At 38.5% G+C, this 121,748-nt stretch overlaps 10 protein-coding genes and 2 non-coding genes across 18 annotated transcripts; 10 read left to right on the top strand and 2 right to left on the bottom strand.

Moving 5' to 3' along the window:
• Positions 1-11,221: 11,221 nt before the first annotated feature.
• On the top strand, positions 11,222-30,760 carry zyx (zyxin). 3 transcript variants are annotated; one of them, XM_028469771.1, is made up of 10 exons: positions 11,222-11,395; positions 21,820-22,055; positions 23,170-23,417; positions 23,575-23,670; positions 24,876-25,442; positions 25,659-25,800; positions 26,495-26,664; positions 26,982-27,160; positions 28,609-28,729; positions 28,821-30,760. In XM_028469771.1, the coding sequence occupies exons 2-10, from the start codon at positions 21,833-21,835 to the stop codon at positions 28,932-28,934; spliced, it is 1,860 nt and encodes a 619-aa protein (XP_028325572.1). In that variant the 5' UTR covers positions 11,222-11,395; positions 21,820-21,832; the 3' UTR covers positions 28,935-30,760. The 3 variants fall into 3 exon arrangements, with proteins under 3 accessions (XP_028325572.1, XP_028325571.1, XP_028325573.1); XM_028469770.1 differs by lacking the exon at positions 11,222-11,395 and adding an exon at positions 12,954-13,234; XM_028469772.1 differs by lacking the exon at positions 11,222-11,395 and adding an exon at positions 13,241-13,408.
• A 374-nt stretch (positions 30,761-31,134) lies between these two features.
• kel (Kell metallo-endopeptidase (Kell blood group)) lies at positions 31,135-39,437 on the top strand. Its single transcript, XM_028469762.1, has 18 exons — positions 31,135-31,427; positions 32,242-32,524; positions 32,617-32,886; positions 32,975-33,096; positions 33,278-33,436; positions 33,548-33,619; positions 33,699-33,887; positions 35,254-35,414; positions 35,490-35,595; positions 35,672-35,767; positions 35,848-35,946; positions 36,020-36,097; positions 36,678-36,781; positions 36,866-36,955; positions 37,042-37,109; positions 37,203-37,363; positions 38,778-38,867; positions 38,947-39,437. Exons 1-18 carry the CDS (start codon positions 31,401-31,403, stop codon positions 39,091-39,093), a joined length of 2,322 nt encoding a protein of 773 aa, XP_028325563.1. The 5' UTR covers positions 31,135-31,400; the 3' UTR covers positions 39,094-39,437.
• Positions 39,438-39,942: 505 nt separating this feature from the next.
• Positions 39,943-42,328, bottom strand: emg1 (EMG1 N1-specific pseudouridine methyltransferase). Its single transcript, XM_028469819.1, has 5 exons — positions 42,121-42,328; positions 41,935-42,036; positions 40,659-40,800; positions 40,370-40,575; positions 39,943-40,296 (listed from the first exon to the last, which is right to left on the bottom strand). The coding sequence occupies exons 1-5, from the start codon at positions 42,268-42,270 to the stop codon at positions 40,183-40,185; spliced, it is 714 nt and encodes a 237-aa protein (XP_028325620.1). The 5' UTR covers positions 42,271-42,328; the 3' UTR covers positions 39,943-40,182.
• Positions 42,329-42,473: 145 nt separating this feature from the next.
• On the top strand, positions 42,474-52,474 carry nop2 (NOP2 nucleolar protein homolog (yeast)). 2 transcript variants are annotated; one of them, XM_028469763.1, is made up of 16 exons: positions 42,474-42,587; positions 43,890-44,017; positions 44,103-44,145; positions 44,221-44,282; positions 45,543-45,883; positions 46,066-46,282; positions 46,359-46,558; positions 46,658-46,747; positions 47,987-48,074; positions 48,172-48,312; positions 48,421-48,560; positions 50,374-50,463; positions 50,562-50,684; positions 51,433-51,530; positions 51,615-51,751; positions 51,835-52,474. In XM_028469763.1, exons 2-16 carry the CDS (start codon positions 43,912-43,914, stop codon positions 52,203-52,205), a joined length of 2,247 nt encoding a protein of 748 aa, XP_028325564.1. In that variant the 5' UTR covers positions 42,474-42,587; positions 43,890-43,911; the 3' UTR covers positions 52,206-52,474. The 2 variants fall into 2 exon arrangements, with proteins under 2 accessions (XP_028325564.1, XP_028325565.1); XM_028469764.1 differs by having other exon boundaries at positions 42,502-42,587; positions 43,886-44,017; positions 51,835-52,205.
• A 581-nt stretch (positions 52,475-53,055) lies between these two features.
• ing4 (inhibitor of growth family, member 4) lies at positions 53,056-57,226 on the top strand. Of its 2 annotated transcripts, none has more exons than XM_028469816.1 (8): positions 53,056-53,181; positions 53,636-53,707; positions 55,114-55,280; positions 55,386-55,485; positions 55,578-55,689; positions 55,813-55,957; positions 56,732-56,793; positions 56,893-57,226. In XM_028469816.1, exons 1-8 carry the CDS (start codon positions 53,145-53,147, stop codon positions 56,930-56,932), a joined length of 735 nt encoding a protein of 244 aa, XP_028325617.1. In that variant the 5' UTR covers positions 53,056-53,144; the 3' UTR covers positions 56,933-57,226. The 2 variants fall into 2 exon arrangements, with proteins under 2 accessions (XP_028325617.1, XP_028325616.1); XM_028469815.1 differs by having other exon boundaries at positions 55,386-55,500.
• A 1,088-nt stretch (positions 57,227-58,314) lies between these two features.
• ncapd2 (non-SMC condensin I complex, subunit D2) lies at positions 58,315-83,038 on the top strand. The gene is made up of 32 exons (XM_028469744.1): positions 58,315-58,436; positions 60,000-60,131; positions 60,208-60,283; positions 60,374-60,432; positions 60,521-60,696; positions 60,928-61,070; positions 62,096-62,223; positions 62,308-62,431; positions 62,525-62,672; positions 63,999-64,196; positions 64,282-64,416; positions 64,513-64,600; positions 65,491-65,695; positions 65,810-65,928; positions 66,542-66,739; positions 66,829-67,003; positions 67,224-67,308; positions 67,659-67,795; positions 70,044-70,176; positions 70,784-70,859; positions 71,574-71,789; positions 72,013-72,173; positions 72,992-73,103; positions 73,181-73,304; positions 73,553-73,708; positions 79,764-79,941; positions 80,024-80,118; positions 80,230-80,310; positions 80,784-80,967; positions 82,090-82,258; positions 82,330-82,446; positions 82,829-83,038. The coding sequence occupies exons 2-32, from the start codon at positions 60,014-60,016 to the stop codon at positions 82,909-82,911; spliced, it is 4,197 nt and encodes a 1,398-aa protein (XP_028325545.1). The 5' UTR covers positions 58,315-58,436; positions 60,000-60,013; the 3' UTR covers positions 82,912-83,038.
• LOC114478677 (small nucleolar RNA U85) lies at positions 63,592-63,895 on the top strand. The gene has a single exon (XR_003675898.1). It is a non-coding gene; the product is annotated as a small nucleolar RNA U85 (small nucleolar RNA).
• Positions 65,092-65,364, top strand: LOC114478678 (small nucleolar RNA U85). The gene has a single exon (XR_003675899.1). It is a non-coding gene; the product is annotated as a small nucleolar RNA U85 (small nucleolar RNA).
• Positions 83,039-83,165: 127 nt separating the features above from the next.
• Positions 83,166-85,699, top strand: nppcl (natriuretic peptide C-like). Its single transcript, XM_028469834.1, has 3 exons — positions 83,166-84,277; positions 85,120-85,246; positions 85,346-85,699. The coding sequence occupies exons 2-3, from the start codon at positions 85,148-85,150 to the stop codon at positions 85,637-85,639; spliced, it is 393 nt and encodes a 130-aa protein (XP_028325635.1). The 5' UTR covers positions 83,166-84,277; positions 85,120-85,147; the 3' UTR covers positions 85,640-85,699.
• Positions 85,700-90,249: 4,550 nt separating this feature from the next.
• Positions 90,250-94,960, top strand: gapdh (glyceraldehyde-3-phosphate dehydrogenase). Its single transcript, XM_028469809.1, has 12 exons — positions 90,250-90,364; positions 90,943-90,987; positions 92,084-92,183; positions 92,903-93,009; positions 93,085-93,175; positions 93,251-93,366; positions 93,464-93,545; positions 93,631-93,782; positions 93,883-93,961; positions 94,297-94,380; positions 94,455-94,552; positions 94,638-94,960. Exons 2-12 carry the CDS (start codon positions 90,965-90,967, stop codon positions 94,705-94,707), a joined length of 1,002 nt encoding a protein of 333 aa, XP_028325610.1. The 5' UTR covers positions 90,250-90,364; positions 90,943-90,964; the 3' UTR covers positions 94,708-94,960.
• A 1,486-nt stretch (positions 94,961-96,446) lies between these two features.
• Positions 96,447-114,472, top strand: iffo1b (intermediate filament family orphan 1b). Of its 2 annotated transcripts, none has more exons than XM_028469769.1 (9): positions 96,447-97,753; positions 105,200-105,260; positions 107,510-107,605; positions 107,742-107,882; positions 107,960-108,144; positions 108,296-108,422; positions 109,624-109,713; positions 109,987-110,117; positions 110,812-114,472. In XM_028469769.1, exons 1-9 carry the CDS (start codon positions 96,759-96,761, stop codon positions 110,903-110,905), a joined length of 1,920 nt encoding a protein of 639 aa, XP_028325570.1. In that variant the 5' UTR covers positions 96,447-96,758; the 3' UTR covers positions 110,906-114,472. The 2 variants fall into 2 exon arrangements, with proteins under 2 accessions (XP_028325570.1, XP_028325569.1); XM_028469768.1 differs by having other exon boundaries at positions 109,621-109,713.
• A 276-nt stretch (positions 114,473-114,748) lies between these two features.
• Positions 114,749-118,486, bottom strand: LOC114477490 (CD27 antigen). Of its 2 annotated transcripts, none has more exons than XM_028469821.1 (7): positions 118,435-118,486; positions 118,127-118,268; positions 117,940-118,065; positions 116,662-116,799; positions 115,976-116,014; positions 115,271-115,375; positions 114,749-115,189 (listed from the first exon to the last, which is right to left on the bottom strand). In XM_028469821.1, exons 1-7 carry the CDS (start codon positions 118,435-118,437, stop codon positions 115,041-115,043), a joined length of 702 nt encoding a protein of 233 aa, XP_028325622.1. In that variant the 5' UTR covers positions 118,438-118,486; the 3' UTR covers positions 114,749-115,040. The 2 variants fall into 2 exon arrangements, with proteins under 2 accessions (XP_028325622.1, XP_028325623.1); XM_028469822.1 differs by having other exon boundaries at positions 115,058-115,189; positions 115,903-116,014.
• Between the last annotated feature and the right edge of the window lie 3,262 nt (positions 118,487-121,748).

Here is a 121,748-nt window from a genome sequence, read left to right as displayed (position 1 = left end):
CTAACCCTTACAGTATGACTATATTTAATACAAGTCATCCAAACCGCACCATGCAGGACCATATGGTTAAATGCAGTGAATCCCAAACTGGGGTACGCGTACCCCTAGGGGTACAGGAGGAACTCCTTTTTTTTCCTCCGCCATCAAACTCCTCAATAGCTGATACAACTGAATATGAGTAACAACACACAATGCACAATACACTTTATATTTGATTTTTTTAAAAAAAAATCTTTTCTACCTTGTACATCCATCTATCCATTTTCAGACTCGCTTTGTCGCGGGGGTCTGCCGGTGCCTATCACTGGGTGTTAGGCGGGGGTACACCCTGGAGAGAGCGCCAGTCCATCGCAGGGCAACACACAGACACACAACCACTCACACTCACATTCACTCCTTCGGTCAGTTTAGAGACTTCAATCAACCAAAACAGTCATGTTTTTAGATTGTGGGAGGAAGCCGGAGTACCTGGAGGAAACCCACGTAGCACGGGGAGAACATGCAAACTTCACACAAAAACCCAGGGCTTGAACCTTGACCTTCTTGTTGTGAGACGGACATGCTAACCCTACCTTTTACACACATATCTTTATTACTTTTTAAATTATTATAATTATTGTTATTATACTTTTCTCTCTTTTTTTTTTTTGTTTTGTTTTGTTTTTTGCTTCAAATGTGTTTGTTCTTCTTTGTGGCATCCAGTGTGGGCAGCAAAGTAAGAATTTTATTGTACAGGGGAACGTGTTTCCTTACTGTGCACATGACAATAAACACTTTGAATCTTGAAACAGGAGCACATTGCAGGCAGTACTTGGAAAGATCTAACAATTAATTTAAAAAATAAGTGAGTTTTGAATTTGTAGACCAAGCCTTGGGAACCAATGTTCGAGACACAATCAGTGGTTTCAGAGAGCTCCCTGTTCCACAAATGAAAAAGAAATTGAAATTATTGAGAGAGTACTGAGAGCAGGGGTACATATGATTTGACTAGAATGAGAAGGGGGTACACAAGACAAAAAATATTGGGAACCACTGGTTTAATGTACACTGCAAGTTTGTTTTTTTTATGGAAAACAGGGCTACTACACATCACTACTTGGACTGTGTATGACTTGGTGGTTGTGGTGGTGGTGGTCCCCCTCCCGCTCAGATCAATAACTCAGAGCTAATTGTGGCCGCCTGCCATTGTTTTAGCTGTCTCTGCACTGAAGTGCTGTGAAGCTAAAATGGGGGATACTCTCTCTGTCTCCCTCTCCTGTGTGCACACTGACTAACAATGCGCTGCAGTGGTTTTTCCTCGTGCCGCCCCACCTCCCCACTCTTCATCAACCTCCCCCCAACCCTAGCCTCTCTCTCTCCATCGCCAACGCTAGGAGCTCAAAGAAACGCCACTTGTGTACACTGATTTCTACAACACAAAAAAGGATATCACTCAAACTAAATCTAAGGAGAGGTGTTAGGGTTATTTCCCTGCTGCTATACTCCACCTTTCTCTGTCAACTCATATTCATCTGCAACTGGTCATTTTTGCACCTATAACTTGGATTTTCTTCTCCAACCAATTCCATGCCATTAATATTATGCTTTCCCCCTGTTCCCTTAACTGCAACTCACCTTCTCCCTTTGATGCTATTGGACCATCACACCTACTGTACCTGGAAGTTGGTTTTCTCTATAGTTATTTTCACTTTGTTATGTCTGCTCTATGAATTCTAATGATTGTGGGAGGAGTTGGCAATTACTTTGCTTGTGTTTGTCACCATGTCTTGATTTGGTACTTTTTTTCTTCCTTTGTCTGTGTCTGGTGTTTTGTTAGTATACCCTTTGAGGTTATTTGCCGACTTTGTCAGTGGGTTAAAGAGTCCTGTTTGTTTCAACGCCCCCTGTTTTGTCAGTATTGCTGTGTTCGAAATGGCACACTCCATTCTATGCACTACAAACTCAATGAGTATATGCTATATACTATAGGTATGGTTGGTATGGTGACCGTTCCCACTAAAGTATACTTCCAAGTTTCCCAAGATGCATTTTGAACCTACAATGACAAAAAACCTGAAGGACACTGAGGCTACATGTCTCAGTTCATTTGCCACCTACGAAAGTTCTGAAAACATTGTAGGCAAGAAAGTGACCAAGTGTAAAGGAGGTGTCAGGAAGGAGACCCAAACTTGTGACCTCAGATAAGACTGTTATTAGGACTAATTCAAATTCTTCAATCTCTCCAGGTTGTCCGGCCAGAACAATGAGAAAGACAGGATTCACACTCATGCAACTCTTTATTGCAGCTTGCAATAGATGGCGCTGTACATGATGTTCACGTTGTTCATGTCTGATGAGAGAGAGTTCAGCTTGTTTGAAAGACTCAGCTGTGGGTTTAGAGTCAGTGGCCGCCCCGTGACATGCTCGGAGAAAGGCTGGTCCGGATCTCCAGGAGCTGTGACTCTGGATCTGGAGCGGAATGTAAAATCGCAGGACAATTTTACATTCCGCTCGTAATGAATCATGCGGCGGTTGAATATGACTAGTATGCCCACCGTGCATGCTTAAAAAATGTACCGATATAGTATACATCTGGGTATTTCTTGTGTACTTAATCTTTCCATACTATCTGTTGTGAATGCACTACATTCTAATTTTGAGCTCAGACTTAGTATGAGTGAGTACGTTAGTATGCGATTCCGAACATAGCCTATGTGTGTATAGGCTTCCCCTCCTCCCTCCTGCTTCCACACAGGTGAAGCCTATCTTCTTGATTACATTCACTTTTATGGCATGCTTGAGCACAGAGTGCTTGTTGTGTCGTTATTTTTGTCACCTCCACCGGCTCCTGTGCGTGTGCTCCTTTTCAACGGTCAGTCAGTCTTTGATTATTTATTTCTTTTAAATCAGTGTTTTGTTTTAGTCAGTGCGTGGGCTACTTTTGTTTTTGGAAAGCACTTTAGTTTGTACTTTGTAGGTTATTGTTCATTTCATGATTTTTTTGTTTTGTGCTTGCGTCCACCAACAACCCTCAACCATCACTTCAAAGCGTAACCAAAATCCCAACCTGTCCTTTGAATCTGCCTGCTTTTCTAATTCACTATCAAAAGGGTTTTGTTGTTTTTTAGGGCATGTATTTAATGCCCTGTCGTCTAGTGGTCAGTACTCTCTAGTTCCTTCACTGTGGTGGCACTTAAATATTTATAAACACTGTCTCTGTATGTTTGCCCATATAGTCTGGCCGGTGAATCTCTGTACATGAGTGAGCGTGCTTGTCTGTGTTATTTGGCCCACACATTATTTAGCTTCAACCAAATACTTTTTCTGTATCGACTTGATATTTAGATTAAGATTTACATTTTGAAACAGTGTAAACAGTTTTTGTAACTGTGCAAGGAAGAAAAAGCAGACAGATGGAAGCAGGAACAGAGACTGGCAGATGGAAGGAGGGATGAGACGGACAGTGAGAAACAGAAGAGTCATGTGAAAAAGAAGTGTGGAGACAATACTGTGTGAAAAAAAGCAGTAACACTCCAGAGGGGAAATAGGACATGATGATTAGGAACAAATACATTTCAATAAAATTTCTATCTTTCTGTCAATACCATGGTAAGACCCTCCCACCATATTTACAAAACCTCTATACAATGTAGCAGGGAATTTGCTTTACCTCTTCCTAAAGAAAAGTAGCAAGAAAATATTCTGCTTATCCACCAATCACAGTCATTTGATTGACGTTTTTGCCTTCAATACTGTTTTTTAAATATATTTAATGTGCAACATAACAAGTCATGAACAATCAGATCTTTGCCTGCTGTGTGAGTTTATATATAGACATGAGTAAGCTCCCCCATTAGTGTTTCACCGGGGCATGGGACACACGGCTGCAGGGTCATCTTTACTCACATACTCTGGATTAAGCTTTGAAAAATTGCCCCTGATATAGGTAATCGTAGCTGACATCCTGCCCTTATTGTTTTCCAACAGCAAAACGCCTACGTCAGCTCTCTGTCCCTCTATCTTCCCATCAGTCTGTGCTCTTAGATGTTTCATTGTCTATCTTTCATATTGCCTTGTAAGGTGGGCTTTTAATTTGGCAGGATTTAGTTGTTGCATTTGTCTATCTAATCAATACAAACACAATTGGTTTTCCTCTTTCTTTCCAGGCAAAGGAAGGACACCTGTCCCACAAATAGCATTTTGATGATTGGATGTTTAGCTTTTATTCATATTGAATTACTAAAATAGGTGATATACTGTAGATGCTTTCTTTACACTTAAAACACTATTTGTAGAATTTTTTTTTTTATTTTAACCCTCCTATTATCCTCAAATATTACCAACACATTTTACCTTTGGGGTCAATTTGACCCCAGGTATATTTGCCTCCAGAAAATGTTTGTCATAAAATTGTTGACCAGGTTTTTGTGTCAGGCACTTTGTTTATTTGTTGAATACATAAATAGCCCATTGATAATGAAACCCTGACCCGTTCTCTAGCGTCACCATCAGGCCAAACTATTTAATTAAAATCAATTTAACTTGAAAATCTTAGATCCAAATCTGATCTAAATTGGGCTGCACATTCATGACTCTCACAGAATGAACTATATTGAATGATGTTGGTTACCCCACCCCTCCCCCTTCTTCTCATAAACATATTTATTTACTTGTTTTTTATCTCATTTTTGTAACATATTTTGGGTTATTCATTATAAAGTCCTCTGTCTCAGACACGTTCTCCTCTATGTCACTTTTACTGTGAAAGAGCTGACAGAAAGACAAGTTTTACACAGCTGAAAACAGCTTGGGGTCAAATTAGGAAAAGTCTTGAAATATGAAGCAACAAAATAAAATCAACTATAATTTTTTTTTGAATGATAAACACTAAATGGTTTCAAATTGACCTCAAGGATAATAGGAGGGTTAGACTACTTATGGAAAATTAAGCTTTAAATACTCGCTCAAGCTCTATTTGAAACTGCTTTCAGAGCTTTAAATTTTACATTAGTGGTGTCACAGGATTGGGACTAATTGAAGCTGCGTTTCTCTCCTGAAACAGAAACAAAGATTGTGGTTCCTGTCTTGCTCGCACTAACGCGCATCTACACTGTCGACGTACGACAACATGGTGATCTATGATATGGACTTTCAATGCGAGACAAGGTCAGCCACAGAGGGAGAAGAAAATCCTGACTCCTCCTGATTGTGATACATGGGCTACTCACGTTGATGACTGCCTCTCACTGTCTTTCGTCATCTCCAATATAACTCAAACACAAATTCACACATGTGCTAACAAAACAAATGTCATTGCATAAACCAATTTGCAACATCTGACACTGACAACATCCACCGTGTTCCTGTCACCGCACCACAGTTGTTTCCTTATCTAGGGAGATGCTGCCGCACTGAATTTAAATGCAGATGGTCCTGTTCAATATTATCTGGGGTGTCCCACCACACACACACACACACGCACACACGCACACACACACACACACACACACACACACACACACACAGATAATCAGTGACTTTCATGTACTTGTCACTATCAGTCTATCAACTACTATGTAGGTTGTACCTCAAGGAAAACAAGTAGCAGCTTTAAACTTGTTCAGGCAGGCAAAAAAAAAACCTAAACTTTATTAAAGTATTACAAAATGATTGAAAGAAAATAAGCTTGTTCCAAGTTGATAAACTGCTTCAGACATTTTATTGTCTTCTTCATGTTGTCACTCTCCATTGCTTTCCCCGCAATGCTGTTGCTGAAAGTCTTTTGCTGAAAAGCTGAAAGATTGTGTGTGTATGTGTTCTATTTGGATCCACATGTTAAACATCAGCCCTCAAGGAGCAAAAAGGCTCTCATTGGGGTCTAACGTAGACACATTCCCAACAATTAATTCTATTACAGGTGTCAGCACCCACCTTTTTCCTCTGTTCACAGTCATCCTCATTTTTCCTAATTCTTGAATCACTCTATTCCAGTAGACTTGCACAGTATTACACCCCACAGCACGAAATGCACAATAGTAACATCACTTTATACTTTCAGCACAACCAAGATAGCTTAGCGCTAATCAATTTGAATATCCCACCCTAAATCCCTCTCCCTTGTTCCCCCTCATAAGGGTGTAGTACTGCCCACTCTAATAAAGTTTAACATACCCTTCCTCAGGGAATGTCATGGGGGTTGTACTGATTATCAAACATAATAAATTCATCACTGAGAAGAGGAAGTAGGGATCTGTCTGTCATGCTGAAAGATCAAGACTGAAGCCTTTACTGCAGGTGGGCGATGATAAAAACTTTCAGCAGCTATCAATAACTTAAGCAACTTCAACTACTTCAGCGGTAAACAACAAAATAATGGCTCACACTTTCTGTATTACTGAATAACAAGTGGCAAGTGCAGGTGAAATGACTCAGCCAATCAGATCCTGTCACACCCAGCCACGCCTCCACAAGACAAGTCATCGCAGACCAACACATCACTCAAAGTGAAAAAACAAAAGACACATACATGCTCCACAGGGGTGAAACAGGAGATGGATGATACATAAAACTGTCACGATTTCTTCATTATTGTTGTTTTATTATTCTTTTCCTCTTCAACAGATTGCTTTTCTTTTATGGTATTCTAATTTGTAAATTATCTTGTGATGAGATGATGCTGGTGATGAGGTGCAAAAACTTCCTTCATTATCACAGAATACTAATAAGAATAAGATGAGAGGACTGGGGAAATAAAAGGTAGTGTGATGATGCTGAGTGAGAAAAAGACAGATTTTCACTTTTACTAGGTTATCTTTATCAAGCCAATAGAAAACAGTGATGGCAAATATTCAACAAAGCAAAAGAAGAAGAAAAAACAGTCCTAAAGGCAGTTTGTGACGTGAATGCACAGCAGTAAGCACACACACGGAGTCTCTCTGCTCTATTATTTACTATACTCTGAGTATTCTTTCCCTCTCTTGCCAATTAGCCTACATTCTCATTTTTTCTCTTGCTTTGACCACCTCACCATTGCTGCACTTTGTTTACCTTAGCTGATGCTTTTATGTCTAGCCTGGTCCTCATGGGCCTATTTACCACAACTAGCCCTTACTACTTATGTTCCTCCCCAACCCTTCTATCTCATGTGTTTTATGATGTGTTCAGCTGATATGAGTAACTTCCTGAATCTTGACTGATTATGGGAGGATCTTTTGCTCTTAAACACGCAGGGGTTGTCCTGCTGACTGTACAGTACTAAGTGCATCAGTCTGACACCTTCTGGGATGACTCTGACACTGCAGTTGACAGTTTGGGAGAAGAATAATAGGTGGCACACCCACCTAATAAGCTACACATAAAATCAATTCTTGAAATGTGTTTATATTGTTAAAAATGTTGTTTTAAAGAAAAATACAAAGTCACTTTTCACTGGATGTTAATCCACAGTTTTGAATCAGATTGTATGTGATTTAAAATCTGATCACTGAGTTGAAGTTTATGGAGTTGAAAATATATGTATTTGGTTGTCAGTTGGCAAAGAACATGAGCAATGTTGAACGATCTGTGTCTAAATTGATTTTAGCCTTCAGACTTTGAAGCATTAATGATTGGTCCTTGGTGTAGTGCTTTGAAAAAGTTTTTTCTCGAGTATCGTGTCTACAAAATTGAAACCTTGATAAAATAGTTTCCCCCACTCGTTCAAAAGAGTTTTCATTTAAAATCATGAAACAAACTACAGCGAGAAGACATGGGTTTGATTCCTGAGGAAAAAACATTGGCCCTTTCTTTTTGGTATGTTTGCATGTTCTCCAAATACCTACATGAGTTTTCTAGTTTGCTAGTTTAATTGGAGTGTCTAGATGACCTGAATGATTACCCAACCTTACACCCATCGTGAGCTGGACACCAGAAGCTTCAGTGGTTGTTATAGGATGGATGCAGGCTAACCCTGAACAACTGTGAAGTAGAGAAAGAAACTCATTCTAAGAAGTGACCATGTTTGGAAATGTTTCGATACTGCAAGCACAGCGAAAAAAAGTTGTGTGAATACATCCTCATATTTGCAAAAGAGGCAGAAACTAAAGAATGATATTAAAAGAGGAAATTAAGTAATAGTGGAAGTGCATACCCATGACTGAGAGACAAAGAAACAGAAGTGGATGGAAAAACATGTAGATTATGGGAGGGGGAGAGAAATATGGCCGTTTTGTGCAGGAGGAGGGAGGAACTGTTCATTCCTAGGTCTGGCTGCATTCCAGCCTGTCTGGCTCTGATTCTGATGGCCTCCTGTGTGTGTTTTTCTAGTCTTACCTTTACGTTGGCTGGACCCCAGAGTTGGCTTTCCCTTGCCTGACCCAATCTTCACTCACTAAGACACCACCCAGAGTCAGCAGCTGGAAAACAGACGCATTTATCTGAGAAAGCCTACGGCCACCAGTGATGTATAAAAAGGTAATGAGGTTTGAAACACGGGTGAACAAAACCCATTCTGAAAGTGCCAGTCCAGTGCAGGAATTCAGAATGAGGTTCAAATTATTTTCACAGATGGTATGGACATCCTTTAGAGTGAAGAATTGACACATTTTGTCCCAACTGCAAATAAGTCAAATGGGGAAACATTCCTGAGTGGACAATAGGCTAACAAAGACCCCATGACCACTCCTTGTAGGTCACACGCATAAATCAGACACAAATCGAAACACAACATCTGCTGCTGGGGTTTGCATATGACCATGCTCAGCTGGGACTGTTGGAATGACCTTATTTGGGTTTTTACAACCCAAATAAAGACAAAGTATGCTGTGTCTATAACAGAAAACCACTTGATAACCTGTAAGACAACAGCGAGATTAATGTAGTTCAGGTTGTCGGATGCAACTGTATACAACAACAAACATTAATTTTAGTGGCTTTCCTCTGGTGGTCCCTCACTTTGGAATGAACTTCATCTTCACATCAAGAGAGGCCTCTTCACTGTCCATTTTTACCATAAAAATGATCTTCAATCCCATTTTTATTAATTCGCTTTTGACACTGAATGAGTACTTCTGTTGTTTTGTTTTTATTACGAGTGCTTTTCTTATTGTTTTCAATGTTTTATGGTTTTAGTTGTTTAATTTTTCAGGTTATACAGCATTTCGTTTTAGCTGTGGTTGTTTTTTAAAGTGCTCTACAATTAAATTTTGGTTTGAAAAAAAAAAAATTTCACAGTGTCCATTTGTGCCTAGGCTTTTTTGAAGTTCACTCTAAACACCTCATCTTCTTCACAAATCAAATTCTGGGAGACATAACATAAGTTATGAGTTTAAATTTGGCCATTGGTGTTAAAATGTGTTTGAGATTTTCTCACTTGCTCCATATGTGTGTTAGCCCTTTGAAGTCATTTCTTTTAGTTGTTATTTCTGGCTGTATATTCTGCTCATACTGTCAACTCACAATACCAAAACATGTATACTTGGTTAAATATTGGGAGTCTGACTCACCAGTTTATTATAGTGAATGTCTTAGATTGTCTGCCTTATGTCTATATAGACTTATGAGGGGCAGGTCAACTTTGTTGAGTGTAGACTGGGATTTCTCAGTGCTTGGGTTTCCAAAAACATGTATGATATTGTTGAGGACAAATAAGATTGACAAAAAAAATGGAAACAGAACAAAGTATACAGAACTGTTCAAGAACAATAGTTGTTGATGAAACAAACAGTCTTGTATACTTCATGTTGCAAATTTCAAGGGCCATTTAGTCTCTGTACGTCAGACTTGTTCCCTATGAGGGTTGGCCTCCACCAGGGCTGCCCTTTGTCACAGGTTCTCTTTCATAACTTTGATGGATAGAATATCTAGGCAGAGCTGGGTAGTGAAGGGGGTGGAGTTTGGGGCTGAGAGGATTTCATCTTTGCTGTTTGCAGATGACGTTGTCCTATAGGCCCCATCGATCAAAGACCTCTGGCTCTTGCTGGAATGGTTTGAAGCCAAGTGTGAAGCAGCTGGGATGAGCTCAAGTATCTTGGGATCTTGTTCATGAGTGAAGGTTGAATGGAGCAGTGTCTGCAGTTATGCGGATGCTTAACACGTCCAGTGCGCTGTGGAGAGAGTTACCCCAGGTGGTCAAGCTCTCTGTTTATCAGTCGATCTAGGTCCCAACACTCACCTAAGGTCATGAGCTTTGGGTAACAACAGAAAGAACGAGATCACATGTGCAAGCGGCTGGAATAAGTTTTCTCCACAGTGTGGCTCAGAATCCAGCCAGGTGGCCAGCTGAGGTGGTTTAATCATCTAATAACAATGCCTCCTGGATTCCTCCCTGGAGAGGAGTTCTGGGCATGTCCAGCTGGGTGGAGACCCCAATGATGCCCTTGAACATGCTGAACGGGTTATATTTCTTGGCTGGCCTAGAAACGTCTAAAGAGCCGTAGCCTGGATAGGCAGCAGACAATGGAATGGAAAAGTTCTTGATTTATTCATTGTTTTTTTTCAACTATAGCTGGCTGTTTTTATTCATAAAAATTATTTCCAATTAGTTAATTTCCCTACTGGAAAATGTAAAACCAAAAGAAGGAATACTGTTTAAAAAATATTACAACAGTTTTTTGAAAAAGAGCTTCTTTTGATAGTGCAAGCACATTTTTGTTGCAGCAATGATAAAAGTCAAGTGGAGTATAAAATCTTCTTGGACGAGATATAAAAGCAGGGTTGGAGGTCTCATTTTAAGACCAGGTTGATATACCACAATAGCCTTCACACAGGACAAAACAGAGTAAGTCTTGAAGGCCAAATTAAACATACTTATCCAGTGACTCACTCTTGTCTTGTTAAGGCAAATAAAAGGCTAGTTTTCAACCAAATTTACGGACTTTTTTAAGAAAACAAAGCACCAACATTTACTCTCCAAAATACTTTCCTCCATAGCTGCACAAACATTTTTTTTTTCAAACTCCTCCTGACTGGTTATGGTGTCTGCATCTAATCAAGTCTCTCCCTCCCCTCTGCTCCCGCATTCCCTCCGTCTGACCTTACAAGGAGAAGCAACAGGGTTGATGTCATTGAATGAAGAATGCTGTAAGAATTTGGGAAGAAAAGAGAGCAAGGGAAAGAGGTTGCAGTGTGAAGGAGGAGGGGTCTAACAGTATGCTTTATGTGGGGTCAGAGAGGGGGAGAAAGGGGAAAAAGTGGGGGTGGGGGGAGAGAGAGAGAAAGAGAGAGAGAGAGAGAGCAAAGAAATACAGTGAGCTTAAAACGAGAAAGAACTTGTTTGGATGGATGGTGTCATTGCCTTTCCAGGCTGAAAAGCACAGTGGGAGGGTTTAGTGTTGGAGGACGAAACAGAGAAAAAGTTACCATTGCAGACAAACTTGGACCAAGAATAAAAACAACAAAGGAAAGCAGTGGAAGTTATACATCTGATCCACACAGCAAGGTAAGTAACTTCATCTGTAATAAGTTAAATCAGAACAAAAGGTGATGGTGGGTGTATGTCTTACCTATTTGGAGGTTGATTGCTCCAGGTTGCCTAATAAGGTAAAGTCTTGTTGGTACATGTATGTTTAGGTCATCGATTAGTCTATTTTAGAGCAATGAACTACAGTCTGGATGTAAAGAATAAATTATTTATCCATTACAAAAGCAAATTTGAGGTGCATTTTAATGAAGATTTTCTATCCTGCTACCTTCTAAAAGTGATTGCAGAATTAGATTTGTCAATTTTTTTGTGTTATACGCTGGACTGATAAACTGTTTACATTCAATCCTAATTAACCAAACATATACTGGTATAAAGCTGAACAGGATAAATAGGTAAATAAAAGAGGTAAATATATATGTGTGCGTTGGTTAGATCATTTGCTATCAATTGTTTTGTAAAATTTTAAAAACAAATGTGGTAGATATATTATAATTTAAAAAAAAGCCATTGGTAAAATGAATGAAGCCTACTTTTTCTCGTAATTGTATAAACACACATTCATTAATAATGTTACTATCATCATCAGCTGTCATTGTGTCAGTCTGATGACTACACTGATGTTCAACGTATGCATGGGGTTGTGTAACTGTGCTGTGTAATTTTAACTTTACCTCTTTATATAACATTTTTTGTGTCATTTTTTATTTTCTTGCTGTAAGGTTTAGAGCCCAGGTTCCCAAAGTAGGGTACGGGTACCCCCAGGGATACACAAATTGTCATAGGGGGTACATGAATAAAAAATGAAAATTGAAAACTAGAATATAATTGATCAGTAGTAAGAAGCCTCCATGCATTGCCACAAATTACACATTAGCTGATTACCTATGGTTACAGATTTTTCTTCTTTTAAAAAAAATTATTCTATATTGTTCCTTAACAGGATAGGTAAAATTCAGATACAAATTTCACCGTCGGGCTACATTGTATGTCGTGACCCTATCTTAATATCACAAATATTTGGCGTCTCCAGGGACTTTTTCTTTCTTTCTAGAATTAGCTTTTGATAACGTTTGTTGTTGATTAGTGCACAACGTGAGAAGATTCGCCAGCTCAGATATTTTCATACGGCATTTTATTTGAACTTGATTTATACTTAACAAAGTGAAAGTATAGAATACAGTTGTTTAAGATTGTTTTGTGTGTGGTTATGATTTGAAAAATAATATTAACTAAAATATTTTCAAAATGTATTTTTAACAAGTATTTTTTATCATTATAAATGTATAGCCATTTCAGGGGACCCCATTTGAATTCCAGGCGCCCGCACATGGGGTCACGACCCCAAGGTTGAAAAATTACTGCATTACATTATTATGTTTTTTAAGTGTGCAGCGGTAGGTTGTACATGGCTTCAGGTTAAATGTCTGAAGGGGTACAGGACTTTAAGAAGTGTGGGAACCACTGGTTTAGAGCAAGTGTATCTTTCAGTCTAAACTTCCTCTTCCAATGGGCAGGGCACACAGTCACCATCTGGATCTGACATTTGAATAAAATAAACAGTAGCACAACCATGCAAATGTCACAAAGATGGTGATGGTGGAAGAGTACGTAGCGGAGTAGTAGTAGTAGTAGTATAAGAATAAGAGTAAACGCTGGTACGGTATCCAGTCTGAGCCCCACACTGCAGCTGATGGACACGGCCGATAAGGCACGGCTATGCGGAAGCTCCTCCAGGAAGCGCAGCGGCAAAGTTCACTGAGCTAAGTTGGGGGGCAGTTTGCGCTTCATTTAGCAATACAATATCATTGTGGATGACAGCACAGTCGAGACAGATTTTCTTCATCTCCATATGAGGTAGGAACAAATAAAAAAGCGGGGCGGTGTTCCTACTAGTCCGTGTTTAACCACCGAAACCCCGCGTACCGAGGCTTTAGCCTACAATGTGTTGAGAGGCTGTACACAGTCCGTGGCTAATGTTACCGTGAGTGTGGTGGGACTGTATAACCGCAGGGTGGTCACCGGTTGTTGGTGAGTATTTGTTGTCATTTTAACGATTATGGATGTACAGTTTTGGCCTTAAAGTCCGCTGACACATTAACCGGACTAGCTAGCTTGGCCACAGTCTTTATCGTGTACGCTAATGGGTCAAATCAGCCGTTGCTAAGTAACCTAGATTTTTATCGAAGCTGCAGCTAACTGGATTTTATATATTATTGTGCGCTATTTATGTGTCGTAACAAAAGTTACGAAAAGCCATCATCGTAGCTAAAAGCTTGTATATCTAATACCTCCGAGGGAGGAGCAGAAAGACACCATGGTGGGGTTAACATGTGGTGGTGAGATTTAAATTTTTTTTTTTTTTTTACACGTGAGGCCTGCGCTGTCACGTCTCCACCATTGGTACATTCCTTTCTGTGTGTGTTTACAAGAGTCTCTCTTAATACTTAATACTTTACTTGATTATGCTTCTAGTTCTAGCATTTTTCGTTAAAGCATTTTGTTCTGTTTGTAGTAACATAGTTAATATTTACCAGGTAAATCTAAGCAGTCAGTGTAAATGGGTACACCAGGACAAAATATAAAGGATCATAAATTAATAAACATATATGAAAAGCTAATTCTAGGTTAGTGACACAAATGCAGTTTAGCCACCTGCCCTACAAGTTTTATAAGTGTCTTTACTAGAACACACCTGAATCTAATTGAAGTTTTGCAAAATGCCTGATAAACACCTGAAATCATTGTGTTGAAGAGAGGAAACATTTAAATAAGGCCGTGGCTATTGATACGGAAACGTATTAATACACTGAAAGTCTATTCATACGCAGCGCCCGTCATTGGCCAGTTTAGGTCACGTGATAGGTGCACCATGTGACTTAAAGTTCCGTCAGTTTTATTTTAGGTTATATTTATTTTTAGCTACCCCGCTAACCCTTTTATTTTATTCCTAACCAGGAAATACCCCAAAAAATTCTTTTTTTCGTATATGTATTTTTAAAGGTGGATTTTGCCTTATTAAATATGTTAAAATGAAAAAAAAATATATTGCAAAAGCGGGATTCAAACCTACGACAGCAAAAGGAAGAATTGTTCAGTCAGGCACCTTAGCCCACTCGGCCGTCCTGACACAATGAAAACACAGGCACATTACGCTTATGTAGAAAAGGTCCGGAAAACTTACCCATAGTCCCGGGGGCTATAGATATTTTTCCGTATCAATAGACACTTCCTTTAAATAATCTCAACAGAATCCTTTGTGTTATTAGTCTGCGTCTGATAGGCAAAAAAAAAAAAAAGCATGATCTGTTAAGGTAATTTTATATTTTGGAATTCCTTGCGACATACTTATAAACAGCACACCAAGTTAAATGTAATAGTTTAATCAGGTTTTTAATGTTATGACATTAAAAGTGACTAATATGCATGTTTAGAAAATGAAAGGACACCGAAAGGCTCTGTAAACAAAACATGCAGCGTCCTCATAGAAATAAACTAACAATTGAAAACCAGAACTTTTTAACTTTGTTTATTTGGATCGTCATTTGCCACTTTTTTAAAGGCAGTGGTTATCAATACGTAACATGTATCAATATACCGGCATTCTATCTGTACGCAACGCCCCTCATTGGCCAGTTTAGGTAATGTGATAGGTGCACCACGTGACCTAAACTGGCCAATGAGACGTTACGCACTTGTACTTCCATTTGTATTAATACGTCAAATACATTATGGACTAATTAACCCTAACTCTAAATCTACGTTACAGACTAACTAACCCTAACCCTAAACTATTTTATGGAATAATTAACCCTAACCGTAGCCCTAACCCTAGCCTGCGTTACGGACTAATTAACCCTAACCTACGTTATGGACTAACTAACCCTAATCCTAAATTATGTTATGGACTAACTAACCCTAAACTATGTTGCGGACTAACTAACCCTAATCAAAAACCTAACCGTAACCCTAACCCTAATCCACATTACGGACTAACTAACCCTAATAAAAAACCTAATCGTAACCCTAATCCTAAACTACGTTACGGACTAACTAACCCTAACCGGACGGAATAGTCACGTAACGTCATCTTTTGTAAGGAGAGAATGCTGGTATATGGATACGTATTTCATACTAGGACTTGGAGACACTTCCTTTTTTTAAACGTCTCTTCCCGGGGCCCACAGTTAAATTCTTTTTTTTTTTTTTTTTTTTTTTGAACATTTTTGTCAATCATTCTTAAATATTTGGTACGATAAGTCATCACAGAAACCTCTTAGATATTCTTGTTGCGGTGATGTAATAAATGAAAATCATGAAATGCGGCAGGAATGATACTAAAAAGGTCTCGGAGATGAATATATGCTTAATGATTATAATCAGATTGAGTCGAGACCAACTTCCACCAGGAATGAAACACATCCAGGTTACTAACACACTCGCTTTAATATTGAGATTACACACAGCCCAAAGTGAGTGATTTGGTTAAAATATTACAGAGAGATGGATCATACAGACGCACATGATTGGGTGAATGAGTATGCCAAGTTTTGGCAGATGGATGACACTGGTTAAGGGTCTGTAGTTAAATTATGTTATGGATAAACACATTTTTTTCTGTTTGTTTGAAAGCACTGTTTTTGACTCAAAATAGTGCAATCTAAGTGTTTTAATCTTAAAACAATAAGCTGCTTCTTCTGTGTAGTTTTGCAGCTGTTGCCTTCCTTTAACCTTTATCACAGTTTAAGTGGAGGATGTTTTTGGATGTTTGCTGTGTCATTCTTGTAACTGAAATCTCAGACGGAGGATGACACTATATGACCACTGACCTGTGAGATCTGACAGTAAAGGGTTAATTGTCCTGAAATTAGTTTTTCCCTGGCCTACACACGCTCTCCCAGAAACTGGGTGTGTTTTCACTGTGAGAACAATGGAGAGTTTAATTAACAGACACTAGAGATACAATGCCTGGTGATACAAAGCAGGATTTTGTGTCAGTATTTCAGGTTTTTTGTTTATTAATAAGCTGTAACATAAATGGCAAAAACACTTTTATGGTTTTGATAAACTATATCATCATGTTGGGTTGAGCATTTGGGTTCAAAACAAGCCATAATAAAAGTATCTAGAAACTAAAGGTCAAACCAGTGAAACTATTTGTTTATGTTTGGAAGGTTTTGCTTCTCAGATTTTTTTAAATAAATTTTGGAATTTTGGATTGTACCCTAATTAGAGATTTTCCGATATACAACTTTTTTATTTCCGATGTGATACCGATATTGCAGCCTTGCCTCTCGGCCGATACCGATATTGATCCGATATCAGCATGAATCATACACACTTTAATAACTTTTTTCTTCACTTTTTTTTCTTTAATTAAAAAAATATTAATTACTATATTTTGTAGTGTGGAATGTTAGAAAAGGCTTGCTCAAGTGATGTTACTCAAACAGAGAATTGGTTACATGAATTTTAACCTTCAACATAATATCTACAGTATTCTACAATTGAATAAAATAAATAAAAAATGAATTGAGGGGGGGAAAAAATTGGAAATTTGAGTCCGATATTCGTTTTCAGGCTGATATCGGACCGATATTGATATCAGATCGGGACACTGTTAGAAGATTATTACTATACAAACTGAGTTCTTTAGTAATTCCAGTAAGTTCATTTAGTTACTTTTTAAAAATAATATGTTAAGGTTTCAATTATTCAGATAACTTTTTTCACCAAATTTGATCTCCTGACATGTTTCGACTGTCAGTCTTCCTCAGAAGTGCCTGATTCTCATATATTTATTTACTTCATTCAGCACTGAAATTCTCAGCACATTATCAGAACTGCAATTCTATAAATGTATAATCTCTAATAGAAGATACTAGTAAATAACTAAAACCTCAGGATTGTTGTTTTGTCTCAGACATCATTAAAAGTGTGGTTAAATTCAATCTTTAGAAAAAATATGTATTTTCCCCTTTTGGTTTATTTACACTTTGAACATGTAACAGTGCCACATTAAATTGAGTTCCACAATGATAACGAAACTGCTTGGTATTTAATATAGAGCGAATTTAAGCAATAACCCAAGTAATTGTGTAAATAATGAAATGTGAAATACTACCGTAATCGCACCAGGTACATCTTTTGTGCACTCATTTAGATAATATTTCCTATATATATGTATATTTGAATACTGTAGATGGACAATCGTCCACATACCGTTATCAGACTAAAATAGATTTTACTGACAGTTACTTGTCAAATCAATGTTTGAGGGATGAAAAAGGCCTTTTTCTACATCATGTTTGCACAGAGTTGCTATCAGATAAATCGCAAGCTCTGTCACTCATTGGCTGATGCTGGCCTGCAGGCTTCCTTTTAAATATTTTATTCCTGGTAAAAATGTGATTCATAGCATTGGGTTTTTTTTCTTTGCATTAGAATGTTTATTGGGAAAAGCTTTAAATTCAGAACATATATCCAATATGTTTTATTCACAAACGTGAATTAATAAAAAAGCTGTAGCTCATTCATGTGATCCACACTAATTACGTAGTCATATTTCTGACAGGTAGGTATTGGTGACTTTAATATTGGTTTATTATCCCACATATTTAGAAAAAACTAAAAAGTGAAGCCATTAACCTCAATGTGGATGTGTTGCATGTCTACAAATAGGCTGATTTTAAGCATTTGGGTGAGTTTGACAAAGACTGGGACAGAGTATCTCCAAAATTACAGTTCTGTTAGTTTTTTTAATTGTCTTAAAAAAAAGAAAAAGCATTGACGCTGGTACTAATAAGCTTATGTATGTTAAAATCTTGAAAATGGAAGCTTAAAAAAATCATTACAAAGTGAAGTAACGGTTATAGTCGTATCTTCAACTGAACACAGATTCAAAATAATAAACCTTTAAAGCAGCTTCTCCTTTTAAAGTCGACCTGTTAAAGGTACAAGGAGAAACCAAAATGAGAAGTGTGCCACAGAACATTTGCTATACTCTGTCTGCTTTGGTCTTGGAAGAGTTTAATGTAACATTTGCAGTGACTCTTCACATAAGCAAGTATAACAGATCACTGCTAGCTCTACCATCTATCAAGGTGGCTGATTGCTTTCACCTTCTGCCTGTGACTGTGAAAATGAATCTCTGATAATAAGAAATGAAACTCATCTGTGCTGTCCAGGTTTTCCGTCTGCTAAAACTTTATTCAATTGAACTTTATACAAGTTAAAAAGCTAAACGTTACAGTTAGTGGGATTTATGATCAAGCCTCATCATGTGTTTATAAGGGAATGGAATTCAGTTTCAATGATGTCATTTAACTTGTGAGTCAGGTAAAAGATGAATGTTCGACTAAGGGAAAATGGAGCATTAGTTAGATTATTCACTTTAATTGTTAGTCGGAACTTAGGGGGTTGGTGAACAACTTGGTTAACAGCATTAAAAGAACAGAGGAAATATGTGAAAGGAGACTGTGATCAGAGGGAAGTGGTGAAGGCCTGGAAGGTGATGTCATGGAGATGTTGTGCCAAAAATGTTCCCCTAGACTGAGGGTCTCTCACATATCAAGGATCAGGTTTCTGAGGAGGTTAACTGCTGGATGTCCTGGCCTGAGTGTGTATCAAGCCCCTCAGGACAGCAAAGCATATGACCTAACCACATGTTATCAGTATCAAGCTATTATTCACTATCCAGTGTTATTTGTTAGATAAGAAGTGGTAACAACACCTCAGTCAGAATACATAATTAATGTCTGTATGAGCACCGGTATTTCCAGGCGTCTGTTTAGAGTAGCGTACCCTGCTAACACGTGGATGCAAAAACCAATTTAAAGCTGAGCGTTTTATCTTCTATTCATTACTAAGTGAGTCTTGGTTAGTATTTAATAAGGTCTGAGCTATTTTCCACAAGACTGAACACCCTCACTTTCATATTTCCTCATTGCTGCAGGTATCAACCAGGTGAGACTTCCTTCTGGGCCTGAAAAAAGAATGATCACAGCTCATTGATTGTTCTGTGCCCCAAACAATCACACAGTAATCACACAAGTGAAGTAGAGTAAATAAAATTTATATATTAAGAAAGGGGTGTTGAAACATTGGTGAGAGTTTCTTATGAGGGCATTTTTGCAACAGCAGTACAGTTGTGTAGTCATCAGTGTCAGAGGTTTATCACATTACACAGTGCAACAGCTGACACCTCTGTATAGCTAAAGGGCGTGATGGTGTGTGTGTGGACATATATGGTAAAAGTAGTTTATCATCTCTAAATCCTCTAACCTAAAAAAAAAGCAGAAGCCCAGCTTTTCCCTGCAAGAGAAGAGGATTATGTCACACATTGAGGAGCTGTGACTTTGAATGTGAATAAGTATATCCTGAAGCACTGTGTACTTAGAATGACACCCATACTGTCCTTAGCTGTGTCAGATTTTATGATCAGCTCTACTGTGCTTATCTTATCTTGCTTTGTCCTAGAAAACATTTCCTGTTTATTACCACAGACTGTTCTTATAAGCCTCTAAAAGGGTTAGCTTCTCAGCCCCACCACCAGTGTAACAGGTACATCCTTTTCTTCATGTCATTAATTTTATTTTTCAATGTACAGGGAAGGTTGTGATGAAGGTTTTGGGAGCCTAATAAGAGGCAAAAGGATTTTAAGGGCGCGATGGTGGGAATCGGCAATCTTGGCAACACAAGCTGGTGACGGGACAAAATTCCATCCGTCACAATCCCAGTGGAAAAAATACCAGTGGCTAGAATCCCAACCTCTTTCAGCACAATGGATACAATCTCAGTGTTCAGTATATGTATGTACAGTTAGTAAGACTATAAAATAATGATACATATTTTTTACAACAAAACATTTATTACAGTTCTGTTAGGAGACTTTGTGTACCAATAAAACATTGGCACAGGAATACTTTTTCCAATAACATATTAAGGTTAATTTATTCAGACAACTGTTCTTCAGAAAATCTACCTTGATCCACATGTTTCGACTGTCAACTGCCAGTCTTCGTCAGAGGTGTCTGCTGATCGCTTTGATGTTTCCTTAACTTCCGCATAATATTTCTAGCAAGATTACTCTAGTAAGATACTTTTTGAATAATATGTTATGGTTTCATTTATTTAGACAACTGTTCCTCAGCAAAACCACCTTGATCAGTGGAACAGACATGTTTCAACCGTCAACTGCCAGTCTTTGTCAGAGGCGTCTGTGATCGCTTTGATGTTTCCTTAACTTCCGCGTAATGTTTCCGCCTCCTTTTTATGACAGCTAGGGTTTTAGATAGTGTAGGTTTGGTGTTGGCGTTTGATAATCTGATCAGTACTTTGATGTAGTAGACGCTTCTTGAGAATTGACAAGTCGTATCAATAAGATACTGAAACAGTCCTCAAGTCTTGACGTATGGCCAATGGAAAAAATGAAACCTGGGGTTTTGTCCACTTTTCTAAGGAAAGTTTGATAACCCTATTGAAGAGTTTTAGTTTTCTAGAATTTAATTCTAGTGTCTGTCCACGTGTGTGACCGAGCATGGTTTCTGGGTTAAAGCCATGTTTGGGGCCTGTGGTCTTCTGGGAAGCGAGTACAGACTTTGAAGAATCTCAGTCAGGAGACAAGAGCAACATCAACATTTGTTCAACCGCTGGCATGGTGTGAAGTAAATATTTGGCGTCTCTCTCCGTTTGACGCAGCTCACAGGAAAAAATGTTATGATAGTTGCTCTCGTCCCTGCTGCTGGTTTATGTGACAGTAAACACCCATGTGTTACATATTACTGTGTAAAAGGTGCTTTAGATCACCTGGCTGCAGGGAATTTGACAAACATTTCTCACACCACACTTAAAAGCATTAAATAGATCTGCTCTGTGAGTAACTATGTAAACATTGTTTTTCTGCTTTTTAAATGAAATTTGCTAGTTAAAGTTAGGCGTACGATTCTAGGACAAACTGAATTTCAGAATTGTCTTTGTAATTAAATGAAACGTGATAGATACTGTATTTGACTAAAAATTCTTCTAAATCCAATAGCAAAATTGATTTATAAAACTTTTAACGTGTATGTTCTGTTTTTTTGTAAATATGCACTTTGTTCACACTCGTAACAATAAGGCTCCTTTTGGGCCATTGCCCACACTTTGGACATCAGTGCAGTAAACAGTTATTAAAGTTACAGTCCTGTAATTTCAAAACATGACTGGACAAATAAGTTGTTCATGAGTGAATGAGAAAAAGCAAGAGGTTCATGCCGTACCATGGAATTAAATTCCTTCTCTTTAATAGTCAGCTGTTAAATCTAATCATTGATGTGAGAGAACATTTTTGCATTTTTTTTCTTTTCCATAATCCTTTTTTGTTGTTAAAATGTAAATCAATTACAGCAGAGTTAGTACATGTGTTGACGAGCTATTGACCTTCTCTTGATATTTCTGTGCAGATAAACACACAAAATGGAGGACTCAAGTAGCAGCAAGCCATTCATGGTGACATCCTCTCTGAACTTCAAGGTCACCACACCATCCTTTTACAACCAGCCAAAGAAGTTTGCCTCCGTGGCTCCTCCGCGGCCCAAAAGTCAGACCCCTCCCTCAGCTCCATCGCCAACACCAATAGGCACAGCTGTTATTGGTCGAGTGGGAGACCTGCCACCTCCTCCACCATCGCTCTGTGACGGTAATTTCATTATTTACACTTTTTTTGTAAATATTTTTTTCTGTTTGTCTGAAAAGCATTCAGTCCCGCTCCGTACTGCTCTTTATGCAAAGTGATGCACAGCTGAGTGACTAATAGGACAGGTCAGCTGTGTTATTTAGTCTCCCACACAAACCATTCCTCTCAGTTGTTTTCCAATGAATCTGGAGTTTGCATTAACACGCATAGTAAACATACACATTCCATCCCAGTTCATGCATGTTACATGACCAGTGGAGGTTGACAAAGAAGTCTCTCATACAAAGATGTTTTATGATGATTGCAATATGTTTATATATGTGTGTAATATGTATGAATAAATATTGCTTTCAATGAAAGATGTTATTTATTTGATAGAAATACTGAAAGTAAACATTATGTAAATTTGTTTAGAAATAACTTCCCTCAGTAATTTATACTAAAGACAATTGGGGGTGGGGGGTGGAAAGAACTACAATAATCAATTAATCGTGATTTTATTATTTACGCCTATGAATCGATTCTTGAATTTCCAAAATCGAATATTTACATTTTTCAAATTGTAAAACAAACCAGGCGAGTCCTCTTAATTTGGGTATTTCAATTATACTAGACATTCTTGAAGGTGCTGTGAGGTGTTATTCAAAAGAGAAGTCAAATAATTCAGCACCTGACTGAATGGAATCATTAGAATAGAATAGAATACACCTTTATTGATCCCCAGAGTGGAAATTCATATTTGTAGCATATAAGAAGAAAAAAATAAATACTAACATAGGATAATCGTGCAAAATGTAGAACATACATAAATTACAGAAATAAACAACAACAATGGAAGATCAATAATCAAAAATCGAATCGTTAATCGTTGATAATCGAAAATCGGTTTGTAATCAAATCGAGACCTCAATAATCTGAATTAAATTAAGCTGATTAGCTCTAAAAAACAGAATGAATGACTAACAGAGCTAGGCTATCGGCTGTGTTTTCAGTTAATGTGTTAAAAATTAACACATTAACTAGGCTGAATGACTAACAGCCTAGCTCTGTAAATATAATATATAATATAAAGAGACTGTTTTTGACAGCATTTCAAAAATTGCCTATCTTTTTTCAGATTTCCCTCCTCCTCCTCCTCCTCCTCCTCTGGATGATGACTTGCCAGCCCCGCCTCCTGAATGCCAAACCACCCCCCCTGCCTCTGACGCCCCCCCTCCTGCCTTTCCTGCTCCACCTCCAGTGGCAGAGGAGCCCCTTCTCCCAGCTCCCCCCCAGGATAGCACCTGTCTACCCACCTGTCCCTCTCCACCCCCTCCTCCTCCCCCTCTACCCAGCACAGCTACCAGTATTACTGGGACCCCTCAGGTGGGTTAAAACTAAGTATTGTCATTAAAATTCCATTCCAATTAAATACATTTGAAATGAATAAATTCTGATTCTAAAATGTCTTTTTCATGCATTCATAATGATTCATGTTTAAATGCTCATTCTGTGGACATTTGTCCTTGTTGTCTCCTATCAGAGATTTATGGAGAAACAGACGAGCTTTGACAAACAGCTCGACTCACTGACTGACTTACTGTCTGAGATGGAAACCAGAGGGCCGTTCAATCCAAAGGTATGAATGGTGATCAACTGTAAACATTTAGATTCATGCTGAAAACAGAGCCAAAGAACTATTGAGAGGAGAAGTGACATCAGGCGGCTGAGTCACAGGATGCCTGCTGTGGAAAAAGAAAAAAAAAATGAGTCAGAGGAGATAAAGTGAAACACGGAAGGTCAGTGGAAATAGGTGGGAGATATGCCAGGTTATTTCCCTCATGTGTTTAGGTTGAAGAAATATTTAAACAGTGTTGTAGTCGGAGTGCTGCAGACTAACCTTAAGAAAACAAAAAGGGAGATGGCTTTTCCTCAAAGCTGAGAGAGGACATATTCAGTGTAAAGAGTGAAACCAGTGTGAGGCCCAAAAATAGAGCGTGTTTTTATCTCAGGGATCCTGAATTGGGGCAGAAAATGTGGGTTAATTTTCACTAATCATTTATCAGAAAGACAAAGCACTTCCAGAGTTTTCTTTAATCAAATCACCTCACTCCATTTATTGAATTTGGCTGCTTGTTACATTTTATTATGCAGTGTTTCAAATATGAAGTTCTCTATGTTGTATTACTCAACAGTCAGAGTTGTTGTCGGTTACATTTTTCAATTACAATTACGTTTTCAATTTTCCATTTTCAATTACAACTCAATTACGATCACGTTGACTGGCATTTATTCAATTACAATTATTAAAGTCAATTACAATTAAAATTACAATTATTATTTTTCACTTGAAAGTCAATTGCAAGTACTTTCTCATTTTCTAAAGTTTAATCACAGTTACTGATCCTTTAATAAATAACCCAATAAAACGTAACCTTCCTCTTGTGTTAGCTTTCTGTTAGCATCTCTTATGATAATGGGTCAGTTTTAATTTTGACCAGCTGTAAAATACACTAAAAACTCTATCTATAATCCAATTTGTTTCTCATCTCTTGGTATTAATATTTTTGTTGTGGGCTTTTTACCCAGGAACTTGTAAATTACAGTTCTTATAGGATTTCCATTCCAGTTACAAAGTAAATTATCTGAACTTAATTACAATTCAATCATGATTACAACAGTGACAGATTGTTCCAATTATAATTCTGTCATAATTGTAATTAATTATAAATTATGCAATTACAATTATTATTGAACCCAACCCTGCCAGCAGTATTTTTTTTGTGTGTTCATGGCTCTCAGGCGATTGGGAGATTTTACAATATGTATTTTGTTTAATTGCAGTTACCAAACCAGTATTCCTCAGCACCAGTTCTAAAGCCATCAGCTCCACCCCCGACTGCTCCCAAACCGGCTCTGTCCTTCCTTCCTCCCCCTGAGATGGGAGACCGCCCACCTCCTGCTCCCTGGGCAGAAGAACTCAAAGCCAGAACCAACCGACAAGCCAATCACAATCCAGCACCTATTGTCTCTGCTCAGTCATTCGCTAAGGGACCCGCCGTTGCTCCAAAGACCGCCTTTGGTGGGCGAATGGCAACATCATCGTCCTCCCTGGCACAAAAAATCAACCAGAACCTAAATCAAGTGCCGACCCCAGTCAGCAATGTTTCTAAGCCTTTGCCTCCAACAGCCACCAGCTCTTTCCCTCCACCTCCCGCTGCAGCACCTGCACCACTAACAAATAGCATGGGTGCTGCCCCAACATCCAATCACATGACGAGTTCTCTATTTGCCAGCACAGTGAATGGAAACCAAAATTCCCCCTTTGCTCCACCACCTTCTCAGACCAAAACCATGACTTCTCCACCTTCATCTTTCATACAACCAATGAATACGACCCCTGCCTCGACGGTACGTTTCTGTATCCTCCCAACCAGACAGACACAGGAAGTACAAATAATTTAGTTTATCAAAGGGAATGGTGGACAAACAAAATGTTCTCAGGAGTAACCTGCTCAACCATAAGTAACATAACACTTCAAAAAGCCTATAGAATGAAACGCTAAATAATGCAAACATCTATTTGTGCTCTAATGGCTTCCTCTGTGTGTGTTTGTGTGTGTTCAGCCCTCACCCCCTGGCCCCGTCCCTATTCCAGGTGGTGGTGTTCCTCTGAACATGAGAGAGGTGGAGGAGCTGGAGAGGATGACCAAGGACTTTATTAAAGACATGGACACACACACACCAGTCATTACTTCTCCTCCCACAGGTAGATTTATACAAAGTCACAGATATGGGCTCATTTATGTCACAAAAACAGGATTTTTTTAAATGTGCCAGTTTTCTGAAATTAAATTGATTTACATTGATGAGATACAACAACAGTTACAGTTGATAGTATGTTAACATTAGCCTCATTTCGGAGAGCAAATATTCTTGTTAAAATGTAGAAACATAAAAAATAAAAAGTTTCATCAAACAAAAAAAATAAAAAGCTTTCTAAGATAAAATATGAACTTGTAGTTTTGGGGGTTTGTTTTTTTTACATTGAAGCACAGATGTCTTTTGAAATTAAATTGGTGAAATGGTCAGCATTTTTGGTAATTTATTGTGTGTTATCCACTAACTTAAGATGAACTAAACAAAAGTCCAATTCAACAAGAGAAGAGGATTAAAAATGGTATGAAAATAATTTCTATTATTACCTTGTTTTTTAAATTATTAATATTTACTGGAAATCATTCCTGTGTGAAATGATAAAAACTTAAAAATTTGAATTTTTTTTGTTTATAATTCTTGATTTTAATTTAATATAAATGATTTTTACATACCCTTTGCTCGACCCCCTGAAAACAGGTTTCAAATCCAGGAGTTGTAAACCTCTAATCTATAACAGCTAGATTGATGAACGGATTTGTGAACTAAATTTAATCTTATAAAAGATCTCATTTGTCTTTCCCCAGAGGTTTGTGGGAAATGTGGTGAAGGTCTGTCCCGCACCCAACCTGCAGTGCGGGCCATGGACAAACTCTTCCACTCCAGCTGTTTCAGCTGCATGAGTTGCCATCGCCCTCTGGAGGGCATGCAGTTCTACGACAGAGATGGTTCTCCACAGTGTGAAGACTGCTACATGGTAAGATAATACAAATACAAATACTGCATGTTACTATGTCAGCATATATATCATTAGTTTCTGTGACTGTACTGGAAATTAAATTTGGAATTTTATGTTAAATATGTTTTTGGAAAAACTCCATTGGCCTTCCATGTGATATGTTTCTATACTTCAACAGTTAATGCTTTATATACAGTAATTCATTGAGTTTACATTGCTCATCTGTTATTCAGTATGGTTTTGTTTTTTACTGGAGATATTGCACCATTACTTGCTGGTACATTTCTATATAATTAATTACCTATTTGTTAATGTTGTTTCTTTTTCTCTCTCAGAACTCCCTGGCAATGTGCTCTCGATGTGGGGAGAGAATCACTGACCGTGTGCTTAAGGCAGTGGGTCAGTGTTTCCATGCGCAATGCTTCCGCTGTAGCACCTGCTCATGCATACTGGAAGGAGCGCCCTTCATCACTGATGATAACAACAACCCGTACTGTGTCCAGGATTACCACAGGTGGCTGCTGCATCCTTCATATTCTTAATATTCTGTACACCAGACTAACCGTATAAGAACACTGTCAAGTTCCACTTTTACCTTCAAACTCATTTTTATTTGCAACAAAACATCACAATTGCAAAATAGATGATGAATAAATAATACATATTAGTGCTATTTGATTGCACTATATTTAAGATATTGAGGGGTATTTTGAATAAGGAACAAATATTGCCAAAGGTGTTGCTTATTTTCCCTCCATTAAAAGGCCACACGACTGATGCTCTTCTTACTGGGAAACTAATATTTGTGGGATTGATGGATGATGAGAGAACTGTAATTTCTTGACTGTAATGTGGCCATTGTCAAATTAAGTTAAGGGGTATTAGAGTGTGGGGATGTGTTTTAAAGGATAAATATAAATAAAAAATATGCGCACCTAAAATGTGCTGATAGTGGACTCTTTTTAACGCAGTCAGTATAGTTTAGTATGTAATTAAAGATGCAGTCTGAAGTGTTGCAAAGCTATCATGATTTCAGCTAGCAAGACCTCCTTTAAGCCCCACCCCTTCCTCCCCGTGCCATAAGCTATCGTCAAGGCTCTGTTCCAAAGCCACGCCGCCACATGCTTGATCACGCAGCTAATATAAAAATATATCCCCCAAAGCAAAAACAATTAATGAGGTGTGAAACAGAAAGACAGCAGGACTGTACGAGACATGAAGGCATCTGATTGGTTCTTTCCATACTGACCGAATGGCAGGGATTGGTCAGAGTTTTTAAAGGACTGCAGCTACAGAGCTCTAATTCTTTTTGCTCCTTTTTCTGAATTCATTATGTATTGACTACTCACAGGATGGAAGGAAAATTTCACACAGAATATTAAAAAAAATATTCTGAACAGGATTGCGGACTCCATCTTTAATAATGAGGTATTATATTATGTACATTAAGAATCAAGAATCCATTTGTGCATACACTAATAGTCCACACATAGGAACTCTTGTGCAATCACTCAGTCATAAAACATTTAAAAGGACACAATTGATAAAACAAAACACATGAATATGTAAAAATATAACATTACAAAATGTACAACTTACAAGAAAAGTGCATTAATAGAGAGCATAGCCTATTGCACAACTCTGAGCCAGTGTGTTACAGTACAGTGTTTAAATTGCAAATGCCTCATTAGTATTAATCATTGTATTGCCATTTAAACTAAATAATTATTTGAACTCTTTTCTAACTTACCGATAGAGGAAACCGGCAGCGAACTTCCTTTTTTCCCATTTGTTCTGCTGATTAGTATTTGGCTACCAAACTGTGACAGAAACAATTAAAGCGACAGAATTACTGCAACTAAAATAGGAAGTGTTTCTTCAGTTTTTTGTGCCAAACAGTAAATGTATGAAATCAATAGAGAAGTAAATAATTACTTCCACCTCCCACGATTGTTTTTGCAGGCGTTTCTCCCCGCTGTGTGTGAGCTGCAATGAGCCCATTATTCCAGCCCCAGGCAGTGAGGAGACTGTGAGAGTGGTGGCACTCGACAAGAACTTCCACCTCAAATGTTACCGCTGTGAGGCGAGTCATTTTATCCTACCTCCACTCATCTCATCCCATTGCACAACTGGATAAAAGACATACAAACTGGATGATTATTATGTTTTTGCAGGACTGTGCCCGGCCTCTGTCCATAGAAGCAGATGAAGATGGCTGCTATCCACTGGATGGGAAGATCCTGTGTATGAAGTGCCACACCCAGCGGGCCAAAGCGGCTGCTAACTAGTCTCGCTAATTTAGCATCGTTGAGTTTAGCTTTGAAACCAACGTAAAAGCACAGCATTCATTAGACTGCCATTTTGCCTTTTTATCGAGGGCTTCAATCAGCATATATGTGCAGGAGTGTGTGTATGAACGTGAGTCTTGAAAAAGTGTTTGCATGCAGACGTAGTGTAGTGTCCCTTTTCTCTGTTGACCTTGCTCAGCGCAGAGGTAATGTACTGCTCTGAATGAACCTCCCCGTCTATTATTCTTGGTCTTTAACTCTCCTGTGTAGCTTCTAATTGTATAGTATATATTTTGTGCCAACTACATGTTTACGCTTAAATTCCTACAACTTGCACAAAAACAGTTGAATTTGATAAACATAAAAAGTTGCCTTTCTGTACGTCTTGCCTAAATATTTGCTGTAGCAGCACAAACTGAGCTATTCCCACTTGACGCCTTGGACAGTTTTGTTCAGCAGGCTGGGGGTCTTTAGGAAACCCCCTTTACTCTGGTTTTACTCTTCTGACTGGCTGAGTAATATTTGAGTGTATCTTATTATGTGAGTAAACACGGTCAGTAAGGCATTCCTGCTTGTTTACGTGCTTTTCTATAATACACTCTGCTCTGATTGCCTTTTAAATTCAAGCAGGGCTTCAACACAAATGTTCATAGATTGTTGGTGATGTAATTTAATCACAACTTAGCATGTGTTGAGTTGGGTTTTCTGTGCAAAATGAACAAACTAGAACTAAAATGAGTAGATTTGGGTCTATTCCATGATGACAAGTCATTCTAAGCATGTCATTTGAATGCAGCACATAAAACAGATAGACAAGCACACATTCTATCACAGGCAGAATAGTTTGGATATGACATTCAGCAGCAGCATGGAAACAGGACCTATTGTGATTGTTGCACGGTTCCATAGTGAAGTAAAAAATAAAAAAAAACTTTCACTTTGACTCTGACGTCCCTGCATATGATGAACTTTGTTTAAATCCAACTAGAAAAATAGTTAAATGATGGATTAGGCATTCTCTGAAGTAATGTTATTTATGGACTGATTTTAATCTTTAAGTATTAAGAGTATATGTGTACCTCTGCAAAAAAAAAAAAACTGTCACAATAAGATAACTGTGGAGGCATTCAGACAGCGACCAAATCATTTGTTAGGAAAACCAAGATTTGTTAGAAATTTACTTCGTGTTTTTATGCAGATTTTTCTTCCATGTACTTTTTTAACCATGTTTCCATGGATACCACTATTCTTTCCATTTTTTGTACCTGTCTGAGTCATCTGTACTTCTTTTTATCACTATCATACTGTACTGTACTTATCACTAAATGCTAACATTTCAGTGGTTTTGTTTTTAAGGTGGCATTGTGCCTTCTTTATTGTGTTCTATTCATTCCATAATTAGCCTGATTTACAACCACAGTAATGATTCCAGCAATTAGAGCCGTTTCTAGTGCTTGCAATGAGCATGTCGCTGCTTAACAAATGATCACTAACAAATTATTGCAATAATGGTTTTGGCTTTGCACTCGGTTGGTGTAAGTCATTAATAGTGTAATTTCCTCTAGTGTTGAGTTTCCATTCTGCAACAGTGTTTCTACCTTTGTGCCCCTGGCCTTGTCATTACCATGAAATGATTAGTGTACAACAATGCGTTGACATTACATTGTGCATCATCATCATATTGTATTACATGAGGATGCCTTGTCTTTTCATATACATTTTTATATGTTTGATATGTGTGAATTTGTACATGTCCAAAAACTGTTACCCCCAACCTTTTCTTTTTTTTTGGCTGTATCAAAGAATAAAGAACAATGCTGAGTAAAGGAATTGTTGATTGTTTTGTTTTTTTAAAGGGAGGAAGGGACTTTTCACTACAGTTTGAGTATTTTTCCCGACATGTGTATTTATTTGCTACTAAATCTTCCAGTGTGTCTGCCCAGGCTTTGTGGGACGTCCTTCAAACATGTTTTCTCACGGACATTCAACGATGTCTTACACTGTTACGCTGTGACCCTCTGGACGTGGCCACGTGGCTCTATCAGTTGTTAACAGCCATGCGTTGCACTGATAATGACGACAGCAGATGTCTGCGTGTGTGTGTTCCGGTGTCACTGACCTCCAATGCAATATGAAGATCTGCACAAATGCTACATATTGGTCTTACCGTATCATTATGAGCTTGGTTCAGATCCTTTAACTTGGCCTTTGGTCCATAAAGTGTGTACGCTCAAGGCTCACGTGCCATCCATCACCTCTGAGCAGGCCCATAGTCTTGTTTGATTATCTGGACTCTAGACAGGAGAGTACAACTAAGGCTGCAACGTTTTTTATCAGTGTCAGATGAGGAGAGAAGTGAGTGATGAACAGAGATAGAGAGGTGAAATGACAGCTGTATGACGGAGGACGTGCACGTGAAATGTCAAAAACAAGAGGATATAACACGTAGGAAGACATAAGGCAAGAATGAGTGATACTTCAATTGAGCTCCAGGTAGGAGAACACAGCGGATGAGGGCAAACCGTGTTGGGACGTGTGGGGTCGTGTTGGTTTCTGAGTTACTCGTCATTTTAGAAAGTTTAGTGGCAGAAAATGTGTCTTAGGTAACCAACAGCCTTCAGATTGAGATTTAGTTTACATTTAGCTCTATTAGTTTATGTTCCCAAACATATTTGTATAGTGCTGTGTGACAAAAGTATTTGGACATAGACCGAATGGTGCAATAGCTTATTTTTTAATACTTTATTGTAATAATTAACCAAAAACATCATTGTGACAGGCAATTGTCATTAAGAGTACACTGCATTTTTTTTTTTACAAAGAATATATGTAAATTAAATAAGTCAAGAAACAAAAAACCAAAGCAGGAAAAAATAAATAAATGGTGCAATAGCTAAAAATTACTTTAATGCATTTTAACAGAAAGACTAAGTCAAGTAAGTTGGGATGGCAATAGTGTAACAATGTGTCCAGTTTTTATGATGATGTATTTGGCTTTCCAGGAGTGTATAATGTAGAGAAGATAAAAGCTAAAATGACCAATCAAAGCCCATTCTTAAACCTGATTTAATGAGGAATAACTTATCTTTGAGCTCCCTTGAGAATGTTGGATTTTAACAGACAGTGAGTGAGCAAAGCTTTAAGATTCCTGCTGTAAATTTGAAATATATCTCACATGTGATAATCCCATAAGTAGTAATGTTTTTGTGATGACGATTACCCAAGGTTATTGTGTTTGTTTGTGTCCTGAACTGGTAAAATCATCCATTTCTGTATGCATTGTGTTGCTTGTCTTGCTGGCTTCCAGCCGCAGCTATCGGTCCAGACACTGTCACAGCCAGAACCTCTAAATCAGCTGCCACACCCCACCCAGGAAAACCAACAGGTCCTGCACCAAAACCGGTCTGGACCACAACAACAGACACTGTCAGAGTCGGACATCGACCATCGGCATCGAGAAAAACCAATGTGCATCAAACATCAAAGGCTGCTTCTTCTTCTTCTTTTAGGCATTTGTGGTGCTATACTGGGACTTATTTACATCATTTATCATAATGTCTATACTGACAGTTATAGCCGTGGAGGCTCAGGTAGACATCACATCATAGGAAAAGATTCAAAGTATTTTCTTTTGTTTTGACACTCATCTCATCTGTGTTTTGTTTTGGTTTTTTTTCTCTAGTGACTCCATGTGTCTCTGCAGCCTGTCAGTCAGCATCTGCCCGTATTTCCTCATCTACCGATCCCTTCACGCAGACCTGTGATTTCTTCTTGTTCACATGTGAATCAGATAGTGAAAGTAGTGGTCATGGTGGTCCCGGATATCCACAAAACAATATGGAGAGCTCCTCAAAGGCCAAGAGGAATGGAGAAAATGAAGAAAAACAACAACGAGAGAAACAAACACTGAACAGAAAAGATGTGCTGCTACAGTACCTCCGGGAGATTTTAGGTTTTTCTACATTATCGCCTTTCTATAGTGTAATGATCCATTTGCACTGCTTTGTTTCCTAAAATGTGGCTTTTTCGGTATCTTGCAGAGACAGATGAAGACATGGGGAGTTCAGCAGTGCAGAAGACTCGAGCTTTTTACCAGTCTTGTTTGGACACGAGATCTCTGGAAACAACAGGAACAGAGCCCTTCCTGACACTCGTTCAGAAAGTAAGACATCTGTGTTTTAAGCATTGGTTCTAACAGCATTTCAGATGTTCCTTTACGTCCTGTTACTTTATATGTCGAGGTCAAGCCATCAATAATGAATCTCAGGATTCAAGTAAAGCAAGAATATTCTGTGTAAAGTAAAGGAAACTACAAAGTTTTGTGTTTACTCCTCTGTCTGTAGCTGGGAGGCTGGGCAGTTTCAGGCCAATGGAACCAGACCGACTTCAACTCCACTCTGAGTATGCTGATGAGAGACTATGCCACTTTTCCATTCTTTAACATCTACGTGGGAAAGGACCCGAAAGAAACAGCTGTTGGTTTCACCCAAAGATACATACAGGCCAGTTTACATTCAAACCTTGTGTTAGCTCTTCAGTTAAGAAATAATCTGAATTTTGACCATAAGTATCATTTTCCTGCCCAAATTTGACTTAATCATCCTCGTCCACAGATAGATCAGCCAAACCTGATGATACCAATTGAATGGAACAGCAAAACAAGGAAGTCTAAAGCTAAAACTGAGGTGAATACCTTCTTTTAAACATGTTTAAATCAGACATTAATTCATGCGTTTCATTATAATCCCCTGGTTTTCCATGTAGGCTTTGCGTCCATTTTTGGCTTCATGTCAGCGGTATCTGGCCCTATTGGGAGCACCGCCGAGCGGCATCATGACCCATGTTGGCCTCTTTATCTCTCTGTCTTCTGAGCTAGCTGTGTCAGCCTCACCTCTGCAGTACCGACTAAAGAACCATCAGCTACATCAGCGCATGACTATCAAAGAATTACAGGTAAAGGCATGTTTTTACAGACAGCCCACAACTTATGAACATGTGAATTTTGACTCTTATAACTGCTTTTATTCCAATATGTGTTAGTGGAAGTTTATCCTAGCGTACATAGAGGACACGACACCAGTCGATCACAGGGATAATGCAATGATATCCACACACATGCTATGATCTGGGTCACTTTACAAATCATGTTCTTAATAACCTGCACTGACGACATGCTCATTGTATATATTATTATATTATATTTATTTAATATATATATTGTATTATTGTCAAGAACGTATTATTGCATGCCTAATTCTTATTTAATTTCATTTAATTTTTATTTTTATTTCATCTATTCTATTCTATTGTTTGCTATTGCATCTTTTTTAAACACCTGTAAGCCAAAGCAAATTCCTAGTTGTGAATTCTGTTCATCAACAATGGCAATAAAACATTCTGGTTCTGATTCACTCTTTAGGCCAATTCAGTGATTCCAATGAATCTATATACGTTTTTGAAATGTGGAGGGTAACTGCAACTGGAGGAACCACAAGCATGAGGAGAACATGGAAACGTCACAAGTATAGGTGTCTTTAATAATAACAATGGCTTAGATTTGTATGGCGCTTTTTTCAAGGAGACTCAAAGCGCGTACAGAAACCATTATTCATTCACTATAGTCACTCACATCAGTCATACCAGTGTGACTGGTGGTAAGCTACAATGTAGCCACAGCTGCCCTGGGTCAGAAGCGTGGCTGCCTTTTCACGCCGACGGCCCTTCTGACCAACATTTATGCACAATGTATACCCATTCATAGAAGACAATGTGGGTAAAGTGCCTTGCCCAAGGACACAACAAAGACTTGGATAAAGCGGGATTCGAACCCCAAACCCTTTGGTTATTGGACGACCCACTCTACCACTGAGCGACGGTATTTGCCTTTCTAGTAAACATCAGGTTAAAACTAGCTGAGTCTATGTCGCTAATAACCTTGACTTGGGGCAAACCAAGACAAAATTTACCTTATTTTATAAAACTCCAAAAAAGTTAACCGTATTGCTGGATAAATCCACAGAAAAGACGCTCCAGGCTATAAGTCGTGTGTCAGATGTTAAGCTGTTTCCCATTGGCTCGCTGAAATGCTAATTGGCATCTTTTTTCACGAATAACATGCCCTTTCTGATTTTGAGGTATGCTATTGGCTAAAGACTCAGCCAGTCCATGTGGAACTGAACATTATTGCAAGTGGGAGGGATTGTATTTATGTCTGCAGGGATGTCCTGTAAGCAGTAAAAACCCATAGCATGGTCATCTTAAACTAACATCATGTGACATTTTAAAGGATGTGTATTTCTTCATGTGTTGTGTCCCTCAGAAACAGGCCCCGGCTATTGACTGGCTGCGCTGCCTTCAGGCTGTTTTCCAGCCGCTTTCCCTCAGCGAAGACGACCACGTCCTCCTGCATAACTTACCCTACATTGTGCAAATGTCCAACATCATCAACAAATGGTTGAACAAGCATGAACTGCGCTCCAGGTATTGCAGATTATAGGCATGATAGATAGAACAGCACCACGCGGGGATATCTGACCCTGCTTTTGGACCTTTCAGTGGTCCCCTTCACACATACATGGTCCTCAACCTGCTGCACACGTTAATGCCTGCAATGGACTCCAGATTCTCACAAACAGCAAAGAATCTTTCTCTCACTTTGAGGGTTAGTGAGATTCACATGTTGAAATTTCTTTCACAATAGCCAATTTTTGTAGTTATATTTTCATCATGTTTACCAGGGAGTCCCACGTTGGAGGCACTGCGTGGTTGAGACAGAGAAAGGATTTGGTACAGTGCTCACACACCTCCTCAAAGAGATGATCGTACAAAAAGAGGTGAGTGAAACGTAGATATTTATTTTAGAATTGAGTGGACTTCAGGGTTTAACTTCACCCACATCATGTTTTATCTGTAGGCAGAGGAGATAATACAGAGTGTGTTTTCCTCCTTCAAATCCAAACTTCATCAGTTAAAGTGGACAAATCAGAAGACTTTCCAGCTTTTTAATGAAAAGGTAACAAGTCATTACACTGTGTTGGACTTTCTACTAGTTTGACATGTGACGTTTGTTCTTTTACTCTCTCTAGATTCACTCTTTAACTCCTAGACTGTGGACTTCAAGCAACATTTCCAACAAAGTTCAGCTTGACAATACATTTTCAAAGGTATTTAAAAGAACCTTAACTGGCGTCTGATGCATTCAACAAATCAGTGTTAATTTTGACAGGAAATATTGATTTAGTTTGAGGTATAGTGTTTTGACTAAAATGCAACTTAGTCCCGAAAACTAAAATTTGACTAAAACTATGTGAGTTATAGAGTAGTTTTAGGCAACTCAATGACTTTAAGACTTTAGTCGACTAAATATGTTTACAAATGTATGTATTTTCTAAATATTTATTTACCATTGATCAACCTGATATGGAATGATATTATTGTTTGTATATAAATACTCACAGATATGATTTGATCAGTGTGTAAGACCACATGATCACATGAGTTCTGATTGGATTTCTTCCCATTTGACCAACTAATTGTTTCGTTTTATTAGTCGACAAAAATGTGAATATATTTTATCTATTTTTTTGTCAACAAGTATATATTTTTTTAATTAGTCATAGTCTTGTTATTGTCACTTAAGCATTGTATTTGACAAAAACTATAACAACACTACACCAAAAGGTTTAGGAATTACAGAGGAAATAGAAGTGAGAATGTCATGTAATGGATCCTGCTTGATTTCAGGTTTCAGTTACACGCAGCTTCTTCTCCAACTACATCCAGCTGCTCTCGCTATGGCAGGAAAGACGCAGTAAACTCCTGGCGACACACACTGAGCCTCCTGATATGTGAGTGCATGCCTTCACTTTCACAGCTGACAGATAATCAGGAGAAGATCTCTAAGGATTGACTTATTTCAATATATCTTCTAGACTCTCAGTCACACCAGTTCTGCTTGGCAATGAGCTCCTGTTTCCCATGGGGATGTTTATCCCTCCTCTGTACCATCCTACCTATCCCAGGTAAAGCAGAAGTTTTCTCTGAACAAGCTGTGGAAGTAGTCTACAGGTAGGAGTTTTGCTTCACACGCTACTTTTTTATTTGACAGAGCCATAAACTTTGGTGCAACTGGATTCATTCTTGCCAAGGACATCTTCCATCTACTTCTGCCTGACAGTAAGAGCGGTTTAAATAGTTCTGTTACGTTTACATTTGATATTTAGTTGTTATCTATGACTAATGTCTATAGACATATTTGTTTCTCTGCAGTTTACTCCCACAGTGAGACGGTTTCTGCTGTGGGGGAATGTGTGTGGACTCACTACCACAGAGTTTCTCAGAGAGCAGGAAGAACAGGCCCCTCATCCCTGTCAGCAGTGCAGCAGCAGGAGGTGTGGCTACAGTACTCCGCCCTCCAGGTAGCGCTGCAGGTGAGGCATTAAAATAAACCTTTGGCTAAGAAATGCATTTTTGGACCTGCAGTTGTTGAACATAGTAAAACAGACAGTCGTAGACTACGGAAGAGGATTAGGGCCACCAAAATAAATAAATAAATTTAAAAAAAAAACAGAGCCAGTAGTGAGAAGTAATGGAAGTAATCTTTTTTTTTTTTTGTAACTTTTTTTTCCCTTGATTTATTATTTTATTTTATTTTTAATTTTTGTTTTTTTGTCTTGATTTTTTTTTCTTCTTTTCTTTTCTTTTGGGATGCCTGCAAGCTCTTCCCACACAAAACACTAGTGGAGACAGACTGTTTTTTTTTTCTTCTTAAATAACAATAATAATAAAAAAAGACAAAAAAATAATAATTAAGATTTAAAAAAAAAAAAAAATTAAAATACTTCCACTACTTTTTTTTCTTCTGTTTTTCATTTTTTCTCACTACGGGCTCTGTTTTTTCCAGTGGCCCTAATCCTCATCCGTAGTAGCCACATTAGATAAACTCAGAATAAAGTGCTTCATGCAAAGAGCTGCAAAAAATGTTTGCAATCAGATAAAGTGCAACTAAAGTAGAAAATAAGACAGTGTGCCTTCATAACGTTGTGTATGTTCTCATACCTTCAACACTAATTCCAGATGGTGTAACTAAAGGTGGGACGATATATCGTGCAAAAATTAATCGCAATAATAAATTGTCACAAGGTCTTTTGTCGATAGGATGAGAAGAATGGCGATCGCGGGGGTTGAAGCACATCTTTCCTTTGGTGCTACATCTGTCCCAAGAAAGCTCATTTTCAGACAACAGTGAACATAGTCGATACCCAAAGGTCTTAATTGTTGTCAGAAAATGTAGAAATGCTAACATTGTTGAAAAACAAAACCCATGTCCGTATCCTGGGCTGTGTAGACTGTTCTAGTTTGTTTTGTTTTGGTTTTAAAAAAATTAAACAAAAAAAAGTTGTGCAAATTTCATGCACAGAATAGATGATCACATGATTTGGTTTTAATTTTAGACTGGCGTGAATTTTGATATTTTATTAGCAGAGTGGCACCATTTGCACTTTGAATATGAATACATTTTACATTCTTATTGAGTTGAAAAGGTCATACTCAGAGTTAAAGTCAAATATAAGTATGGTTTTTCTTCCAACTGCAATTTTTTTTCATCTTTTTTGCACTTTCTAAAATACTGCATCGTATCGTTGTCGTGAACTGTGAACGTCGTCTCATCCCTAGGTGGAATTCAAATAGCTACTACAGTTAGATGGAACGATTTAAGAGTCGAGTCCATTAGAAAACACATTCATACTAACAATGCTAAAGTGCAGAGTGATGTGCTGTGCAAGCATGGTAATCTGATTACATTTAAACTGGTATGTTCAGAGTACTACCCTCTCTCCTCAGGCCTACCAGCAGAGTCTGAGGCGCTGTCCTGAGGACACGTCTGTCTCAGGGCTGTCACACACTCGTCTGTTTCTCACTTGGTTTTCTCAGGTAATTAAAGGTGATTTATTTATGGTATTTTTATTCAATCCAAACAACTAAGCACACACGTTTTCATGTGTTCTTTCAGATTAACTGTGACTCTGACCCATACCAGGACGTCATGCCTTTGGACCCTTCTTTCCTGATCACAGTGTTGTGTGGAATTACAGACTTATGTGCTCCAAGCCTCCACTGCTCCTTAGAGACTCTGCACGCATCATTAAAAACATGCTGAGAGCTGATGATGAGCAGAACTTAGTTTAGAATATTATAAGGATGAGAATACTGATTAACAGTTGTTGCATTAAATGTAGTTCATACTATTTAAATAATAATTGTAGCATTTTATTTGAAGATGGCTTTTATTTGCTCAGGCCAAAGGAATGGAAAGGATGAAGCTCTGCTACACAAACATGCTTTTATTTTCTGTGTTCTTCCTCATCAATGATTTTATTTTATAAAATGTTGCATTGTGATACCGATGTGGGCCTACAACCTCTTTTGAAAACACCAGGACCCTGGTGGTTTTGATCTGTAAAACAACAAATACATCTATCAAATAAAGTTACAATCTTTTCCCATAAATACAGGCTGCTGTTCTGCTGATTATGGTGAAACATGTTCCTATTAGTTTTATCTACTTTGAAGGAATCTGATAATTCAAAATAATTCACCATTTACCAACCACAGCCATTGTTTATTTAAACAAAAAGAAGCTGAATCTTCTTTCAAAAAAAGTATCATGTATCACTACTTATTAGAACAATTCCTGTATAAATCTAAAATATATATATATATTTTGATGTCGAAATAGATTTAAAATTCAAATCAAATCAAATTTGATTCATATTATCTACTTTGCATCATATGTTTGTTTGACTAAATGTGCTTAAAAACCAATGCCAGTAGATAACAGCTTATCAAATGGTGAGCAATAATAAACTAAACTTAACTTCAGCTTGTTACATTATTTTTTCAATATAAAATATGACTTAATGCCTGTGTTGACAGAAAAATATTTACTTTACTTTTTGCACAAAGATCTTTTATGAATTATTATTTGGCTTAAAGTACAAAAGCTTGATTTTTGTCACACATTTTATTAAAAAGCAACAACGCGTTACCAAAACTCAGTATTTGGTGCATCCAATGTTTTACAAAATAGCCATACCTTATCTGAGGTGCCCAAACAGTCAACATCATAATATGTTGAACGTGTGCAACAAAATACGAGACTTAAACTTCACTAAACATTCCATCCAGAGATGAGAGTCTAATGAGAACAACGTCCATTCATCTGTGTGCAGTCAGAACCAGGTGTTCATCACAGAACGCCCCAGACCTCCTCAAAGGCAGAACACATCTTTGCACAGGTCAGTGCAGCAGACAGAGGGTAGTTACTGATGGACACGGTCTTCTCTGTGTAGTCCACATTCACCTGAGGAAGACGAAAACATCAGTTACACAAATACAGCATTTGAGACGATCAATGATCTGAATCGCTTCCCTACCGCTCCGTGTGCAAACGCCCCAATCACTACTGCAGCCGGTCCCTCTGGTACCAGTGTCCGAGGACATACAGCTTCACCTGAAGAGAAAGATGTGCTGATGCGAGGGCAGCCGGGTGGGAGGTGGTCCGACACTGGGTTCTTTATCATCCTCAGAAGCTTTTGAGGACCATCCGACGCTCTGACGCTCAGCTTATGCAGCAACTGAACTGAGAGGGAAAAAGTAAGGTGTCGTTATATTTGCAGAGATTATCAGACATGATGCAAATAAAAAACAGACAATGTCATTTACCCATAAGGCCACAGAAACGGGAGAATGTTCTGGGAATGCGGGTCTGTGGGTTAATTTCTATTAAAGCGTTCTTCTCTGTGTGGATGTAAACCTGCAGGAGGCCGGCCCTGTTCAGCGGACTGTCCATCAGCATTAGCAGACACTAGGATAACAAGAGGTTTGGAAAAGAATTACTGGTGTTATGGCTGTAGAGTTAAACATGTGAGAAATTGACTTCTATCATTTTTCGTTGCAGTCCTCACTGAAGAGCTCTTCATGACTACAATGTAGGCGCACTCATGTTGGGTTAAAAAAGGTTCTGGGAGTAGAAGAGACAAAAGGGGTTGGCATTCACTGGTTGAGATGGATCCATGGTGGAGTGGGAACCTTTCCTGTGTGTATGCGGTTTGAGGAGTTTCAAAAACAAGATGAGCATTGGCAGAAAAAAAGTGTCACTACTCAATATTGATATGCGATATCGGTCCGTTATTAGCAAAAAAAAACAAGTATCCAATTATATCGGCCTACATCCAAAACAGAAATTGCATTTAGTGCATTTACTGTGGTTATTGGTCAGTGTCTTCTATTTATTTTCTATCATCACACAGGAATGGCTGTTATTTAATTTTTTTTTGATGTGTCACCAACCAATCAGGAGCCAGCAAAGAAAAACGCTGGCTCACCATCCTCCTCACTAGCGTTCTCTTCAGGAAATGCAAATCATCAAGTTACTTTTTATTCTCTTCAACTATTGAATATGCTTATGTTTCAGATTATATTGTAGGGTCTTCTTTTTTTTTTTTATTATTTATATTATATAATTGTAGAATAAGCTTTAGTGTAAGAAAAAAATGTATGTCACTGGTTTGTAATAAAACACTTTTTCGCTGCTGTTGCAGATTATTGTTCTCTTTTGAGTGAGATGACTTGATCAATTCTTTTCTAACATTCCACACATGAAAAAAGTTATGAAAGTATGTATGATTCATGCCGATATCAGATCGGATCGATAGGGAATTGGTCAACACTGAAGGGAATAATATCGGTATTGTATCAAAAGTTAAAAAAAATAAAAATTCAAAAATAAAACATAAAAAAGGGGACATCCCTATAAGAGTTTGAAAAATCAAACATGAGAATATGCAGATTTTATGGCATGTATAAATACAAGCTTAGCTTTAATGTGTCAAACAACCAGTCTACACCTGTAAATACACATTAATAATGTTTATGCCACTGAAATGATTCTCTGAGACCAGTTTGTGTTCATAGTGGAAAGTAAAACCTTCCTGCTCACCTGGTGTGTGATATCTGGTCTTATATTCCCTGGATCTCTCCCACTTTTCAGGATCATGTTTTTATGTACGTCACAGTTTAGCAGCTCGAATGTTTTCCCCACCTGGAAACAAACAAACATGAACAAACCGATCAGCCACAGGCTCCCTCACTCTGTGTGTGTGTGTGTGTGTGTGTGTGTACGTACCTTCACTGTTTCTAAAGACGCTCCCTCCAGGATCACCACCAGCCTCCTCTCAGACATACGGTCATGTAAACTCCGGAGATGTTTGGCAGGTTTTGGTTCATATTCGTCCAAATGTTCCAGACCACGCTTCTTCTCGCCAGGGGTCGACATGTTGCCTGCCTTCGTCAGTTTAGCCGTCGCACATTAGATGCGTCATTGAAAGTGCGCGTAGAAAAATTGTATCTTTAAGTCGTAAAATATAATAAAATGTTATGAAAATATTTAATACATGTGATACTATCTTTACTTTTTAGTAATGTTTGTATCGTGTTTATTTTGCGTGCAACGGCCCTGTTTTTTGGACTGTGACGTCACCATTATGCGCCGGAAGTACAGCTGCAACGTGTTGGCGAAAACTTCACGTGTGGTGCGGTTCATTTATCTGCAGTGCATAAATAACAGCCTCTACAGCGCTTTAAAGTGAATCAGTGAGTATTTTATACATTATTGTTGATTGTTTGATTATCACAGGAAAGCTTTTCATTATTTTTGGTATTTATTATGTCTCTCTAAGACCCTAAATCCACAGTGTTAACAGCTAAAGATCAGCTACATCAGGTACACCTAAGAATTAAGTATCTGTGATCAATCAAATACATGTGCACGAAGGAAGGATCGTAATAATGCGCGATACATATGCACACTTTATGTGCATTTATTTCTTTAAATGAGAGTCGTTTAAGGAAATAAATGTTTAAGTAAATAACTTTGATCTGTCGCTGTTTTTTTTCTTCTTCTTCCTTTTCCCCATTTTTAAAGTAATTTTAAACAACTGATGCTGTTTTTTTAGATGATGTTGAAATATATTTAGCCTGACATTAATTAATCCTGTTAAAGGGAAACCATATATATATATATATATATATATATATAATTCCCATGCACATTTTCCAACTTTGAAAGTTCCTGGAATTGTAATTGTATTATTTTAAATGGATGCTAATATTGTTCTTTGTGTATGATAGTTATTTAAAAAGTACTCCCAATTTCCTGTTAATTCCCATTAATAATTACCATGCAAAGTTTATATATTTAAAAATTTTGTTCCTGTAAAAAAATATCCAGCCCTTTTGTTACCCTAGTCATGGTTGCTGAAAAATATGGACTTTTTCCCCAGTTCTTCATGGGTATAATAACGACAGTGGTGTGTGATCTTTTCATTTAGGATCTAATATTTGTTTCCCTAATCACCTGTCAACTACTGACCTCAGCAAAGTAGTCTTAAAGTGTACGTTAAAAACAATTGTGGTCTTTGATTTTAAGTAAATTGTCGAGCACAATATGTATTGGTTTTGAGCATGGAAAATAAGTGATAATATTCTTTGTATTTTATTATGCAGTAAAGGAATGGTCACATGTTGTTATTGTGCAGCTGTCTGTTAATAAAAGTGCATGTGCATTTTACACCCGTGTCTTTCACCCAGAATCTTTTTACTTGTAGAACTTTATTGAAAAAATATATTGAAATATAAATTGTGGTTGACATTGCCCAGCCCTACTCTAATGGCATAAAACATGTTTAACAAAAAGTTATATTCAAAGATAGTTTGAAGAGAGGCTCAGTGCACCAGAAGAGATCCTCAGCAAGTCTGAACCTTAAGGTGCTGATGCTAATATTTGATATTGTAAGACCTATTTATGTTTTATTTGTTTTCTCATTAATTGAGTGATTAAAATGGATCACATCACTCTAAGCAACTTTACCGTTCCCTCTTTGTCCTGTTTGTCAGGGCTGCTGTGTAACTCTGAGTCATGGGTCGTAAGTTAGATCCTACGAACAAGGTGAAGAGAGGCCCGGGAAGAAAATCCAGGAAGCAGAAAGGAGCTGAGACTGAGCTGGCCAAATTTATAACTGACGGTAATTATTATGCCTCCTCCTATCAGTTCTTTGGTGTAATAGTGACACATTTGAAATAAAATTCTTGATTCTTTGGTTTTTGTAGATGACACTGAACCAAAGCGTCTATCCAGCAGAGGCAGGAAAAGGTAACGGTTGTAATGAAAATGGCATCCCTTTGTTTATTGTACATGCTGCTGTTTAATCATACTGTTACTTTTCAGAGCTGCAAAGAGAGTTCAGAACCAGGGAAAGCCTAAGGATGTTGCTGAGCAGCCAAAGAAAGGTAACATATATGTTTTTGCTTTTCAAACATTGCTTTTCACATCCAGCTGATACAGATGATCTCAGTTAAACATTCAGCACCAAATAGACTTATAAACGCTATTTTAAAATCAATTAATAGGGATGTAACAATGTAGTTAAAGCAGAACTGAGTAACTTGTGCTTAGCCCACCCCCTAAAGGTCCCTTTTGGTTATGTCACTGTCGTAAACACACCGCACCCTCCGCCGCCTGCCCCACCCCACCTCACCTCACAGCTACATGCACACTTTTGCTCTCCCAAGTTGGTAGAAGAAGGATAACAGGAAGAAATGTCTGAAGAAGTGGGTACTATCAAACATGAACATCGGCAAGTCTGCGTCCAATTTACAGCCTTCTTTTTCTTTGAGCTCTTGCCATCCGTCATATGCCTTCCCCAAGTGGATTTGTGTTTGAGCCCTCTGTTGTTTTGATTCCCGTTTTTTTTCCTCTGTTCCTTGCACAAAGGTCTATTCCGCCTCTTTTTCGCTGGCTCTGCCATGATATAAGTTTGAGTAAAGTGAATTTATAGACAACCGTGAGCAGCCACGGGGCTTTTCATAATCTAGCATTAGTTTGTAGTGGGCTGTCGTAAAGCAGTACGTCTGGTACTGGCTCGAAAGCAAGAAAGTTGCAAGCGTGGTTTTCTGGCCCGAGACAGCAGAGAGAGATGAAAGACCCCCCAATCACCCCATAAACAATTGTGTTACCCTCACAGGGACCGCGAGAAGGATTTATCAAGGTGAAAAAGTTACTTAGTTCTGCTTTAACTCACAATATGATGTAGAAAATGAAAAAAGATTCACAATGAAGAGTAAAAAATGTGTAACAAATCTTTGTTGTAGAAAAAAAATTTGACTGCAACAGTTGGAGACGGTTTGTGGGAGTGTTTTACTTCACAAATAAAACATGAAAATACATTTACCAATCTAACTGTTTAAAAAAAAAAAAAAATATTTCTCATTTCGGTAACAAAAGTTTTGAAAGCTGCATTTTGGACCTGACAATATGGGAGATACGCATTAACATGGAGGGATACACTTTCTGGCAGTTGTAAATCACTAAGTTAGACAACAGGTAGGATACCATAAAAAGGATACACAAGGTTTAAAAGTCAAACAATGCAGATTACGGCATTAGAAGTCTCTAAAAATGTAGAGACGTGCCACGAAATTCCTATTGATTAACAAAAACAAAACCTGAATTCCAATGTGAGGTTTTATGGTCTTTTTCTCTGTCTCAAGGATTCACTGACGAGAATAACAAATGGCTGAAGCCAGCAAAGAGGAAGCGCAAACTTGAAGCTCCTGAGAGTGAAGAAGACAGTGATGAACACTGGGAGGAGGAGGAAGATGAGGAAGAGGAGCAGCCACAGCAGAAGAAAGACGGGAAAGCTAAAGAAAAAAAAATCTCTAAAAAAGAAGTGAAAACACAGGAGGAGGATGAGAAGGATGGCGATATGAGTGATGAAGAAGACGAGGAGGAGGAGGAGGAGGAGGATGATGAAGAAATGGTGGACGACTATGGGACACAGGATGATGGAGGTGTGGATGAAGCTGCAGAAGAGGAGAGTGATGGGGATGATGTAAGTGCAGTATTCTGTTTGTAGTGTATTCAATAAATACATCTGAAACTGTCTTTTGAAGCTCATCGGTATCTGGTTCCAGTTTGAGCTGATTGTAATAAACTGATTAGTTTAATAAAGTATGAGTGTGTGTGTGACGTGATGAACAGAACAGTTATAGTTTGTGTTTGTTGCACATTTAGCTTCTTCCTATTGAACGAGCAGCCAAGAAAGAGAAAACACAGAAGGAAAGTTTGACTCCTGCGAGCGACGACGATGATGATGATGATGATGATGACGACGACGATGAAGTGAAACACAAATCCGATGCTGACACGGATGAGGAGGACACTGTTCAGGCCAACATTGACGAGGAGGAGACATTTCGGCTTCCTGGTGCAGAGGAGAATGAACGAGAGGGTCAGTGCTTTACTTCTCAATGATTTTAACTTTCACATCTTCGTGCGACCTTTGACGTTAAATTTGATGTGCGTAGGTGTTCTTCCTCTGGATCTGAAGACGATCCATCATAGAATCAAAGACAACATTGACGTCCTGTGTAACTTTTCTACAAAGAGAGAGGAGGGCAAGGAGAGAGCGGAGTACATTTCCCTGCTGAGGAAGGATCTATGCACCTATTACAGCTACAACAACTTCCTCATCGAGAAGCTCATGGACCTCTTTCCACTGTCGGAGGTGCACGTTTGTAACATCTATAACAAGAGCCTCATTACCCTGCTGCTGTGTATGTGCTAAAATAAATGTTGTGAAATTTATTTTTGCTCTCATTCACAGCTGGTTGATTTCCTCGAGGCGAATGAAATTCATCGACCTGTCACCATTCGAACCAACACGTTAAAAACCAGGAGGCGGGACCTTGCACAAGTAACTACTCTGACCCTTTAAACCACATGTGTCAAACTGATGGCCCGGGAACCAAATCACATGATTGTAGTCATTTTTAACGTTCAACTGTTGAAAAAACTCAAACTTCCTACAAAATGCTTCAATTTTCCTCAAATTATTACATATTTCTTTTAATTTAATAATAATTGGTCACAAAATCTTGAAAATTTAAGTGAAGATCATTTTGGGACTCGTATTTATCACTTACTGCTTGGGTGTTGTCGGTTTCTTACATATTTTGTATTTTATGTATACGTAAAAGTGCAAACTAGGGCACAATATGCAGTCAGAACCCTAAAGTCTGTTTTCCAAACGTTAAAGAAGTCTGAGCATATGTAGACTTTGTAGGTTCTCACTACTACATGAATAATTGATCTACACAGAAATTGATGTGTTGGTTCCATTGACATCGTTTGAGTTTGTAGGTTTTAGTTGTATTATACAACAGGGTTGTTTTATTAGACAATTACGTTTTCAATTATCCATTTTCAATTACCAGCATTTTTTCTAATTACAACTAAAATTACAATTATTATTTCCCCCCTGAAATCAATTAGTTACTTTCTGAATTACTAAAGTTGAAATTCAATTAATCCCAATTACTGAGTCTGAAATAAACAACCTCATAAAATGTAACCTTCCTCTGTTAGCTTTTTGTTATGATAACGGGTCAGTTTTGATCTGTCTTAAACCAGCTGTAAAATACCCCAAAAATATCATCATCTATCATCTAATTTGCTTTTCATCTCTTGGTTACGTTCTTAGTCTTCTTTATCATTGAACGTATTGGTAATAATGTTTTTGATGTGTGCGTGTGAGCTTTTTTTTTTGTCAGTATACGCCATGATTTAATTTTTTGGTTCATTTTTAAATGATAAAATAATCCTCATAAGAACTGACAGGTAGACTTAATATGTAACATGTTTTAATAATTGTTGATTATGTAGGCCTATGTGTAAGCCATTTAATTTTTGTGTTTAATGAAATTGTAAACGACAGTTTGGATAAAATATTCATCACCATTACAAAGCCGATTATCAATTGCGATTACTACAGCAATATATTTTTTCAATTATTTAATTCGTTATAAGTGTAATTAATTACCAGTCTTGCGATTATAATTATAATTGACCCCAACCCTGTTATACACATCACATTATATACACAAACACTGGATCCCATGTAATGATTGTGTCTTTTGTGCATTTCCTCTCTTAGGCTTTGATCAATAGAGGAGTGAATCTGGATCCCATTGGGAAATGGTCCAAAGTCGGTTTGGTTATCTACGATTCCTCGGTTCCTATTGGTCAGCCTCACTGATTTTTAATCTTGATCCACCATCAAACAATAAAAGGAAATTCATTAAAAATAAACCCATTGTTGGACAAATGTTCCGCTGACAGGTGCGACCCCTGAGTACCTCGCTGGTCACTACATGCTGCAGGGAGCCTCCAGTTTCCTCCCAGTCATGGCGCTTTCACCTCAGGAGGGAGAGTTAGTGTTGGACATGAGCTCAGCGCCAGGAGGAAAAACCACCTATATCGGTACGAGCAGCGGCTTTTATTCTGGCTCCTCTTGGTTCAGTGTAAACACTCTCTGTGAGACGTTTGACATGTTGTTAAACTTTCCGGGGATGGTTTCACTTTCTTCAGCTCAACTAATGAGGAACACCGGCATGATCGTGGCTAATGATGCTAATGCTGACAGACTGAAGAGTGTGGTGGGAAACATCCACCGTCTGGGAGTCACCAACAGTGTGGTCTGCAACTATGATGGCAGGCAGTTCCCAAAGGTAACACACACACACACACACACACACACAGAGGCTGTGTTCGAAATTGCATACTAACGTACTACACATGACACATTTAATGGGTATATACTGTCTACTATATACTATAAATAGGGGTGGGAACCTCTGAGTACGTCACGATATGTGATACACAGCTCACAATATGATGATACTGCGATTATTGATATATTGGTCAGAAATCTACGATAATATGACATAACAAAAAAAAAAGATTAAGTGAAAAAATACAATTTTTATTATATATCTCTAAAAAACAATGAATTGAAAAAGTGTCCTATGAACAGTGACACTATTTTAGTGCAACATTTCTGTAAATAAGTGTGAACATACCAATGTAAACGAATAAGAATCTCCAATAGTGCTTTCTGTATATAAAAAATAGGGTCTTTCTTACCAGTGACACCATTATAGTGCATATATATATATATATATTTCAGTAAATTAAAATATTGGTTCCTTCAAAAAACAGTGACAAATTTTCTGTGAAGACCAACCTGTACATTTTAGTGAAAAAGCAGAAAAGGTTTTGAAAAATACTATTATTTTTTTTTTTTAAATCGATACTTGGATGCGAGCATATCGATAATCGATCGTGCGGAAAAATATCGCGATATATCGCCGTATCAAGATATTGTCACACTCCTAACTATAAGTATGATCAGGATGATGTTCGATGTTGAGCGTTCTCACTGAAGTATAGTATCAAGTTTCCCAAGATGCATTTTGATCCTATGACAAAAACCTGAAACACACTGAGGCTAAATATCTCCGATAATTCTTCATCTTTAAACGTTCTGAAAGCATTTAAAGCCAGAAAGTAACCAAGTAGAATATTGGTACTGTATGTGGTCATTTGACCCTTAAAACTCACAGAAACACACTTCATGCCGACATTTCAGAGATTCTCGGAGACCCACCCATTGTGCTACTTGTCACTGTCCAATCCTTTTCAGATCCTTTCAACGCATGCATAAAACGTGTCTACACCCATATTTTACAGCAATTCATGTACTATTTAAAAGGTTGAAACCCTGCTATTTCAAAATAGTTTGTGCAATCTAAACCTGCTGCCAATATTTCTAAAATTATTGGAATTTTATGTTTTCAGTGAATTCCGATTTATTTTGGTTTTTGATTTTCAATGATTCAATAATTGTGTTTTGATTCATTTTTGCAGATATCGCCTTGCAGTGGTTTTACCTTTTTGTCTTTTTTTTTTTAATTAACAAATAAAAACAGTCACATATTTGCGTTTGTACTATTAAGATATACAAACGTCGTATGGTTGGTTTACATTCATATATCACGTCCCAGGAGCTCTGTCGTAAAGATTGCGAGTGAAGGAAGTGACGTAGTGTACGTGCATGTGTTGAATGGATCTGAAAAGATCAGGCTCGGGAAAAGATTGAGCCCGATTTACAAAAGCGTTAAAAACTAATGGAGGACATGAAGAGATGCTTTTATTTTGAAAAGGGAATGTTTGATTTTTTGCTTAAAGCTGGTCCTAGTACCATTTTACGTTTCGCTCGCAATACATCATGGGGCGGTTGAGTATGACTAGTGTGCCCACTGTGCATACTTAGTAAATGGCTCGATATAGTTTACATCCGGGTATTTCTCGCATACTCAATCTTTGCTTACTATCTAATGTGAACGCACTACATACTTTTTTTTACATCAGACTTAGTATGAGTAGTATGTTGGTATGACGTTTCGAACACAGCCACACATTGATCTCCATCACATGTTCTGTTTAATTGGTGCATATTGACTTTATGAAACATTATTGAAGGTAATGGGAGGTTTTGACCGAGTGCTCCTCGATGCACCGTGCTCAGGCACTGGAGTCATCGCCAAAGACCCAGCTGTGAAGACCAGTAAGGTAAAAGCGTCATCACTCTCTGCATGTTTCAGTGTACACCCGAGTTTGTTGTATTGGACTATTGATAATAATGATGATAACTTTGTGTTTTTATACAGGATGAGGCCGACATCCTCCGTTCTGCTCACCTCCAGAAAGAGCTGCTTCTGTCAGCGATCGACTCAGTAAATGCTGAGTCGTCTTCAGGAGGGTATCTGGTTTACTGCACGTGCTCTATAATGGTGAGTGTCTCCCTCTGTGCTACATCTGCCTTTTTTTTTTACCTGCTTAGTATTTGAAATAGGAATGTGAATCTTCCAACAACCCACGATTTGATTTCGATTCTTGGGGTGACGATTCGATTCAAACCGATTCTTGATTCACAATCAATACTATTGATAGTAACAAAGAGGGACAATAAAAACTGATAATGTTCAAGCAAATGCTGGTTTCCAAGGTTAAATCAAGTGATTCTAAAATTATAAATACAGAGGTAAACTTTGGACAAAGTGGTAAACTTGATTTTGCTTACCTTGCACAATTTATAATTTTCATTGTAAATAAAGCAGTCAAATACTTTTCATGTTTATGTGGCTACAAAGTTCAACAATTCAGTAACGTCAAAAAAAATAAACTTTTTTTGCAAAAAAATGAATTCTCATTTTATCAATACAAAAAAATAAATGTTTAACTGTTCAGTTACTGTTCAAAAAAGTAAACATGAATACCCACTTATTAGCTTCAAATGAAACATTTTAAGTTATATATGAAAATAAAATAGAACATTTAAGTACCCACGATGTTTATCAGGAAATTCAAATATAAATAGCAAATACGTCTCAATTTTATGAGACTAAGCAAGTAAACTGACTTTGGTAATGAAGTTTAGTAAAGTGATGTGTGCGTTGTTGAGTTGTTAGCAGCAGCTTTTTTTAGCTCCAGCTATTGGCCTAAAATGTGGCACCCTTAATTTGAATTGATTTCTTGTAGGTGGAGGAGAACGAATGGGTGGTGGACTACGCTTTAAAGAAAAGAAATGTCAAGTTAGTTCCCACAGGACTCGACTTTGGTAAAGAAGGCTTCACCAGGTAAACTTGATAACTCTTATTGTGAGAAATCAGAAGGAAAATCTTTGATTTTTAAGCTTAACAAAGCCTTTATTATTTCCTAAGGTTCAGAGAACGGAGATTTCATCCTACACTTCAACTTACACGTCGATTCTATCCTCATTCACACAACATGGACGGATTTTTTGTGGCCAAGTTTAAGAAGTTCTCCAACGTTATTCCAACTGCTCCACCACAGAAAGGTAAGACTTTTTCATTAGAATCACCTGATAACAGCAATGCTTCCATTTGCTTTGAGATAAATGTTGGAATCTTGTCACTGTAGAAGAAGAAAGCACAGATGCTGCTGAGGCGACAACTGCTGCCGGATCCTCAGAAGAAAAAACATCTGGAAGTAATGAAAAGAAGAAGAAGAATGACATCAGCAAGACAGGCAGCTTAAAGAAGAAGAAAATGGAGAATTCAAAGGGCAAAAAGGGCCTGCCTGTTGGACCAAAAAAGGCAAAAATAGCTAAGATGTCTGAGGAGACTGTGACTGGAGCAGATGCCAAGAAAAACGCAGCCAACAAAAAGGAGGGCAGCAGATTTGAGAAGCAGGCAAAAAAGAGAAAAACACCCATGGCGGCAAAGAACAGGATTGGAAAGAACAAATTCAGAAAGTTGAAGCACATGTTACAAAAATTTGATAAAGAGTAAATGCTATAGCTCGTGAATGTTGCTGTTCCAATTTATAGCAAAGCGTTGCTATGGAGATGAAGCAATAGATGTGCATCTTCAGCTTTATTTCATTGTGTGTAATGTACTTCCAAATCAGTGTGCAGATGTATTGGACTCATTATTGATCATTTTACTGAACCAAGAGCCTGTTGTTTTATTTGTATTGCAGACGAATATCTATGTATTTCAATGGAAAAAAACAATAATCAAATCTGTTAGAAAAAAATAAATCTTTATGGATTTTCTCACCACTTGTTTGTTTTTGCTATAGAATAACATTAGTATAGTATAAACATAAAAAAATTTATTTGTAAAACGAGTTAGCGGATGGTGTGTGTGTGTGTGTGTGTATATATATATATATATATATATATATATATATATATAAATAAAACAATATGTTACAAATCCTCAATAATAAATACTAAACCACTGTGAAGTTGAACAATAACTTCCTGTTACAATACACACATTCCAGTCAAAGAATGTAACCAACTTCCGCTTCTAGCTTCAGCTTTAAAATGTCATAAAAAGCTCAAATTTGTGGTTTTGCTCTAAAAATAAAGTCACAAAGCTTTTCAGTAAAAGACTAATCGTTGTTTGAACAAACATTAGCTGCTACAGCAGCAACCACACAAAGCTGTGCCAAAATTAAAAGGAATTACTTTAATGTTGGCTAAATGACATGAATTTTGTTGTAGTGAGAAAATGTTTGAATACTAAATTTTAATTTCTTTGTTTTTTTGTTTTACTTTTTTTAATTTTGTTTAATAAACACTTACAATTAATATGTTCTGGTCCAGTACGGCAGTTTATATAACTGTTGTGTCCCAGTTTGTGTGGTTTATTTTATGATAACAACAGAGGAAGGTTTGAGTCAGATTCTAGCCGGAAGTGGTTTTATTTACATTTTCCAAGATGGCGGCCGGGATGTATTTGGAGCATTATTTGGACAGTATGTCGTTTTTTCCAGTTTCAAACATGTTCTAACTACTGTATTTGATCGTATATGAACATTTTCTGACTGTATTAGTTATGTAGGATAAAACTTCCTTGTTTGCATTTTTTTGTAACCGTTTTTTTTAGCAGTGAACGGGTCGCGGCTCCGTCTATTTTCTGGATGAAAGCGCAGTGCAGTGTTGTCAAAGCAAGGATGCTGTCTGACATCCGAGACCACAACTGTTGCCTGAACCTCACTAAAACGGTGTCATTTTTTTAATGACAAACGGCATTCCCGTTTCAGCTAACTACTATTCACTGATATACGTTTTAAAGCTCGTAATTTATTAGCTACATATCATAACCTCAGTAGAAAACGGCTGAGATCCCTGTTTTTATAGCACATAACATCAAACTATGACTTTTTTGTCTTTAATTTATGTTTTTAATATCCGTGCTGTTATCGACAGGTATAGAAAATCTTCCTTTCGAGTTGCAGAGGAATTTCAATCTGATGAGAGATTTAGATCAACGCACAGAGGGTAAGATTCCCAGACATTCTCACACACTGTTATCTCAATATATTTGGTCCAATCATTATTATGGGTTTGAGATTTAAATCCAAAAAAAGTACGTGTATGTAGTTATATATGCCGTTATTGTTTTGTTTTTCTTTTTTTTTTCTGGTGGGAAGCCATCTGCATCCAAAATTTTCTTTAATAAAATATTATTTCTTGTACCATTGCATTTGTTCGAAATAAAACTGTATATCAAACAAACACAATGAGTGCATTTCAAAGCGTTTGAATCAAATTCCTAGGTAGAGAATAGATAGTTGTGTTAAAATGATGTTACTTCAGGGGCCATGCAAGAAGCAGATCTGAAAGATTAAGTCAAATGAATAATAGTTCATCCTAATGTTTATTTATTGACAGTGGCTATCAGTACGTAATACGTGTCAATTGACCTGCAGTCTATCCATACGCAGCGCCCCTCATTGGCCAGCTTAGGTCACGCGATAGATGCACCGTGACCTAAAGGTCCGTCAGTTTTATTTTAGCTCATTTATGTTTAGCCACACTGCTAACCCTTTTATTTTAGCCCTATACCTAACCCCCTAACCCTTTTATTTTAGCCCTATACCTAACCCCCTAACTCTTTTATTTTAGCCCTATCCCTAACCCTATTCCTAAGCATAACCCAGGAAATACCCTAATATATGTATTTTTAAAGGTGGAATTTGCCATGTTAAAATGAAAAAACACATACTGTATGTCAAATGTGGAATTGAACCCACAGCAGCTGAAGGAGGAATCCTTGAGTCAGGCACCTTAGACCACTAGGCCATCCTGACACGTTGAAAACACAAGCACATTACGCTTATGTAGAAAAGGTCCGGCAACGTCATCTTTGGTACGGCTAGACTGCCGGTATATAGATACGTATTAAGTACTAGGAGACACTTTTTTATTTATTGGTTTGTGAACAGTCTTATTCAAAAACTAATTGATGGAGTTTAATGACATTTTCAGGAAATATCTGAAATAGGATAAAGAACAAGTTATAATCTTCTGCGGATGATGCGGCTCCGTATATTAAATCTGACATTTAGCTGACAATGTTACATGTGGGACTGCTATGGTGTGGCAGAGGTCTGCGCTCTCTGAGTGCTCTCTAGTTACTAGTTTCTTGTTACTTGCACAATAGTAACAAGATACGTAAGCCATTCCTTGTGTTGTTGCTGATGTTTTGTCTTTTTTAGTGTTATTAAAATGCCCTTCAAGATATTTTTTTAACTATAGTTGACCTATTATAACATTTCTGTGTTTGCTTGTTTGTTTATCGAAAAAAGCAGTAGAATATTTCTATGTACCCTGATGGGAATCGTTAAACGAATTTCTGTTACCTTTTGTTTAGGGAGCCTTGTCATTCTTTTCTCCTTTTTTAGATCTTAAAGGTCAAATAGACTCGCTTGCAAAAGAATACACAGCCAACGCCCGGACCTTCTCCTCTGAGCAAAAATTGTCCATCCTAAGGCAGATTCAGCAGTCCTACACTAAATGTAAAGAGTTCGGAGATGATAAAGTGCAGCTGGCAATGCAGACTTATGAAATGGTTGGTATTTAGATCATAGACGTCAAAAAATTAAAAACAAAAAACAAAGTTATGCTGAGTAAAATTTGAAGATTTGAAACAAGTCACTCTGCTGACACGGTGCAGGTGGACAAACACATCAGGCGTCTGGATACAGACCTGGCTCGCTTTGAGGCTGACCTGAAGGAAAAGCAGATCGAGAGCACAGACTATGATTCCACCTCCAGTAAGGGCAAGAAAGGTGCTGTGCTCAGTTTTTAATTGCTTAAGCATATATTCAACTCAACAAATCCATAAATATGTATTTATTTTTTCTAGGAGACTCCAGACAAAAGGAAAAGAAGACCGCTAAAACAAGGTCTAAAGTAAAGAGTTCAGATGAAGATGGGAGTCCAAAGAGCGCACAGAAAAAAGTTAAACTCCTTCAGCCGTACGTGTTTGATCTTCTTCAGATGTTCTCTTATGTTTGTTGTTTACATTAGGGATTTTCACCCAACAGAAAAATGATGAACCTGAATTAATGTACATTTTCTTTCTTTCTCCCCATCATTAGCGGAGAATTCAACAGCCCATCATCCAACTTTGGGAATGTTCACCCGTCAGATGTGCTGGACATGCCGGTGGATCCCAATGAGCCCACATACTGTCTGTGTCATCAGGTCTCTTACGGAGAAATGATTGGCTGTGACAACACTGACGTGAGTTGTTTTTTTTTTTGTTGATTCCACAGCTGCTAGTTTTTGATGCACTATAACTCAAACCCTACTGCACGCATGTCAAACTCCAGGCCCTGAGGCCATTTCTGGCCCTTTAGAGCAGTGGTTCCCAAACGTTTCCCAGTCCTGTACCCCTACAGACATTTATTCTGAAGCCATGTACCTCCTACTCCTGCTCATTTAACAAACATAATAATGTAATGTATTATACAATGTAGCCCTCCAGTGAAATTTGTCTTGTAATTTGACCTATCCTGTTTTGGAATAATACAAATTCAGCTGTACATATCTCAGCTAGATATCTCCAACATATTAGCAGGGCTCACATTTTCCCCCATTCTTATATCACACGATGGCAATCATTTTTAATCTCAAATTAACTTTAAATTTTTCCCAAATCCTGCAATTTTCTTCAAATTATTACACAGAATTTTCACAAATTGCATAAAAATGGGTCACAAACTCACATAGGAATTGATATCTGTCAATTATTGGTTTGATATTATCAGTGCCGTACATATTTTATGATTTATTTATATGTGGAAGTGCAAACTATTGCACAATAATGATTAAATTACTAATTTCCTGGAACCTTTTCAAAAATAAAAGCATCAATAGGAAATACTGAAATTTACCTTTTCATTTTAGAATGTCATCATAACTAAGAGTTCACTTAAATTAAAGCAGATCTTTTGACTGATCTAAGAGCTTCATTTGTTTGTTTGTTTTCCACTGAACAGTATTTTGTGTTTTCAGTGTTCCATTGAGTGGTTCCACTTTGCATGTGTGGGTCTGACAACTAAACCAAGAGGCAAATGGTAAGATACTCCAAAGTAAAAGTCAAACAATGGCTATCATGACTTTTCTGTGTAAGATGTTCTGTACTTCTTTCTAAATATGATTAATATTTTGTGCAGGTATTGTCCGAGGTGCTCCCAGGACAGAAAGAGAAAATAGACTCAAACAAAGAGGAGGAATTCTGATTTGATGGAAAACACTTTTATTTTTGTTTTTGTTATTAGAGCTTTTGGTTTCTTATCTTTAACATTTGGTGCTATGTTTTGGTTTACATTCTGTCCTTCATCTGATGCAGCGTGTGTGAAGAATCCAAGTGGTTACAAAAGTATTTAACTTGCATCTTTTTTTTCCAGTAATTTTGCTATTCTTAGTTACATTTGGTGCCTTTATTGTGATTTTATTTTACATTTTTGCTTTCTCAGTGAGGAATAAACACTACAATTATCCACATTGGTTAAATTGTGAACTTGTTATGATGTTCCTTTTTTACTGTATCAATTTGTTCAACTGCAAAAAAAACAAAACAAAAAAAAGCATTTTCCCTGTAAACTGGCCATGGATTTATTTTCATGCATCTTGTTATGGATAGTCTCATGGCTTAGTTCTTCTTTTTTAACTATTATTAGCAATGCTGCATCCTGACACTCATCTGTGGTAGTGAGTGGTTTCATTTCAGTTGTAATGTCAGACTAAATGCTACGTAGAGTACATTTCCTGGAGAGTATTCTCATTTCTGTAGCTGATACATTGGTACTTAGGTTGAGGCGGTGTTGTTGTCAATCATTTGAATACAGCTACTACCTCAAACTCTTGCAGTGTGTGTTTTTTTTTTTTTTTTTTACATAATATTTCTTAATTTCTTTTATTCATTATATAGCGAGGTCAAAAAACAGAAACAACTGAAGTGATTACACTGGCTTGAATTTATAAATTCAGATTTAGACATACACTTAAATATAAACACTGATATTGCTGTATTTCTGTAAGAAAAAAAAAATCTCAAGAAATTGGGCTACATTCTGGTTTCCTTTGAGTGCTGGAGATGGGCACCAGTAAAACACCTGGACCCTGGGTCAGAGGAATGAATGAATTTCAAATGACAAAAACATTCTGAGGTACAGTTTCCCTCGAGGGAGGTAGATTTATGTCTTTATTATTCAAAACCCTTTCAATCAAAAAAAAGTTTACTTCAATCAAAAAATACATATTTTCAATCAAAGAGAAAATGTGTTCAAATGCCAAAAAAAAAAGGTTGTTTTTTTAAGTGATTTTTTTTTTATTAAAAGATTGTTTTTATTGAAACTTTTTTTTAAATTATTGAATCATAAAGACACCGTTTAAATACTCTCATTTGCAGAGCCTGATGACATAAGCCAAAATTGAATAACAAAAACAAGGGGTCTTCATGATATGATAAAGAGGGGATCTTTAGCATAAACCTCGAAGCTGTACTACACCAGGATGTCCACCAGGGGGAGGCGCTAAGCCGAAACCCCTTGGTAACGGCCTCTCTTTGTGACGTCACGCTTTGTTAAATTTGGCGCGATGTCCGGGAAGGTTTGAAACGCGGCGAGAGACGGTTTGTTTGTATCCGGAGGACGAAGCAGCGCCTTCGGCTGCTCTCAAAGACTTTCACTGAATACCAAAGCTTTAGCCCCTCCAGGTGAGTGTTAGCTTATCGATATTTTGACATGTTATAAGAATGTTAAGCAGGGTTATCAGCTAGCTAATATGCTAGTTTGTTAGCGTGCTAACTGTAGCTGTTCTATTGCTATGAATATTTGTTCCTACTGCTACTAGTCAAGGTTTCAACAGTCAGTGGAATGTGCTACAATGCTTTGTCCGTGTATTTGTTACCCTTCTTCTGGATTTTAAAAACCGCACAGTCCAAGATGTGAATTATGAAATGTTTTCCGGGATCTTCTACGTTAGGTACCAATTCAATTCAAACTCCGCTGAGTTTACCTTCAGTTGTCTCCAGGTAGCCGACAAACCTGCATTTCTTAGCCACAAGTTAGCACTGTACAGTATAGAGTTTAGTTACTGACTGCAATGTCTTACACTTACCTTAATGTTTCAATTTTAGGATTGTAACACTTCAGATTCAGGTCCTCTGTGTATAAAAGGCTAATGCTGTGATTTTCCAACATTGTGGTCGTGACCCCATGTGGGATCGTCTGGAAATTTGTTAAAAATAATTACTGATTATTAATATTTTGTAAATTTAGCTTATTCTTTTTTTTTTTTTTTTTTTTAAGTTAAACACAACACAGTCTTAAACGACTGTATTCTATACCTTCAATTTCTAAAATATAAATCTGTAAAAATAAAAATGCAGTATGAAGAAATGAAGTAGGAGAAAAAAAGGATAAAATAACAAAACAGTATTAAAAAAAAAATCTGAGTCGATCATTTTGTCACTTTGGCTGCTCTCCTATTTGTTACACACGCATGATCGAAAACTAATTATAGAAAAAACACTTTTGCCAGAAATTTGTGATCTAAAAATGGGTTCACAATAGGGCTGGGCAATTTTGTATTAAAAAACGTTTTGTTTTTCTTTCAAAGAAAAATTTGGGATTCAAATTTTTTGCACTGCAATTAAAAATGACCGCAGACATCGTCAACTTTATTGCTGTGATTGTCCTCGAGTTAAAATGCATAGAACAATCCCAAAATAAAAAGTAAATATATAGTAGTTTAATTTTTCTGATTAAGAAATCAGATAGCTACATATTTTATAACATTACAATTAAAAAAAATAATAAACTATCCCCATAGCATCTCAGAATAGTGTGAACAAATAAATAAACATGCCTGTGGCACACATAGCCTACTCAAAGGGTAAACAAAGAGGAAAATGGCTCACGTCGGTAACCCACAAGGATGGAATGTGGAAAAAAAACTGTAATGGGAAAAATATATATATATAAATCATTTTTTTAACTCAAATTTGCAAAATAAAAATCGATTTTATCTACAAATTTGATATATCAATATTTTGCCCAGCCCTAGTTCATGACCCAAAAAAAAAGGTTGTAAATCACTGGTTCAATGCCTCCATAATGAGTAGTAGGCCATTGACTGAGTAAATCTCAGTGTCTGTCTCTGTGTTGGCCTTGGAATAAACGCTGAACTATTCATGAAAAGTTAAATGTAGTTACTTGTAACTGATTGCTGATTTTTACATAGACTAATAACCTTCAGATCTATTATTCTTTATCAGATCTTGGTGCAGGGATGTCGTGGGACTTTTTTGTGCCGGTGTATGTGGGAGACCTGGTAAAGATTGGAGGAATAAACCAGTACGTTGTACAGGATGTTGTCCCTCCAAAACAGCTGCCAGCCCATCTCTCCAGTAAGTACCGTTAGTGAACGCCTTGTCATTTTGGTTTTCTTTTAAATTATTTTTAACCTTTTTTAATTTCCCACAGAATTTAAGGCATCTTTAAGAAGCAAGGGCCCCATGTGTATACTGGAGCACTTTGACACAGGCTACAGTGTACTGCAGTATGTGTTGAACACAGCTTGGTCTGACTGTTTATTTTATTAGCAGTTTGTATTGTAGCGCTCAACATGTCTTTTTATATATATTTTTAGACACAGCAATGCCGTTGAGCTTAGTGTGAAAGAAGATGCTCTAGAATTACTCCAACAAGGTAAGTCTCTGTTTTATTCTAAAAAGGAACACATTTCAGTGTTTGGTGATTATAAAACTATACATGATCTTTTCTCTCTTCCTTTCAGTGGTTAATGGCCTGGCTGTGTCCCTGCCACCTCTCTTCATCTCCACTAGTTTTACAGCTTCTGAGCGAAAAGAGAGTCTTAACGCAGTGAAAATGGCCGTTTTCTTGCTCTGCAAACTCACAGAGAGCTTTGAGAGCGACTCCTATCGACAGAGCATTGTTATGGCTCCTGGGAAGGTATTGTTTCTAATGAAGATTGGTTTAAAAAAAAAAAAAGATATATTACTATCTAAGCATCATGATTTGGTGATCTTTTTTTGCACACTATGTACAGCCATGATTTAAAAAGACACATTCATAACCCTTAGTCTTATGGGAAAAAATAGTGTATGTATCCATAAGCTGCCAGGATGTTGTAGTATGTACAACTTGACATATTTATCAGTGTTGTTTTTCTGCTTCGAACAGGGTGGGAAAAAATCAAAAGCAGGTGAAAGGCTGCTACAGTGGGATTCTGAAAGGGAACAGGTTTTGCAGGCTCTCATCCAGCTCCTCCAGTTGGACATTTGTTCCCTCTGGAGTCTCTCACTCGTGGAGGAAGAGTTCATCAGGTAATGAGCATTATATGAAAGCTGCTACCTACAATAATTCAATGAATCAAAGATCATTTATTCCAGAAAGAAAGAAAGGAAAAAAAAGACTGAAACAGCCGCTTTAAAGTTTGTTCTGGTTTCCACTGTAAACACTCGTATTTGTGTTCGGAAAAGTTTTGTGCATTGCATTGTACCATCATTGATGCATAGAAGTGTTTGATTTCATTCTTACTTTTAATTCTTGTGTTTTCTTGATAGAAAAAGAATGAAGTGATTCACTTGACATGACTTTTGTTCTAGTTTGTTCCTGGTATTCCCTGTGATATCAGAATAAAGTCAAAACACTTCTATGCACCCGTCTCCGCGGCTCCACATCACACAATGTGCAATAATGTCGGAGCGTTAACAGTGGAGTTGAAAAAAAAAAAACATTCAAATTGCAACTTTAACATCTCTCTCTCTCTGTCTCTCTCTCTGTCTGTCTCTCTCTCTCTCTCTCTCTCTCTCTCTCTCAACCTATTTTCAATTTATTCATCAATAGCTGGGTTTCCATTACAGATTTTCACAAAATAAAAGCAATATTTCTAAATGTCGACAATTGCGCTTTGAACGTGTTTCCTCTGAATGTTGTTTTGGGCTGGAGCCTTGCAACTCCTATGAAGGCTCATCCCGCGAGACTTTGGCGCAGGACAACGGACGCTCAGAACCTCCTTATAAAACTCCGTATTCCTTTGTTGTTTATCGTCTAATGTGGCAGTCATAATTTTTTTTTAATGTAACGCTAAGAAATGTCCCCCGTCTTTTCCTCTGTCTGCACGTACTGCCTCATAAAAGTGATATTTGATGGGGTTTTTTTTTAATTTGGGTGTTTCCATTACCAGTATTTATTGTGCCATTTAGATTTTGCACGTTTCAGAGGGTAATGGAAACGCAGCTAGTGATACTTACACCATGGATTTATCTAATAAATATTTGTCAAACATCTTGAAGTCATTCATTTATTCCTAACAAAGCTTTTAACAAAATGTTTGTTCTCATCTTAGCTGCGTGAGTTGCTGCTGCTACAAACTCCTTGAAAACCCAACCATTAGTCATGTCAAGAGCAAACCAACCAGAGACTGTATAATCCACCTATTGGGTTTGCTGATCAAGAAGTACAATCACCTCCTTGGTTTGTGTCAATTATTTACAGTATTGTTTTTTTTTTAAGTGCATGTGAAATGTTATTGTAACATTTTTGTGTTATCTTCCACAGGTGCCAGTGTAAAAGTGATCCAGCTGTTGCAGCATTTTGAGCAGTTATCATCTGTGTTTGCTCAGGGTGTTTATGTATGGAGCTCTGAATATGGAGTCAGAGCCATCATTGGAGAAGTCCTCAGGTCAGCTCTCAATCTGGCAGCTACAAACTACTTACTAGCACGTGGGTTCCAGCTGTGATAATCATTAGTTTTGTATCGCTGTCTCTTTTCTAGGGAAATTGGCCAAAAGTCAAATGAAGAGTTGACCAGGGAGGGCTCAGGGGTCAAAGCCTTTGCATCCTTCCTGACGGAGCTTGGTGCCCTGGTGCCTGAATTAATGATCCCCTACATTAGTGTCCTCATCACCCACTTGGAAGGAGAGGTATGCTTCATATTTGCTCAGTGTCTAGACCTAAAACAGTCAAAGCAATAATTACATTATACAGTATGTATTTTTTATATATATTAATGTCTAACATGTATAGGGCCTCCAATTATCTGTTTCACAATTTTCCAAATTTCATTTCAGGGTATACCAATTTTTTGGTCATGTTACACTTTTCCATTTTGTTTCCATTTCATCATCTTTCACTATTTGGATGACTTTACAGGCTATTAAACTCCTGAAATCATGCCATACAGGCTAAATAAGGTTATTAGAATTAACTACTCATATTTTTACATTTTATGTGCTTCACATAATTTACAAAATTGGAATGTAAAGCAGAAATTACAGAAATGTATGATATTGTCCCAAAACATATGTAAAACCTTTAATTACCACCAACCCGCAATTTACTCACATTTAGCACAAAACTGAGCGTTGTCGTGTGATCGGAGGTTCAATGCTTCTGTGACGTGTCACCAGGTAAACTCATCACCTGTTCAATTAATACATTAACAGCTGAATGCACCATTATAAAGACGGGTTCAGTCACAATAATGTGAATTGCTTTTTCATCACAAATCATTCTAACCACTTCAGATCAAGCTCTGCAGTCATTTTCTGTCACAGATCGAGAGGGTCACTAGTATAAATGGGTCAGCCTGCTTTTTCCATGTCAACTACATTTTCAGTTCCAGAGCATGATTTCTGGAAAATTGGAGGCCCTACATGTGACTGGTTTGTTTCTTTAAGAGTTATGCATTACGCTTATGGTAAATTTTTTATCTTTTTTCGAATAAGTTGCTTCCAATGTTTTTCACAGCTGTTGCCTAATGATCACACGTTCTTAATTTTAATGTGTAACAATAGCATTTTTTTTTTTTTTTGTTTCCTGGCTGTATTTCAATCCCATTTTTCCCAATGATGAGACCAAGGCGAATATGAGCTCACTGAACGAGCGCTGGGTTCTTCTTGCTGTGACTGGCAGGTAATCTTGGCAGTGCAGAGGAGGATTCCTGCACTGCTGTAAGGGCCTGCCTACATTAACTATGTACAACCCAAGCTGCTTCTCTAAAGTCAGAGGAGTAGTCATTGGGGTGATACTGACAGTGTGAATGTGTTGTATGTGATTGTGGTGTGTGTGCAGACGGCAAGAAGTTCACCCAGCCCTCTTTGTTGTTCAGCAAGCAATGAGTTCATTCTTTGGTAATCTGAGGGTTGAGTAACTTGTACTCATGCTTTTTTGGGGTCTCTATCTTTTATGATTTGTTGGAACTAAGTTCTCTGATTGTTGACATACTCTTTGTAAAACTCAATTTTCAGAGCCACACGATGCGAGTTGCTGTGTGCGAGGTGCTGGGGGAGATTCTGGTGAAGGTCCTCTGTGGGGACGGCCTGGATGAGTCTGGGAAAGCTGACCGTGATCGCTACTTTGACACACTGCAGGAGCACCTGCACGACACGCACTCCCACGTCCGAGCCCGTGTGTTGCAGGTCTACACACGCATCGTCAACAGCAAAGTCAGTTTTGTTTTCATTTATTACATTCTTTGTGTGTTGTTATATACAGCTATCCCTAATGATAATAACCTGTATCGGCTTGTAGGCGCTGCCTCTGTGTAAATACAGTGAGGTGATGGAGCTAGCTGTGGGGCGACTGATGGACAAATCCATAAATGCTGTGAAGAGTGCCATCCAGCTGTTGGCTGCTTTTATAGCACATAACCCTTACAGTTGCAAGGTAGTGCAGAAAACTAGAAATGAGTACATATATATATATATATATATATATATATATATTCTTTGTGGTAATAATGACACATCTTGATTTCTTCAGCTAAGCAGTGAAGATTTAAAGAAACCTTTGGAGAAAGAGATGGCTAAACTCAAAGAAATGAAAGAGAAGCTGGAGGAGAAAGCACCAGGTAAACTCAACAAATTTAACAAGATATTTTAAAATTTGAATTCAATTTCAGGAATTGTTTTTTGTCAAGCACACAATGTTGATCTTGTCAGGTTTTTTTTTTTTTTTCGCACATAAGCATTGTTTCTCCTGAGCTTAAAATTCTGTGTCAAGCACATGTATTTTTTTGTAGCATTTTAGTGCCACAATAGTTTTTTCTTTTGTGTGGTTACTTGCCCCTTGTTGCCCTACTTTTATTTTTATATTTTAGGTCCTCCTTCACTAGCGCAAAAGCATCCATGGTTTAGTGTTTTAATTTATAAGATTTTCAATTGAAGATATTAACTAATAATAAAATAAAGTGTTGGATGTTTAATTTATCTGTTTTCTTTTTTTTTTAATGGTGCCGTTTTTATACCTGAAGTACTGATTACAAAGATAATTAAAAAAAAAAAAATTTGATATGGTATTTTAAATTAAGCTTTGCATTCCCTCGTAGCCAGTGCACATTTGGCCCCATGATGAGACCAAGGCGAATATGAGCTCATTAAATAGGAGCTGGGTTTCTCTGGATGTGACTGGCAGGTAATCTTGGCTCTGCAGAGGAGCTTTCCTGCACTGCTGTAAGGGCCTGCCTACATCAACCTGGCTTAACTCTGATTGCTCCCTCACAGTCATGGTGGAGCATAAGAACCAAGCCGACAATTGTGAGCGTGTGCGAAATGGTCACGGGGTCACCCAGCTTGAGTCGAGCCATGAATTTGTCTCTTTGGTAATCTGAGGGCTATGTTCAGAAAGCTGCTAAAAATGCCTTTTTAAATAAAAAAATTTAAAAAAAGAAATCTCACTATTTATGACTTTTCTGTTAGTTATTGGGTCATTTGTCTTATTTTTTTAATCTTTTCTCCACAGAGGCTGTGATCAAAGCATCAGAGCTATGGGCAGCCATGGAGCCTGAGCTACTGGTCACTGTCGAAGCAGAACTAGATTCTGATAGTGCGATTGAAAAAGAGCAATCAGAGGATGAGGAGGAGGAAGATGTGGAACAAGAGGAGGATGATGATGACATGGCAACTGCAGTGAGGATAGCTCAGTGTCTTCGTGTCAACAAATACAGGTACAGATAACATTAAAAGTAGGTTGTTTAGCAATGCCACGGACAGGAAGATAATTTTCCCCAAAAAGGCGAACAGGCAATCATGAGATGTGTGGAAATTCTTTGTTTCCACAGAAATGCAGTTCAGCTTTGTTTAAGAGCCCACCGCCATTATCCAGAGTCTGACACGTTCGCCGCTCTCTCCACTCCCACCGCTGACAATCTAATGAAAACCATGGCTTTAATTTTCAAAGGTAAAAGCTCTGCTCATGTGCACTTCAGCTAAGAGAAGTGATAATGAAACCAGATTGAGCATGTTCATTTGAAATGCATTTTAACCAAGGACTGATGGGTCCTCCATAAGGATAATAAAGAATGTTTAATGCCACAAAGATGCAATTTATGAACCTGATGTTTCATGCATTACATTTTCTAAGGTCATAATAGATAGAAAGATTTATGCACCAATTCATAAAATAGTTGATCTCAAAAAAAAATGTCGCACCCCCCTTTGAAGAGAGAATCTTTTCGGGGGGAGGGCTAAAACTTTGATTCTTCTTCAAAACCATTTTAAAGAAAAACACAAGATGTGCAATCACATATCACAACAGCAATGATAAAGTAATAACTAAGCAAAAACATTTTTTGATGTCAGGTCTCCCCTTGGGTGTGTGCCCCACTATTTGAGAACCAATGTCTTAAAAGAAAATAAAAAAATATACAGCATTTACAGGAGTTGAATAAAAACGACTAGTGCAAAAGATCAGCAATAATGCATTGTGGGTAATTGTATTGTGATGTTAGTTTTTGGCGTGTGGCGATGTTTTTATTTAAACTTCCATTTTGTTATTATCTGGCTTTTTCAAGGTTCTGATGAGGACTCCCCTGAGTTCAGTCAGAACGTCCCACCAACACCACAGAAAGAAGAGGCTGAAAAAGACAATGGAGAGTTAAAGAAGCAGGAGATGCTGGTGCAGTACCTGCAAGATACAGAAACCTTTGCCTTACAAGTGGAGAGAGCCATCTCTGTCATCAATGCTATGCTTTATTGGAAAACAACATCAGGTAGACTGGCAAATAGGCTGCAACCAAGCTAATGTTACACTATTAAAAGGCATTTTTTGTGTAACATAATATTCTCTATTTGTTTTTAGTGGTTCAAGAGGCGGTGCAGTTTTGTGTGACTGTGTGTGAGTTCAGCGTTGCTAACTCAGTCAGTGGAGTAAGGAAAATGCTGCCTCTGGTTTGGTCGACTGATACGGCCATAAAAGATGCAGTGGTTCAAGCCTATAGACGCTTGTATCTGAACCCTCAGGGTGACACAGTCAGGTATGGAAGACTACTACATGTTCACCTGTTGGTGTGTGTGTCATTTATTTTTCCTTTTGGTTTTTGTGTGTTCAATATATGTCATTATAGCATGTTTGCTATATACTTTTAAAAAATAACTTTATTGACATTATCTTAGCTCGTATAATGATGTTGAATTAAATCTGATCAAGTGCTTCAGGCAAAGCCATAAAGACATGATTACAAATTTTCCCATTAGGATGAAAGCCCAGACTCTGGTCGACAGTCTCTCTGAGCTGATAGTGGATGCATCTTTAGGAACAATCCAGTGTCTTGAGGAAATTGTAAGTGAATATTTTATTGTCAATACAATAGACAAATATTTGCATGTTGGGATGTACAAGACCACATTTTTACAAAACGAGTATGAACACAAGTGCATATTTATACAAATACAGATGCTGATTAATTTTTTTAATACTTTATTTCTCTCTTCTTTCCACTCTCACTAACCTTAAGGTATTTCCACACAGCCAACATTATTATTTCACGTACTAATCTGCCTCATCACGAGGCTACAGTTACGTCAGTGGTATCAGAGCATGCTATGCTATACGAGTACACACCTCGCTATTGGTACAAATTTCTGTGTATCTAAAATTGAAGAAATGTAGTAATTTTTGTTTGTCTCTAGGTGCAGGAGTTCTTTGGCTCTACCAGCAACCTTCAGTCCACAGTGGTTCAAGTCCTATGGGAGAGATTCACTGGCAAACGAGAAACCTCAGTCTTGCATAAACGAGCAGCAGTTTTACTCCTGGGTATGGCTGCACGGTGAGGGCCAGTTCTTTCTCTTAACCTTTTTGGTCCTCTATCAACATTTTAATAGAATTCTCTGATTGGCACCTGCGTATCTGCTAACAGAGGTCTACCATCATAGTGCTGTGATGGAAGAAATCTGAGACACCATAGAGCGGAAGAGTTGGTGGTCAATTTCTACTTACCCTGATCCAAATTTCACTTTAAAGAATCTTTAGACGTCATGTGGCTGAATGGTTTGACAGAAGTGGCTTTTGGTCTTTAAAAGTTTTTTATATTAAATAAGGCATTTCCTCCTTTGGGTTTGATCCATATTTTCTCTTCTGGTGGAGGGGGCGACATGCATAGGTTTAGGCACCGAGAGCTAGTTCCAAATAGGAACCGGTTCCTAACGTCTGGTTCCGGAACCCTTAACGAGATGTTTGAATTTTGATTCCTAGTTTGTTTCTACAGCTTCCTTTGTTAGTTGACGCGGGGTTTGTATAAGGTGCGTTCCGAACGTGACTGCAGTCTGTGTGTGTCCGCCCGCCGCCAATACTTTCTTTCTGGCCGCCTTCTACTTTTAAACATGTTCATAAATGATTCCTTACCCCTTTAGCACCAAAAATATCTGTAATATTACGTGAATATCTGTAAAAGTCACGTTTTTCTATTAGCTCTGTCTGCTAGCATAGCATCTCTTCACTGCAAGATATCTGCATGCCAACCGACCACTGGATTACCAGCGCCCTCTGCTGGCCCAAACAAATATCTGACCTAAATGCAGTGAAATTACTATTTGTTTTTTTTTTTTAAGTCCAGTTGTTAAGGCACAAAATACATTTTCAGTTGCACTTTTAAAAAGAACTATAATGCAGTTTTGCATTGTTTACTATAGAACCAGAATTTAAATTAATAGGCTTATTCTTCATTTGTATTATTCCTTTATTTATTTCATTCAGGATATATGTTTATCAAGGGATTCTTTGACAATGAAAAATAAAAGGAAAACAGTATAGTTTTTTTTCCCCCAAAAAATAAAAGAATATTTTTCAGTCATTTGTCGACAGTCCCATTTTGTAAAATAAATCGTGAGAGAATCGTATCGTGAATCAAATCGTATAGGGAGTTGAGTGAATCGTTACATCCCTATACTCCATATAAATTGGTCTTATGTAATTGGAGTCTAAAGCCACAAAAATTGCACCACTTTATATAACTTTTTTTTGTAGTTCTGTTTCCACTGTATCCAGAATAATAATCTTTCTCAACAAAAACTGTTGATTGATTTATCACGACTGCTCCAGGGTTTGAGTTTTTTTTTTTTTTTTTTTAGTTTCACATCTACCCGGGCTGCAGCTCTTTGTTTTAGACTGCTACCAACTTGTTTGTAGTGTTATTTCAGCAAGTTTCAGTTTTACAGTTGGGGACCTTTGTAATTGAATATCATAGTTACAGTTCAGCAACCAAATTAAACTGTATCAACTAAGTGAATTAATAAAAACGGCCTGTTTTTCAAATGAAACAATTCTCCCGAGAAATCTGTGACCTGTTAACCAGCACAACTCAAAGTATCAGAATCAAAAATTGTTTACAAACAATGCCCAAACCTAGACATGCATATATGTAACAATTTTAGTTCATGACATGCATGCACCAGTATCAGGCTTTTGTTTGATTTTTTTTTTTTTTTACCTTAACCATGGCACTTTAGTGATGTGATGCATTAGCTGAAACCATTTGTTTTACAGCTTGCTGTAGCCAATCAGAAGTGCAGTTTTTATTGGTACAATACCTTTTTGTTTAGGACTTTAAGCTATCTGCATTCACAAAAATATATAATTTTGTCATTTTCTGCATGACATTTTTTCCCCCAGCTCTGGGATGCTACTCAACATTCAGAACGTTCTCTCACTATTCAGAACCCAAGCCCAGGCTTAATTTTAATCAGTCGTGACCCTACATTCAGGCTGCCTGCCAATGCTTCATACATATATATGTGTGTCTGCGTGTGTGTGTATTTCCCTCCCACGTCTCTTAGCAGTAGGAATGAATGAAGGAAGGAGCTGCAGTCCACCCACACTGCTCCGTCCTCTCATTCTGCTCCAGCAACACCATTAGTGTCTATTAAAGATTCTCTTCTGCTTCTAAGCTGCCCTCCCACATATATCTATAAAGCACTCAGATGTATATGCTGCATGACAGATGTTCAAAGTTAACTTTTCCACCTCACATGATAGTCAGTGTGTTTACACTTATTTTGTAAACTCTTGTTTCTGCACAGGGCAGAGAGGGAGGTGGTGCTCAGTAATCTAGATACTCTTTGTTCTGTGGCTCTGGGAGAAAAAGTCACAGAAGATTTCCTGCTGGCCAGAGACGCGGTGATCACCATCTGCAGCATCACTGACCACGTCAGGGTAAAAAGATTAAAAACGTTTTTCTTGAATGGGCTCCTATAATCATCTTTGATTAGAGCTGTTGCATTTCCTGTTTTATTTTAAAACAAAGATAATTTGAGTCACGGTGACCAATTAGTAGAAACGACTAAAATCTGGACATTTTTGTAATAAATGCAGAAATTTGATTAAAACTAGGCAGCAAACTTAATTTATTTTGACAGTTTAAGACTAAGCTCTCTCTCTCTCTCTCTCTCTCTCTCTCTCTCTCTCTCTCTCTCTCTCTCTCTCTCTCTCTCTCTCCTCTCTCTCTCTCTCTCTCTCTCTCTCTCTCTCTCTATATATATATATATATATATATATATATATATATATATATATATATATATATATATATATATATATATATATATATATATATATATATATATATATATATATATATATATATATATACACACACACACACAAACAAACATTGCAGGGCCATTTATTGAGGTAGATTTGATTGTATTGAAGTTTTGGGTTGATCTGGTAGTAATACAATTGTTTTTTTTAATTTTTTTTATTTTGCCCTTTTTTGGAGTAAATCATCATCATTAAACATGATGCCATGTTTCATCCACAGCAATCCAAAGGTGTCCCATTCAGATTGCAACAGGACCATCAGCTCTTCACCTGCCTCACACAAGCCATTGCTGATGGTAACCGCCAGGGTTGGGGTCAATTATACTTCTAATTGCATAATTGATGATGCATTACAATTGACGTAATTGTATTAGAACGTATCTGTTGTAATTGAGTTCAAATAATTAACTTTGTAATTGATGGGAAAATTCTATTAAAGCTTTCAATTATTTCATTAAATGCAAAACTGGGGAACCATATTACAATTTTATGGCTTGCACATATGTTGTCAAAATAATGAAAATGTTTATCAACTTTTCCCACTACCTGTCACTTCTCTTGAGAATCAATTTTTCATTTAAGGAGAAGAAAAAAAAAAACTAGGTTTAGGGCTATACTGAAAGAAAAAAGGCTCAGATGCCCACACCAAAAATATTAATACCAATATTTTAATTGATGAGGAAGCCTAACAAGGTAACCAAGAGATTAGGAACAGATTAGATGATAGATTTTTTTTATTTTTTTTGTTTATTTTACAGCTGATTTAAGACATGGGTCAAAACTGACCCATTATAAGAGATGCTAACGCAGGAATTTTTTGCGCTTATTTATTAAAGTCTTAGTAATTGTGATTAGTTATAATTGACTTCCAGGGGAAAAATAGTCATTGTAAATTCAATTTTTAAAAAATGATGGTCATCGTAATTCAGCTGTAATTGAACATGCATAATTGAAGACTGCAATTGTAATTGAAAAATGTAATTGACTCCATTGGTCTGTAATTCCTGCAGGTGTGGTGATGGAAGACCCTTACTGGCAGAGCTTCATGGAGCAGGCAGTTCGCCTCATCTACTTCCTGGCTGAGTCACCTGACCAGCTGTGCTCAATGCTCCTCCAGAGGAGTGCTCGGCTCTTATTGGACCAGATTGCTGAGGCGGGTGAAATCAACAATGATGTTAGCCAAGTGCAGGAGGGATCCCAAGAAAATGGTGACCCATGTCTACAAGGTGAATCCAAGCATTCACTATTTTACATTTCTGAGTTTTCCATAAGTGATGATTGGCATAGGTTCTTATAGCTGAATTGTCTCAATTTGAAGCCTGTATTTCATTGTGTTAGATGACTATGGCTCTATTAGCCCATATAAAATATTCAGCTCTTTTGTAATATGTTCTGTCATCCCAGTGTTCATTTCCTGATGAGCATTTACTTGTGTTCCCTGTTGTTCAGTGAGCTGCACGTGTCTCGCCCAGCTGTTGGCGCTGTGTGGCTGCGTTGCGTTCTGGCAGGTGTCTCACCTTGAGCGCAGCGTGAGTGCTGAGCTACGGAGGAGGCGAGGAGAGACGGAGGAGCAGGAAGAGAAGGAAAAAGGCCCAGTTGGTAAAGCTAAGGTAACATACACTGCAGTTGTTGTATAAATGATTGGCATGATATGCCATATTTGTGAAAAATATTAAAATGTTTTTTACATCTTTTATGTGCCGGCATAAAAACCTTGTTCAGTAAATGTTATTGCAGCCTGATAATTTTTCTTTGGGAATCTTGGAAAAGCCCTAAATATAAATATTAGAGCATTTCTAAAGTATTAACAAACACCCACTCGTGCTCTCTTGAAGACAACTTATTTTTTGGCATTTTGTGATTTTTATTTAAGAATCATGTCACATTACTAGTGATACACCTTAACACTAATATTTGATGAGCCGAGTGTAATTTGATTAAAGCAAAAGGAACTCTAAGCAGAAATCATAATTGTATACATCCTACCATCCATTCGATTCTGAACGGTATGTGCATCTGTTTGTGGTGTGGTACTAAAAACAACAAAAATGTTCATTAACTTCAAACAATTTAAACGCAGGTACAAACAAGCACTCTGGGTCAGCTATAAAGATGTACATTTATACTTTGTATTTCATTTAGGAAAGATTTTATTTAGTTTGTATGTTTAAAAGCAGGACTTTACCATATTTTAAAGTTAAAGGTTTGTTTAAAAAAGCATTTAAAGATTATGTATGTGCTTATGGATCTAAAAACCTATATGAAGATGTTTGCTTTCTTCAGCCCCTTGTCAAATTAGCACTTTGTCAATTTGTGGGTTTTTTGTTTCCTTTTCTTTTTCATATTTTACCAGTCTTTTTGTCCGATAAATAAATTAATGTTTAGCGATGTGCACTGGCTGTTTGTATAAAGCTTGGTTTTCCACCAGCACACAGCCAATGAGAGTACCATGGAGGAGGAGCTCGGGCTGATGGGCGCCTCTGCTGAAGACACAGAAGCTGAGCTTATCCGAAAAATCTGTGAGACAGAATTACTTGCGGGTAAAAATTCTATTTCTTAGGGACTTCAACTCAGTGTAATGTGGAGGTGAAAAAGTGATTTGAATGTTTCTGTTTAGAGGAAAACCTGCTGAGTGCATTCCTTCCCCTGCTGGTCAAAGTCTGCAGTTCTCCAGGACGTTATTCCCACCCTCAGCTCACCACTGCTGCCTGTTTAGCACTCTCCCAGTACATGATGATAAGGTAGCCTGTGTTCCTTACAATGTATGCATCTATGAATCTCTGACAAAACACATTGACATATGTTGGGTAATATTTCCAATTGAAGAATAAAAACATTTATTTCTTTCCTCCTTCACTTTGACATTTGAACATTTTCTTTAATCATTTGTTCTTTGCACCAGTTAAGAGAAAATGAATAAATCTGCAGTTAATTCTCAACCTAAAATATTCATAAAAAAAATGTCTTTATTTTTCTGATATCTTTCTAGCCCAGCAGTTTGTGAGGAAAACATTCGTCTGATGTTCACGGTGCTGGAGCGTTCCACCTTTCCTGTAGTTAGAGCAAATGCCATAATAGCTCTCGGAGACCTCACAGTTCGATTTCCAAACCTCTTGGAGCCCTGGACACAAAACCTCTATGCAAGGTAATCAAGTCACGTCTTAGATTAGTGCGGGCATATTTTATTAAAGTTGTTATACAGCAAACTATTCTTTTGAGCCATCATTAGGATCTAATTACTTCATGTGTGGAGCTCTTCCTTAAAACCACTGAAGGGTCACAAAATTGCATGATTAGTAGGGCTAAACAATTTTGGAAAATCTAATTACGATTTTTTATTTATTTATTTTTCTTAATATGCAATTTTTCAAGGGCCTCTTGTCATGTATTTTTCAATGAACAATCTGTTTCATAATAAACTATTTCAGATTTATTTAAACTTTAAATCAATATAAATTTTAAAGCACAGATTACAGCAATAAAGCAATCAAATCTGTGACTTCACCTCTTCAACATATCTAACTTCACATTTCATGAAACATGTGGACTGCACTTCTTAAACACTCTCTGAACTTAACAGGACAGGACTAGAAAAAATAAAAAAAATTGCAGCCTTTGTGATTAGAAAATCATAGATTTTTTTTCAGTCATGGCTTTGTTTTGGAGACATTAACTCTCACATATTCTGCATAACCGGAACCGTGCTTTGTGTTATGACCTGTGGTTGCTGTGGAAACCGGCTGAGCATTATGGGTTTTAGAAAACCCAGTCACCCTGGTGAACTGAGGAGGAGCACGGAGACAAGACAGAGGCCATTTACAAACACAGCAGCAATTATGCTGTTCATTGGTTCAGTTTGTGATGACAATGTTGTAATTACACAGAGTGGTGGAACGGGAATAATTTTGGTCAAAGTTAAAGGTTCGCCAAAGGTCTGCGTGTGTGGGTTTGCTTTTATTTTGAAGACACTTTAGAGACTCACCTGCATAAAGTTAGTTTACTGGTTGCTCAATTTACAGCTTAATGTTCTCTGTTTGAAGCCTGTATTTAATTATAATGTATGAGATAAGGCTTTATTAGTTGTGCAGCTCATGTAAAATATTCAGCTCCTTTACAATATGTTCTGCACTCCCAGTGTTTGCTTTCTGATACGCATTTACTTGTGTTCCCTAATTGTCTCCCACACACCTCCACTGTTGTAGCCTGCTGCCCTGCAGCCTCCTGATAAGCACATGAAGAATTAATTACCCTGTTGGTTGCTGCTGTAAGCTGCTGCACTGACATTTGGAAGTACACAGGGAAGTGTTTGATCCTCTGTCACGAGTCCAGCTCTGCCATAAATGAGAAACAACTAATGAGTTTCTGCTGCTTTCGGTAAGGCTAAGTCTAAATTGGTGGTGTTGCGCTGCCACAGCCTGTCCAAGCCTATTGTTCAGCCATGACTGAGAGCACCCTTGTTTAAGGGATATTAGTTTGTTTCAGGTTTTTACTTGAAAACCGCTGGATTTCTGTGGAAAATCTCAAATGCACAATTAACCAACTTGTATTTTAGCGACAGCTGCAGTGAGGATCCTTGAATACCTTACTGGGTTGATAATTCCTCCTACCTTTAATTTAAAGCTGCTAATTATGTCGTCTGTGCTTTCTACAACAATGAACACAATTCACAAAATTATTAAAGTTTTACATTTGCCGAACATGGATTTATTTGATTTTATTTTTCATCAGATAAATTCGTAGTGTATGCCACATGGATCAATAAATCGAAGATCATTTGCTGAGAAAAAAATTATGTAAAAGGTGGAAATTGCCACTTAAAAGTTTGTTTTTATCGCCACCGTAAACATCTGACATTTTTGCCCATTGCATTGTGGGATTTGGTGTCACCAAGAAGGATGCATAGAATTTCTTTTTTTTTTTTTTTACTTCATTTCAATATTTCCGGAATTACTGGGAACAAACTATTACTAAAATGAATCTCTGTCCTCATTTGCAAAGAAACACAATAAATCAGGTTAAGAATGAAGCAAAAACGAGAGTTACATATGTAACTACGGTTCTATGAATCCTGGATGACCGCCAGAGACGGTGCTTAAAGCACTGGATGTTTCATCTTGCGCATGCCCCGGTGGAGTAATTATATCAACAAAGTCACCTGTGACCCCTGGATGACACGGAGAGTCTATATCTACCGGTGTCATCAGGTGATCTGTTCCTGTCAATTTTCTCACGAGGACAAAAGGATCCTGAGTGACAGGATGCTCTGGCGGTCATCCAGGATTCATAGAATCGTAGTTGGATACGTAACTCTCGTTATATTTCATCCTTACTGACCGCCAGGGGCAGTGCTTAAAGCACTGGATGAAAAAACCCTCACTTACTCAAGGCCTCAAGCTGTGCACAGCACGGCCATTGTCATAGGCTGGATACCAGCAACGTTCACCCTGTAGAAATGTTCAAATGTGCATGATGAGTACCAGGTAGCTGAAGCACAGATGTCCTGCAGGGGAACGCCCCTCAAGGTGGCCCATGATGCAGCCATGCCTCTAGTAGAATGGCACTTTTTGCCCTGAGGCACCGGGATGCTCAGTGCACTATAGACATACTGAATGACATCTACTATCCAGTGAGAGTCTCTGTTTAAAAACTGCAGTCCCCCTTCTCCAGCCTCCATGGCAGACGAAAACGCTGTTTGTTGTTCGTAGAGTAGCTGCCGCCTCCATGTAAGCCTTAAGTGCCCACACGGGGCACAACAGTGTTGATGGCTCGCCCTTCCCCCCAGAGGAGCCCGGAGGACTGAAGGCAGCCAACTCGATAGACTGGTTCACATGATGAGGGGGCAACCGCTTTGGCAAAAATGAAGGATTTGGCCTGAGACTCAACCCAGAGCCATCAGCCTTCCGGTGTAGACATGCCTGGCTCACTGACAGAGCATGCAGCTCCCCCACACGTTTTACCATTGCCAGAGCAAGAAAGGCCGTCTTAAGAGAGAGCCACTTCAAATCAGTGTGTCCCAGCGGCTCAAAGGGCTGCTGGGAAAGGGACTAAAGGACAACTTGCAAGTCCCATGATGGTTACCCATAGACCAGATGTGGTCTGAGTCCCTTTCAGAAACTGCTTGACCAGGTAATGTGATCCCACTGTTTGGCCATCCACCTTTGCATGACTGGCTGAGATAGCAGCCAAATACCCTCTGAGGGTGGAAGTACTCCTGTTTTTGTCAAAAAGTGAAGTCTCCTCTCCCATCAGAAGCCTCCATTCGGGGAGTGGAGATCCGCGGCAGTGTTCCCAAGACCAGGAACATGCGTTTCCTGGAGACTCAGGAAGTTGGGGAAAGCCCACATGAGGAGCCGGTGTGCCACCCGCAGGCACGTCAAACATCTGGTGCCGCCCTGGTGGTTGATGTGGTACACAGCTGAGGTATTGTCTGACCGGACGAGAACATGCCGATCTTCCAAAACAGGGAGAAAGTACCTGAGCGCCAGGAATACAGCCTGAAGTTCCAACACATGTGCTGCTGCTTCTGCTGGGCACTCCACAGGCCCCTGACAGTCCTGGACTGCCACACAGCACCCCAACCCATAAGAGAAGCGTCCGTCTCGACAACCTCCCAATGGGTACACCCAACATTAAGTATTCCCTCCTCCAGGGTCGGAGGGTAAGGAGACACTGGGAAGACACCCTGACCACCATGTGCCGGTGGGTCTAAATGCTGGCTGTTTATCCATATCTGAAATGGGCGCAGTGTTAGAAGCCCTAGTGATACGACCATGGATGCAGAGGCCAACATCCCCATGAGTCGCAGGACCAGGCCATACTGCAGGAGGGCGCCATGCCGGATACGGCATAAAAGACTTAATGAAAATGAAAATAAGCATCTTTCAGATCCACCATCACCAACCTGTCTCCTGCTGAGACAGTCTGGACATCTGCTACATGCAGCATATGGAAGGGGAGAACTTTGTCACACTGGACTTGAGGAGGTTGAACCGGTTTCTCAGAGAATTACCTAAACGTCCCATTCGGACAGCAATGTTTTAACTGTGAGTCATAAGATCGTCAGTCAACCTGCACTGAGGCCGGGGGCAGTGTGCATCTGATCTCATGAACTATCAAGGCTGCAATGGCAGGCTCAACTGGAGCTTGCTTTTCCAAGCCATAGCTGCCATCATCATGCATGGTTGCAAGAGCCCTACCATTGCTTGTATGATGGGAGAGAACCCTCGAGTCAGGCCAGCATCTGCGGCGCTCCGCAATGTATGGGTCAGAGGGAGGCACCACAAAGACCGAGGTGTTGGGGGCCTGTCTGATAAAAGCATTTGCCGTTCTTCCATCGCATTGCCGGCTGCACAGTGCCACGGCTGGACATTGAACCTACAGTAGAGGTCCTACTAAAACCCTTTGCAAAGGCATGAGAAGCATGTGAGGCAGGCTCCCCATCCCCGTCAGCATCACCACACAGAGTACATGATGCTGTCGTGGACAGCGCATCCTCCTCATGAAGGTAGGATGGACCTGCAACAGAGTTAACAGCGAAGGCTGGCGCACCGGGCTCTGTCTAACGTGCACACTGCCGTTAGAGAGGGAAGAGAGCGAGAGCAGCGCCGAGGCGAATGCAGCCGCTCAGCATGCACACTCAAAACACTGGCTGCCGCTTGGCAGCAACATGCCGGGAGGCCCGTGTTGGCCTCACACCAGCAAATCCACCGGTCTGAGTAACCACAGCAGTGCTCACGGCATAGCAACACAGCAGATTATTCTTAGCTGTTTAATCACTGAAGAGAGACAGCAGCATAGCCGCGGAGCTACCGAGTGAACCAGCACACAATCACAAGGTGAATCATCCCCGATGACAAAGTGTGCGGTACTCAACACCTCAGGCAGCCCATGGTAAGCTGGTTACTAAGTCGAATCGGTGCACTCACCTCCCGCAGACTGTGGTGTCCCAGCCCCACTTAAAGGGAAAACAAGTCGCAGCTTCTAGCAGACGAGAACATTCGAGGCGCCAACCTTACAGTTACGAAGCGACAAGCTGTGAATAGCAAACAACCAACCTGCTATCGTTATCCGCAATCGTGAGAAGATTGAAGGAACAGATCACTTTATGACACCGGTAGATATAGACTCTCCGGGTCATCCAGGGGTCACAGGTGTCTTTGATATAATTACTCAACCTGCACATGCGTAAGATGGAACATCCGATGCTTTAAGCACCGCCTCTGGCTGTCAGTAAGGATGAAATAGAACCCATCTATGCATCCAATTACTAAGACTGCAATGCGTGAATATGTCAAACTCAGTGTTTACGGTTGGAAGAAAAGCTAACTTTCAAGCAGCTATTTCCGCCTATATACAGTATATATAATTTTATTCAAGCAAATTATCTTTTATTTATTAATTAATGATGCTTACACTGTGGATTTATCTGAAAATAATTTGTCTCCAGCAGCTTTAAAACTTAAGTTTTGTAAATAGCTTTTTAGAATTTATAGAATATTAATTAAAATGTTCATTGTTGTAGAAAGCACTGATAATGGTAGGAATAATTAGGTGATATGGCTGTTGGTGGGGGGTTAACAGTCATCCTCCAGGACTGGATATGCAGGCTTTTGTCATCTCCCCATGCACACGCTAAGCAGCACTTAGCTTCAAAGACTGCATTTTGTGAGGCTGAGCATTTCGTAGTTTTTCACAATCTTTTGGATTGTGTAAATGTAGAAATTCAATTCATCTTTAATTGTATAGTGCAAATTACAATAGTCATCTCGTCAAGCTTATCAAAATATACATTTCTTAAGTAAATCAATACATGTAGGTGACAACTCTTGTTGGCGTCTTTTAATTTGCGGCCTTAGATATTAAAGCCATGTTTTGCGGCTGTATTAGTCAGGTAAACTAAAGAATACTTCCATTATTTAATTAAAGCTGTTTAAGATTGTAAATGTAAAAATAAAAATTATTTACCTACAGTTACAACTACATTAACCAAATCTTTGTTCAGTTCATTTGACAAGGCAGATATTTCAGTAAAAGACTTTGTTAAAGTAAATAAACCTTTGCCCAATTATGTTGTTGAATATTAGCTTGTCAGTAAATTTTCTTTCTTTTTTTTTTTTTTTTTTTTTTTAATAAATATCTGTTTCTGATGTAAAGATTGTGAAAGTGAGTGCAGGAGCCTTGATCTTTCTTTCCTTCCTCAGACTGAGTGACGAGGTTCCCTCAGTGAGGCAGACGGCAGTGACGGTTCTTACTCAACTGGTTCTTAAGGATGTGCTCAAGGTTAAGGGTCAAGTCAGCGAGGTGGCTGTGCTGCTAATTGACCCTGAACCACACATTACCAGCCTGGCTCTCAACTTTTTCAATGAGTTGGCCACAAAGGTATGAACGTACAGAAGCAGAGGAGGATGAGGCTGAATAATTGGGACGGTTTCTAACCAGTTCTTGTGTTGCTGCCCATCAGGACAACGCCATCTACAACCTGCTGCCAGACATCATCAGTCGCCTGTCAGATCCAGAGAGAGGCATGAGCTCTGAGGACTTCAACACCATTATGAAGTGAGCATCAGGGAACATTAGGATGTTGTGGATGAATGAGTTTTTGCACCGCTTTTGGAGGACTTTGATTTTTCTTTCATACTTTTCAGAATGTTTTTCTTTGTTTTTCAGACAGCTGTTTTCTTACATCACTAAAGAAAGGCAGACTGAGTCTCTGGTAGAGAAACTATGTCAACGCTTCAGGACGGCCAAGTGAGTCACTTTGTGCTCCACCCGCCTTCAGGATGCATCTCTTACCCTTTTGTAATTTATCAGATTGTTTTGCAGCATGTTGTGAGTTTCACAGATGGATTTGTGGGTAATTAGTGGGAGTGGGACAGACAATTACATGTTCAATTCACCCGTCACCTTCATCATTGTCCTTCTATTCACGTGTGTTGTCATGAAAACTAGCTCTCGTTATGGTTTGAAGGGGGAACAATGGGCCTGACCACTCCTCTGCTTCTGTGTTCAAAGGAAGGACATTTTCTATTACACAATGGCAAAAGTAATTTAGATGTAATGGGTCCCTTAGAAATCAGATTTGGTCCAAATGTCAGGGCAATGCCATGTATAAGAGTAATGAGCTCCTGGCGTTGGGGGTGGGGATCCTGAATTTCTTGGATTTCTGAGTTTTGTAATCGAGTTAAGTCCCGACTCTTATTGTCCCTTCTCTTCCCTTTCAGGACGGAACGTCAGTGGTGTGACTTGGCCATGTCCCTATCCCTGCTGTCCATGTGTGAGCGTGGCTTTAAGAGGCTCCAGGAATGCTGGGAGTGTTACAGTGACAAGCTGACGGAGCCTGGAGTCTACCAGCCACTGCTCTCCATCATGGCAAAGCTCCGACGTGGATCCAAGCTTCAGTTTAAGGCATCTTAGTTTTCTGTCCTCAACTTTGGGGTCGTGAGACACTGGGAGGGGGTTACCAGATGCCTTTAAGAAACTAAGAATATTTGTTTTAGTTGTTTGAGCAACTACACCAAACTGGCACATTTTAGCCATTGTAATTCATTTTTTTCTTGCACTATTTTTTCTCTATTTTATCAATTTTTGTTACATTACTCCCATTTCTGCCACTTCATCAAATCGAGACATTTTCGGCACTTTAAACCATCCCAACCATTTTTCCAACCTAATGACTCATATGTTGTCAATTTAACCATATGAACATTTTGTAATGAACATTATTTGCCAGTTTAAACAAATCTTTCCTCCTTTTTAAATTGCATTACCCCAACTCCCCCTTCCCTTATTTCTGCCACTTTTAAGCCAATATTGGCACTTTAAACACTTTTTACTACGTTTTCTATTTTTGCCCTCTTTAATTTGCAACATTCACCCAATTTCTGTGGTTTTTAAAATCCCATTTTACCCCCTTTTCTGACATTTTTGGTCTCTTTGAGCTCTTTATTTCTGATTAAAACAAGGATTAACATCTTTCAGATGACTATATACTATGGTGCAAATAATAATCCTGGATAACAGTGGATATTATTCAGATAAATAAATGTTTTTATCACAGATTTATAGAACAATGGAGCATCATTTTGCTGACTTTAAGGATGGGGCCCCAAAAAGCTGTCCCCTTTATTCCCCCTTATAAGATAGCCCTGTTTCTACATGACTGTTCTTTGTATCTATCTTCAACCATCTTCAGGTACAGAGGGGGTCCCTAGTCTCTGGGACCTTTATTTTGGGGGTTGTGGGCTAAAAAGGTTTAAAACCACTGCCCTAGTACTCTTTAGAATGTGTGTCCGACTCTGAATCAGGAACATCTTTTTAAAATGTTGATGTCGTTTTTACTGCTATGAAATGCATATCTAAAGGTTTTGCAGAAGCATCAGTAAAACCATAAAGTGATCAAACCTGGAGAATGGAGGTCCAGGACTTGAGTTGGAGTCTCCTGAAGCCTGAGTGACTCTAGCTTGTATTGGTTTGTTTTGCTTGTATCCTAATTTTTAATTTATTTATTTTCATCTGAATGTTTACCAGGCTCAGGTTGATGAGTTTGAAAAGCGTCTGACTGCGGTTCACACACGAGGGCTGGAGAATGTGGAAAGTCCTGAAATGGACGAGGAAAACCCCAACGAAGGAGGCTCCTCTGGGAAAACGCTCACAAAGACCCCTCTTCCCACCAGAGGCCGCCTGAAGTCAAAGAGAGGTTGGTGGTGAACTGATCAAACTTTAACACATGCTGAACTTTGTTTGACACCACCAACAATATCTCCACAGGTCAATCAAAGGCATCAGTTTCTGGTCGTGGTGATGACAGCTTTGTCACGCCTCAGAGGACTCGTAAGTCCAAGAAACCAGTGATTAACTTCAGCAGTGATGAAGAAGATGAGGAAGGTGGGTGCTGCCTTTTTTTTAGTTAATAGTTTTTTTTGTTCTTTGACTTATCTGATCAGTTCTTGTAGACTTTTGCCGAAAATGAAATGTCATATTTAAGAATACTGCATTAAATAAATGTTTTGTGTAATAAAGATTAATCTAATTGTCAAAAGGTTCAACCTCTAAAATGTCATATTGGGATTAATAGCAAAAAGGATTGGTTATTCTATTCTCTGTAGACGGTAAACATAAACCTGGTGAATTTAATTCCACAATTTAAATGAATCAAGGAAAAAGGCTAATGACTTCCTCTAAGGACAGTTTCAAAAACCACATTTTAATTCTAATAATTTGTCACGCTACATCAGAGCTAACCATAGATATCTTGTATTTCCATCAGATGCTGTCATGGCAGAAAGTGAAACGCCTAAAGTGACGACGCCCATCTCTCGCGCGTCTCGGCGCACCCGCCTCAGGAACTGATGCTTTTTCCTCATTTTAACAATTGTTTTTCTTTTTCTCTTTTTTAAACAATTGTTTAATAGTAGCAAAGCATTTAATTTTTTTATGCTTCCTGTGCATATTTCTATGTATTTTTTTTACAATAGCTTTTAAGTAGTCGTTAGACTGTTTCTTGTCACGCAGTGCAACATCTGTTAATAAACCTACTTCTGGTTTTGATGCAACGTTTGCTGCTGCTGTTTGTTTGGGTTTTGAGGTGAAACTGTTCTCACCTGGTTCTCCTCCATCACAGCAAGTCAGCCTTAGAACCTGGTTTGTTTTGTGTGTTTGGACAGTGATGTTTGATGGTCTGCCACAGCTTGACCAGACACCATTACTGCCCCACAGGCTGCTCTCACTGTCCAGGCTTTCCATTCACTCTCATTCATTTTTCAAAAACCAATCATTAGCCTTTGAGTCGCATGTAGCTCTTTAGTCTGCTTTTTTCTTTTCTTCACATGGTATCACACGCTTGCTCTTGCAGAAGTAGGCTTAGGTCCGTATTTGTTTCCTTTCCGGTCTTGCCTTATTTCTCTCTCAAATTCACCATATTTTAAATCCTCCCTCTACAACACATCATGTTAAAACAAAACCACTTTATTTTATTCCTGTTAAATTCAAAGTTTTGTTTTTTTGGCGTGTATGATTTTTAAAACAGACGTCAGTATATGTTTGTATGTATTTTAATTTAAAGAAGATTAAGTTTGTGTTCATCAGCCTTTTGTACTTGCTGGCCATTATTTGCCTGCGATCATCAAGGCTGCTGAACTTTAAGGTCAGTGTGTTGGATCACGCAGCTTCTACTGGTGTTGTAATGGGACAGTGGGGGGTACTGGGAGCAGATGGCACTGACACACTGTAACTTACCCAGCAGAGAAGGCAGGTCGGTGCATGCTGGGAAAAAGCACAGGGACAAAAGAGAAGAGTATGAGGCTGATCCACTAGAGAATCTTTGTTTAAGCGTTAGAATCGTAAGGAAAAAATCAAACTTTAGCGCTGATTGTCTAAGTCACATGGGTCACTGCAGTGCAATGGCTTTAACTTGGTTTACAGAGTCACCTTTACAATGCCACTCCGTCCGCTTGAGGCTATGACATCATCCCATTGCGAGAGAACTGTGGAGGGGGGTGAGGGGTGTTGTTCTCAGCTTTACAAAACCTCTGCAGCATCCCAGCTGATAGCTCTACATTCAGCCAAGAAGAAGAAAGATCTTCCAATTCCATCAGAGGGGGGAGGCGGAGCCAGACGAGTGAGAGAGTGATGCTCACCGCAGGTGCCAACAAGTGAGAGCAGACGAGGGATGAAGAGTCTGTAGAGCTGAAGATACGAGCTGAGAAACTACTGACGGGTGAGCTACTCTTAATGTTAAACTTAAAAAAAAAAAAAATCCTTTTCCATGAAGGAAAAGCCTGTGATTTATTTTGGTCTCGTTTAGGGCAAAAAAGCTATAATGTGAATGAGTTATTTATGCATTTGCATAAAAGTGGACACTTAAATTCTACACTGAGTAAAAGTAATTTTAGGTCAAAATATAAGTAAAAAAATCTTTGGAGTTGATTGATAATTTATGAAACTAGATGTTAAAATTAAACCCACCTGTTTTTATTTTCTATTGCTCTAGTTGTGAGTTAAATAATTTGAATTTAGAGGAATTATTAATGCAGTTTATCATATTGTTAATGTTTGGATGATGGAATTATGTGGTAACACAGTTTTAACAATTGTGAATAATATAAAATAAAAACGAGGCATGTTATTTTAGTCAAGCATTATTTTTTTAAGTTACAAAAACAGCTTATGTGTCTGAATGTGACAAATATTACTTTAAAAAAAAAAGGATGTCTCAACAGTGATTAAATGTACATGTTTTATGTCATTGTATTGCACTGCATATGTTTCACATCCGTATTTGTTGCTGTACATTTTGGTTGTGAACCAGTCATACCAAGATTAAGCCATTTTAAATGGACAAAACCTCAATATTTTTCTTTTTATTCCTTTTTAAAAAAAACTGGGATGTATAAAACCAAAATAAAAAAATTATACAGAGTTCAGCACATCCCATTTTTTAAAAAATGTTTTTGAGTATTGTCATTTGTAGTCGTGCACTACAGAAAGATGTAGGGCTAGATAAATGTCTTGGGGTTGTATATTTTTTTTTAATCCTTCATTGTTTGTGTATGTGTGTAGTTTTTCTGTTCTTCCTCCTGCTGCTGCCATGCTTTCTCCTGTGCTGCTCTGTGCCACACTGCTCGTTCTGACTCCTGTGGACATCGCTGAAGCTCGTGCTCTGCATCCTCCCTCTAATGCTGTGCAGGTACATATAGATTAGAAGAAAGAAAGGGGAACATGTTGTGGTATCCCCCTTTTTTTAAGCTTGTTGTCATTGAAATTTCTCTTTTATCTTTTTGAGCAGTTTATGGAGCAGTTCATGGACCGTTATAATGACCTTCTGACTCTGGATGACCTTGAGAACCTGTTGAACAGTCCGCCCGAGGAGCAATCCACGCTCTCTGAAGAAAAAGCAGCTGAGTACCCCAAATGGGCTGCAGCGCAGACGCAGCCAGAGACCACCTGGTTGCGTCTGCTCAAGGGTGCATTGGTCAACCAGAAGAGAGCTGAGCCAGATCGTTCACGAAGGGGCTGGAACCGAGGATGTTTTGGTCTCAAACTGGACCGGATTGGCTCCATGAGTGGACTGGGCTGCTAATGGGAAGAAGGATGTTTGCGTTTTTTTTTATTTTTTATCCTGCATTTCAAATCATTCCATTTCATATGATGTGAGCATCATCACATATTTAGTCCATTGACTATTCCTTATAAAGTTCTGTAGTTCTGGGTTTGTTAATGTGCTGTAAATGTCAAACTGTTTAGATTTTATGTGAATAATAGGTGATTATTTAACATTGCATTAAGATGTGTAAATGTCGTGTGAATTAAATCTGTGTTTTATAGTTTCTTGTTTGCATGAATAAACTGGTTTGACAAAAATGGAACAAATTACCATCTGTCAATTGTTTCATTATGAGTTACTGTATGTGCTTTGTTATCTTAAGTCATCTGGTGGCATCGTTCTGAAAGAAGAGGGAAAAGCCTTAAAAACAGTGATAATTAAGTGTCTATCACAAAGATTAAATAAGATTTTTAGCAGAAATGGTACAAAATACAGGTCATAATGTTACAAGAAGAAGAAATACAAATATTAAAATATTTAGTTAATCTCTGGAGAGTTTAAGGTCCGAGGTGTAATCAGAAGCATGGAGTGTTCTGACCTGTAAAATCCTTAAATCCCAAAACCTGCAGGTAACAAGTGAAGAGGGCCTGAACCTTTAAATAAAATATATTTTGCATCAAAGACGAGGAATCACAAGCAAATAATGTCTAACACAGTGCAAGTGACGCTAACCTGTCTCACGACCATCTAAGCACAGCTCATGTTCTATATTAGTGGGTGAACAATCCAACGCTTGGTGAATTCTGAAGTCTTTCAGTCACACCTTTGAGCTGAAATTCTGTTCAATTCCAACCAAACTATGGGAGACCATTTCTGCCACTAAAAAAATAATAACTCACTATGGCAAGACATAATTATGAGTCATAAATATGACTTTAGTAAAGTCATAATGAGAAAATAATTTTTAAAGGAAATTTGCAAAGAAACATTAAAACATGTAACAGAATAATTTGCAAGTGAGACTTTTTTCATGTGTTTAATATCAATAATGCATTGGATTAATATAGCACCTTATTTTGGTGACTCAAAGTGCTTTACATGGCACACTTCTGTTTTCTACACTATGTACCATGTGTTGGATTCTAAGAGAATAAACAGCCAAAATATGTTTTAAATGAATTATTTTTCAAAGTGTTGTAAAGAATGATAGTCAGTGTCGGTAGATCATAATTATGACTTTACTAACTCATGATTATGACTTTCTAATAATTATGACTTTACTAACTGATAATTATGAGTTGCCGTGGTGATTTCTTTCTTTTTGTGTGTGTGGTGGAAAGTGGCTTCCATACAAAACAGTTTAAAAAGAAGATAAAGATAATATTTCTCTAGAGCAAAAGACAAAAAAAAAAAAAAAACTTGTTTAGGTCATTTTTAATGTCCAAAGCAGACTTTGGTAGTTATTTTTTGACTTATTAAATGACCTGTAGTGATGAGAATAAATAAATAAATTCTGAGAGGTTTTGAATAACAACACAAGATGGCAGCACAGCTCTGTGTGAGTTACTGCACAGATTCTTTCTGGACTTTGTGCTGAACTTAAGCTCAGGACACGTGTTAGGTAAGTGGTTTGAAGGACACTTTATCATGCAGACATATGTCTGTACAGATCCTACTGAGCACACTGTGCAGTCTGCGTGTATTAAACTTAATAATAATACATCAAATTTCAATAGCGCTTTTTTGGACACTCAAAGACTCTTTACATGGGGAATACAAAGAAAGGGGATTTATGGAAAAGCCAGTTTAAACAAGTGGGTTTTTAGTAATGTTTGAAGTTTAGTAGTGAGTAAGAATTTTAATGGGGGATGGGAGTGAGTTCCAAAGGGTGGGGCAGCGATGGCAAAGGCTCAGTCCCCCAGTGTGGGTGATGGGAGTGCAGCAGTTAGTGACTCATGTTCATACACTTAACATGAGTGTATTCTGAACATTCAGCTTAGGCTTTTCACCATCCAGATTTTTGGGCCGATCACCGATCGATGTGGGTCACACCGATCTGATCATATGAATTCAGGTTTTTTCTTTTAGGTACTGACCAAATTCCTTCAGTACTACCGGATACAGATTCACTGAAAATCATAGGACACCTAAACGCAGCCTTGTTGTGACTGTTTGGGAGTTGAAGAATTTCCATGCAGGACCTGAACATAACATTTGTTTTCTGTGTGTGTGTGTGTGTGTGTGTGTGTGTGTGTGTGTGTGTGTGTGTGTGTGGCCCTTTAACTGTGAATGAATGCACTGGTCACTCGACCAGTGTGCGGAGTGAGGGAGCATGTGAGCGGTGTTGTACTGAGATTGTATATGCACATGCACGCACATGCGCATTACCGGAAAATGAATTTTTGCTAAAAAAAAATAAATAATAATTAATAATTTTTGTTTATTTTTGTTTTCAAAGTGAACGGACACGTGTTTTAATTGTTTATTGGTTAGGGTTAGGATTATAATCTCAGTACGGAGGTAAACTCAGTATGTGACATCGGAGCAGATCCATTATAAACATGCTGTTTTTGAGTGATTGGCAGACTCCATGACTGCTGTGAAGCGAGGGAATTCACCTTCAAACTGACAATAGCTTCAGCTACAGAAAGTTGGAGATGAAGCTGTGAAGGCAGACCACACTGGAAATACATGAAGTCTCCATCAGCATTAGCATTAGCATTAGTGGAGCAATCACATATTTCCTGACTGTGGCATCGCAAAAGCTGCAGTTGCTTAAGTATAGTATATTTACGTTAAGTATATTTACTTCCTTTATTTATTTATTTAAGCCTAATTCATCTATAAGATGATGCTTTCACGTCTAGTCACTTGTTTCTCTGCAGCAGGTTGGGTTTGAACTGTAGTGTTGGTGGTGGGGGGGGAAATCATGTGATGTGGAAGAGGGTTCTCACATTATCTGGGGTGTAAAGTGGACCAAGCTTTGAGTTCCCAGTGATGGTCTAAACTTAGCCTGACCTTTACGTCCCCTCTTTGACCTTAAGCTGCAAAGCAGCCGCCAACACTGGCATACGTGCACTCAGAGCCATGATCGTTCAGCTATGCTCAGACTATATGTCAGCATTACTGAGACACATCTAGACTCAGCTCACTGAGACTTACATAATACACTCTATTCTACAATTGTACTGCATGTTCGTAGTTTCATACGTTCTGAAATGACAACCCGGGAAACACTTAAACAGGCCTAAATCCTGCTGAGAGTTTCCCTACATAATAAAAGCAAAGCAGTGGCTATACGTACGGTTGCCGTAACAACAGCGCCCCTATTTGGTCAGTTTAGGTCGCGTGACTAAGACTTAACCTTACCCGAACCCTAAAATTTGTTGCAATCCTGGGTTATAATCTAACCCTAAATGGTTTAGGATAAAGGTTAGGTTATAACCCAATATCTAATCCTAAACCTAATCCTAACCCTAAGACACAGGTTTGACCAATATTGTCATTATTCATAGTTCCAGCGAGATTAATTTTGTCCTGAAAAACCTTGTTTAAATGAATGAAACTTCAAGTTAACGTACTATTCAAAACGAAGACAAAATTAAAGTCGCTGGAACTATCACATGGAAATTCGGTGAAACTTCAAAGGAACCATCAAAGGCGATACGCCAGTCTCTGGCAAAGACTGGCAGTTGACTGTAGAAACATGTCAGGAAATACACATTTCCTGAAAAATCTTGTCTGAATAAACGAAACCTCAACTTAACTACAAAAGCAGTGATTTTCAGCAGCTTTGGATGTTTGACTTGCCATTAATTGCAAAAGAAACAAGGAATGCTTTTATTTTATGAACTTTTTTCAAGCTATATTTGAGATTTTGTCATTTTAGTCTGAATTAATAGGAACCAATCCAACAAGGAAAGAGGAAAAAGAGACATTTACAGGTAAAACTATATTTAGCAAGTGGTGATGCTGAAAAAGGAAAGAAAATATTCTAATTTAACCGTGTGCTTTAAAGAAAGTAATTGAATGCACTCCCTTCAAAAACAAAAAAACATGGATTTTCCCTTAGGCAAATGTTAAATACTCCAATATATGAGAGAAGTCCCACAACAACGTGTTGAAAGTAAAAAGATTTCAGTGAGAGTTGCAACATTCAGCTAAAGAAGCAGGTTGCACGTCTGGGCCTTTTGTTCTGCAGATAAGAAAAATAAAGGCATGAGGAAACCTTATCCTTGTGTGTGCACATGCACAGCATTTATGTTGAGTAACTCCAGCCTAATCTCAGATTTTGGAGGCGATGGGGGGGAGAAAAAAAGAAGTAGCTCCCGAGTCATGAAGGGGTCATGACCTTTGGACATTAAATGTCACAGGCAGTTGGACAGAGACTTGATCCCTCAAGAAGGCCAGCGAGGAACGCCTCTCCTTTTCCACGCCTCTGAAGACTTTCATACTTAATACTTGAAGATTATATGAGACAAAATGCATTTGAATTAAAAAGTATGTCCTCAAGAGTTGTTTTTCTTTTAAATAAGCAGCAGTAGATGTCTGACAACAGAGAAACTTCTCATCTGTGAGGTTGCAGAGGCTGCTTTGAATATTTGTGTACAGCTGATGACCTTGACATTCAAAAGGAGGGAGGCGTGGTCAGGAGCAGTGGGCGGGGCTTGATCCCCTGGACGGCCATAAAGGCTCACAGCTCTACTGTGCTCTTCCCCACTCTCCCAGAGTCGCAGGACAGACTGAGGCATCTCACAAACGGTAAATGATTTTCAATCATCTGAAGATGCAAAGCTTGAGCAGCACAGGTGTCTGAGATTAATGCTGATTGTCCTCAGGTGATTTCCATCAGCATTAAGGGACTGGGATTTAACTAAAGTCGATGGATATGAACTTTTTAAAGTTGTTTAACGTAAGCCATGCCATCAGTAAAGATGTAAAATGGTGACTTTTGGAGTCAGTCATGGCTGTGAAATTTAAAAATGTCAATAGTATTGTTTCCCCTGGACTCTGCTCACTGATAAATTATCATTTGGATTCTTTTGCACAATGTATTTCGGCTACGCTTGGTACATAATTTTCTCAAGTCCCATGTGTTAAAGGCTGATATTTGGTCTCATACATGTTGTCTGTATTTTTTATTTATTTTTTTTTAGATCAAACTAATGTTCTTCTCTAAGTTGGATTCTTTTGCACAATGCATAGAAACTCTGCTTTTTTATTTTTATTTTGTGTTCACAAATGTCAAGTCCCATGTGTTGAAGGCTAATATTTGGCCTCATGCATGTTGGTGTTCTGATGTCTATCATTTATGTTCTTCTCTGCACTCGTCTCAATAGGACTTAAACCTACCCAGGCAAAATGGTGAAAGTTGGCATCAATGGGTAAGAGATCGTCTTCATTTCATCCTCAACATTAGCTTGAGCACTGATCTCCTCAATTAAGGCAGGGCCACACTTTTAAATAAACCTGACCTTTAAGCTCGGTTTACAAAGGCACACCAGCTGTGCTCCAGTAGTGTCTAGAAAGATCTGCAGCAAATCTGAATGTGGTTTAAAAAACTATACCATGATGGGAGGAGGAACAAATAATGTAAAACTAAACTTTTTCCACTCTTTAGCTTTTTCTTTTCTTTGTGGACGACTTCATGCATGGGTGGGGGAAAGGGAAGAGCATGAATCAGACTAAACTAACTTTATATAATGTAATGGATGGGTGTTAGTTCCAAGTTAAGGTTTGTCGGTTTCTATATGCAGACCATCTCACAGGCTCCTCTGTCCCACTTTCCTGCCCTTTGAACTTTTATCAGATAACTGTGTTTTCCTGCTGTCAGATACAAAGGTGGTATAATGTGACGTCTGAGTTTACGCACTAGTCTCGTGGATCCATTCCTTATCTCTACCCTACCTCCATTGCTCCACAGTCTGGGGACAGAGGGCATTGGTGGCAGGATTGTGGGCCTGTGGTTAAATAATAACTCTTCTACTGATCAAACAGCTCTAGTGACTGAGATTACAACACTGGGGGGGTTTAGTTTGACTTTAGACCTCAGAGGAGCCTGAGCCTCGCCTCCTGAACCCTGGCCTTTAATGCAGAGAGGGGAGGGGCCGCAACTGTTCAAACCTGACTTATTTTTATCCCCCTCCCTCGGTCTGCTATAGAGCAAGATATTATATCACTAAAATAGATTCAATTAATACTCTGTATGAGTAACTTTTAAAATGTCAATTCTGATTTCTCACCATAATCAACCACCATATCTTTTTTTTTTTTTACACATTTCTGTCATATTTCAAACAATCTAGGGGTGACACCAGCTGCTTTAAAGCTAATTTGTTTGAAGCGTTCATTAAAACATTAAAATACATGGTTTTTTTTAAATATTTGTATGTATTTTTTTTTTTTACATTACATTTGACAGACTTGGTACCACTCTGCCCCCTAGAGGTCAGAAATAGTAACTTTCTGCTTTAATCTTAGATTCGGCCGCATTGGTCGTCTGGTGACACGTGCTGCCTTCCACTCCAAGAAGGTGGAGATCGTCGCCATCAATGACCCCTTCATTGACCTGGAGTACATGGTTAGTGAATTATTGATTTTATTTTATGGAAATATTTAATAAAGAACATATGAAAACAAATGTAAGCATTTTTTTTTCTGCATATTTATCAATAGCCTCTTGAAACCCACTTCTCTTCCCTGTAACCTTTGGCATTAAATAAAGTGTTGGCTCATGTACAAATAAAAGTTAACAAACAAGAACAAAGTTATGAATCAGAAGATTATTTAATGTAACATGTTCATTTGCATATTAAAAAGGGGTTTTAGATGTTTTAGAGCTGTATTGATTATGACAAAGCTGACGCTATTTCTGATGCATCTGTGATGATTCATATACCTGTGTAGCTTTACTGTACGAGTTATTTTAACTGGCCTTTTGAAGAAAAGTTACTTTTCTTCAAATCTCATAAAGACAAACAAAATTTGTCATCATATATTGTAGAACAGTAATAGGTGCGAATAAAACATGATTTTTTTTTTTTTTTTTTCCCTCTGTTCAAGGTTAAGCAAGACCATTCTAGGGACCTACCCCCCAGTTTAGAAATGATTAATTTAACCAATGCCGTTTAACGTGTGTAAAGTGCACTGTGACGCATGTCAACAGTAACTTTAGAAAGAGCAGCAGTTGTTTGGGAAAGTGGGAGGCAAAATAAAGACTAACTCACAAGTCATGATAGATCTGCTACAACAAACTGGGATGCGTTTTTCAGACTTGCGTTCTTCTCACACCCTCTTTAGGTCTACATGTTCAAGTATGACTCCACCCACGGTCGCTTCCATGGTGAGGTTAAGATCGAGGGAGATAAGTTGGTCATTGATGGGCAGAAGATCACCGTCTTCCACGAGTAAGCTCCGTCTTATTTCTGTGAAATATTTTCTTATTCAGTGTTACGTCAAATCACTGATGACTTTCTTCGCAGGAGAGACCCAGCCAACATTAAGTGGGGTGACGCTGGTGCCAAGTATGTGGTGGAGTCCACTGGTGTGTTCACCACCATCGAGAAGGCCTCCGTATGTCCAGATTTACCTCTAGGTTGATTTTAATGTGTGAAAGGAAAACTGATGTAATTAAATGTGATACTGCAGACTCACCTGAAGGGAGGAGCCCAGAGGGTCATCATCTCTGCTCCCAGTGCTGATGCTCCCATGTTTGTTATGGGCGTCAACCACGAGAAGTACGAGAACTCCCTCAAGGTTGTAAGGTGAGACCATCAGCTTTCCCTTTGTTTCACCTAAATATTGTTTGGACACTTCTGTTGGGTATTAATTAATGAGTTTTTTTTTTTTATATCTCCATAGCAACGCTTCCTGCACAACCAACTGTCTGGCTCCTCTTGCCAAAGTCATCAATGACAACTTTGGCATCATTGAGGGTCTGATGGTGAGAAGAACATCACTATACCTGAAAATAAGAGTTGGAAAAGATTGTGGGACGGTTAAACTCAGCTCAGATTTAACCTTTCCAGAGCACAGTTCATGCAATCACGGCCACCCAGAAGACGGTGGACGGTCCTTCTGGTAAACTGTGGAGGGATGGACGCGGTGCCAGCCAGAACATCATCCCAGCTTCTACTGGTGCTGCCAAAGCTGTTGGCAAGGTCATCCCTGAGCTCAACGGGTCGGTACTTTTAGAAACGTTTTCAGTGATGTCAAATAATAACAAAAAACTGGATTGTTGTGGCAGTTGTTTGATTTTTACTTATGCACGTTTCTTGCAGTAAGCTCACCGGCATGGCCTTCCGTGTTCCCACTCCCAACGTGTCTGTGGTTGACCTGACGGTTCGCCTGGAGAAACCAGTAAGTGTTCAATGACGATGTAGAACCAAAACATGAACAATGATTGGCCCCGAACCAACATTTCCACAGTAGTAATGGCTTCCATGATGGGTCATAGATGTGCCAATGAGGGCCAGTGATTTATTTAATGATGCCTGAAGCTTCTATTTGTCTAATTATATTTAAATAATTTCTTCCCTCTGGCCTGTCCGTCACATTAAAGACAATTTACTTCTATTGGATTTAAGTGGGTTTTAATGTTGCACTCCCGTTTTAATCTTCTGCAATTGATGTCATTAACATGGTACTGAACGGTTTATTTTCTGTTCAATAACAATGAAAACTTTCGTCTTCAGGCCAAATATGACGACATCAAGAAGGTTGTGAAGGCAGCAGCTGATGGACCCATGAAGGGAATTCTGGGCTACACAGACCACCAGGTGTGTGTTCAGCTGTTGGTTCTATTTCTAACATGGATGGGTTTGATTTGACACTGTGCTTTCTTCTCCTACAGGTCGTCTCTACAGACTTCAACGGTGACACCCACTCCTCCATCTTTGATGCTGGTGCAGGCATCGCCCTCAATGACCACTTTGTCAAGCTGGTGTCATGGTGAGGCCTTAAATGTGGTTTACATTCACACCATGATCAAGCCCCAAGTGATCCACACTGACTCTTTTAAACTCTTCTTCAACAGGTACGACAATGAGTTTGCTTACAGCAACCGCGTCTGCGACCTGATGGCCCACATGGCTGCAAAGGAGTAAACCAGCCCTGGCTGCACTCTGTCATGAAACACGCATCCTTCTGGATCAACAGTTGTAACTGTACAATGTGACTGTCTGACTCCATCTGATAGTTGACCCCCAGTATTTGCCAGAGGAAAGATTCCACGTAACAAATCCAAAATTCAGATTACTGACCAATATTTTGTATTTGTTAAATGTCCCTGCTCTGTTGTGATGGTGGGAGAGTCTGGTGTGTGACTGTAGCTGATGCTGCAGCTCACAGTGGAATAAAGTCCTGTTTGTGAGATCTGAGACTCCTCTTGTTTAACTTTAAACAAAAAAAAAAAGAACACTTTGCGTGTCTAAGTTCTAAGGCAGGTCAAGAAACACAGGAACTCATTTTCATTAAGATGCAAAGCATGAAACAATTTGACAGGGAAAAAAATGAAGTGGTTTAAACTCTAATAACTAAATATTAATCATCCACTGGGTTTACATATTTTCAACTGCAGAAGGAATTGAATTTGAGATTAATTTATCCTGTTAAAAGGTTAAGGTCATATTAAATTCTGAACTAGTAAAACATGTGTTAATCTTACGTATGAACTGGAACTTCATGGTACAAAAAATTGTCAAAACACAGGTACAATCCACACATTGGTTTGATCATCTACCAGTTAACTGATACCAACACTGATTACCGTACTTTTCGGATTATAAGGCGCATCATCAATGAATGGGTCCATTTTCATACATAAGGCGCACTGGTTTATTATTAAGATGCATTAAGCGAAACAAAATAGTCACAAGTCAAGCTTTAATCAACTCATTAACAATAACTCAACATTGTTCGGTTTAACACAAAAAATACAGAACAATACACTCTTTCAGTTCAGTATGTTGAAGCACAGTACAGGTACATATCACTCTGCGAGGCACCTGACTACGGTAGCATTAAAGCACCTAAAATCCATCAAGCAGTGCAGCTTCATAGTTTACCAAAATTGTACTTAAGCATTTTGACATTCATTTCATACATAAGGCGCACCTGATTATAAGGCGCACTGTCGATTTTTGAGAAAATTAAAGGATTTTAAGTGCGCCTTATAGTCCGAAAAATACGGTACTCCAATAAGGGAAGTGTTAATGTTTTGGGCCATGCACATTCTATGAAAAGCAGGCCATTGTACAACTTTTTTCTATACTCCCTAAAAGCAAAAAGCATTGCAAACTATTGCCAAAAAAAAAAAAAACACATTTGTAAAACAGATCTTTTACCTAACCAAGTAAATGATGTGGTCAGTTTAGCTGGAACATGAGTGCCAAGGTTTACTGGTTTACCAATGAGATGTGTAAAATGTGGGAGGAAAAAAATAAATGCAATGAAATAATTGCCGCCTTTAAATTTCTTGTTATATCAAAGATAATACAAGATATTTCAATGATTGGTTATCCAAATTTTAGCAGTATTTCAGCTCTTTATGCACAGTGTAGTCCAGTTTTGTAATATTTTTGCTCTTTTGCGTAGGACTCAATGTAAAAACAAACCTTCCTTTCTGTACATTTGCATATATAAACTGTCAGAATTTTGTTTTCTGAAATACTATATCTGTTGATAAATATAATTGTGACTCACTTCCTGTTGTGTGTTGGACTACAGGATCCATTCTCCTCCTGACCGCGTGTCTTCGCTCTGCAGTGAATGAGCTCTGCGTTGTTGGTGCGCCTGTATTCGTGTATTTACGGTAGTCCTTTTCTGCGGTCACAGTCTGTTGTGAACTTCATAGAAACACCGACACTTAACGACTAGTGCTGCCCGTTCATCCTCTGCGTCAGTTGCTCTCATTTCTTTCTCACTGGAGGCTCAGCTCGTGTTTTGTGTGTGTTTTTTTTTAACGATGATCTTTCCTCTCGTGTCCGTCAGTCCGTCACTGACCGGCTTTAGTCTCTCTGAGCTGCAGGGATAAGACTTTTATTTAGAGGCTCTTATATAAGCAGGTGGACCGTCTGTAGGACGCAGGCCTCCATTGGGATCCAACGTGATTTCTTCTTCTTATTCTGTCTTTAGGAGACATTTATCGTCCGTGTTCATGCCAGATCTGCAGCGCTTTAGTTTTCCTTACCATAGCATGAATCCATTGTTGGGGGGCACCGCGCAGCTCCACCAGCTCCCCCCGCAGAGCCCGGCCCAGCCTGGACACCCGGACTCCCCCTCTGGGCTTCTTCCACATCCCGGCTTCGTCGACCCGGACTCTGCGTCCTTTGTGCTGGGGGAGCAGTCCGGGCCTGGGCCTGATCAGATCTTCTCCACCTTCCTCCACCACCACCACAGCAGCCCCAACAGCATCCACCCCCTCCATCCCCGCGCAGTGCCGCATCCACCCGCCGCCATGGCGCTCAGAAACGACCTGGGATCCAACATCAGCGTCCTGAAAACCCTCAATCTGCGTTTCCGCTGCTTTTTGGCCAAAGTGCACGAACTGGAGCGAAGGAACAAGGTTCTGGAGAAGCAGCTGCAACAGGCGCTGGATGCGAACCAGGGCTGTCAGGGAGGATGCTGCAGCAAGGACCAGGCCTCACAGACACACACCCAGGAGGCAGGGGTGCAGACCAGCTCAGGGCTCAAGCCTGGATCCCTGCCCTTCCACAACACCAACAACTCGGCCAGGAGACCCACCACCCTGCTCACAGCTCCTCCACCCTCAGCCTGTCCTCCTGAAACCTCCTTTTCATCCTCCTCCTCCTCCTCATCATCCCACCCAGCCATCACCATCAGCCTGTCCTCTCCCAGTGTGGACTCTCCTGGATCTGGTGCCAAACATTTCCAAAACAGCCCCTCCACTTCCACCTCTACTTCCACCTCCACCCAACCTGCATCCCGGTTCCTCCCTGGTACCATCTGGTCCTACAACCACAGCCGCAGGTTTGGCCCCCATGGTGCTGCTGAGCGTCTAACCAGCCCAGGGGTGTCCTGGATGCACCCTGATGGGGTGGGGGTCCAGATCGACACCATCACCCCAGAGATCAGGGCCCTCTATAATTTCCTGGCCAAGGTGAAGAGGGAGAGAGATGAATACAAACGCAGGTAAATGAAGCAGTGACAGTCATTCAGGGTTGGAGTCAATTACAATTGTAATTGTAATTGGAAAAATCTGTTGCTGTTGTAATCATAAATTAAATAGTAATTGAGTTCAGATAATTGACTTTGAAATTGTAATTGGCATGAACCAGGGTTGGGTTCAAATACATTTTTCTGTTCCAATTACATTTTCAATTATCCATGTTCAATTACAGTTCAGTTTTTATTACATTGACCAGCATTTTCCCCAATTACAATTAAATTATGATAATTGTTGTATCCCCTGGAAGTCAGTTCCAATTATGTTCGCAATTACTGAAGTTCAATTACAATTACCGAGTCTCAAATAAATTACCCAATAAAAACTTCCTCTTGTGCCTTACAATAAAAATACAAAATACACAAAAAACATTAGCTGCCATCTAATTTGTTTTTCATGCCGAGTTTTGCATTAAATTATAATTGACAGATTTTATAGAATTTTTATGCCAATTACAATTACATAGTTAATTATCTGAACTCAATTACAATTCAATTATGATTGCAACGGCAACAGATTTTTACAATCACAATAATAATTGTAATTAATTATCAATTACACAATGAGAATCAAAATTGATCCCAACCCTGGCATGAAAATTCTATAAGAATTGTCATTTACTATTTAATTAAATGCAACTTTGGGGAACCTCATTACAGTTCTATAGCTTACACATAGTTAACAGTTATTAAAATGTGTTTCATATCAACAGTTCTCTTGAGGATCATTTTATTATTTCAAAAAAAAAAAAAAATGAAATTAAGGGGCCTACTGACACTAAAAAGGCTCAGACGCGCACACCGAAAATATTGATACCGATATTTTCATGGATAAGGAAGTCTAACGAGGTAACCAAGATATAAAAAGCAAATTGGATGATAGATAATATTATCTAGTGTATTTTATATCTGATTTAAGACATGGTTCAAAACTGACCCATTATCATAAGAGAGCTAACACATAGCAAACACAAGAGGAAGATTAAGTTTTATAGGGTTATTTATTAGAGGAGAATAGATAGGAAAATAAATTAGTTGATAAATATTTGTTATGAGTGTATTTTACAGCTGAATTAGGACCCGTTATCATAAGAGATGCTAACAGAAAGCTAACACTCGAGGAAGGATAACTTTTATTACGGTATTTATTTCAGGCTCAGTAATTGTGATTAATTGTAATTGAACTTTAGTAATTGAGAACATACTTTTAATTGACTTTCAGGTAAAAATATTCGTTGCAATTTTAAAATATTCCGCTCACTCTGATCATAGTTAAGTTGTACTTGAACATGGATAATTGAAGACGGATTTGTAAGTGAAAAATGTAATTGACCCAAACCCTGCTTAAGTTACACCCCTCACAGTCTGTGCCTGTGTTATTGTGGAGTCCTGTTTTCCTCCTGAATGTGTCTGATGCTCCACTGTGGAGAACTCAGCTGAGCTGGAAAAAGAACATAGAAAAACAGCTGCAGACCAGTTGTCTCCAGCAGGAATGCAAAGTCAGCGAAAAGCCTCTCCATCCATCCCCTTGGCCTTGTTTTCACTTCAGGCTGTAACCACAGAAGCAGGTGCTGCAGCTACAAATATATACACAGAAATATTAACACGTCAGGAGCTAAATTAAAAGAAGAATGAAGGTCATGGCTCAGCAGCAGCGTGCAACGCTCAGACTGTGAGTCATGTTTGACTCAACACGCACCATTGCACTGTTTAAGTCAGGCATAGAGTTTATATGATGAGAAAAATACAGAAACAGGGTTTCCATGCCATGTAGTTACTGGAATAGTTTAGTAGACTTACAAAACACACGTCTGTTCAGTATATGGGAAAAAAGGTATACATTTCAACAAATCAAGCACAAAAATAATAATTTACGTAAATAAAAACAGATTAATTGAAAACTTTGTTTCTGATTTTCACATTGAAGACTTTTCAGATATTTTATAATAGCACATAGACCAGGGGTGTTAGTTCAGGGGCCAAATACGGAGGAGCTTGATCTCAAGGGGGCCACAGATTTTATGCGGGAAAATTAGTAATTTCAACATTGTGTCTAGTTTGGACTTCTACGTATACATAAAATTGAGCATCGCATTAGTTCAGGCAGGCACGGAAGTCAAGCTAGTCCAACACCTTTACCTGTCAGTAGCTGTTAACAACTGACACCATCCATCCCCTAATCAGTTAATCATCCAGCTGATCATGTTATTTGCTTCCCATTGGTTAGAGTTGGTCTCAGCGCTTCATTTAAACCACGGCAACAAGCCTACTTCGGCACGCTTCGTCTGCTAACGCCTCGCAACCCACCCCCTCCCCTGCTTCTCTTCTTCTATCTAATTAAACACTGTCTTTTGTTGCCATCTAAACGTCTGTGCTTTTGTTCCAGGGGGCTCTGCTGACCACTCTCTCTGCTTATGCCTCTCCATGTAGCTCATGGAAAAGCGAATGGGTGCTTCCTTCGCTTCGGGCTTTCCATATAGCTAAAGGGCAGAGAGGTCCCAGAACAGAGCCTTACCGCCAAATATAAAATGCATGCTAAATAATACATTTCTTTGATTTTGTGACCAATTTCTATTTAATTAAGGGAAGTATTATTTAATAATTTGAAGAAAATTGAAGGATTTTGTTATAAATTTCATTTTTTTCAACAGTTTAACATTAAAAATGACTGCAATCATGCGATATAAGCACCAGAAAAACAAAAACAATAAGTTTAACTAGCATAATGATTCATGTTTTCTTTCATTTTTGCTTTCTCCTGCGGACCAAATATAATAATAATAATAATTTTAATTGGAAAAATGGGTTAAGTGTCATTGTCAATTATTTAATGACAAACTGTACACATTAGCTTTGAATACTAGCAGCAGAACACATGGATGAGTGAAAAATAGCATGATATGGTACCTTTGATATCTGTTTAGACTCATATTGTATCTATCACTAGGGAAGTGTTATCAGGATTTATGATATAAGTCACCATCCCTCACTCACCAAGCAGCAGAGCAATGCAGTGGCCTATGACGTAATACCGGTGATTCATCCAAGAACACGCACTTATTTTGTGTGTTACTAATCTCTGAGCTGAGAAAAAATAAATGTGGCTCTACATTAACAGCCAATGCAGGTGGATTTCAGCAGGTTACACATTCACAGACTGAACTTATAGATGAAACATTCATGAACATTTAACAGTCAGCAAATCTAATATTAGAATCCATTTCATTTATGTGCATCAATCTCACCTCTGCATTCAGTCAAGCACCTGCACTGATACCTAGAGATTAAAAAGTAGATCAAGGGTTGTTCAACGTGTTGCATCTCCAACTAGTGACGTCTGTGCTTCTGTTTGATCTGAGCTGAGTGCTCATCACTAGGCATCATCATTGAATTCCTCTCAGATTGTGTTTGTTTGAGCAGCCATGCGTTCTTCAGTGGACCGCAGCCGCAGTATAGTGGAGTCTTTGTGACTCTGTTGGAGGATCAGACAGAGACTTTCTTTGTAAATGGAAACATAAGGAGAGCTGGTTTACTGTCCGCTCTACTGAGAAGGTTTAGTCCAGGTGTGTGATGTGCTGCTGGGTGTTGAAAATCCTCATATGTCGCTGTCAGATTGAGCAAAAACAGAGAGTCAAAGTCATCTAGGTCAGTGTTTCTCAAATAGGGGTATGTGTATCCATGGGGTATGCAATGGCACGGCAGGGGGTACTCGAGACAGACAATATTACCAGCAATTCACAAAACGACAAAAAACATGCAAAATACGAAAAAAATATACTGAATAATAAAAAGAACAGACAAACAACAACAAAATACATGAAATGACACCAAAAACACACACACTAAGGACGTATGCTACGAAGCTAGATAATTATATCCTGGATTTATCTACATTAGCGGACTTCATCTAACCAAACATTCCCTGTCAGAGAGGAGCTGTCCTACAAAGGTCGATAACAACACGCTAATTTAAGCCAAGTGATTTCAGCCTGCTACATGCGCGTTCCCATAAAAGGGGTGGAGATTGCAGTGTCTGACCAATCACTACAATGGAGAAACCTGGCAGAATGACCTTTTTTACAATGGAGGAACAGCTTATGATCTTGAACAAATATAATGTATTAAAAACCATGATGACAGTGAAGAGCAACAGTGTTAGTGCAGCACACGCTAGGGGGGATTGGTTAGGAGGCGGAGCTTTTATACTTGCTCAGATCTGACCCACTTCATAACCTGGTTCCGACCAGTTTAGGTGTTGTTTAAGTTCAAAATCATGAATAATTAAAATCCATAATTCAGATAAAAAAACAGCACTGTTGTCACAGAAAAGGCAGGAATGAAAGAACACCATTAGATGATAAACGCACAGCGCTCTGATCAGTTAAACTTTATTACAGCACACACGTGTTTCTATTCAGGTAGACCTCTATTTATCACACACACTGGGATGAGAGCACATTGTTTCACTGTGGTATGTTCCTGCTGATGCTGTCAGTCTCACTATCTCACCCATCCGCTCATACGGAGACACAAGCTTCATCAGCTGACTGTTGGTCAGTCCATCAGATATAAATCTATATCTTTCCTAAAGGCTGTCATCAGTAAATGAAAGGATTGCATTTATCCATCATTAATCTTTCTTCCCTAAACGCAGCTGTCAGATCTGCACCAACCAGGATCTTCTAACAATGGGCGGGTCGTTTTCTAAGAGAACTGATTGGTCAGGCTAAAATCCTAGCCAGAACAAAACCTGGTCCTGATCAGGTTAGTCGTTCAGCCTAAGTTACCATGGTTATTTGGCTTTGTAAGACGTTAGCAAGCTTCGTAGGACAGCACACACTGATTAAATCCTGGAAGTTAGTGCGATAAGACGTAATCTAGCTTTGTAGCATACCCCCTAAGAGAGAAAGATACTTACTTAACATTACCAGCAACATACAAAATGACAACAAACACACACTAAATAAGAGGAAACACAAGATCACTACAAAATACACAAAACAACAGAGAAACATTCAAATCGACATAAGAAACAACCAAACGACACCAAAAACATACACAGTGAAAGTGAAATAATACCAACAACACACAAATACACACAAAATAAGAGAAAAATATACTGTATACTAAAAAGAACAGACAAACACAAACAAAATACACCAAATGACACCAAAAACACACAAAATGACACAAAAAAACAGACAAAATGATGATAGAATTTACCGGTATTTAGATTAGAACTTGAACTGAAAATGCAAAGGTCAGCCTTGGTCCCATATAAGGAGGGCGATGACTGTAAATGATAAAAACTATAGAAAAAAATAAATACTGTTTCATTCCTCTTATTTACAAAATAAGATTCTTTAAGAAGTGTGCTATCACGCATTCATTACGTCATTATTTTCTATAGTGGTTTTCACACAGAATTCTGAGCAAAATGTTGTTGTCGGACATAAAGGGGTACTCGCATTCAAAAGTCAGAGAAAGAAGGTTCTTGAGAAGCACTGATCTAGGTTGCTGTCTTTTACATGTTTTTTTTTTTTTGTTTTTATCGCAATATTGTATTTGTGAATGTATCCTTTATATTACTAACACCAATGAAAAGGGAAGCTCATGGGGCTTATGAATTTTCAACTTTCCATTTCTAACCCGTGTCTTAGCTCAAGGACGTTTCTTTTATCCTTCAATCCCCCTTTCATCCTGTTTATCTCTACCTCTCCACTGCTCAGTCAGCCCTTCACATTCTCCACCTCAAAACTTCCCTTCTCTGTAAACGTGACACAGTCCCAGACATTTCCTCTCTCGTTTCATGTCGCTCCTCTCCTCTGCTCTGCTGCGCAGCACCCTTCCTATCACCTCTTTCAACCCATATCTGCAATGCACCATCATTGGGAGCTGTGACTGCTGTACGTGGGCTCGACCTGCAGGAGGAGGCACGCCTCACTTTTGTGCACGCTCTCCTCCTGCTAATCACACACAAGCCTCCACACAGACAGTATCAACTCCTTGACTCATGACTCAGTTCTTTTGTGATTTATTAGTCCCTTACGGTGGGTTTGTGTCGCAGCGTTTTGCATTTTCAGCAGCATTTCTCTGTGAGTCTCTAGACTGCAGGGGTTGAATTTCCTCTGGGCTTGAAGCCACACATCTGTGCATTGGCTCTTAAGTGTATTAAAGGTGTAATTCATGAGCAATTGGTTTGAATGCACACAAAACATCAGACAGGAAGGAGTTTATAATTTCATTTTAGATCTACAAGCCTTCAGTTAGACTGAAAACTTGTGTATTGAGAAATCATTTTTTTTTTTTTGTCAATGAGCATTTTTTTGTTTGTTTTGGAGTTATGTCACAGGTTTATTTACATTATGTTCGATTTAGTTAATTAAGGCTGTCCAGCGTTTAATGATTTATTGTTGAAAAATGACTGCCGACCCAAGTGAAACGTCCCACTCACCCTGATTACAAATCAAATGCCTTTACACAAGCTGGACTTTTAAAACGGTGTGTTTCAGTTCCCTAAATGCCCAGTTTGCACTCTTTTCTCTCTGTGATTGCTGCTGCTCCAGTAAGAAGAGCAGATGCAGCTTTAGCACACACTGCTGATGATGCTGGATGTTTGTGATGTCACTCACATGCTGATATTTTTACATCTTTATTTGCTGAGCAATGATGCATGCACATATGGCGTTGCAAAATTACATGACTAAGAGTACACTAAGAGTAAAACATCTAGTAGGTTCTTGCACATTTTTCACACTTTTATGAAATAAAGATGTCAAACTAAGCAAAGAGACAAGATTAAAGTCAATTTAAAAGGTATGTTTTAAGGATTATAGGGGCTGTGTTGGCATGATGGTTAAAGAAGTGAACTTAAGTTGTAAACGGACAGTGGCAGGTGAATTTGAGCCTACTGTGCATGAACGTGTTCGATTGGTAAGGGTTTTGTAAACATACACTTGAAAATTCTTGCTAAACACATTCTTAATGTTAATTTAAAAAAAAAAAAAAAAAAACGTTTTGGCATCATGGTAGATGTTTGGAAAATATCTGAATTTTATCTCAATGACAGATTTAAATTTTTTTTTTTTTTTTTTTTTTTCTACAGCATTTTGAATTTTGCTCTCATTTGTACAATTGGAGTCGATGCAAAAACAAAAAAAAACCCATCAGTTTCTCACTTATGGAGCCAGTAAATCATTGCCAGAAACAAATAACCAACATCTTCATGCTGTCTATGTGCAATTTGTTTATTTTCAGTTTGTTGTCTTAATAACTGCACTTTTTCTTTTTTTTTACATCCATTTGAAATCTGCCTTTAAACGCTAACAGCTGCTATTTTTTTTAGTCTAAAATTTGATCAGATTTGAACCGCCTCTGATGAACTACATATTATCTTATCTGTGTGCTGTTTAGATGGGAAGAGGAATATACGATGAGGATGGACCTGCAGCAGAAGATTGCAGACCTACAAGAGGTAACATATTTGTTGTTATGGAGCTGTGTGGTTCATGCTGGTTCATTCATCATATAATGCAGGCAAAGCAGATCCACACATCACTCATTGATACAGTGTAGCATTTAGTAAAAACTGTGGCGGCATCCCAAAACATGTGTAAGGGTGTGTGCATGTAATTTATCCATCTAATGTGACCAAACGTTAACTCATTAATGTGTAGCCATACTTCAAACATAGCATGACCGTACCTTCTGTTAAACTTTAACTCCTGAACACGAGACAATATTTCACACTAAGGGTACCTCACTCTAAAAGCCAATCCTGTGGTAACCATTAGGAAAACACTTGTGCTCAAATGAAAAGGACACATTGGGTAATTCGAAAACCAGAGACAAACACCAGGGAGCTTTCAAGCAGAAACACAACAATGTGGTGATCAGCTGTGGGACAGGAGGGCTCGTCTTCTGATTTAGACATTTGGAGTTTGTTACCCTGTGTGAGACACTGAACCCTCAGGCTCCCAATGTTCATTTTTAAAATGCTTTACTCACTGAGCCAAAACCCTTAAATACAAGCAAAAACAATGCTACTGTTGTACAACTGTACAATTTTATTATTTTATATTTGATATTCTTTATTGCGCTTGTTTTATGTTTGCTTCACTGCATTTTAAAGTTGCACTGAAATCTATATTCTATTGTGTAAGTCACAAAATGAACATTCAGATGTTATCAATGAACAAGGTGGTCCGCTCTGCAAAAAGGACTGTGAGCTGTGAGCTGCTCTTTATGATTGCAGTAAATCAATGACTCTTCTGGTACTGGACACCCTGGTAAAGCCATGTTTCAGCTCCTTCCCTCCGGTGGAAGATATCGTTGGTTCTTCCCACAAGCTGTTATCAGGCTGAACAAAGCACTTTGAAGGCTGTTCTTGCACTTTTATTGTTGTATTGTTTTAAGTAGGCTATATGTGTGTTTTTATCACCTCACGTCAGAGTGTCGAATGTTTCCCTTTGAACTTCTACTGTGTTCATTTATTTTGTCTATTTTGGTGTTTGTTGTTGCTGTCTCTGGTGCATACTGGTGTATTTTTTCACAAATATTCCAATGTGGTTTCTTTGAACTTTTTCAACTTTTCAGCTTGAACTTGAACTTGAAAAGATGTCTGATTCCTATTTTGAGCTTTACATTTCTCTTTTTAAAGAAATATAAATAAAAAGCAGTAGGGGTGGGAACCTCTGGGTACCTCACGATACGATACAAAGCTCACAATAACGATTATCTCATAATATAACGATACTGCGCATATCGATATATTGGTCAGAAATCAATCTGCGATAATCTATGACATAACAAGAAAAAAAAAGTTTAAGTGAAAAAAATAAAATTTTTATTTCATATCTTTGAATGACAATAAATTTAAAAAGTGTCCTATGAACTGTGACAATATTTGAGTGCAACATTTGTGCAAATAAGTGTCAACATACCAATGTAAACGAATAAGTATCTCTAATAGTGCTTTCTGTAAACAAAAAATAGGTTCTTTCTTACCAGTGACATCATTATAGTGCAATATTCCAGTAAACAATATATTGGTTCCTTCAACAAACAGTGACAACATTTCTGTGAAGACGTACCTGCACATTTTAGTGAAAAAGCAGAAAAGGTTTCGAAAAAAAAAGAAAAAAAAAAACATCTTTTTGGTTCAGTGAGCAAAGCGTTTATAAAATAAGTTCACGCTATCACGAAACACCTGTAACAGTATTGTTGTGTTCTACAAAGATTCACTTCCCTGCTAATGTTTTAGGCTGAGAAGTTGCTCCTTACCTGGATCACAAACCAAAGAAGTCGTTAGGTTAATCATATCACGACAGCAGTGATCCTTCTTTATTGATGAGTTGATGAAAAACTGATCACAATCAAAAATGCAGTTGGATTAAAGAAGCTGAGCTGAGCAAACAGCGCCACAGAAACCACAGGAAAGCACAGCACCATTCAAAGCACAAAACATCCTTCCCATTATTCCCGCACGTATTAATAAGTCATCAGGGAGAAGATGAAGAAGGCCATGATGCAGTTAAATGCTTTGTGAGCGCTGATGGTGATGTTTGTTTGCCCAGAAAAGCTTTTATTCTTTTGATGACCTCTGCTTGCATAATGTAGCCGGTGCTTTCCGGTAAAAGCAGAGCTGTGGCACCATGTGAGTGTGTGTTTGGGATTTATGCTTACATGTGCGTGTGTGTGTGTGTGTGTGTTTAATACATGCAGGATCTGCAGGAGAGTGAAGGCTGTCAGGATGAGTTGGCCCTCAGAGTTCAGCAGCTGAAGGCAGAGCTGGTTCTCTTCAAAGGCCTCATGAGTAATGTGAGCTGAGAATGATTTCAATTACACTCAATATGTTGTTTGTTTCCCTTTGTCTTTTATCTTAATGACATGGCATGAGCGTGACACACGCTGTCTGCAAAGACAATGACGTCACCATTTCTGTTTTTTTCTGTAGAACTTGTCTGAGTTGGACAGTAAAATCCAGGAGAAAGCCATGAAGGTGGACATGGACATCTGCCGTAGGATCGACATCACCGCTCGTCTTTGTGATGTAGCCCAGCAGAGGAATTGTGAAGATGTGATCCAGATGTATCAGGTACCGTCTGATCTGTGTTTTCTTCAGTTTTTATGTTTGAGCTTCACAGACTGAGCGCCGTGAAAATATTACTGCAGGTACCGAGCAACCAATCGTCTCTGAACTGCCGTCGCAAGCACACGCCGCTGTCCTATAACAGCAGTGAGTGTGAAGAGCCTGCCAGCGTCTCTGAGAGCGATGGGGGCGTGGCCAAGGAAGAGGAGCAGTGTGGCTCATCGGCCAATCAGATCAATGAGGAGATGCAGAGGATGCTGAGCCATTTGTGAGTGCCCTGACTTTGATGATTATTAAAGAGTCCTTGAGCCTGGCTACGTACTTAATACTTTCAGTTTGTGTGTGTGTGTGTGTGTGCATGTGTGTGTGTGTGTATGTGTGCGCGTGTGTGTGCACGTGTATGTGTGTGTGCGTCTCAGGCGTGAATGTGAGTTTGAGGATGACTGTGACAGTCTGGCCTGGGAGGAAACAGAGGAGACACTTCTGCTTTGGGAGGACTTCCCAGGATGCACTCTGCCTCCAGATCCCGCGCACCCACCAGGAGAGGTCGGTCACACCCACACAAGTCAAAAATCAACCTAACGTCCATGTTTTTGACCAGTTCATGCAAACCTTTCTGTCAGAAGTAACTCTCTTCTAATAGTGTGTGAATGGTGGCAGATGATAAGTGCTACTTCATTCCACTTTTTTCTTTTTCTCCTACTTGTATTTTCATCTGTTTTTATCTTGTTCTGTACAGTGTCCTTGGGTGACCTGAAAGACACTTTTAAATTGAATGTATTATTATTATTACACCCTTTTGAGTAGTGTATATATATAAATATATATCATGTCATTCATTGGCCATGTAGGCTACAAATAGAAAAATGTATGAACACATACTACTAAAGCTTCTTCTGTTTGTTTTTAAATTGCTCAAAATAAATAAATAAATCAATTAAATAATAAAAAAATTAAAAAAACTGACTTTCTCGAAACTTTTAAAACATACTTGTTCCAAGAGAACATGCAAACTCCACACACATAATATAGGGGCCAATAGTGTCCTGTGAACTTTTCCTCCTTAAAATGATATCACTGACTGAGTGCTGGAATAAATTCATGTGTTCACGCACATTAAAAATATGAAGTAAGTAGCTATTTATTTGATTTGTTTTATTTTAGTCTTTTTTTAATCTCAGCTGGTTTTCTCTCAGTCACTGTAGCTCAAGTCATCTTGTCACACAAAGTCATTTGTAACATGATATTAAGAGCCTGTTTAATAAATAACATGGTTATTTATTATCTTAAAATGCTTGCGTCGTAATGAGCAGATGGCTTTTTTTTTCCTGTCAGTTTAGTTGTGATTGTTGTTTTCTTTACATTTTTTTTTTCCATTTGTCACAAGAGGATCGGTTTCATAGTTGATATTTAATAGTTCAAAAACGCTCTGATGTTCTGAGTGAAGATGAAATTGAAGATTTCTTGGTCCATCTTGAATCCCGTCTGATGACCTTCTGTTGTCTCTGTTAGAGAGAGAAGGCATTTCAGGACAAAACACTGAGCACACACACGCACGCACGCGCACGCACACACACGTTTGTTGAACGGATGGGAACATAACACCATCTATCTTCATCAGATTTTTACTTTTGTTTCTAAAAAATTGTGCAGCTGTTTCATGATATCAGAAGCTGCACATAGAACTGTGAGCTCTTGTATTTTATTACTCATTACTTAGTCTCAATGACTTTTATTTTTTCAGCAGGAGGACTGTCTGGAGAAAGTTATCAATGACACTGAATGTCTATTCAAGTCCCGGGAGAAGGAGTACCAGGAGACCATTGATCAGATCGAGGTGAGACTCACATATGGTTCATGTTTTCATGCTCGTAATCCACTTTTCAGTTGTTATGGACATGCTAGCAGTCTTACATCTTTCATAATGAAGTTTATTCGATTAATTATAAAACTGCAACATGTTTAATTTTGCAGAATATTAGGAGTTATGGCATCCTGTGTAACTCGTGCAAAGTTACGCAGGAGTAAATACAGTTGCAGTCACTGCTCATATGGAATGAATTCAATGATTTAATGAATTTGTTGAGTGATATTTATGTTTATTCCACAGCTGGAATTGGCCACAGCCAAAAGCGACATGAACCGCCATCTGCACGAGTACATGGAGATGTGCTCGATGAAGAGAGGCCTTGATGTTCAGATGGAGACCTGCAGGAGACTCATCACACAGAGTGGAGAGAAGTACCTGACCTCACACACAAATCTATAAACCACGTGTCAAACTCAAGGCACGGGGGCCAAATCCGGCTCTTAAGTTTAGACCATTTAATGTGGCACTCAGGAGAAAGTAAAAAAAGACAGTAAAATCATGAATTATTGTGTTAATTACCAAATAATTCAGTTGTAAATATATTACCCTTTCTAAATACACGAATTCAATGAAACTCCACAATAATTGGAGGATCGCAATTTTCCCATGCTTTTATTACATGACTGCAGTTATTTTAAATCTCAAATTGTTCAAATGACTCAATTTTCCTGAAATTATTTCTCATAATTTTCAAAATTAAATAAAGATTAGTCACAAAATCAATGAAATTAACAGAGAGAATCCTACAATGACTGATATCTGTCAGTTATTGCTTGGGTATTGTCAACGCCTTACATACTTTATATATTATTTTTACGTGGAAGTGAAAACTTGGGGACATTAATGTTGAAATTGCTGGTTTTCCTGCCTAAAATCTTTATATTTGAACTAAAATGAGTTTGTCTCACCTGCTATAAACCCTTTTTTTTTGGCAAATGACATATTTATTCCTTCTTTTTTCATAATTTCATAAAAGACACTAAACAAAATATGTGATCTAAAAACCAATATGAAGCCAAAGATGAAAAAGTAACCTGTATCTGTATCTCCTTGTGTTTCTCTCAGTAACTCTGCTTCGTCTGCGTCCTCTGAGGACAACGATAGAGACAACGACAAATCTTCAGCATCTTCTTCCTCGTCCAGTTCTGCCAAATCTTGACACCCCCTCACTTCAGCTTGAAAGGATGCCCTGGTCATGTGACCTCATCTACATTGAGCTACAGTATCACACCAACACAATACACACCCAACCCTGTGGCTCTATTGTGTTTACATAATGTAAGCATCCATATTAGTTACATAATTACTGAATAGTGTGATCCAGGCAAGTCAGTCTGAGAGGAAAAGTTTTCATTCAAACAGGAACTATCAGAGGCTGAAGAACTTTCAGTAGTTGCAAAACAGACGATGACTGGAAAGTGACAAACTCTTTTATCATTAAGGCCATGAGCGTGTCAGAAACTCTAATTTAGGAAGTCCACATACCATAAATTATCAGCACTTTTAGAGTTGTATATTAGTGTTCACATAAGGTTTAATATGATGTCATATCTCAGCGTTTTACTGCCATGCAGTCGTGTTCATCGTTTCCTTTACATCTGTATATTAGAAACACATCTGGCTCTAAAGAGAATAATGCAGCCATGTAAAAAAAAGATTAAAAATACTGTGTGTGCTTTGATAGGAATATTATTAAACAGTGGCTTTTTTTGTTCAAGCTGTGAATGAAACATCAGCAGTAAAAACACTCTGAGACTGAGTGAATAACACTGATTATCTCCTTAGAGGGGTTCCTTCCTGTTTGTGGGTGGGCTACACGGTCACAGAGGACAGTTGTTCTCAAAGTTGATGTTAGAAATATGAAAAATAAGAATAAGGGGGAAGTTTGACAAGAGTTGAATGTGAGGAGAGACAACAGTGTCAGAATCTCTCCAAAACTGGAGCTGTTTATTGGCTAGCTTGAGTTTTATAAATACAAGTTGGGAATGATAACAGCCCATGTGGTCTAAACCAACCAATCACTGAGTGCTTCAAGGCTTTTAATCTTGTGGCCTAATAACATGTCTTCAGATCTTTCCTGAAATCTGGTGACAAACCTCCATTTTCCTGCACAATAGCAATTATGCTTGACCCACAGTGATGTTGCATGTAAATTGCATTCATTTGTAAAATAACTCATAGCCCTGCCCACTGAGAACTAATTGGTGCTCCTTTTGATGTCCGCATCTAATACAGGACTTCAAATGGCAGAAAACCTGATTGAATCAAACATTTTAAGAAGAATATAGGCACTCAAAGTTGGTTTTATTCCCTGGGCTCAGCTGATAAACAGCAGAAAAGGATGTTTTCTGTGTTATCACAGGCATGAAATCCTGTTCCCGAATAGCATACTGTTTCTTGGATGTTGCAGAGTCGTATAAGAGTTATTTTATGAAGAATATGTTATATTGAGTGGGTTTGGCGTGTGTGCAGAGGTGCATGGTTTAGCAGAGTTTCTGCAAGAAAAAGCAACAAGATGGCCATAGAATAATCAGCCACTCTGTGCCAAATACAAGATGAATGTTGTCTTATTGTAGATAAGGAGAAATGTAAAACTGCAGAGGGGATTTCCCAAGGTGCTTGATGTAAATAAGTCTACATATTTTTTAGCCTGTTTGAGAGAACACTGAGACAAAGAGCAATGCAAAACTGTACAAAGAAGCAGAAACATGTCAACATATAAATGTATCATTACATCATCTTTATCTTGTACATGATGATCGTACAGGATCATACTTTGTTCTACTTGGTTTCTTTTTCTTTCAGTCCAATTTGAGTCCAAATATAAACTTAAACTTGCACTCACAGAAAGATTCTTGCGACCATAAAGGCATGTCTGTCTCTGTGTGTCAGCCACAAAACAAAGCCTGCTTTTCCTGATCAATCAGCTGGAATTGACAGCAATCACCCCCGCAAAAATCTAGAGCCGACATTCTCAACTGATAGATCAGGGCCAGACAGTGAGTCAGCCAACTGTTTCCAGTGGGTCCTGTTTCCAAGTATAGGTAGAAGAGTGAAGAGTGAAGCTTGTTGTCATGTGACACTGCCTCAGTGATCTGCTCCATTGTAAAAGTGGCGGACCCAAACAGAAAAGTGTTGAGTGCTTGAGACTTTTAAAAGATAACTAAACTCCAGGTTTTGGTTGACGCGTCAAATGATTTTAGGTTTAGTTATTCTTTAAAGAGTGACTAAACCCCAAAACCTATAAAAACAAATGTATTTGGTATGAAGTGGTGTTGATCCTACTCCAACTCTTGACATTTTAGTCAAAGTATTTCAAATTGGCATGTTTTGTGTATAAGGGTGCATTCACACCGATGGACCGTTGGTCTTGTTTGCTCCAATATTCCGCCTCGTTTGGGTGGTGTGAACTCAAGAGCAATTGTTTAGTCGGTCTCTGAGCTTTTCCATCGAAGCTAAGAGTGATTAGGAGCGCCGTGAACACAGTCGCTCTCAGAGCTAACTAAAAACAGGAAGTATCAGCAATGAGGTAGAACGCACAGGGTTGTACTGTAGGCGGTCAGTAGAACCGGCGACGGCACAAAACAGGGCTTTAAAACCACCAAAAGCATGGCAATTTGTTACTGCGCCATTGTTTAATGTTGTGAAAGAACAAATGGAGGAACCAGGAGTTTCTGTGCACTCTTAAGCGCATGCTTTCATCCATTTTAGAATGTTGTGAAAGAACAAATGGAGACTTTAGTTTTTCTGCCAAGAGAAGTCTCTACTCCAGTAATGGCCCCTTCTAGCTTTTAGCTCATGTAACTGCAGCAGAGGCTGTTTGGAGCGGATCAGAAGGTCCGCTCCGAACGCAAACCGAGCCAAAGCAAGGTGATGAAATTTTCACCTGTCCTCCACCCATTCGGACCGAATCTACGACTAAACCGGTGTGAAAGCACCCTATATATAAGAGTGACTGCTATCTATGAGTTGAAACCCAACAATTACAATTGAATATTGATATTGGCTGAGAATAGTGGTTTGTGATGTTTTGGTGTCTTCTTACATCACAAACCATCACTGTTGCCCCCCCTATAAAAGCAACTGTAGATGCTGCAGTCTATGAGAAATTGGTTGAATTGAGAGAATTGTGTATAGAGAGGTATAGTGAGTACTGAGGAGGTGGTTAGCATAGCAGTGTGTTCTTTGGAAATTTTATCATTTAAACTGGGCGTGTCTTAACTACTGCAGGAGCCCTGCCCGTAAAGACATTCTTTGAATTTCCAGCCTAGACGCCTGATTACTCTTTCCTGGTATGTGTGTTTCCTTGTGTGTTGGAGTTATTGTTTGTAAAGGGTGCGTTTTTGCAACACACACACACACACACACACACACTCACATACACATACACATTCTTCGCGTGTGTCTTCTTATTTAGTGTACCTGGTTAGGAATTGAACAAGTCACATTTAGAAACAAGACGATTGAGATTCAAACGCTTTGCAGAAAGGCTGTGCAGTGGCTTTGATGTAACATGTATAAAGTGCATATAGCTGTGAATATACTCATTAAAAAAAAAAAAAAAGTCAATTGTATGAAGCCGTAGACTTGAAATTAAAGCTTTCAACTGAAACGGCTCTTTTAGATTATGAAGCGAAGGACGAATGTTCCGGTGTTTACAGGAGAGAAAAGCTTCCCTCACTGTGTTTGATTTGAGTTCGTGTCACATCAGAGTCCAAAAACAATCCTGAAGAGAGCTTTAAGTGTGACTATGCAGCATCAAAACAAGCTAAGCTTCACCGCAGAGTTTCTGTGTGTTGTGTCGAGAGAGATTGACTCAATAAAGATGCAACTGAACAAAAAAAATGGGTTTGTGGAGTGTTTTTTGTACAAAAAAAACAACTTCAATCAGAGAAATCTGCAACAAAACAGACCGTAATGACATCTATTGTTTTTAAAGTGCCCTCCCAAACAACAACCTGACATACGTGAGTGTTTGAAGCATGTTATGCAAAGACAAGTGTTGATGTTTTAAGTAGATTTTATTTTGAAAAAATGCAAAAATAATTCCAAACAATCAATACCTTAATGTAAATAAAAAAAAAAGAGTGAATAATACTAGTTTATACACATTCCCATCATAGGGCTTCACACTTTAATGTTCAATGAGCACCACGGATATCAAACAGCTTTACTTCCAGGAAGCAGTTGGCCTCGCTCCATAGTTATTAATGGGTTCTTTCTGTCACCAAAGGCTGTTTGTTCATATTCATATTAATGAAGGAAACATTTTCATTAGCTCTTCAATTAATTAGTCAAACTTCCTTGAATTTAAGTACTTCAAGTTCCATCCGTATCTCATCGGGGTATTGACTTTCCTCACACACTTCCTGGACTGGCCAGGACATTTCCTCTGCCTCCTTAGACGGAGCTTGTGGCACAGGTTTCTCAACATGAAAAATGCCTAAACAACAAGAAGAAATGATCAAATTTGGTGATTATGAAGACAGTGACTTGTGTATTTGCTTCCTTAAAACCCACTAACCATGACTGCCTCTTATCCAGTGCAGACAGGGCTTTATTTTGGTTGCGACAAACACAATAATTCCTCCACATAGCATCGCAGGTATCACCAGGAACCAAACCATGTCTGTGGATTGTGGCAGACAAGATTTCGATTTAAACACTTAAAAAAAATAAAGTTGTAAGATAGTGGTTCCCAATCTTTTTTGTCCCGTGTACCCCCTTTGCATTTTTGTCAAATTATGTGTACCCCCTCTTCATGTCTTAAGTACCCTCTCCCTAATTTCATATGCTTTATCGTTTGTGGAACATTGGGCTCTTTGAACATTGGTTCCCTAAGACTTTAAAACAATGAGTGTAATTTAAAAGTGGATTTTTTTTTTTTTTTAAAACAAATATCAATCTAACTTTTACATGATGAATTCAATAGTAAGTAAATATGGTCTCCTTTGTAAAATGTAATTTTTGTCTCCTATTGTCAGAAGTGTGATAAATGGCCTTGATCCTGTTTCAATAAATTACAAGAATTAATAGTATTTTTTTTCAGCAATTTTACTGTTAGTTTGTGGTGAATTTGTAATAATAATAAAAAAAAAAACTGGGAACATTTTCCAATTCTGTTTTTTAAATGAATTGGTAAATCTTTCCACGTACCCCCTGCAATGTGCTCCTGTACACCTAGGGGTACACGTACCCCTGTTTGGGAACCACTGTTGTAGGATATTACCTTGACCTCCACCGATTGGTTCTGACTCTGATGAAAAGGCTGAAGGTAAACAATAAAGAAAACAAATGTTAACAGAAAGACAGGAAGAAAAAGTTTAGCAGACAGTCAGTGAACCACTCTGCACATATTAAATCAATCTAAATTAACTTTTTAGATTTTTAGAACAATTACGAGCTATAGACAGAAACTCTTCAATGAATCAAAGGTCACTGATAAACGAATTACCATCAATATGAGGCTTTCATAACCTCACAATTTCACATAAACCAAACCCAAACAGCAGGAATCTAATCAGTGAGTAAGCAACAGCATTCCTGAACTTAGACACCAATAATGTTATTACTATAAAGCTGAGTCAGAGCAATAACGTGTCACTAACCATGCACTAATAGAGTTTGTATTTCCTCATAGTTGAGTCATCCTTACATCTTCCCCTTATGTTCATCAAACTATCAACCCATTGATTTTATTGGCTCATATTGATCCTTGTCACAGGGTTCAGGAACTGTCTCCACCCCACAGCAAAACAAATTATTTCTACTTTTATGTGTAAATATATACACAAACTGGAGCTTATATGAACTATTTTCAACTGTCTGAAATTAAACCACTGTCCTGCATTTTTTTTCTGTAGTAATCCTGATGTTACATACTTCATAAGGTACAGTATATGATCTGTGTTTTACCTGTGGTGGATGGAGGGGGGGTACTACTTGGTATCTTCACACACACTGTGCACGGCTGATCTTTGCACCGGTATCCTGCTTCACAGCCACACACCGTGTTTTCAGTAACACTGCAGTTTTTCTTAAGTTCCATGTTTGCTGAGAAGGAAAAATATAAAGTCATTGTATGAGAAGCATCAGCATGAATCATCCACATTCTCTTTCTGTTTATGTTACGCGTTCGCCAAACGAGTGCCTTTAAGAAGGTGTAACGAGGAAGTGAAAAAAGAAGTGAGTCACAAATTATTAATTCTCACAACTTTTTTTACTGTGGTGAATCAAAAATGTTCTTAATGGCTTACTGTGATCTAATGTCAAACATAAGCTACTAAATGACCAACAGCTACTATCATTATGAATGAAATGAAATTAAATGAAATGAAATTGAATTAAATTTGAACAAGTTAAAAGGAAAGATTATATTATATATATATATGTAAAAACTCTTTGCAGCTTGTATGTTTGACTGCGAAAAAAAAAGTCAAATCCACAAAAAAAAAAAAAGTCAGATAAGAATCAACAAACAAGACTCACTTTCATGTTTACTTCAGTAGTAGAAAATGTGGTTTAACAGAAGATGTTTTCATTCCCACCTCCAGCTTTAGACCTGAGTAATAACACACGTGACACATCCTGTGTGTGATAGTCACTTTTTCCAATTTACATCTCATTTTAGTGTTTCAAACTATGATCCAGATATTCATGTTGTTACTTTTTTAATGTGAGCCTTTAGCTTCAAAACAGAAAGCCATCATACAGTATGTCTGAGCTGGTTCACAGACGGTTGTCATCTCCTCGTGATGCATATATTTGGAAATTCCCTGACATAGGAAGCTTTAATAACTCAATGCCTACAGATAGAGATGAGTAGCTACTCACAGGCAGTTTCAACACACACACACAGGAACAGAGGGCTACCACAAAATTTCACAAGACTGCTGGTCTTGACATGGATTTACAAACAAATCTGCTTCTGCCAGCATATTTATCTGATACACAGAGGTTCTATTTGTATATTGGTGAAGAGAACTGGGCTGTAGTTTGCATTATAACCCATTCAATAACACACATACATGCAACACAGGATTCTCAGATTTTAAAATCCCTGTATCCGGCTGAAGTTGAAATACAAAAAAAAAAAGAAAGAAAAAGTAATGTATATTTGAATGAAATCATACATTTTAACTTCCCTGTGTGTATATATCCTCCAACCTGACTAAAGGCTTTCACTTTACTCACGGTTACTGCAGGTGTCACAGACATCACAATGTGTCTTCACATTGTAGGTTTCCATATAGCGACCCCCGTTGCAATCTTCACACTCATTGTGGCAGGAGTAATCTGGGTCCTGGGTCATGAAAGTACCTAAAACACACCAATTTACTTAGCGAAATGAAAAAAACAGTTCATCTGTCATTGGCTTTACCTGGTGCACACTTGGCACAGCATTTTTTAGAGTTCTCAAACGGCCAGGCGTATTGTTCCTCGCCGCACTGAAGTGAGAGCACAGGGGAGAGTAACAACAGGCAGCACAGCAAAAAGAAAGACACATGAAAGAGCAGCTGCATCTGAAAGGATGAGAAGAAGAGGAGGGTGTATAAAGATGAGCAGAGAGGAAAATGAACGAGTTAATAAAACTAGGGTGTAGATCCAGCAGAAAAGTTCCAGAGAAAAATAACTTAACTTAATTAGAGCCTATGAAAATGGTAAATTTTTTTAGGTTTTTAGACTTACCATGAACCAGGAAGTAAGAGATGAGATGGGATGTCACCTGAGACAGTATTACTCTATAACTGGGGCACAGCCTGTGTGTTGAGGTCTATTTGTGAAATGTCAATGATGAGTAATTTGAAAACCTGACCGGTACTTTTCGTAACCTCAACAGGGGCCCCCCCACTGCTCATTATAAAGCCTATTATTTTGCATATCTTAACTTGGATTTTATCGGTTATTAGTAAAAAAAAAACAAAAACATTTGTTTACATTATACTTTAGTTCACTTTACCCATTGCTGACATCATGTTGACAGACATTTCATTGTGAATTTAATGTTTGGCAAATCCAGACAGGTGAGCTGTTTATAAAAACAAGACTTTTTCCATTTATTTTCATAGAAAATGAAATTTTTTATATACATTTTATAAATGGTACATTTTGTCTGCCAATCATACATCAATCATACATATTTTCATACCTGAATATTTTGCAAACAGGTAGTTTTATTATTTTTTTTATTTCTTTTTAATCAATTATTAGTTTACTATAATTTCTATTTGTGTGTATTTTGGTTGATGTTGTCATGTATTATGGTTATTGTGTTTTATTTTGGTTATATTTTCTTTTCTGTGTGAATGTTGTTTGTACATCTTATCTAATCTGTTTGTTGTACTGTCATACATATAGAGTCTGCGATGTCGACCCCAGGAAGAATAGCTACTGCCTCTTGCAGTCTAGCTAATGGGTATCCAAATAAAACAAACAAACAAATTTATCATAAATTTAAAAAAAAAAATGCAAAACAGTATTCCCATGAGTGTATTTTTACTCAAACGTTTGCACTGACATTCCTCCTTAAACTGTCAGGGTCTTGAACTGCACTATGAATTACGCTACGCTGTGATTTCTTCCTGATGTTCATCTCCACATGAGCGCCTGTGACTGACTTATGATTGGTGGAGCAATGACACTGCTTATCAATATTAGAAAGAAGCTTAAAAAAAGATCATAATCTACATACAGAGACATGGAAAACTCAGCTGTGTGTTTCTGTGTGTAGATTAACTCTTGCTGTGAGGCTGAGTGCACTTATTTGCTGCTCAGGGCACATCTTTGAGTTTGCTTTCTGAAAAAGGAAGGATGTGGCTTTCCTCAGGAAGCCCTTGTGTTGCTCCGCTGATCGTGTTCTTTTACATTCTCTCCCAACAAGTTCCTGCAGGGCTGAATAGTGACTAAAGCTTCCCTCCTACATCTTTGATTATGGCCCTCATAATGACCCTGTAATATAGGCCCAGTTGTTTTTTTAATTATAATAATAATAATAATAATAATAATACATTTCATTTAAAGCGCTTTTTAAGACACTCAAAGACACTTCACAGCATAAAAACAACAAAAAAATATGACAGAGAACAGAAGTGAGGGAGTGGGTGGGTGGTTTAAACATTAAAAGCTGAGGGAAACAGGTGAGTTTTGAGAAATGATTTGAAGGATGGGAGGTTGGTGCAGTTGCGGATGTGGCTTGGTAGGGAATTCCAAAGGGGGGGGGGGGGGGGGGGCAGCTACAGAGAAAGCTCTGTTCACCCAGGTTCTGTGCTTGGTCCTGGGGACAGTGAGGAGGTTTGCATCTGAGGAGTGGAGGCTGCGGGAGGGAGTGTAGGGGTGGAGCAGATCTGTGAGGTAGGAGGAGGCCTGATTATTAAGGGCTTTACAGGTGAGAAGGAGGAGTTTGAATTCGATGCGTTGAGGAACGGGGAGCCAGTGGAGGTTTTGGAGGACAGGGGTGATGTGGTCACGGGAGCGGGTGTGGGTGAGGAGGCGGGCCGCTGCATTTTGGATGTATTGGAGTTTATTTAGGAGTGTGGAGGTTGTACCAAAGAGGTGGTCAAGGCGGAGTGAGATAAAGGCGTGAATTAGAGTTTTAGTGGCGGGGAAGGAAAGTGAAGGACGGAGGCGAGAGATGTTTTTGAGGTGGAAAAAAGCGGTTTTCATGATTTGTGTGATGTTGTGGTCGAAGGAAAGGTTATTATCAAAAATGATACCAAGGTTACGGGACACAAGGTAGAGTTATCAATGGTGAGGTGAAAGTCAGAGGCTGTTTGGGTGAGGGAGTTTGGACCAATGAGGAGTATGTCTGATTTGTTACTGTTTAAGATCAGGAAGTTTTCTTGGAGCCATGTTTTGATATCAGAAAGACAGTTTGAAAGTGTGGAGTGGGTTTCATGGGTGATAGACTTGGTGGAGATGTATAATTGGACGTCGTCGGCATAACAGTGAAAACGGAGACCATGACGACTAATTATTTGACCGAGGGGGAGGAGGTAGATGGTGAAGAGGAGAGGACCAAACACAGAGCCCTGGGGGACTCCTTGGGACAGGGGGACAGTGGAGGAGGAGCAGTTGTTGATGAAGATAAATTGTTTTCTGTTAGTGAGGTAGGACTGTAACCAGGTGAGGGCATCGCTAGTGATATTGAGGAGGGATTTTAAGCGGGAAAGTAGGATGGAGTGGTTGATGGTGTCGAAAGCAGCAGTGCGATCAAGAAGAATGAGAATTGAGAGTAGGTCGGAGTCAGATGAGAGGAGGAGGTCGTTGGTGACTTTGAGGAGGGCTGTTTCAGTGCTGTGTTTGTTGCGGAATCCAGATTGAAATTTTACACCATGTGGGAATACAGATAGCCTATTTAAAGTTAAAAAAATCTTGGATCATGTCCTAAATTCCTACAATTAAAAAGCAGAATACTTTAAGCAAGCCTGAACAGATATACTAACATGAATGTCAAGCTCAACACAGACACATGCACATAAATGCCATTACAATCTCACCTTCTGTAGTCTTGTTTAAAAATGAAAGTGCAGAATCAAAAGACTTTCCTCACTTCCATCAACATATCACTTTAGGGGTACCTAACAAGCATAGAAAACTAACCAGATCATGTGACACTGTTCACTTTGTTCCTTTTCCTGATGCTAAAGTAAAATATGAAACATTTGCTAGAGCTTTTTAAATGTAGCAGCAAGTCTGCTAGGTTAAGTGATGCTAGGCTAATGCTAAGCTAATGCAAATGTTAAAGCTAATGTGAAGTGATGTGAATGCTAAGTTAATGTTAGGTGAATGCTAATTCTAGGTTAATGCTAATGTTAATACTAGGCTAATGCTAATTCTAGGCTAATGCCTCTAGATTGCCCAGTAGTATTGAATGGGAGTGTGAGTGGTTGTCTGTCTGTGTGTATGTTGCTCTGCGATGGACTGGCACCCTGTCCAGGGTGCACCCCTGCCTAGCTCCCAATGACAGCTGGAAAAAGGCACCAGCAGATCTCTGTGACCCTGAA

This window comes from Gouania willdenowi, chromosome 16 (assembly GCF_900634775.1).
Source record: "Gouania willdenowi chromosome 16, fGouWil2.1, whole genome shotgun sequence".
Classification (NCBI taxonomy): domain Eukaryota; kingdom Metazoa; phylum Chordata; class Actinopteri; order Blenniiformes; family Gobiesocidae; genus Gouania; species Gouania willdenowi.
The sequence above is the reverse complement of the archived record's forward strand: the minus strand, read 5'-3'. Positions and strand labels throughout refer to the sequence as shown.

Coding starts and splice junctions, on each gene's coding strand:
- zyx (XM_028469771.1), top strand. CDS start 21,833: ATGGAGGACTCAAGTAGCAGCAAGCCATTCATGGTGACATCCTCTCTG. Junction 23,418..23,574: donor GTATTACTGGGACCCCTCAG/GTGGGTTAAAAC, acceptor GTCTCCTATCAG/AGATTTATGGAGAAACAGAC. Junction 25,801..26,494: donor CATTACTTCTCCTCCCACAG/GTAGATTTATAC, acceptor GTCTTTCCCCAG/AGGTTTGTGGGAAATGTGGT.
- kel (XM_028469762.1), top strand. CDS start 31,401: ATGAGTGATACTTCAATTGAGCTCCAG. Junction 33,097..33,277: donor TCCTGACACTCGTTCAGAAA/GTAAGACATCTG, acceptor CTCTGTCTGTAG/CTGGGAGGCTGGGCAGTTTC. Junction 33,437..33,547: donor TCACCCAAAGATACATACAG/GCCAGTTTACAT, acceptor CCTCGTCCACAG/ATAGATCAGCCAAACCTGAT.
- emg1 (XM_028469819.1), bottom strand. CDS start 42,270: ATGTCGACCCCTGGCGAGAAGAAGCGTGGTCTGGAACATTTGGACGAA. Junction 42,037..42,120: donor CGTCTTTAGAAACAGTGAAG/GTACGTACACAC, acceptor GTTTGTTTCCAG/GTGGGGAAAACATTCGAGCT. Junction 40,801..41,934: donor GACCAGATATCACACACCAG/GTGAGCAGGAAG, acceptor TTGTTATCCTAG/TGTCTGCTAATGCTGATGGA.
- nop2 (XM_028469763.1), top strand. CDS start 43,912: ATGGGTCGTAAGTTAGATCCTACGAACAAGGTGAAGAGAGGCCCGGGA. Junction 44,146..44,220: donor TCCAGCAGAGGCAGGAAAAG/GTAACGGTTGTA, acceptor GTTACTTTTCAG/AGCTGCAAAGAGAGTTCAGA. Junction 46,283..46,358: donor AGAGGAGAATGAACGAGAGG/GTCAGTGCTTTA, acceptor TGATGTGCGTAG/GTGTTCTTCCTCTGGATCTG.
- ing4 (XM_028469815.1), top strand. CDS start 53,145: ATGGCGGCCGGGATGTATTTGGAGCATTATTTGGACA. Junction 53,708..55,113: donor TTTAGATCAACGCACAGAGG/GTAAGATTCCCA, acceptor CTCCTTTTTTAG/ATCTTAAAGGTCAAATAGAC. Junction 56,794..56,892: donor ACTAAACCAAGAGGCAAATG/GTAAGATACTCC, acceptor TATTTTGTGCAG/GTATTGTCCGAGGTGCTCCC.
- ncapd2 (XM_028469744.1), top strand. CDS start 60,014: ATGTCGTGGGACTTTTTTGTGCCGGTGTATGTGGGAGACCTGGTAAAG. Junction 73,305..73,552: donor TCCCAGTACATGATGATAAG/GTAGCCTGTGTT, acceptor ATATCTTTCTAG/CCCAGCAGTTTGTGAGGAAA. Junction 80,968..82,089: donor GATCCAAGCTTCAGTTTAAG/GCATCTTAGTTT, acceptor AATGTTTACCAG/GCTCAGGTTGATGAGTTTGA.
- nppcl (XM_028469834.1), top strand. CDS start 85,148: ATGCTTTCTCCTGTGCTGCTCTGTGCCACACTGCTCGTTCTGACTCCT. Junction 85,247..85,345: donor CTCCCTCTAATGCTGTGCAG/GTACATATAGAT, acceptor CTTTTTGAGCAG/TTTATGGAGCAGTTCATGGA.
- gapdh (XM_028469809.1), top strand. CDS start 90,965: ATGGTGAAAGTTGGCATCAATGG. Junction 90,988..92,083: donor GTGAAAGTTGGCATCAATGG/GTAAGAGATCGT, acceptor CTTTAATCTTAG/ATTCGGCCGCATTGGTCGTC. Junction 93,783..93,882: donor GTCATCCCTGAGCTCAACGG/GTCGGTACTTTT, acceptor CGTTTCTTGCAG/TAAGCTCACCGGCATGGCCT.
- iffo1b (XM_028469768.1), top strand. CDS start 96,759: ATGCCAGATCTGCAGCGCTTTAGTTTTCCTTACCATAGCATGAATCCA. Junction 97,754..105,199: donor AGAGATGAATACAAACGCAG/GTAAATGAAGCA, acceptor TGTGCTGTTTAG/ATGGGAAGAGGAATATACGA. Junction 107,606..107,741: donor TCAAAGGCCTCATGAGTAAT/GTGAGCTGAGAA, acceptor TTTTTTCTGTAG/AACTTGTCTGAGTTGGACAG.
- LOC114477490 (XM_028469821.1), bottom strand. Junction 116,800..117,939: donor CTGTGACACCTGCAGTAACC/GTGAGTAAAGTG, acceptor TTTCCTTCTCAG/CAAACATGGAACTTAAGAAA. Junction 115,376..115,975: donor ACCAATCGGTGGAGGTCAAG/GTAATATCCTAC, acceptor CACAATCCACAG/ACATGGTTTGGTTCCTGGTG.